Source organism: Callithrix jacchus, chromosome X (assembly GCF_049354715.1).
Source record: "Callithrix jacchus isolate 240 chromosome X, calJac240_pri, whole genome shotgun sequence".
Taxonomy (NCBI): domain Eukaryota; kingdom Metazoa; phylum Chordata; class Mammalia; order Primates; family Cebidae; genus Callithrix; species Callithrix jacchus.
Genome location: NC_133524.1, coordinates 52,067,918 through 52,199,486, shown reverse-complemented (window position 1 = coordinate 52,199,486; position 131,569 = coordinate 52,067,918). Strand labels below are relative to the sequence as shown.

At 39.8% G+C, this 131,569-nt stretch overlaps 1 protein-coding gene across 2 annotated transcripts; it reads right to left on the bottom strand.

The window, feature by feature from the left end:
- Positions 1-20,537: 20,537 nt before the first annotated feature.
- LOC118150654 (melanoma-associated antigen D1) lies at positions 20,538-118,988 on the bottom strand. 2 transcript variants are annotated; one of them, XM_078363257.1, is made up of 13 exons: positions 118,947-118,988; positions 28,096-28,176; positions 26,689-27,396; positions 25,373-26,041; positions 25,180-25,243; positions 24,875-24,954; positions 24,618-24,709; positions 24,314-24,393; positions 24,180-24,222; positions 23,864-23,926; positions 22,581-22,695; positions 20,954-21,339; positions 20,538-20,746 (listed from the first exon to the last, which is right to left on the bottom strand). In XM_078363257.1, exons 2-12 carry the CDS (start codon positions 28,138-28,140, stop codon positions 20,962-20,964), a joined length of 2,337 nt encoding a protein of 778 aa, XP_078219383.1. In that variant the 5' UTR covers positions 28,141-28,176; positions 118,947-118,988; the 3' UTR covers positions 20,538-20,746; positions 20,954-20,961. The 2 variants fall into 2 exon arrangements, with proteins under 2 accessions (XP_078219383.1, XP_078219382.1); XM_078363256.1 differs by lacking the exon at positions 118,947-118,988 and adding an exon at positions 28,690-28,820.
- Positions 118,989-131,569: the final 12,581 nt, after the last annotated feature.

Genomic DNA, 131,569 nt, shown 5'->3' with positions numbered 1-131,569 from the left:
CCAACACTATTTATTAAACAGGGAATCTTTTCCCCATTGCTTGTTTTTGTCAGGTTTATCAAAGATTTTATGGTTGTAGATACGTTGTGTTGCCTCCGATGCCTCTGTTCTGTTCCCTTGGTCTATATCTCTGTTTTGGTACCAGTACCATGCTGTTTTGATTACTGTAGCCTTGTAGTATAGTTTGAAATCCGGCAGTGTGATGCCCCCACCGTGTTCTTTTTGCTTAGAATGGACTTGGCTATGCGGGCTCTCTTTTGCTTCCTTATGAAGTTCATGGTGGTTTTTTCCAGTTCTGTGAAGAAAGTCAATGGTAGCTTGATGGGGATAGCGTTGATTCTGTAAATTACTTTGGGCAGTATAGCCATTTTCACAATATTGATTCTTCCTAACCATGAACATGGAATGTTTCTCCATCTGTTTGTGTCCTCTCTTATTTCGTTGAGCAGTGGTTTGTAGTTCTCCTTGAAGAGGTCCCTTACATTCCTTGTGAGTTGTGTTCCTAGGTATTTTATTTTTTTTGTAGCAATTGCGAATGGCAGTTCGTTCTTGATTTGGCTTTCCTTAAGTCTGTTATTGGTGTAGAGGAATGCTTGTAATTTTTGCACATTGATTTTATATTCTGAGACTTTGCTGAAGTTGCTTATCAGTTTCAGGAGTTTTTGGGCTGAGGCGATGGGGTCTTCTAGGTATACTATCATGTCGTCTGCAAATAGAGACAATTTGGCTTCCACCTTTCCTATTTGAATACCCTTTATTTCTTTTTCTTGCCTGATTGCTCTGGCTAGAACTTCCAGAACTATATTGAATAGGAGTGGTGTAAGAGGGCATCATTGTCTAGTGCCGGATTTCAAAGGGAATGCTTCCAGTTTTTGCCCATTCAGTATGATATTGGCAGTTGGTTTGTCATAAATAGCTTTTATTATTTTGATATACGTTCTATCAATACCGAGTTTATTGAGGGTTTTTAGCATAAAGGGCTGTTGAATTTTGTAAAATGCCTTCTCTGCGTCAATTGAGATAATCATGTGGTTTTTGTTTTTGGTTCTGTTTATGTGGTGAATTACGTTTATAGACTTGTGTATGTTGAACCAGCCCTGCATCCCCGGGATCAATCCTATTTGATCATGATGGATAAGTTTTTTGATTTGCTGTTGCAATCGGCTTGCCAATATTTTATTGAAGATGTTTGCATCTATGTTCATCATGGATATTGGCCTGAAGTTTTCTTTCTTGTTGGGTCTCTGCCGGGTTTTGGTATCAGGATGATGTTGGTCTCATAAAATGATTTGGGAAGGATTCCCTCTTTTTGGATTATTTGGAATAGTTTCAGAAGGAATTGTACCAGCTCCTCTTTGTGTTTCTGGTAAAATTCGGCTGTGAACTCATCTGGACCTGGGTTTTTTTTCTGTGGTAGGCTCTTAATTGCTGCCTCGACTTCTGACCTTGTTATTGGTCTATTCATAGTTTCAACTTCCTCCTGGTTAGGCTAGGGAGGACACAGGAGTCCAGGAATTTATCCATTTCTTCCATGTTTACAAGTTTATGTGCATAGAGTTGTTTGTAATATTCTCTGATGATGGTTTGAATTTCTGTGGAATCTGTGGTGATTTGCCCTTTATCATTTTTTATTGCATCTATTTGGTTGTTCTCTTTTTTCTTTTTAATCAATCTGGCTAGTGGTCTGTCTATTTTGTTGATCTTTTCCAAAAACCAGCTCTTGGATGTATTGATTTTTTGAAGGGTTTTTCATGTCTCTATCTCATTCAGTTCAGGTCTGATCTTAGTTATTTCTTGTCTTCTGCTGGGTTTTGAGTTTTTTTGATCTTGCTCCTCTAGCTCTTTCAATTTTGACGATAGGGTGTCAATTTTGGATCTCTCCATTCTCCTCTTATAGGCACTTATTGCTATATATTTTCCTCTAGAGACTGCTTTAAATGTGTCCCAGGGATTCTGGCATGTTGTGTCTTCGTTCTCATTGGTTTAGAAGAACTTCTCTATTTCTGCCTTCATTTCATTGTTTATCCAGTCAACATTCAAGAGCCAGTTCTTCAGTTTCCATGAAGCTGTGAGATTCTGGGTTGGTTTCTGAATTCTGAGTTCTAACTTGATTGCACTATGGTCTGAGAGACTGTTTGTTATGATTTCAGTTGTTTTGCATTTGCTGAGGAGTGCTTTACTTCCAATAGTGTGGTCAATTTTCGAGTAAGTGTGATGTGGTGCTGAGAAGAATGTCTATTCTGTGGATTTGGGGTGGAGAGTTCTGTAAATGTCTATCAGGTTTGCTTGCTCCAGGTCTGAGTTCAACCCCAGGATATTCTTGTTGATTTTCTGTCTGGTTGATCTGTCCAATACTGACAGTGGAGTGTTAAAGTCTCCCACTATTATTGTGTGGGAGTCTAAGTCTCTTTGTAAGTCATTAAGAACTTGCCTTATGTATCTGGGTGCTCCTGTATTGGGTCCATATATGTTTAGGATCGTTAGCTCTTCTTGTTGTATCGATCCTTTTACCATTATGTAATGGCCTCCTTTGTCGCTTTTGATCTTTGTTGCTTTAAAGTCTATTTTATCAGAGATGAGAATTGCAATTCCTGCTTTTTCTTGCTCTCGATTTGCTTGGTAAATCTTCCTCCATCCCTTTATTTTGAGCCTTTGTGTATCCTTGCATGTGAGATGGGTTTCCTGGATACAGCACACTGATGGGTTTTGGTTTTTTATCCAATTTGCCAGTCGGTGTCTTTTGATTGGTGCATTTAGTCCATTTACATTTAGGGTTAATATTGTTATGTGTGAATTTGATACTGCCCTTTTGATGCTAGCTGGCTGTTTTGCCCGTTAGTTGTAGATTCTTCATTATGTTGATGCTCTTTAGCATTTAGTGTGGTTTTGGAATGGCTGGTACTGGTTGTTCCTTTCTATGTGTAGTGCCTCTTTCAGGAGCTCTTGTAAAGCAGGCCTGGTGGTGACAAACTCTCTGAGTACTTGCTTGTTCACAAAGGATTTTATTTTTCCTTCACTTATGAAGCTCAGTTTGGCTGGATATGAAATTCTGGGTTGAAAGTTCTTTTCTTTCAGGATGTTGAATATTGGCACCCACTCTCTTTTGGCTTTTAGTTTTTCTGCCTTGAGATCTGCTGTGAGTCTGATGGGCTTCCCTTTGTGGGTGACCCGACCTTTCTCTCTGGCTGCCCTTGGTATTTTCTCCTTTATTTCAACCCTGGTGAATCTGACGATTATGTGCCTTGGGGTTGCTCTTCTTGCAGAATATCTTTGTGTGGTGTTCTCTGTATTTTCTGCATTTGAGTGTTTGCCTGTCTTGCTAGGTGGGGGAAATTTTCCTGGATAATGTCCTGAAGAGTATTTTCCAGCTTGGATTCATTCTCTTCATCACATTCTGGTACACCTATCAAACGTAGGTTAGGTCTCTTCACATAGTCCCACATTTCTTGGAGACTTTGTTCATTCCTTTTTGCGCTTTTTACTCTGATCTTGATTTCTCGTTTTATTTCATTGAGTTGATCTTCGACTTCTGATATCCTTTCTTCTGCTTAGTTAATTCGGCTTTTGAAACTTTTGTAAGCTTTGCGAAGTTCTCATATTGTGTTTTTTAGCTCCTTCAATTCATTCATATTCCTCTCTAAGTTATCCATTCTTGTTATCCTTTCCTCGAATCTTTTTTAAATCTTATTTCAAGGCTCTTAGTTTCTTTGCATTGATTTAAAACATATTCTTTTAGCTCACAAAAGTTTCTCATCATCCACCTTCTGAAGTCTAATTTTGTCATTTCATCACAGTCATTCTCCATCCAGCTTTGTTCCCTTGCTGGTGAGGAGTTTTGGTCCTTTCTAGAAGGCGAGGTGTTCTGGTTTCGGGTGTTTTCCTTTTTTTTGCGCTGGTTTCTTCCCATCTTTGTGGATTTATCCACCTGTCCTCTGAGTAGTTGCTGACTCTTCGATTGGGTCTCCTAGTGGACACCCACATTGTTGATGATGAAGTATTTCTGTTACTTGGTTTTTCTTTTACCAGTCTAGCCCCTCCACTGTATGACTGCTGAGTTCCACTCCAGGCCCTGCTTGTCTGGGGTGCACCTATAGCAGCTGCGGAACAGTGAGGGATGCTACCAGTTTTTCTTTCTGCTATCTTTGTCCCTGAATGATGCCCGCCAAATGTCAGTCTTTTGGATATAGAGGGGTCAGGGAGCTGCTTGAGGAGACGGTCTGTACTTTATAAGAGCTCAAGTGCCAAGCTGTGCGCTCTGTTGTTCATTCAGGGCTGTTAGGCTGCTACGTTTAATTGTGCTGCAGCAGAACTCATTTAAAAATACCCTTTTTTTTTCAGATGCTCTGTCTCAGGGGGTTGGGGCTTTCTTTGTGAGTGTCCATTGCGCTGTCCTGCCCAGCTAGGAGGCAGTCTAGTCACTATTTGCCTGCGGAAGCTCCGCCCTGCTAGTGTGAGGTTCGCCCTGTTGCTGCAGGCTCTGCCCTGCTGCTGCAGTCTCCGCCCTGATGCCACGGGCTACGCCCTGCGGCAGAGTCTCTCTGTTGTGGCGGGTTGCCTCGGCAATGGCAGGCTGTGTCAGCAATGGGCGTGTACCTCAGTAGGGGTGGGTTGCCTTGGTAATGGCGGATGCCCCTCCCCCATCGAGCTGCACCATCCTGGGTTCAGCTTTGCCCACAGTGAAACTCTCCACCCGGAGCATTTGGAATTGCCGTTTTGTTTGTCCCACTGCGCTACCCCAAACAGCGTTTCTCTGGAATCTCCTGGCCTGGCTCACTGTCCAAGTCCCATTCAGTCATATATATATGCCAATCTGCCCTCTCAAGTCTCAGATTGCCGGTTCAACAGGGCACATGGACCAGTGCACTTTTTATGGAGTGCTGTGGAGCACCGCTGCATTACAGCGCCGGCCGCCGGCTGCACTGGCTGCCAGCTGCACCAGCCAAAACCTCTGCCTGGCGTCCCGCGTCTCTCTTATACCTGGGAATTTCCCCATTCTGTGGGCAACAAAGATCCTTCTGGAAATGCGGCCCTGACTCACCCTCTGCACGTTCATCGAGAGCTTCAGTCCTGGGTTGTTCTCACCATGCCATCTTGAGTCCCTCCCCTGGTTTTCTATTTTAACACTGAAGGAGTGAAAGTATTTCCTATATTTATAAATTTACTACTAAAAACTTGGCAAAAAAAAAATGTCTAAAATGCGTGGGCAAAAACTGTTATTCAAGTCGTTTCTACCCCCACTCCCACCCCCTGAAATTTGGACACTAACTGTACATGCTAGGTTGCTTCAGGGGATTTAATTATTATATAATGTCAATAAAAATGAAGTAGTTGTATATATGCGACATTGTGTACAGAGGGGAGATAATGAATACTGTTAAAGAAACAGTCTCATCTTCCTTTACCTTTTGTTGCCAAATACCTAGTCAACTTTTTAAATTTTCAGACTTCACTGCTTTCTGAAATCATAATTCTAATTTTCACATTATTGTTAATGGAAAATCATATCTAACAAAGATTTTAGTTATTCCTATGCACAGTTTGAAAAAAAGAAAAGAACAGAGAGCTCTATCTTAATGAAGGTGTCAGTTAAGAGTGGGTGGTGACTCTGAGGAGAACAGGGAGAAAAATGGGCCTGCAAAGGAAGTTTGATCAAAACTTAGAAAATCTTAAAGGCACATGACACCAAGTTCTATGTTTATTCTATAGGTGATAGTTTAAAAAATATTAACAGGGATATGTTTTTAAAAGCTAATACTACCAGCACTTTAGGGAGTGAACTTCTTTCTCATAGTGAATTGCATAAACTATTGCATTTGTCACTGCTAAAAAGTTCTTTGGGGAATATTTTGAATATTTTTTGATGAAGTATCCATATCCTTTTCTGGGACACTAGGGTGTTATCTAATCTTCTCTCTTAGCAAAATACTCATGCCGGTATTTTAAATTCATTAGATAAAAATAAATCTACTAAATAGAAAACTTAAATTCAGGAGCCATGAAAATGTTATTCCCCTGGCACAAATAAATATTACTATGACTGTTAAAGAACAGTAATCTTGGTGCAAAGCTGCAAGATAGTGTTACAGGTTTCTCATGTAAATTTTTTTTTTTTTTTTGAGACAGAGTTTCACTCTTGTTGACCAAGCTGGAGTGCAATGGCTTCATTCTTTTTGCCCAGGCTGGAGTGCAACGGTGCAACCTTGGCTCACTGCGACCTGCGCCTCCCAGTTTAAAGCTATCCTCCTGCCTCAACTTCCCAAGTAGCTGGGATTACAGGAACTTGCCATCATGCTTGGCTAATTTTTTGTATTTTTAGTAGAGACTGAGTTTCACTATGTTGGCCAGGCTGGTCTCGAACGGCTGACCTCAGGTGATCCACCCCCCTTGGCCTCCCAAAGTCCCAAGACGTGAGCCACCGCACTGAGCCTCATGTTAAACTTTTTAATTCATCATGAGCTGGTATTGTTAATACGAACTGATAAAGTCTTTTAGTCAAGACTTACAGTATTCGGATAACCTGAAATGGAAAAGTTCCTCCCATCCTGAAACCACTTTACTGCATCAATCTTAGCTTTGTCATAAGGTTATTCCAGTCCTCTTTCATGAGCACATATTAAGAATACTTACCTTATTACCATTCCACTAGGGCTCAACGTGAGTGATGGCACCATGTGATATGTGTATGATCTCACAAGTGGATTTATTTTGAGATGGCAGAGGAATGTAACTCTTCTAGAGCCTATGGTAACAGATAATTGATTTCCCAATGGTGGAGATACTGTTGTGTAACAGACAGTTGAGGATTGATCACAGAGACTCTAAAGCAGGCTCTACCTGTCACGTGAAGGTGTAATTGGAAACTGATCACCAAAGAGAAATTTATTCATCCTATTTTGACTAATATAAATATTTGACATGAGCCTGTGTGAGGTTTGTATGCAAGAGAAAATGTATATTGAAAAGTGGTAGCAATGCTGCAGGAAAAAATTTCAAATACACAATTTTCTGAGAGCTGAACGTTATTTCATAAAAACACAAGAGCGTTATGTGTTGTCTCAAGGATTGAATAACGTGAGGTACATAGAATAACACTGTGTGCAAACAAAGCTAATAATTAGTTAAATATATGTGTGCAGTTACTAAAGATGAACTAAAGATGGACTTAGCCATCCAATTCTAACTGTAATTAAGACAACTGAGAAATGGCAAAAATTAGTAAGTTTGCCTGGGATGTGTTTGTCAGTTTGGACAACTTAATGTCAGGGTTAAATTGTTGAGAAGTAAAATGGTATCTAAATGAGGATAACCTGCTTACTGTGAGACTAGATTAAAAACCAGAAACTGGTACCTGAGGATGGTGCATGAAACACAAAAAGAACAGTAAACAGTAGGGAAATTAACAGAGTTCAAGAGGCCTCCCATCAGTCTTTTTATTCAAGTTTCCTGTTTTTGCATCACCATGAATTCTAAGAAGGCAGGGCACAGGTGACATTCTGATACGAATTCAGGAAATAATGCTAAGTAGCATAGAACACCCTAATGAATAAATGGAGAAGAAACAAAAAGGAGAACACGGAGGGAATAGTGACTCTGCAAATAATTGAAACTTACTAAGAACTATGGAAAGTTACTCGTCTTTTCATACATGAAGTCCACCAATCATGTCTGCAGATACCTAGTGCTGACATGTGGATGGAGGCATGGCAACACCTGAGAGTATGTCTATTTGAGTGGGTATGTGTGACATTTCAATGTAGATTATGACATTTAGGTCACCATCTGTACCATCTGCAGTAGAGTGAGAAACATTCAATTATGTGACATTACTGGTAAGAATCTGACACTGTGGGATTAGCATTTGTTCAGAGGATACAAGAATACCCTACTCCTATGTTACACTGTTTTATTGCCCCACTTAGGGCTTTCCCTGAAAGAGACATGCACATAAGGGCTTGAAATATCACTCACTGGGCCATTTCCCATGACCCCTCAATGCAGAGTCCTCAGGTCAAGTTAAATTAAAGCACAGGTTTAGGCACAAGAATGAAGCAGGATCTCTTTGCCTCTTTAATTCTACAGAAATCTTATCATCGGCTGACCCTAGTAGGCAGGAGTGACAGAGCCCAAAATTTCCAGTGAGAAGAAAAAGAGGCTAATGTGTCAATGCCCAGCTTTTACAGTACCAGCTTTTTCATTACTTCAGTATGATGAGAAAGAGAAGAGCTTAGATGTGTCTTACATGTATGGGTGTCACTTAGCAATGCACAGTGGTACTTCTCAGAGTGCTCCAGAATTTGACCTATCACATTGGTCTTCCTCTAAGGGAGCAATGAGGAAGAAGCTTAAGAGACGGAGGCTTTTCCTGAGCTGGAGAAGAGTTGTAAGAGAAACCTGCCCGCCCCCATCCGAGTGACCTAAATCACTAATGCTTGGGTACAGACTAATATGATCATAGAAAAAAAATAGGTCATGTGTAAAAAAGGATTTTGCCTATCAAATCTCAAGTGAATCAAGTCTAAAAACTAGTATATAAATACTGAATATTTTCAAGTTTTCATAACAGTGCAAATCAGCCACATTTTTTCATTGACAATATATAGCTACATTTACAAAATATAATAGGAGGAAGTACAATGACTTCACAAATTTATTATGCATTCATTGCTTTATAAAAATCAAGTACTATAGGAAAATATAAAGGCAAAAGCAATAAATTATACCAAATTGAAAAAGCAAGACTTAACCACTGTTAACATAAGAATAAATATACATCAAAAGTAGTGTTTCTACACTTCACTCTAAGTGGAATTCTAATGAATGTTCGTATGACCTACAGGAAGCAGAGAGAAGGAGACGAAGAGAGAAAGAGAAAGAGAGAGAAAAACAAAAAACAGGGGGATGCACAGAAAACAAAATAGGATATTTAAGCCTTAAAATAGCAATAATTATTGTAAATATAAATGGTGTAAATATAGCAATTAAAAAGAGATTGGACCACCAAGAAATGACAGATGCTTAAGGTGATGGATATGCAAATTACCCAAACATCTATACATGTATACCCAATGTATAAATGTTTCAAAATTATCATTATACAATGTATACATGTATTGAAACATCACAGTGTACCCCATAAACATACAAAATTATGTGCTAATTATAAATAAAAATTTTTAAATACTTGGTAAAAAAGAGATTGGTAGTATGAATTTTCAAAAAATCCAATGTATAAAATCTACAAGAAATTCACATCAGTATAGTACTTCCTGTACTATACTGAATAGAAGTGGAGAGAGTGGGAATCTTTACCTTGTACTGGATCTTAGAGGAAAAGCTTTTCATTTTTGCCCACTGATTAGGATATTAATTGTGGGTTTTCCATAAATTACCTTTATTTCGCTGAGAAACTTTCTTTTTATACCTAAACTGTTCAGCATTTTTATCAAGGAAGGATGTTGAACTTTGTCAAATGCTTTTTCTGTGTAAGTTGAGATGATTTTTGTGTGCTTTTTATCATTCATTCTGTTAATGTGTCACATTGACTGATTTGCATACTTTAAAACAGGCTTGCATGCAAAGGATAAACCCCATGTGGCCATTGTCTTAGTCTTTTTTCTGTTGCTTATAACAGAATGCCCAAAAATGGGTACCTTATTTAAACAGAATTTATTCTTACAGTTATGGATGCTGAGAAGTCCAATGTCAAGGGGCTATATATGGTAAGAACCTTCTTGCCGGTGGGTACTCTGTAGAGTCCTGAGGTGGCTCAGAGTCCTGAAGCTGTTCATCTGACAAGGGCATTACATGGCGAGGTGGGAGAGCATGCTAGGGTGCTAACTCAAGTCTCTCTCTTCTTGTAAAGCCACCAGTTCCATTCCCATGATAACCCATTAGTCCATTGACTCATTAATCCATTAATCTCTAAATCTATAAATTGATTAATCCATTCACAAAGGCAGAGATCTCATTATCCATTCACCTGTATTCAGGAAATATAGAGAACACCATAAAGATACTCCCTGAGAAGAGCAATCCAAGACATAATCGTCAGATTCACCAAGGTTGAAATGAAGGAAAAAATGCTAAGGGCAGCCAGAGAGAAAGGTCAGGTTACCCACAAAGGGAAGCCCATCAGACTCACAGTGGATCTCTCAGCAGAAACCCTACAAGCCAGAAGAGAGTGGGGGCCAATATTCAACTTTCTTAAAGAAAAAAATTTTTAGCCCAGAATTTCATATTCAGCCAAATTAAGTGAAGGAGAAATAAAATCCTTTACGGATGAGCAAATGCTGAGAGATTTTGTCACCACCAGACCTGCCTTACAAGATCTCCTGAAGGAGGAACTAGACATGGAAAAGAACAACTGGTTCTTTTCCACCGCAGCCACTGCAAAAACATACCACATTGTAAAGACCATTGACACTATGAAGAAACTGCATCAACTAACAAGCAAAATAACCAGCTAACATCATAATGGCAGGATCAAATTCACACATTACAATATTTACCTGAAATATGAATGGACTAAATGCCCCAAATAAAAGACACAGACTGACAAATTAGATAGAGTCCAGATTCATCGGTGTGCTGTATTCAGGAGACCCATCTCAAGTGCAAAGACACAGATAGGCTCAAAATAAAGGGATGATGGAATATTAACAAAGTAAATGGAAAGCAAAAAAAAAAGCAGGGGTTGCAATCCTAGTTTCTGATAAAACAGATTTTAAAACAACAAAGATCAAAAGAGATGAAGAAGGGCATTACATGAAGGTAAAGGGATCAATGCAACAAGAGGAGCTAACGATCCTAAATATATATGCACCCAATTAAAAAGCACCCAGATTCATAAAGCAAGTTCTTAGAGACCTACAAAGAGACTTAGACTTCCACACAATAATAGCAGGAGACTTTAACACCCCACTGTCAGTATTAGACAGATCAATGAGACAAAATTAACAAGGATATATAGGATTTGAACTCAGCTCTGGACCAAGCAGACCTAATAGACATCTACGGAACTCTCCACCCAAATCCACAGAATATACATTCTTCACAGCACCACATTGCACTTATTCCAAAATTGACAACATAATTGGAAGTAAAACACTCTTCAACAAATGCAAAAGAATGGAAATCATAATAACCCTTTGCTCAGACCACAGTGCCATCAAATTAGAATTCAGGATTAAGAAACTTACTCAAAACCACCCAGCTACATGGAAACTGAACAACCTGCTCCTGAATGACTGCTGGATAAATAACAAAATGGAAGCAGAAATAAAGATGTTCTTTGAAACCGGTGAGAGCAAAGACACAACGTATCAGAAGTTCTGACTCACATTTAAACGGTGTATAGAGGGAAATTTATAGCACTAAATGCCCACAATAGAAAGCAGGAAAGACCTAAAATTGACACCCTAATGTCACAATTAAAAGAACTAAAGCAGCAAGAGCAAACACAATCAAAAGCTAGCAGAAGACAACAAATAAGTAAGATCAAAGAAGAACTGAAGGACATAGAGACCAGAAAAACCCTTCAAAAAAATCAATGAATCTAGGAGGTGATTTTTCATAAAGATTAACAGAATAGACAGACCGCTAGCCAGACTAATAAAAAAGAAGAGAAGAATAAAATAGATGCAATAAAAAATGATAAAGGGGATATCACCACCCATCCCACAGAATACAAACTACAATCAGAGAAGATTATAAACACCTCTAAGCAAATAAAGCAGAAAATCTCTAAGAAATGATAAATTCCTGGACACAGACACCCTCCCACAACTAAACTAGGAAGAAGTCAAATTCCTGAATAGACCAATAACAAGTTCTGGAATTGAGGTAGCAATTGATAGCCTACCAACCAAAGAAGTCCAGGATCAGACAGTTTCACAGCCAAATTCTACCAGAGGTACAGAGAGGAGCTAGTACCATTTCTTCTGAAACTATTCCAAACGATAGAAAAAGAGGGAATCCTCCCTAATTCATTTTATGACGCCAACATCCTACTGATACCAAAACCTGACAGAGGCACAACTAAAAAGGAAAATGTCAGGCCAATATTCCTGATGAACATCAATGCAAAAACCCTCAATAAAATACTGGTAAACCAAATCCAACAGCACATCAAAAAGCTTACCCAGGCTGGGCGCAGTGGCTCATGCAGTTAATCCCAGCACTTTGGGAGGCTGAGACAGATGGATCACGAGGTCAGGAATTCAAGACCAGCCTGGCCAAGGTGGTGAAACCCCGTCTCTACTAAAAAACTACAAAAATTAGCTGGGTGCAGTGGCAGGCACCTGCAATTCCAGCTACTCAGGAGGCTGAGGCAGGAGAATCTCTTGAATCCAGGTGGCAGAAGTTGCAGTGAACCGAGATCGAACCACTGCACTCTGGCCTGGGCAACAGAGTGAGACTCCATAAAAAAAAAAAAAAAACTTATTCACCATGATCAGGTCGGCTTCATCCCTGGGGTGCAAGGCTGGTTCAACATACACAAATCGATAAACGTAATCCACCACATAAACAGAAGCAAAGACAAAAACCACTTGATTATCTCAATAGATGCAGAGAAGGCCTTTGATAAAATTCAACAGCCCTTTATGCTAAAAAGTCTCAATAAACTAGGTATTGATTGAACGAATCTCAAAATAATAAGAGCTATTTATGACAAACCTATAGCCAATATCATACTGAATGGGCAAAAACTGGAAGCATTCCCTTAGAAAACCAGCACAAGATAAGGATGCCCTCTCTCACCACTCCTATTCAACATAGTATTGGAAGTTCTGGTCAGGACAATCAGCAACAGAGAAAAATAAAGTGTATTCAATTAGGAAAAGAGGAAGTCAAATTGTCTCTATTTGCAGATGACATGATTGTATATTTAGACCAACCCATCATCTCAGCCCAAAATCTCCTTAAGCTGATAAGCAACTTCAGCAAAGTCTCAGGATACAAAATCAATGTGCAAAAATCACAAGCATTCCTATACACCAATAACAGACAAACAGAGGGCCAAATCATGAGTGAACTCCCATTCACAGCTGCTACAAAGTGAATAAAATACCTAGAAATGCAACTAACAAGGGATGTGAAGGACCTCTTCAAGGAGAACTACAAACCACTGCTCAAGGAAATAAGAGAGGACACAAACAAATGGAAAAACATTGCATGCTCATGGTTAGGAAGAATCAATATCATGAAAACGGCCATAATGCTCAAAGTAATTCAGACATTCAATACTATCCCCATGAAGCTACCATTGATTTTCTTCACAGAATTGCAAAAAACTACTTTAAATTTCATATGGAATCAAAAAAGAGCATGCATAGCCAAGAAAATTAAGAAAACAATTACATTTTCAAAACAATTAAAAAGAATAAAATAGGAATAAACCTAATCAAGGTAGCGAAAAGATTTATACACTGAAAACCATTATATATATACATATATATATATATGGTACTGGCATAAAGATAGACACATAGACCAATGAAATAGAATAGTGACAGGAATAAACCCTCATATATGTAGTTAAATGATCTTTGACAAGGGTGCCAAGATTACTCAGTGGGGAAAGGACAATCTTCCACACATAGTGCTGGGAAAACTGGACATCCACCTGTAAAAAAGGTAAAATGGACCTCCTTTTCACTAGAAAATTAATTAAAAATAGTTTAAAGATTTAAACATTAGACTTAAAATTTTTAAACTCCTAGAAATAAGGATAGGAGAAAATCTTCATAAAGCTGGATTTGGCAAAGAATTTCTGGTTATGACACCAAAAGCAAAAATAGGCAAATGGAACTACATCAAACTTAAATACTTTTGCGTATCAAATGACAAAGTCAACACAGTGAAAAGGCATCATACAGAATGGGAGAAGGTATTCATAAATTATATACCTAAGAAGGGACTAATAAACAGAATATATAAAAAATTATACTGCTCAACAATAAAAAAATAATAGTAATAACTGACTTGGCACAGCAGTTCATGCCTGTAATCCCAGCACTCTGGTAGGCAGAGGTGTGAGGATCACTTGAGGTGAGGAGTTCAAGACCAGCTTGGGCAAAATAGTGAGAACCTGTTTCTACAAAAAAAAAAAAAAATCGATTAGCCAAGCACAGTGGCATTCACCTGTAGTCCTCACTGTTCAGGAGGCTTAGGTGGAAGGATCACTGGAGCCCAGGAGGTCGAGGCTACAGTGAGCTATGATTGCACTACTGCACTCCAGCCTTGGTGACAGAATGAGACCCTGTCTCTTAAAAGGAAAATGCAAGTAATCCAATTGTAAAATGGGCGAAAGACAGACATTTCTCTGAAGATGGTATGCAAATGGTCAGCAAGCATATTGAAAGATGCTACACATTGCTGATCATCAGACAAATGCAAATCAAAACCACAACTAGATATCACCTCATACCAATTATGATGGCTGCTATCAAAAGAGAAAATAAGTGTCACTGGGGATGCAGAGAAATTGGAACACTTGTGCACTGCTGGTGGGAGTGTAAAATGGTGCAACTACTATGGAAAATGGTATGGTGGTTCCCCAAAAACTTAAAAACAGAACTACCATATGTTTCAGTGTTTCTGCTTCTGGGTATATACACAAAAGAATTGCAATCGGGATCTTAAAGACATATATGCACATCCATGTTCATAGCAACACTATTCACAATAGCTAACAGGTGGAAACATTCCAAATATCTATTGATATTGGATAAACAGAATGTGATTATTATTCAGATTTGAAAAACAATGGGCTTTTATTAGCCACATGCTACAACATGAATGAACCTTGAAGACATTATGCTAACTAAAATAAACCAGTTACAGAAAGACAAATACTATATAATTCTGTTTATGAGGTATAGCATGTAATTCTGTTTATATGAGGTATATCGCTTGAGCTTGGGAGGTTGAGGCTGCAGTAAGCTGTGATCGCGCCGCTGCATTCCAGCCTGGGTGACAAAGTGAGATACCATTTCAAAAACAAAACAAAACAACTTATTGTCCTCTGTATATATATACAATGTTTGTCAATTGTACCTCAATAAAGCTAGAAAATAAAGAATGATGGAAATAGAAAGTTATCTTTGCACAATAAACATGGTAGTAACTAAATGGGAAAAGAATAATCAATGGATACTAAAAGTAGTGAAGGAAAAAAATTGACATCATGTACATGGCTGACTAATGCCCCAAGACAAAGTGGAACCTGCCTAAGCTTGTTTTTGAGGCTTTTCTTCAATCTGGCCTCAGCCTACCCTTGTTCTTCTGGTCCTCTCTGGGCCCTCCAGTCCAGTCTGTCTGCATCTTTCACCTGCCCCTCTCCACACCAAATCAAACTTATTAAAATCAACTCCCACATGCGAGCCCTTTTGCAGCATAATGCTCTGTCAAAGACAGGGAAGATTGAGACCGGGCTCCAGATTCAGAGGCCATCCCAGTTCTTGCCTATCACCCTATTGCACCGGCCTCGCCTCCACAAGTCTCACCTCCACCATATCCAACCAACCATTCAGGGTACCTACCCCAGGACTCTGGGCACACATTATTTTGAAGATATTTGGGCTTTTAGGTATCTAGTTCTGGAAGTGTACATATCACTTCTATCACTTCTATACACTGGCCAGAAATAGTCATATGACCCCAACACATCAAGAAAGTTGGCTGGGAAATGTAGGGGAGTGCATGAAAATTTAGTTTTTGCCAAATAGTGTATTTCCTCACCTGCTTTCATAGATGAGTAAACTAAGACTCAGAGAGGCGAAGATACTTGCTCAAAGTCACACCACTGAAGAAATGTGGGATTCGAATCTAGGATTCTCTGATGGCGAAATACGAGTTCTTTCCACAATACCATGCTGCCTTTGCCCTCCTAGAGCTCACAGTGTCCAGCCCTCTTGTAATCATTTACGTATGCCATTACTTAAGATTTTGTTTGCAAGCAATGATGTGCTGGTAAATGGTTAATAACTGGTTCTCTAATTTAAAAAATTCCTGATTGGTAGTCTGCCATTTTTCACAGAGTTAATAATGCCCCCATGGCCAATTTCACTGAAGGCAAAGGTGGGATGAAGGGCATACAATACACTGTCTCAAGCTGGTGCAAACTGGCCTCACCACATGATTGGTCACAATCAATAAGAATTTTTTCTTACTAATGTAAATAAAATGGATTTTGTTAGACAAGATATCAGAGGCTCACAGAACTTGAGGGAGACTGGAGAAAGTAACTTGAGACCTGGATAGGAGCATGAAACACAGACAGTAATAGTCTGATAAGGATGCTGCTCTGGGGATAAAAATCACATAAGCCTTTTTTTCACTCTTGTGTTAATCACTTAAGTTTCAAAGTCCAAGGAGAGGGCATGTAATTGACTAAGAATAGGTTGCGTGCCTGTCCCTTGGCAATATTGGAACAAAGAGGAATAATCTGATTTACTTCTTGTCAATGGGGGGAGGAAAACAACTAGACATGTCATTCCACAAAGACTACATATCGGCTTTCTATTAATGCATAGCAAACAACCACAGACTGAGTGGCTAAAACAACATCCATTTATTATCTCCAAGTTATTATAGGTCGGAAGACATGGCATGGCTTGGCTAGGTTCTCTGTTCAGGCAAGATGGAAATCGAGGTGTCAGCAGGGCTGCATTTCTTTCTGGAGCCTTCCAGTCTCATTGAGATTATTGGCAGAATTCCTATACTTGCAGCTATAGGTCTGAGGTCCTCATTTCTTTGCTGGCTATCAGCTGCAGGCCTCATTAAATTCATAAAGGCCACTCATATTCTTTGCACTGTAGCATCTCCATCTTCAAATCCAGGAATGGAGAATTTCCATGCATAAATCCCTCTCAATCTTCAAATCTCTCTTGCCAAGATGAGTGCAGTACCCTCTAAAGTCTTACTTGAGTAGGTCAGGCCCACCTAATTTTAAGGTCAACTGATTTTGGATGTTAGTTACATGTGCAAAATCCTTTCATAACAGCATCTAGATTAGTGTTTTACTAAGGAACTGCCAAAAAGTCTATGTACACCATAGGGTGGGGATCTTGCGGGTCATCCTAAAATTCTATTTACTACAATTGAAAACTGTACTACCCTAAAAGGAAACTGGGCGCCACCGGGATGCCAACAAGACAAATATTCTCCACAGTTCATTTGGCTAGCATGTACACATATTTTTTTTTTGTCATTCCACACTGAAATTTCACAACAGTGAATGAGGCAGTCTATAGGATCACAGGTGGTGGGTGGTACGACAGAAATACTGTGTGTAGGGAAGGCAAATCCATACCTAGAATATTCACTTATTGCCAACAAATCATAAAACCAACATAACCCTCCATAGTGTAATGGGCCCAATGTAATTAATTTACTGCCAGGTACTGGGCTGGTCTTCTTTGGATTGGTAAATATCAGAAATTCAGGATATTGTTCGAAAGTTGGGCACTCATCAGTAGGGGCAGTTATATCAGCCTTTGTGAGTGTTTTGCTGAAGCCATACATAGGCTCTACTCATGCCACCATGATCACTTTGTACAAGTGCCCATCGAGCAAGTGCAGGGATGGCTGAGAAAAGAGTCTTTTTGACCTCCAATGAGTAGGTCATACTGCTCACCCGATTACTGAGAGTTTATTGGTGAGAATTCACATTTAACGCTAAGTTTTATGCTCTGAATCAATCCCAAGAAGTCCATATACCACTTCCCTAGACCTCTTTTTTTAGATATTTTCCCAAATGTCCTTATTGAAAATCCCTGCTAAATTAGGATGAACCATTACTTTTTGGATTTGGATCTGCATGCAACGACTTATGAGACTTTTGATTTTCTTGCTTTGGAAATGCACTTTTGTTTGGATTTAGAATAATGGCATCGTGTTACACAGTGACCTTTTCTTGAAGGGTGCAATGTCAAGAAGTGTGTGTAGTAGGTGCCAGCCAGTAGAACCTCAGTGAATATCTGTTAAAACAAGAATACTTTTACATTTAAATTTTTATTCTGATATAATTGAAGACTTACAGAAAATTTTGCAAAACTAATTTAAAAAGTTCCTGTGTACGCTTAACCTAGATTCTTCAGTGTTATCATTTTTCCATGTTACCCTCCCTGTCTTTTCTCTCTCCATCCTCTCTCACTCTCTCTATGCCTGTGCACATGCAGATGCACTTTTATAAATATTTGGAGACTAAATTACAAAGATACTCTCTTACCAAAAAAGTAACATAATCAAAATAAAGGCACTAACATTAATATAATATTGCTGTCTAATCTAAATCTAAAGATTTTGTCCTGATTTTGCCAATAGTGCAACTTACACAAGAATTTCAGGAGCAGGGAAGGAACACAATTAAACCTATTCTGAGGCATCAACAGGGCAGAATGGCCTACTGAAGCCTGGAGTAAGATGCAGTCCACAGAGATGAAGCTACAGGAGCTTCCACATTAGGCCTCCCCCGTCAGCCCCAAACCCCAAAGATGTACCCTCCTCCATCTTCAGGTTCCCTAAAACTCCCGCGTGATCTTCCACACCCCTGGTGTTGCCACAACCACATTGTCCTCCAGATAAACTTCGCCTGCCACTGATTGCCCAAGGCAGTGGCCCCAGGACTCTTCCACCTCCTCAGCACCTAACACAGCTTGGAGGATCTGCAGAGCTACATCAATATTACACAGATGAGATTGCTCTCATGTGGACCACAAGAGCTCTGGGCAGCCATAGACCTCATCTCTCATCTCCATCCCCATTTACATATGTGCAACTGAAGTGCAGAAAACTAAGACTGTTAGGGGCAGAGGTGACAGGATGCCCTGCTGGCTGCTTCCTAGGCCTGGTGTCTTCCCCACACATCACACAGCTGTCTGAATTTCCCTCCCTACAGGCGACTGACAATCTGTACACAGTATGAAGCTGGGGGTGTGGGTGGTGATGGGGAGAGGTGATACCTGAGGGGAGACCTGCGCCTACCTCAGGGGCTTATGGACAGATGGATTGTTCTTTTCCAAGGCTGCAAGGTGGAGTCCATCTACCTGAATGTGGGGGCCGTGAACACACACCGGGAGAAGCCTGAGGTAGGTGGAGGACTCCGCTGCCCAAGCTGGCTGTGGACACAGCACATGGTGAAAGCACCTTCTCCACAGAAAGCCTGTCCCAACCCCACCGAGCCTGGGTGTTTTGCACCAACAGGCAGAGCAACCAGCACCCAGAAATGCAGGAACCACAGCCCAGCCCTCAGGCACATGGAGATGGCGGGCTGGGCAATTCCTGCCAAAAAGGCCTCAGGCTGAGATATCCACAAGGCCTACCTGAGGGTCAGGATCCAGGCCTGGCTAAAAGAGGGGAGCCTGGCAGTGAGGACAAGAGGCAGGGGAGGGGCTGGGACCCTACCCTGCTGTCTCCTTCCTTTTAATCCTGTGCTCTCTCCTCAGAATGTGGACATCACCCGGGACCCTGAGGAAGCAGCGGACACCATCCCTACCCACTACCAAACCCTTCCCAAGTGCGCAGATTGCCTTTGCTCTTTTTTCTGCCCCAGGAGCTCCTGTCTCCACCCTTGTCCACATGTCCGGATACCACCAAGCGCCTAAGGAAGTTATGGCCTAGGCCTAATTTTGTGCTCAGTGAGAGAGCCTTGCTTCCAGCATAGACCTTGGCAGCTCAAGCCAAGTTCCTGCTCAGTCACAGTCAAAGGCTGCCTAGCTCTGCATGGAGCTTTGTCTTACTCTGTACTTCTTGTTCCTGAAGGAACAAAGGCTTCTCTTTCTCCCTGCAGGAGAGAAGAAGCCATTGTAAGGCCTCCTTCACTGTCCATAAGACTCTGTCTCTATGATGTGGCCCTGGTCCTCTGTGGGCGGGAGATTGTGAGGGCCTCCTAGAGGACAGGCTCCTGGGCAGCATTTCCAGAGATGGGGAGGAGTACCTGGGAGCCCATCCCTTTATGAGCAATGTGGCTAGGGGTATATCTTCCTTCTCACAGAGGAGACTCTGGCATCTAACTCACGGTGTTCTCTATTCCTACTCCTGCCACTCTCCTGCAGTTATTTCACTTTCCACGTGGGTTGTATAAACACCACCCTGGAATCACAGGCCAGGTACCCTTTATCTCCAGAACAGTCACCTTCTGACCCTTCAACTACCTACTCTCTGGACCTTATCATCCAGATAAGGCTCTGGACTCCAGGAGTTTTGTCTCCTCTGTGTTCTTAAATGCAACTGTCTGAGCACCTATGCCCTCTCTCACTATTACCCTTCTCACAGTGCACTCCGGGACACCTAGCAGCATATGTATCACATGAGAGTCACTGAAGTCATATTTATTGAATAAACTATACTAGTTCTTGGGTCTCGTTGTGTTCATTAATCCCGCCTTTGTATCCCAATCCATTAGCTGGATCTATCCTCATTTCCACCTGCTGAAAGCTGATCTACCCTTCAAACTAGAGCTAAGGTCCTGTCTCTCCTACATGTTGCCTGCTCCCCAAATGTAGGGAAAAAAAAGAAACAGGAGGCACATCTAATTCACTTTGCAATTTCAATGTTTATTTCTGATACCAAAACTTGACAGCACACAAGGGGAAAAAAAGCAATAGACAAGGAACAGCAAATAAATTTATCTTGCATGCCACTTTCAGTCAGTAGGATGTGGCTCTCTAGATAGCTGTGTTTAGAAGGAATCCGAGGATTCAGCCTCACTCAGGGGAAACGCTATTGCGATTGATAGCAATATCTGTGAACATAAGAAAGAAAAAGTAAAAAAATCAATGATATATATCAAATAATAAGAAGTATACATACCAAAGAGTGCTGCCCCATACTTTCCTCATCTCCCCACAATGAGTTTCCTAAGACTTCTAGCTCATACACATAAATACAATCCCATGGACCCCTTGTCCCCCAGAGACCCTAACTGCCCAATCCAAAGTGATATACATACCCAGCATCTCACTCAACCCAGAAGAAACCAATGGCACCAAAGTTGGCAGCAAAGTTGGCACTGGCTGTACCACCAGGACCAATAATGGGACCGGCAAAGGTCTGAGGAAATCTGGAGCGGGCATTCTGGTGGTATCTGGCCCAGAAGGTAAATGGAATTCTGGACCAGGGATCTCCAAAATCTCCTTCTTCATCCCAGGTCAGTAGCTCAAACTCAATGTCATCCCAGCTCCAGGGCCCAGACACAGCCTCATCTCCAATTCCCATGCGGGTTCTTGCTTCAGCCCGGGCTTCAGCCTCAGCTGCAGCAGCATCCAGAGCATCCAAGGCCTCATCTGCAGCCTCCATGAACTGTGCAGTCCAGTCACGAGGGTCTCTTTTCTGAACCTGAGATGAAGAATAGAAAATAAAACAAAATCTATTTACAACAGCCAAGATATAGAATCAACCTACATGTCCATCAATGGATAAAGGAAATGTGATACATACACACAATGGAATACTTATTCAGCCTTTAAAAAGAAGGAAATCCTGCCATTTGCAATAACATGAATGATACTGAATGACATTATGCTAAGTGAAATAAGCCAGTCACAGAAAGACAAATACTGGATGATCTCACTTATACATGGAATCCAGAAAGGTCTAACTCATAGAAGCAGAGAGTAGAATGGTAGTTTCCAGGGCCTTGGGTCAGGAAGGATGGGGAGATATTGGTTAAAAGGTACAAAGTTTCAGTTAGATAGGAAGAATATGTTCTGGAGATTTACTGTATAGCATGATGACTATAGTTAATAATAATGTGTTGTACATTTAAAATTGCTAAGAGAGTACATCTTACATGTTCTCATCACAAAAAAAGTCAAGTATATGAGGCAATGGAGAATTAACTAGCTTGATGTAATCATTCCACAATGTACATGTATTATGACAACATCATGTTGCACCCTATAAATATGCATACTTTTGATTAGTCAATTAAAAAATGAATGGGCTGGGTGCAGTGGCTCACGCCTGTAATCCCAACACTTCGGGAGGCTGAGGCAGGCAGATCACTTGAGGTCAGGAATTCGAGAGCAGCCTGGCCAACACGGCAAAACCCTGTCTCTACTAAAAAAAAATTTAAAATTAGCTGGGCATGGTGGTGACATGCACCTGTAATCCCAGATACTTGGGAGGCTGAGGCACAAGAATCACTCAAACCCGAGAGACAGAGGTTACAGTGAGCCAAGATCGCACCCTTGCACTCCAGGCTGGGCAACACAGCAAAACTCCATCTTGGGAAAAATAAAAATAAATGAATGAAAAAACAAAATACTTAAAAATCACATTGTACACCATAAATATATACAATTTTTGTCAATTGTACTTTAGTAAAGTTGAGGAAAAGTAGAAATACTTTAAAAACCTAGAAAAAAAAACCCAAATTCAAAACTGTATTAGCTAATATATTAACATATTTTAGCACCTAATACATGTTAAGTTTATGTAACAGCAACAACAAATACCACCAGTAATGTGGCACCTACCACGTGCCATACCTAGGATCTCATCCCTGCCCTGGGCCTTCCCTAGCCAGCGATACTTCATCCCTTGACCTATCAATGCGGGAACAGTTCCTCCATTACCTCTGCAATGAATCTCAGCACTTTCATCTTGCTAGTCTCATGGTAGGAACGGAGGCCCCAGAGGAACTCATACTCAGGAGGGTTGCTGTTGGGCACTCGTCTGTAGTCTAGGTATCTGAAAGAGCAAAACAGTCTTTGTGTCTACCTACACAGACAGAATGGTAGTCCGCTAATGAAAAATAATCCTACATTTTTTAACATCAGATTTCAGATAGCGACTGCCCCTCAGGCTCATTCCTGAACACCATCAGGATATTTGCCCCTTAATCATCAAGCCTTGAATTCCTGCACTAGTATACTAAGCACTCTCATAGAGCTGCAGGTGAGGCTTGTGTAGAGTCACAGAAAGGACATTTTATTTCACAACTTCTGCCTCAGCATTAGCTCCAGATTCTTGTAATCTTGTCAGTGATCCACAGAGGTCCAATGAAATGATTACAATGCAGTGCAAAGGATTCCCTGGCCCAGCTGTGGGAATGCCTACTTTGAGGATGGTGGATGGGCCAGGTGTGGTGGCTCATGCCTGTAATCCCAGCACTTTGGGAGGCCGAGGTGGGTAGATCACTTGAGGTCAGGAGTTTGAAACCAGCCTGGCCAACATGGTGAAACCCCATCTCTACCAAAAATATAAAAACAGCCGAGTATTGTGGCACAGGGCTGTGGTCCCAGCTACTTGGGGGCCTGAGGCACCAGAATCACTTGAACCTGGGAGGTGGAGGTTCAAGAGAGCTGAGATTGTGCCACTGCATTCCAGCCTGGGTGATAGAGCGAGACTCAGTCTCAAAAAAAAAAAAAAAGAATTCAACCATGAAGAGTATATGCAATAAATACTTCTGAGGACATATGTGTTTCTGTACACACAGAAACACATATGCATAGGTATAGTGTAAGAAATGAGCTTGAGAAGGGTTTTCTTTTTTTTGAGACAGGGTCTCACTCTGTTGCCCAGGTTGGAGTGCAGTGACACAATCATGGCTCAATGCAACCTCAGCTTCCTGGGTTCAGATGATTCTCCCCCACTTCAGCTTCCCAAGTATCTGGGACTACAGGTGCATGTCACCATGCCTGGCTAATTTTTGTATTTTTTGTAGAGATGGGGTTGCGTTATGTTGCCCAGGCTGGTCTTGAACTCCTGGGCTCAAACAATCTGCCCACCTAAGCCTCCCAAAGTGCTGGGATTACAGGCATGAGCCACTATATCCAGCCAGGAAGGGCTTTCTAAGGCTGACCAGAACAGAGGCAGAATCATAAGGAGCAGGAAAAGCCCCTTAGGCATCACTTACTTCTGCTTTACAAACTCGTAGGTGAGAAGTTTCCTTAGATCTCCAAGTAAGGGATGTCTCACCCTGAAAGTAAAAAAAGGAAACCTGTAATCAGAGGCTATGACCGTGCCCAAAGAGCTTTCCAGAACAGAGGTCAGAGATGAGAAAACAGGCAGAGAGTTCAGAACTGTTTCCCCATCCACCCAGGTCACATCCTTGGGCTCTGAATATCCCCAAACCAAACTCTCCAGATCCCCAGGTTAATGCAATCCTGGGACCATCCTCTGTTGCCAAAGGATGGTACAAACAGGCACGAGATGAGAGAGCCCAATCATACCCAGGACGCAGTCCCATCTTGCGTAGTGCCTCCCAGAGGACAGCTGCAATGGGAGGCAAGGGGAGACAAGGGACGGAAAATGAGCATGGAAATCAGGCTGTGGCCAACCCCCAGCTGCAGGTCCAGCCACTCACCCTCACTGGCACGGTTGCCATTCATGAAGATGACACCCAGAATCACCAAGAGGAGACCGAGCTTGGGTGTGTCTTTGGTCCTATAGGAATACAGAAATATGTTTTCCGCAGCCATTTGCATGAGAGACCCCAACCAGCTTGCCCATCTAGCCTCCCCAATAACCCTCAGGTAGGGGAGAATTATACCCCAGCTCTGCCCATGACCCGCTATGTGACCCTTAACCTTGGACCCTGACCTATGTGAAACTCCCGGAAAAAAAGCACCACTGAGAAAGGCCATGTTCCACCTCCTTTCCCATCTTACGTTCCCAGTATGCCAGCCAGGGACTCGGGGGTACTGATGAGAATATACAGGTGCTCTTCCTTGTCAATTTCTTTCAGCTGAATCCCAAATTTCTACGGGGCAAGAAAACAGATTATGAAATTACAACATCTAGCATGAGCTACCCACAGGCTGACACTCACCTCCCTGAGACTTGCCCTAAACTTCCAGTAGGAACCCCATGAATCTGAAATCAAGGCTTTCCCCATTATTCTTGTCCCCCAGGACTGCCTTCTCACCTTCTCTAGGACAAAGCATGCACGTTCAATGATTTCTGGATAAACATCAGTGTATTCACGGATGATATCTCTCAGCATTTCTGTAGGAGAGAAGAGGGAGCCATCTGAGCTGAGTGGCGGGCACAGAGCAGCAGTCCCTTTGCCAACCCTGCTGGGGGTAGCACAGCCAAGGTCCTCAAGGGTGGAAAGAACCAACCACGGAAAGGAGGGGATAGAAAGGGAACGGTCATACAAGCCTAAGAATGCCCGTAGAGCATGGGGTGAAAGGAAGGGCAGAGCTCAGGGAGGGGACACTGGATGCCTACCCGAGCGCTTGATGGGCACCTTTGTGTAGTCCTTAAGCATCAAGTACTTGACCAACTTATTTGCCTGGGAGGGAAAAAGGAAATCATTAAACTTATAAGGTCCTTACAAAAAAACTCGTTGAATTATAGATGAGAGGATGACAAAGAAAAGAGCAAGAGAGGGGAGAAGTGACTGGAGAGTTACAGCTCTTACTCTTTCTTGAAGAAGGGCCACATCTCGGGGTTGTGCAGCACCCAGGTTCTGTGAGGCACGCGAGTTGGGGGAAGGGCGCAGGTTAGGTGAGGGGCGCAGGTTCTGCCAGTCAGGTGGAATTGGCCAGTCAGCAGGGATCCAGTCAGGTGGTAGCGGCCAGTCAGTGGGAAGTGGCCAATCAGGTGGCAGTGGCCAGTCAGGTGGTAGCGGCCAGTCAGGAGGACCTTGCCAGTCTGGAGGGCCCTGCCAGCCCGGTGGGGTCTGCCAACCAGGTGGGGTCTGCCATCCAGGTGGATTCTGCCAGGCCAGTGGATTCGGCCAGACAACAGGGCCGGGCCAGACAATGGGGTTTGGCCAGATCACCGGGTTCTGCCAGATTACTGGGTTTGGCCAGATGACTGGGTTCTGCCAAGCAACTGGGTTCTGCCAGGCTGGTGGGGTCTGCCTAGCTGGGGGGCTCTGACGTGCTGGTGGGGTCTGTCTGGCTGTCTGGTTTTGCCAGCCTGAGGGGTTCTGCCAAGCCAATGGGGTCTGCCAGAGCACATTGGGGGGTGCGCCAGGTGGGTTCTGAGTAGTCACTGGAACTGGTGCAGACCTCCAGGTCCCTGCAGCCAGTGGAGCCCACCTCTGATCCCCACTGCCGTTCTCTTCAACATTCAAGTTATTAATCTGCACCATCAGAGAGAAGAAAAGTTCAGAATCACCAGTAGGTTCTCTGTCCTCACCTTATCTATTCCAGGAAAGCCCTCTAAACCCTCACCTGTAGTGACAGCCTGACCCACTAGCCATTGGTCACCCTGAGTCCTGGGCTTGTCTTTCACTGTCTTCCAGGCAGGAGTTTCATCTCTGAACCAGGCCAGGAGCAACCCAAAGATGGGGCCTGAGGCTTCTCCTCTTCCTATGTCCACCACTGGCTCTGCCTGTACCACCCTGAACAAATCACTCAAGTCACTTCACCTCTTGGCACTTAAGTTTCCTTCTCTGTAAAATTGGGACTATGATCCCGAGCTGGTAGGAGGTGCCTTTAAGATTTAATGAGACAACCTGTGGGAATGTGCTTAGCTCAAGGCTTAACACATGGTGGATACTAACAAAATGTAAACTGAATTACATACAAGTTGTATATATTATTTGTGTCCATATATTATCTCTGATCAGTTTGTGAACACCTGTAGGACAGGAATAAACATTCTCTTCAAATGCCCTACAGCCTAGCTGAATACAGTTACATACATTGTTTTGTTCAGGACAAATGAATACCCTCAGAGAAGAAAGGAGAGAACCCCAAAGCAAATTGAAGCTAGCAGGGATCTCACCTTGCGGGTCCTCTTGCCCCGAATTATTGTCCGGGATTCCAGATTCTGAGCCTGGGAACCATCTGCTGATGTCTGTGCAGTCGCACCGTCAGGTTCAGAGATAACTGGATCGGTCTCTATGTCAGCGTGGGAAGTGGCCATTTTGGCCTGATTTACATTCTGGGTCTGGGTATCAGCTGTTGGGGCCTTAGTGGTATCATTCCAAGCCTTGAAGGGGGTCTTAGGCCTGTTGTTGGCCATGTTATTGGCATTGAGAGACTGAGAGAAATTGTAGGTGGCAGTTGGGCCCACTTTAGTAGTGGCATTCTGGGCCTTAAAAGCCATCTCAGACTTGTTAGCAGCTAACTCACCAGTGGCTGCTGCCTGGGAAAAATCATAGGCAGCATTTGGGCCCTTTGGGGTGGCATTTTGGGACTTAAAGGCTGCCTTGGGCTGCGTGTTGGGCACCTCCTTAGCATTATGAGCCTGAGAGAAATCATAGACACCATTTGGGCCTTTTGTGGTGGCATTCTGGACGTTAAAGGCTGACTTAGGCCTAGCTGCGGCTGCTGAAACCTGAATGTCAGCCATCTCATTGGCAGTTGGGGGCTGTGAACTCTGGGGACTAGCAGCTGTGGTGGCCTGGTTAGTAGGTGGAGCCTCTGAGATCTGGATGGCCTCCATCAAGGTCTGCATAAGCAAGGCGCTGTCTTCTACGGAGGCCTCAGCCTGCAAACACAGGGGGGAAGAAATTAAACCTCTGGGCCTCTGATGCAGGAGGTGGGGTGGGAATAGGGAGGCCGGCTGGCAGCGCAGCAGGGGAGCTGCAGGCGGTCGGTGGGTACAAAAACAGGAGGGTTGAGGCAGAGATCTAGGGGGACCGCGAGGGGCTAAGGGGGGCGGGGCAGGTGCAAAACGTGTGGCAGGGGTGAAGTAGAGTAGGGGAAAAATGAGGGGTGGGGCTGTGTGCGGAGAGTGGGCACGAATGGGAGCAGGGGACGCTGTAAAGAGGCGTGCAGTAGCAGCTCAGGAGGGGAGGCGGATCGCGGGGTTGAGAATAAGGGGGGTCGCACAGAGTGGGGAATGCAGAGGGAGGGAGGGTGGAGGCAGGAGGCTAGGGGGAGGGGGTGACAGACTGCTCAACAAGCGTCAGGACTGTGGAAAAAAAATGGTTCCTTACCCACCCCGCATTCTCTGGGCAGACTGCCCTAACTACTAACAGGGTCTCCCCTCTCTCTGAGCAGGGACTGATGGCTGAAAAGAGACGCCCCTCCCCCCTTCGATAAACGATGGGAATTCGAAAAGACCACGGAGTCTAGTCACTAAAGAGGGCCAAACCAGATCCCGGCGTTTGCGAGACCAAAGAGGCCCGCGGGGAGGGGTGACTGTCGGCTGGGGAAATGGTGGGGTGGGGAGCGGAGATCTCACCTGGAAGCCGAGGAGGCCCGCACCACAGTCCATTTTCTGAGCCATGGCTCCTGTCCCTCTGGCAAGAGCGGAGCCTGGGGGCTGTGGGAGAGGGGCAGGGCGTTACACTACAGAGGGCAAATACGAAGGACCTAATTGGGAGGGGGGTGACTGTGGTCTGATTGTGCGGGCGGATAAGGTGAATGTGAGGAGGTATGGACCGGAGCGGGAAAAGTGAATGGGCGTCCAGATGGAGGTTTTAAACCCCGAGAAGCTAATGACAGGGCAAAGCTTCAAATCCGGGTTCGGGAAGCAGATGAGTTTTGAATTCGGGGGAGGGGGGCGGTTGGATTGGGATTCGCATATGGGAAGTTGCATGGAGGTTTTGAGTCCGGAGGAATGATCTAACAGTACAGATCGAGGTCAAGGAATCTGAGGGTTTCAAATCTGGGAGGGATCGGACAGGGGTTTTGAATCAGGAAGGATCGGGAGGGGCATGTGAATTGGGGTTCGGGGAATGGAAGGGGATTCAGAATCCAGGGTGAAGGAATCGGGATAAAAAAAATGGGGGCCCGCACCAGGGGGCAGATGCCCTGTCTGGGGGCTAATTCTCACCTTGCCTCAGGCCCCAGCCCCAACCCCCTCGCTGCCTCCCTTCTTCACGACTCAGAGGTTCGGAATGGCTGGGCTCGGCTCTCAGCAGCCGCACTCTCTCCTTGTCCAGGAGAAAATGCCAGCGCGGCAGCTTGGGCGACCCCGCCTCTTCGCCTAATATACCACCCACCGCCTCAGGACGTTAAGCGCATGCGCAAACATCGAACAGCCACAGTCAGTCCCGCCTGCTTTCGCAACAAAAGCTTCGTCCTGGAGACCATGACGCGCATGTGCTCTGGAAGGCTGCCCCGCCCCCTCTGCCAACACACCACCCCACCACCAACCAGGTTGACACTATACGACAGCACCTCCCCTTCCTCTACGCCCCCTCCCCGACAGATGCGCTGTGCCTCTTGGTCCCACCCCTTGCCCCACACTTGGGCCCCCTACCTTTTCCGCAATGCGTCTCTATTCAGTCCCTCCCCTGCTCAAGGCCCCTCCTGTCAGGTCGGCTTACATCTCCGCCCCCTTGCCCAGCACGCTTAGGTCTCGGTGTGGGGTCTCTAACTGCAACAAGTGTTAGACCTCTGCTGAGGAAATTGAATGGCCTGAGAGAATACCCTATTGGAGGTAACAGAGTAGTAGTAGTAAGTCTGTGGCTGCCATGTGAGTCCATGATTTCTCCCGCACCCCCTGCTCGCCCCCACAAGCTCCCAGATGCAGAAAGAACGTTAGTTTCTTCCCTGTTCTTTCTGCAGCTCCGGTGATGGGCTCATTTTGTGTGTGTTGGGGGAGGAAAGGAGGGAAGGGCACAGCTTGTACATCACAGCAGGATTTGTGCTCGGGCTTGTCTTCCTGTCACAGCAGCCCTGGGAGGTGGATGTCAGCACCCCTATTTTACGGATCAGGAGGCTGAGGCACAGATACATTGAATGAACTAGACAATGTCACAGAGCCAGGAAACAAAATGCAAAATTTGGGCCTGGGTCTTCCTGACTCCAAAGCCCACGTTCTGCTCGTGCTGGCCTGGGGACTGAGGGTAACCCTCCCTCCTCCATTTGAACAACAGACCACCGTACCCCATTTGTCCCAAACAAGCAAAGTTTGTGTTCTAGGAGGCCCGAGCTCATGCTCTGCATTCAGGACACAAGCAGAGGCTCCCACCCTCCCCCTGCCCTATGTGGGTCCATCCAGGTGTGGGAATTGCTCCTTGGGGTCCACTCTGTGCTCAGAACATCAGGCCTCTTTATCGGAGACACAATCATATTGTCCCTGAGGCCTTCCTGGTGCCCACTGGAGCAGCCAGGACAATCAGACCTGTGTTTTCTGATCCATGGCAAGCCCTGGTTCCTTTCAGGGCCAGCGCCTGGGGCAGCTGTGGTCTTATGGAGAGAAACTGGGCTGGGCTTCAGAATTCCGTGGATGGACTGCCCAGCCTGTCTGTCTCGAGCTGTGTGAGCTCGCTCAGGTCACTCAATTCTCTGAGCCTGGTTTCAAAATGTGCAAAGTGGAATGCAAAGCAAGTGGGTCCTACCCAAGACACACATGCTGCTATGCTTCCAGGATGACTGGAGAAATGTAAAAAGGCAGAAAATTAAATACAGATGTGAGATGACTCAAATTAAACTGGTATTTTTCCAAAATTCAAGACAGATCTTTGTACAGTTCACATTTGTTCTGGCATCAACTCATGCCAGAAGCCTGCACATGAAAGGAAGCTAAAGCTAGGAAGGACTGCAGCATTTGGTCCCCAAGGGCCAACATCAATTCTGCCCGGCTGGATGACTTTCCTCATCTGTTGCATAGCAACCTCCTCTGTCAGCTGCCTGTTTTTCCTCAGCACTTCCTCTGTAAAGTGTCTGCAGTGGGACGTGATCAGACTCAGGAAAGGAGGTCGGAAACACCATTTTCTATGCTATCTCTTTCCATATCTGTATCTTCCGTCATGACTTGGCCTATAAATTCTAGATCCATATTAACTACCTACCTCACTTCTCCAAATGCATATCTCTCAGTATTCTCTAAATTAACAGGTCCTAAACCCATTCCTTCATACACCTCCTCCTTCCCACCAACATATTGTTTCTTCTCTAGTTATGCCTTTCTCTCCCGTTTAGAATATAAGCCTCTTAGGGAGATGGATTTTTGTTTTATTCACTGTTTCCCCGGCACCTAGAACCATGCCTGGCACATTTTTATATCCTCAATAAATATTTATTAAATGAATGAATCACACTCTCCATCCCATTGCTAAAACAAGAAACCTGAGAGGCAATTTTTCCTGTGATCAATTCACTTATTTTTTCTCATTATGCAAATATTGCATATTCATCACTACACATTCAAACATTGCTTAAATATTTTAGAAATTAAATAAACACCATTCTAAATCTCACCACCTTGAACAATTGCTAAGATTTGGTGCTACCTTTTCATATTTTATGCACATACTGATTGTTACATAAATGATGTATTATATGCTGGACTTTAAATTGCACTTTTCTTTACTGCTTTCCACTTTCTTTCAATTCTACCTTCACCTGCCAAACACGTTTTTAACACCATTTGATATCCTTCATACTCAAAAAGTTTTTTACTTTTACAAATTTAGGATTACATGAGCTTTTATGGGTCTGATTCATCTTATTTGACAACAATCTACCTCTGATTCGTTCTTTTAAATGGCTGCATAATATTCCATGGTAAGAATGTACCACAATGTATTCAACCACTCCCCCATGGATGGACATCCATTTTAGTTTCAGGATTTTTCTGGGGAGCATGGCACATACAACAACATTGCAATTAAAATACTTGTACACTTATTTTTATATTTTAATAATTGATGTTTGTCTTTATTTCCATGACACCAGAAGCCTAGGAGTAAGACTGACATACTCGTTTTTCTTTCTTTTCTTCTTTTTTTTTTTTTTTTTTGCCAATCTTATGTGTATTTATTGGTGTCTCCTTATGGTTTTAATTTGTATTTCTGATAAACAATGTGGTAGAACACATTTTTATACACTGATGAACATATTAGATTTATTTTGTAATATACTTGTGTCTTTTACCTGCTTTTCATTTTTGTTGTCTGTCTTACTGACTTTTAGGAGTTCTTTATACAGCTCTACAGATCCTTACTGAAAACCCTTGGGGCCAGATGCATTTCAACGTTTAACATTTTAGTAAGGGCTTATATACTCTTACTAAACAGTTCCAACTGGAAAAGCCACAGAAGCCAGATATTCACTTCTTCACATCCCCTTGGCAGCTAAGAGAATGTAATCTAGGATTTACCAGTGTGGCAAGCTCCTGTGACCATCCTCAGATTCAGTGATTTTTCTAGGACTCAGAGAACTCAGAAAAAGTGTTGTGGCTATGGTTTATTACAGTGAAAGGATACAGATTAAAATCAGCAAAAATAAAAAAGTACACAGGGAAAAACTCAGGAGAGACCAGGTACGACTTTTCAGTTGTACTCTCCCAATGGAGTTGTACAGCCAGGGCTTAATTCCCCCAACAATGATGTGCAAAAATATGTATGAAATACTGTCAACCAGGGAAGTTCACCCAAGTCTTAGTGCCCAGAGTTGTTTTGGGGGTTCAGATAGGCATGGGGCACCTGTGTGGTTCACCTTATTCAGTCTCTAGCCCGGGCAGAAGTTAAACTAGTATCTCTCATCCCAGGCTCACACCACAAATCACACGGTTAGCATGTAACCATCCAGTGCGGGTCAAGGTCACAGTAAACAAAGACACTCTGATCAGGCAGGATACTCCAAGGGCTTACAGATTATCTCCCAAGAGCTGGTCAAGAGCCAGAGCATTCTTTGCAAAAGACCTTCTTTTGGAATGCACAGAGTTTGAACACTGCAGACCTACTGAATCAACCCTTTCACTGCGCAAACAGTTACAACTTAGACCTAACACTTTGTCTCAAAGGAGTGATTCAAATATGCAGAAATGGAATTCATCGCCATAGTTGTGGCGGTGGGAGCAGCAGCCACAAGAAAATCCAGTTTCTAGAGGCAGCATTGGCAGCAGGGCTAGCATCCAGTGTACACTGTTCAGTGGTGGCAGCAGTGGCATCCAACCAGCTAATAAATATGGCATGATTTTTTTTTTTTTTTTGAGGAGGCTCACTCTTTCACTCAGTCTGGAGTACAATGGCGCAATCCAGGCTCACTGCAACCTCCGTCTCCCAGGTTCAAGTGATCCTCCTGCCTCAGCCTCCTGAGTAGCTGGGATTACCGGTGCCCACCACCACGCCTGGATAACTTTCATTATTTTTAGTAATGACGGGGTTTCACCATGTTGGCCAGGCTGGTCTCAAACTCCTGACCATCTCCCAAAGTGTTAGGATCACAGGTGTGAGCCACCATGCCCAGACCTATGGCATGATTTTTGAAATACAACTGGTGCCCTACTGCTTTTAGTAATATTTTATTAATTCTGCTTAAAATTTTTTTTAACTTTTTATTTTGAAATAATTAGATACACAGGAAGTTGCAGGGATAGGACAGTGAGGTCTTATGTACTCTTTATCTGCTTCCCCAATGGTTACATCTATGTAACTGCAGTACAAAATCAAAACCAAGACACTGACATTGGTACAATATGTGTATATAGTTCTATATCACCTTACCACACATGGAAGTCTCTGCAAACACCACAGCAATCCAAGACACAGAACTATTTCATCACCACAAAGATTTCCCTTATGCTACCCCATTATAGTCATACCCAACCCCTTCCCCTACCCCCATCCCTAACCCCTGGCAGCCACTAATATGTTCTCCATCTCCATAATTTTATCATTTCAAGAGGTCATGAAAATGTAATCATACACTGTGTCACATTTTGAGATTGGCTTTTTTCATCTTCAGCATAATGCCTGTGAGATGCATCCCAGTTGTCTTGTATATCAGAGTTTCTTGTTTTATTATTGAGTACTATTACATGCTATAGAGGTGCTACAACAGTTGGTTTAACCACCCATTCAAAGACATCTGGATCATTTCCAATTTGGGGCTACTGTGAATGAAACTGCTATACACATTTGTGTACAAGTATCTGTGTGAACCTCAGTTCCCATTTCTCTGGGATAAGTACCCAAGAGTGCAATTGCTGGGTCAAGTGCATGTTAGTTTTACAAGAAATTACCAAACGTTCCTAGAGTAATCATACCATTTGACATTCCCACCAGCAATGTGTGAATATACAATATACAGTTTCTCCAAATCCTTGCCAGCATCTGCTAGTGTCAGTATATTTTGGCCATAGGTGTATAGTAATATCTTACTGTGGTTTTAATTTGCATTTCCCTAATGGCTAATGATGTTGAACATCTTTACATGTGCTTATTTGCCATCCATATATCCTCTTTGATTAAATGCCTCTTCGTGCCTTTTACGTATTTTTTAATTTAAAAAATGTTTGTGGGTACATAATAGGTGTACATATTTATAGGGTTCATGTGACATTTTGATACACAAATGCAATGTGCGATAAGCACATCATTGAGAATCCATCCCCTCAAGCATTTATCCTTTGAGTTACAAACAACCCAATTACACTCTAAGTTATTTTAAAATGTACAATTAACTATACTGTCCTATCAAATAGGAGGTCTTATTCATTCCTTCCTTCTTTCTGTTTTTTTGTTTTGTTTTGTTTTGTTTTGTTTTTGAGATGGAATTTTGCTCTTATTGTCCAAGCTGGAGTGCAATGGCGCGATCTTGGCTCACTGCAACCTCCGGCTCCCAGGTTCAAGCGATTCTCCTGTCTCAGCCTACCAAGTAGCTGGAATTATAGGCACCCACCACCACGTCCAGCTAATTTTTTTGTATTTTTAGTAGAGACGGGGTTTCACCATGTTGGCCAGGATGGTCTTGAACTCCAGACCTGGGGAGATCAACCCACCTCAGCCTCCCGAAGTGCTGGGATTTCAGGCTTGAGCCACTGTGCCCGACTTCTAAGTGTTTTTTGTACCCATTAACCATCCCCACCTCTTTCCCAGCCCCTCGTTACTCTTAACTGCATTGTTTTCTTTTTTATTTTGTTGTTGAATATTGAGTTTGTGTATTTTATGTACAAGTCTTTTGTCAGATATATGGTTTGCAAGTACTTTCTCCCAGTTTGCAGACTTTTTCAGAGGAAGTTTTGAATAATTCAATTTATTGGTTTTTTTTTTTTCCTTTTAAGGATTGTGGGTTTTATGTCATTTCTAAGAACTCTTCAACAAGCCTTAGTACCTAAGATTTTCTCCTACAATATCTTCTAAAGGTTTTATGGTTTTAATTTTTACAGTGATGTCAGTCATCCATTTAAGTTTTAATGAGGTGTGAGGTTTAGACTGAAGTTGATTTCAAAGCAGGACGCAGGCAGGGGGTCGGGTGTCAGAGCTATGGATATCCAGTCAGGCCTGTACAGAGTGATTAAAGGGTGATCCTTCTTCCTTTGAATTGTTTTTGCACCTTTGTTGAAAATCAGCTGGCATATTTGTAAGGCAATTTCTGAGTTCTCTATTCTATTCTATTGTTCTGTCTGTTCAGCTACCAAATACCAAGTACAGTGTTGATTACAATAGTCAGTAGTCTTAAAATTGGTTAGAATGATTCCTCCCACTTTATCTCTCTTTTTCAAAATTATTTTATCTATTATTCTGGTTCTTTTGTCTTTCCATATATTTTGGAATAATCTTGTTTATATCTACAAAACACCTTGCTGGGATTTTGACAGGAATTGCACTTAAACTGCGTATCAATTTAGGGAAAATTATTATGTTTTTTTACATTTATTCTTATAATCCATGAATGTGATATGTGTTTCTCCATTTATCTTGCTCTTCTTTAATTTCTTCACTAACGTTTTATGGTTTTTAATATAGAAATACTGTATATGTTTTGTTAATTTACACATATTTCACCTTCTTTTTGAGTCACTGTAAATGGTATTCTTTTTTGTTTGTTTGTTTTGAGACAGGGCCTTGCTCTGTCGCCCAGGTTGGAGTGCAATGGCGTGATCATGGCTCAATGCAGCCTTCACCTCTTGGGCTCAAGTGATCCTCCCACCTCAGCCTCCTATGTAGCTGGGACCACAGGCATGTGACATCATGCCCAATTAATCATTTGAATTTTTGTAGAGATGTGCCTCCCTATTTTGCCTGGGCTGGTTTCGAACTCCTGAGCTGAAGTGATGCTCCCACCTCAGCCTCCCAAAGTGCTGGGATTACAAAAGTGAATCACTGAGCCAAGCCCAGTATTTTTTTTTTTTTTTTTTGAGACGAAGTTTCCCTCTTGTTGCCCAGGCTGGAGTGCAATGGCACGATCTCTGCTCACTGCAACCTCCGCCTCCTGGGTTCAAGCAATTCTCCTGCTTCAGCCTCCTGAGTAGCTGGGATTACAGGAGCCCACCACCATGCCCAGATAAATTGTTTGTATTTTTTTAGTACAGATGGGGTTTCACCATGTTGGCCAGGCTGGTCTTGAACTTCTGACCTCAGGTGATTCACCTGCCTCGGCCTACCAAAGGGCTGGGATTATAGGCGTGAGCCACTGCACCCAGCCCCTATTTTTAATTTCCACATGCTCATTGCTAGTGTATAGAAATAAAATTGATATTGGTAAGTTGATCTTGTACCCTGTGACCTTGCTAAACTCACTTACTAGTTCTAGGAGATTTTATTTTTTGTGGATTCTTGGGAATTTCTACATACACCATCATGACATCTGGAAATAGTTTTATTTCTTCCTTTCTGATCTGTATGGCTTTTCTTTCTTTACTGGGCCAGCTAGAATTTCCATTACTATTTTGCTCTTTGTTGTATTTTGTTTTTTTTAAGAAGCATGCTTAAATTTACCTTTATTTTTAATTTTTATGGGTACATAATTGTTTTATATATTTATGATTTACATGCGATATTTTGATACATGTATATGATATATAATTATCTCATTAGGGTAACTAAGATATCCATCACCTAAAACGTTTATCATTTCTTTGTATTGGGAACAGTCCAAATCCACTCCTCTAGTTATTTTGAAATATACAATAAATTATTGTTAACTATAGTCACTCTATTGTGCTACTGACTACTAGGTCTTATTGCTACTAACTGTATTTTTGTACCCTTAAGCAACATCTCTTTAGCCTCCCACCCTCATCCTTCTCAGCCTCTGGTAATCATCACTCTACTCTCTATTTCCATGAGATCAAATTTTCTTTGGCTCCCACATATGAGTGAGAATATGTGGTATTTGTCTTTCTGTGTCCAGCTTATTTTACTTAGTATAATGTCCTCCAGTTCCATCCATGTTGCTGCAAATGACAGGATCTCCTTATTTTTATGGCTGAATAATATTTCATTGTGCATAGCTACCACATTTTCTTTATCCATTCATCCATTGATGGACACTTAGGTTGATTCCATATCTTGGCTATTGTGAATAGTGATGTAATAAACACGAGAATCCAGATATCTCTTTGATACACTGATTTTTCTTTCTTTTGGTCCTATCTCTCACCATATGCAAAAATCAAATCAGAATGGGTTAAAGACTTAAATATAAGACTTGTAACTATTAAAGTACTGGAATAAAACATTAAGGAAGTGCCCCAGGATTGGTTTAGCCAAAGATTTTTTTAGTAAGACCTTAAAAGCACCCCAACCAAGGAAAAAATGAACAAATGGGATGACATCAACCTAAAAAGCTTCTGCACAGCAAAGGAAACAATCAACAAAGTGAAGAGAAAACCTACAGGATGGGAGAAAATATGTGCAAAATATTCAAATGACAAGGGATTTAATAACCAGAATATATAAGCAACTCCAATAACTCAATAGAAAAACACAAACACAAATACACTCCCTCAGAAAAAATCCAATTTAAAAATGGGTGAATGATCGGAATAGATAAATATCAAAAGACATACAAATAACCAAGGGAATATATTTTTTAAATGCTCGCCATCACTAGTTATCAGAGAAATACAAATCAAAACCACAAAGAAATATAATCTCACTCCAGTTAATAATGGCTATTACCAAAAAAAAAAAACAAAAAAACAAAAAATAATGGTGTTGGCAAGGATGTGAAGAAAGAGAAACACTCATACATTTTTGACGGGAATGTAAATTAGTACAGCCACTTTAGAAACCGTATACAGGTTCCTCAAAAAACTAAAAACAGAACTGTCCTGTGGTCCAGCAACCCAATACTATTTTGACAGCAGTGGTGAGTGCAGATATACTTACCTTGTCCCTGATGGCAAGGGAAAATCATTCAGTCTGTCACCATTAAGTCTGATGTGAGGTGAAGGTTTAGTGCATATTTTAAAAAATCAAATTGAGAAAGTTACTCTCTATTACTGGGTTGCTGACAGTTTTTAGCAAAAATGAACTGTTGGCTTTTCTAAAATGCTTTTTCTTTGTCAATCAATATGATATGACATTTATTCTTTAGCCTATTGATATAGTGGGTTACACTGATGGATTTATGAATGCTCAACAGTGCATGGAATCAGTTCCACTTGGTCATGATGTATAATGTTTTCTACGACACTGGATTTGATTTGCTAATATTTTGTTGAAGACTTTTGTGTCTATGTTCATGAGACATATTGACATGTAAGTTTCTTTTATGTACTTTGGTTTCGGGATGAGGGTAAGATTGACTTAAAAGAATTAATAGAAGTTGTTTCCTCTTATTTTCTGGATGAGATGGTGTAGAAATGGTGTTCATCCTTCTTCGAACAATTGTTAGAATTCTCAATTTCTTTTATAAGAATTTCCTCTGGCCATTATTTTAGGATAGGTAAACCAGAAACAAGTTCCTAGTTTTCCTTCTTCTGGAAATATCTTTATTTCCTCTTTATTACTAAAGGATATCTTCATTGAGTATGCAATTCCAGGTTGATGGGTCTTTTCTTGCAGTATTTGAAAAATGTTGTGGCCTCAGTGGTATCTAATAAGAGCTGCTGTCTGTCATTGCTTTGGTATTCTCTATAGGTAAGGTGTCATTTTGCTCTGGTGGCTTTCAAGAATTTTTTGCTCTGTCTTTAGCTTTCAGAGGTTTGAAAATGGCTTCTTTGACTGTATCTTTTTGAGGGTTTTCTCAGCTTCTTGAATCATTGCGTCTGTGGAATTGTCTCCCCCACCCCCAAATATGCGAATTTTTAGCCATTGTATCTCTGAACACTTTTTCATCCCCTCTTTTTTCTCTCTTCTGTGACTACAATGACACATATTTAAATCTTTTGCAACAGTCCAACAAGTGCCTAAGGCTCTGTTTTTAGTTTTTCAGTATCTTTTTCTGTCATTAAGATTGAATAATTTTTATTGTTCTATCTTCAAGTTCCCTGATTCATTCTTCTGTTATCTTTATATGCTGTTAAGTTCATCTACTGAGGTTTGTCTTTTTTAAAGTCCGTGTATTAAAATTTTCAGTTTTAAAATTTCCTATTAATTTTTCTTTATATCTCTGATTTATTTTAGAAGTTTTCCATCTCTTTGCTAAGATGTCCTTTTTTCATTTGTTCTAAGCATGTTCACAATTGCTCACTGAAACATTTTTAGGATGATTGTTTAAAAATCTTTGTCAGACGATTCTAATAAATCATTGTTTTTTCATTTGTTCTTAGCATGTTCACAATTGCTCACTGAAACATTTTTTGGATGGTTGTTTAAAAATCTTTGTCAGATGATTCTGTGCCATCTTGATGTTGATGTGTGTTGATTTGTCACTCAAGTTGTCATTTTTACAGTTCTCACTATGACAAGTGATTTTCAATTGAATCCTGGACATTTTGCATATTATGTTATGAAGATCTGGGTCTTATTTAAATCTTCTGTTTTACCCATGTAGGTGGAAGTCCAGGTTCCACTGATACCTAGGGTTGAGGAGCTTCCTGTCACCATGGGCTAAGTGAGAGTTCTAGCTCCACATTAAGCTTTTACCAGTACCACTTCACTTTGGAGACATTTGGGTACCCAATTACTTCTCACCAAATGGCCTTCATTGAGACCACTGATAGACAAGTATCACTGTTACTGTCGGGTGGTGATAAAAACCTGACTCTTCATTAGGCTTCCTCTTGATACCACACCATTGGTTAGGGGAGGAGCACCTCATTATCACCCATTAGGGTTGGAAATCTAGGCTTCCCACATGCTCTCTACTGACTGAGGGGACTAGAATGTTCTCACTCTTGGTTCATCTTACCACTCTGTCAGGGAACTAGAGATCTCATCACAGGCTGGCAAGGTGGAAGTCTCTCTAGTTGGCCTTTGCTAGTAGGGGTGGGGCTTTAGTCTCCTCTGGCATTTAGCTACAGTAGAGTGGTTATTGTCTAAACATTTGGTCAGCCGGGCACAGTGGCTCACACTTGCAATCCCAGCACTTTGGGAGGCTGAGGCGGGCATATCACCTGAGGTCAGAAGTTCAAGACCAGCCTGGTCAACATGGTGAAACCCCATCTCTAATAAAAATACAAAAATTAGCCAGGCATGGTGGCATGCGCCTGTAATCCCAGCTACTCAGGAAGCTGAGGCAGGAGAATTGCTTGAACCTGGGAGGCGGAGGTTGCAGTGAGCTAAGATTGTGCCACTTGCACTCCAGCCTGGATGACAAGAATGAGATTCTATCTCAAAAAAAATTTTTTTGTCTTACTAGGCTGTCCTTTAGATAAAGACAGAGTGGATTTACATTCAGGCATTTTTTTTTGGTCTGTGCCCTTTGGTGTTTCCAGTTTGCCAGTTTCTCTAGCATCTGGTCTAGGATGTATGCAGCAAAAAGAAAACACAGGAAACTTACCGACATGTTGATCCCTTGGGTTCCCAGTTCCCTAGAGAATATATCATCTTCTTTTCAACTTTCTGGGTCTTCTTATGTTTTGTTTATTTATTTTCTCCAGAGATGAATTGGGAAAAATACATCTACACTGCTTACTCTTTCCTTCTGGAACTGGAGGTCCTCAATTCTAGTATTTTACCTTATTTTATTTTATTTATTTTTTAGACGGAGTCTCGCTCTGTCGCCAGGCTGGAGTACAGTGGCACGATCTCGGCTCACTGCAACCTCTGCCTCCCAGGTTCAAGCGATTCTCCTGCCTCAGTCGCCCAAGTTGCTGGGACTACAGGCACACAACACCACACCCAGCTAATTTTTCTGTATTTTTAGTAAAGATGGGATTTCACCATGTTGGCCAGAATGCTCTCTATCTCTTGACCTCGTGATCCGCCCACCCCTGCTTCCAAATGTGCTGGAATCTAGTATTTTAGTTTTTAAAAAATCTATCGTGATTTCTTAATGTACAATCACACTATAAGAAAAAGAAATAATTTGATCACTTCTTTTACAATATGAATAGCACTTACTTGGTGGTCTTGTCTTAAATGATTTGCTAAAACATCAAGAACAATATTGAGTAATAATCTAAATACGTAACATCCCTTTCTTTTTCCTGAAGTGACTACCATTTTGCCTATCAGAATGATTACTGCTTTTTGATAAGTAGTTTTTTAAAATCTTAAATATGATTTTTAAAATATAGTTGCTTTCTCTCCCTATTTTACTTTGGGTTATTCATAATGCCTCTCTCTGCATTATCCCCCAGTCAAACCCATCATCTATTCCTGTTGTTTCTACCATTTTAAGTACATTTTTATTCCATTCTATTATCTTTTTCTCTCTTTTCCACCATCTTGTTGTTAGATGGGAGCATGAAGAGTGGGAGAAATTAGAAAGAAAGTCAAGTGGGAAAAAAGGGACTGAAGAAGAAGAGAGGGAGGAAGAAAAAATAAAACAGGAATAAGGAAAGATGAATAAAAACAGCAGTTGGATGTAAATGGAATTAGGAAGATAAGGAAAAATAAGAGAATGGAGAAACAATGGATACTAAGTTGAAGTAGAAAAAGCAAGAGGAGGCCGGGTGCAGCGACTCACACCTGTAATCCCAGCACTTTCGGAGGCCAATGAGGGTGGATCGCCTGAGGTCAGGAGTTCAAGACCAGCCTGGCCAACATGGTGAAACCCAGTCTCTACTAAAAATGCAAAAAATTAGCTGGGCATGGTGGTGGGTGCCTGTAATTCCAGCTACTTGGTAGACTGAGGCAGGAGAATCGCTTGAACCCAGGAGGAGGAAGTTGCAGTGAGCTGAGATCATACCATTGCACTCCAGCCTGGGCAACAAGAGTGAAACTCCAAAGAAAAAGCAAGAAGAAAGAGAAGACAATGTAAGATAGAAGAGCATGAGAGGGAGGCAGGAGTAGATAAAGGGGTAGTATGAACAGAATGTTTGTGTCCCCACCAAATTCAGATGTTGAAACCTAAATCCTCAGTGTGACTATATTTAAAGATGGGGCCTTTGGAAAGTAATTAGGTAATGAGGGTAGAGCCCTCATAATGAAATTAATGACCTCATAAGAAGAGAAAGGAGAAAGCTTGCTTCCTGGCTCTGCTCTCCACCTTATGAGGACAAAACAAGAAGACAAGTATCTGCAAACCAGGAAAAAGAGGGCCCTCGACAGACACCAGATCTGCCAGTACCTTGGACTTCCCAGCCTCCAGAATGGTGAGAAGTACATTTCTATTGTTTAAGCCACCCAGTCTATGGTGTTCCATTATAGCAGCCTGAACTGCCTAAGACAAGAGGTTAAGGAGTAGACAAGGAGGGATGAAAAATAAACAAGGAGGGGGTAAAAAAAGAGGAAGGAGGGAGTAGAGGAAATAACCAGGAAGAAAAGAGAGGCCGGGTGCAGTGGTTCATGCCTGTAATCCCAGCACTTTGGGAGGCTGAGGCGGGCAGATCACCTGAGGTCGGGAGTTCGAGACCAGCCTGACCAACGTAGAGAAACCCCATCTCTAAATTAAAAAAAAAAGAAGAAAGAAAGAAAGAAAGAAAAGAGAAGTATTGGGACAGGGATAGGAAGAAGAAGAAATGAAGTAGAATCACACCTCACCAATGACAGTGATTTCATTCTGCAAAGAAGTTCTCCTTTCCTCTCTTGGGATTCCCAGTTCCCTTTATATTGGTACCCACCAAAATGCCAGAGGTCATTTCTCACATCTCACTGTGGCACTGAGGTAAGACCACTGTGGTTTTCTACTATAAGAGCCATATACCCCAGATTTTGAGTAGATACATTTGTTTGAGATACTCAGTGTTTATCATACCCTTTCTCTTGTCGATTGTTCAGCAGGTATGGGTATTATCTGACAAACTCTGGTATGCAGGAAATGTAAGTTATTTTCTCTGAAACTCCATATAAATTCTATGTCAAGTTCCCATTCCACCGAGTGGTTGAAACTTAATCTCCAGCAGTATGGAGTCCCCTTCTCACTTTTTGCTTTGGGTTTGTATTTAAGTTCTAGGGATGTTAAATAGTGTCAAAACATGAGGATGGGTAACATATGTTGGGTATCATATATCCCTGCTGGCATACATGTCATATTTGTTCACCAGTATCTGTCCAGGCAGGTATTTGTTGAGTGAGCTTCATTCTTTACTGTAAAGCCGCTTTGGGTCCAACTCTTTCTGTGGGTATCATATATAACTCATATATATGGAAAACAGTCTGCTGTTCCTATAATATGCTGAGGCCTGTTAACTTCTATGAGGCTGTGTTTTTCTCACATACACTCACATAATGCCCTGAGCTGAGGGAAACCATGTGAAGAGACTCCAAAAAGTTATAGATATCACATAGACAATTCTATTTTGTAATCTTGTCCCCTCTGGCCTTAGCCAGAAGGTGAGACACAAGACCACATTGCTTGAGGATCTTACAAACCTACATGGCATTTCTTCCTATCCCTAGAATATGGGGCTTATGGTTCCCCTTTTTAAGGAACCCACAATATCTAGTGAGTCTTTGCTTCCCTTATGCCTTTCTTCCACCATAGAATCAATGTGAGGCTGGAGGCACCAACAACCAGAAAAAAAAAACCTGGACAAACTAAAAATCAATGAGTTTTTTGTACCTGTCAGAGAAATGAAATTTCAGGGCAAATCACCACCCTAATATCTTGATGGATAGGCAAATCTGGAGTCACATATGCATAATTGGAACATCAGATGGAGAAGAGAGAGAGAACGGAGCAGAAGAAATTCAAGTAATAATGGCTAAGAATTTTCCAAAATTAATGACAGACACCAAATTACAGATCCAGGAAGCTCAGAGAACTTCCAAATATCCAAATATCTTACTTTTAATAAAACAAGAATAATAATTATAGCGGCTTTCATCAGAAACCATGCAAGCAAGAAAAGCAAAGTGAATTATTTAAAATATTAAAAGAAAAATGACGACTACCCTAGATTTCTACATATAGAAAAAAATCTTTCGAAAGTAAAGGAGAAGGGGAAAAAAAAGTAGTACGGGAGAAATAAAGACACTGTCAGATGAACAAAAATGTAACGAATTGATCACCAATAGATCTGCCCTGCAAGAAATATTAGAAGATTTTCTTCAGGAAGAAAGAAAATGATAGAGCATTGGAGAAGGAATGAATGAAGCTTTGCTTCAAAGAGGAAATCAAATCTTCAATTACAGAATATTTGGGGATGCTGTAATTAAAAGAAATTTATGTATCATTCCATTATAAAGACAGCTACATGCAATTCATAAAAGAAGTATCTTGCCGGGCACAGTGGCTCATGCCTGTAATCCCAGCACTTTGGGAGGCCAAAGTGGGCAGATCACCTGAGGTCAGGAGTTCGAGACCGGCTTGACCAACATGGAGAAACCCCATCTCTACTAAAAATGCAAAACTAGCCGGGCATGGTGGCACATGTCTGTAATCCCAGCTACTTGGGAGGCTGAGGCAGGAGAATTACTTGAACCCGGGAGGTGGAGGCTGCGGTGAGCCGAGATCATGCCATTGCACTCCAGCCTGGGTAACAAGAGGGAAACTCCATCTCAAAAAATTAAAATAAAATAAAATAAAAGATAAAAAGAAATATCTTAAACATAAAGATAGAGCAAAGAGGAAAATAAAATGATGGAGTAAGTTACAACACACAGATAATAAAAAGATGATGTATTAATATCAGATGTATTAATATCAGATGTATTAATAAAGCAAAGTATAATAAAAACAAAATCATAGCATGAGATTATATCACCCCTAAGTAAAGGATAGAATAACCATATGAAATAATGGGTCCTTCTTGAAGCCTCTATATTGATAATATAAGTTGAGGCCTAAACATAAAGCAGTATGTTGCCTCAGAATTAACACTTCGAAATGCTTAAACCCTGCAGGCCGGGCGCGGTGGCCCACACCTGTAATCCCAGCACTTTGGGAGGCCAAAGCAGGCAGATTACGAGGTCAGGAGTTCGAGACCAGCTTGGCCAACATGGTGAAACCCCGTCTCAACTAAAAATACAAACCTTAGCTGGGCATGGTGGCAGATGCCTGTAATCCCAACTACTAGGGAGGCTGAGACAGGAGAACTGTATTATGGAGATTAATAAAGAATCGTATTTAAAAAAAAAAATCGTATTAATCTCCTTATGGAGATTACACCACCATAAGGCAGAGGTTGCAGTGAACCGAGATCGCGCCGCTGCAATCCAGCCGGGGAAAAAGGGCAATATCATCTCAAAAAAAAAATTCTTAAATCCCTCATCCATGTTTTCTATACTTGAGTCAACTTGATTTTATCTTCTTTATTTACATGTGTATAAGAATTTTTAAATATTTTTAAAGTATACCTAGTAAAGTACTACACATTGTGGTAAGTGCTGGGGAAATAATGATGGCAAAAATAGATATATTACCTGCTTTCAAGATTAATGGGTCTGAGTCCAGTCAGATTTCCACAATTTTAAAAAAGTTGTCTGGATTTCTGGTGCTAACTTGCATCCTAAGAGCAGGCAAAGTGACATTTTAGGATTATATCAAATGCACTCCTATGGCTTCAGTATGTATTTAACAATAATGAATGACATCTGAACTCTGCTTGAATGACCATCCATGATCACTACATTCATCGAGCTTATCACTGCTAATGAGTTTTGATGTTGATAAGATCTGAAGCTTGGCTAAAGGCTCGTTGATGCCCTTCACATGTGTTTTCTCACCGCCGCAGGCTTCCTTGGTGATTTGTGATCTCCTATAGGCTTAAATAGATTACGCCTTCCTTTATACTGCACAATTCTCTTCCAGTAATTCCTCACCCCCATCACCACAGCAATTCACATTCCATTAATAAGCAGAAGATTATCAGAAGAAACAAGGGGAGGAAGCCTGTAAGTAGAACCTCAATGCACAGTTTGGGGATGTTTGATACTGCATCAGATGACCTTACCATGTAAGCTTTTGGTATCTTGTAACATAGAGTCCCTCTTTCATTTGTACTGGAAAATTTCAAGACATGTCTGAATGCTCTCAGTTACCTGGGATATGATTTAGTGCCATATGTGTCCTCAACGTATATAATGTTTTACCACAATTACCTTGGCATAACATTTTCTATGACATTAAAAAGTCTTTGCAAAATTCTTTAACATGTAATATCCTATCATATAAATTTACCTACTTGACCAAATAACAAAAATATGGTTTCCATTTATTTTTGTCCACTAGATTATTGTTGTGGTGATTTTCCCCCACAAACCTCTGTGCATATCTCCAATTATTTCCTTATGGTATATTATTAGAAATGGCATTACTAGTTCAAAGGAGTATGAACTATTTTAAGGCTGTTATTCAATAATCCCAAAATGCTTTTCAGAAAGGTTTTTGTCAACACTAGGAATGCAGAAGTGTTCTCACATACCCTTGATAGTGCTGAACATTTGCTTTCAAAATATCTTTGCCATTTTGATAGACAAAATGACATTTAATTAATTCAAATGGTATTTATTATTATTAATGATGGGAACATACTCTCAGTGTTCCCATCATTAATCATTTGCATTTTACTATAAGAGTTCTTTGTACATTAAGGATATTAACCTTATATCTGTCACACTTGTTACAAGTGCTTTTTTTCGTTGGTAGCTTGCCTTTTACTATCATTTATGAGTTCTTGATCTGGGAAAAAATACAATCTATGACTTTCTTTTCCACTATCATGTTCTCCATTAAAAAAAAAATGCTAGGGATGTCTTTTGCTATTGAAAAGCCAAATCAGTATTCCTTTTCCTGGAAAACAATTCAGAAGTGTATATGTAGAGCCTAAAAACATACCGGTACTTTCTTAGTAATTTACCTATGAAGACTATGCTTTAAACTGGGAGTGATTAAAAAAAAATCTGATTTAGATGTTTTTAATGACAGAACATGCTTCTATTGTAATATTAAATAAGAAAAGGTAAAACAAATTTAGGAGGTTATTGAATGGAACTTTCACACTTTCCTCAGAATTTTGGTTAAAGCCATATAGCCTTTTTTTAAAAAGGTACCTAGTATCTCCACATTCTAAAGAGAACATCCAAGGAGATCAGAAAACAATCCTACGGCCTTACATGGGGACAGCATACTAGTCATGCTACTGATATTGATTCCATTCCTTTTCAGCCCATATGTACTCAGAAAGCTAGAAAGAATTAGATAAGAATTTACAGTGTTGTAAGTCCTTGGCTTGGGGAAAAGTGTTTTCCTCTTTCCTGAGGAAGGAGAGGGGCATGCAACTCCCTCGCTAAAGCCATGTGAGGAGGAATCCAAAGGAATCACTTACACAGGCTGGGGGAGCTTTCATGGGATAAGAACAGAGTGGAGTATCACATTGTGTATATTCAATAGTTTCTCTCCAGGTTGAAATTTCTAATGATTACTACAGTTTGATTTGTTCCTAAAGGTTTTTTTCCACTGACTGCATATCTATGGCTTCATTATGTATTTAACAATAATGAACTTCCAATACTATATTGAATAGGAGTGGCAAGAGAGGGCCTCCTTGTCTAGTGCCAGATTTCAAAGGCAATGCTTCCAGTTTTTGCCCTTTCAGTATGATATTGGCTGTTGGTTTGTCGTAAATAGCTTTTATTATTTTGAGATACGTTCTGTCAATACCTAGTTTATTGATGGTTTTTAGCATAAAGGGCTTTGAATTTTGTCAAAGGCTTTCTCTGCATCAATTGAGATAATCATGTGGTTTTTGTCTTTAGTTCTGTTTATGTGGTGAATTACGTTTATAGACTTGCGTATGTTGAACCAGCCTTGCATCCCCAGGAAGCCTACTTGATCATGGTGAATAAGCTTTTTGATGTGCTGTTGCTATCGGTTTGCCAGTATTTTATTAATGATATTTTCATCTATGTGCATCATGGATATTGGCCTGAAGTTTTCTTTTCTTGCTGAGTCTCTGCCGGGCTCTGGAAGCAGGATGATGTTGGTCTCATAAAACGATTTGGGAAGGATTCCCTCTTTTTGAATTATGTGTAATAGTTTCAGAAGGAATGGTACCAGCTCTTCTTTGTATGGCTGGTAGAATTTGGCTGTGAACCCATGAGGACCTGGGCCTTTTTTGTGTGGTAAGCTCTTAATTGCTGCCTCAACTTCAGATCTTGTTATTGGTCTATTCAGGGTTCTTATTCAATATAGTATTGGAAGCTCTAGCCAGAGCAATCAAGCAAAAAAAAGAAATAAAGGGTATTCAAATAGGAAAGGAGGAAATCAAATTGTCTCTTTTTGCAGACAACATGATTGTATATCTAGAAGACCCCATTCTCTCAGCCCAAAATCTCCTGAAACTGATAAGCAACTTCAGCTAAGTCTCAGGATATAAAATCAATGTGCAAAAATCACAAGCATTCCTATACACCAATAACAGTCTTAAAGAGAGTCAAATCAAGAACAAACTGCCATTCACAATTGCTACAAAGAGAATAAAATACCTAGGAATACAACTAACAAGGAACATAAAGGACCTCTTCAAGGAGAACTACAAACCACTGCTCAGTAAAATAAGAGAGGACACAAACAGATGGAGAAACATTGCATGTTCACAGTTAGAAAGAATCAATATCGTGAAAATGGCCATACTGCCCAAAGTAATTTACAGATTCAACACTATCCCCATCAAGTTACAAATGACCTTCACAGAACTGGAAAAAAACACTGTAAACTTGATATAGAACGAAAGAGGACCCCTTCAAGGAGAACTACAAACCATGCTCAATGAAATAAGAGAGGACAAAAACAGATGGAGAAACATTCCATATTCCCAGTTAAGAAGAATGAATATCGTGAAAATGGCCATGCTGCCCAAAGTAATTTACAAATTCAATGCTATTCCCATCAAGCTACCAATGACCTTCTTCACAGAACTGGAAAAAACCACCTTAAACTTCATATGGAACCAAAAGAGAGCCCGCATAGCCAAGTCAATTCTAAGCAAAAAGAACAAAGCAGGAGGCATCACACTACCAGACTTCAACCTATACTATAAAGCTACAGTAATCAAAACAGCATGGTACTGTTACCAAAACAGAGATATAGACCAATAAAACAGAACAGAGGCCTCAGAGGCAACACAACACATCTACAACCATCTGATCTTTGACAAACCTGACAAAAACAAGCAATGGGGAAAGGATTCCCTGTTTAGTAAATGGTGTTGGGAAAACTGGCTAGCCATGTGCAGAAAGCAGAAACTAGACTCCTTTCTGACACCTTACACTAAAATTAATTCCAGATGGATTAAAGACTTAAACATAAGACCTAACACCATAAAAACCCTAGAAGAAAATCTAGGCAAAACCATTCAGGACATAGGCATAGGCAAGGACTTCACGACCAAAACACCAAAAACATTCACAACAAAAGCGAAAATAGACAAATGGGACCTAATCAAACTCCACAGCTTCTGCACTGAAAAAGAAACAGTCATTAGAGTGAATCAGCAACCAACAGAATGGGAAACATTTTTGCAGTCTACCCATCTGACAAAGGGCTGATATCCAGAATCTACAAAGAACTCAAACAGCTTTACAAGAAAAAAACAAACAAGCCCATTCAAAAATGGGCAAAGGATATGATCAGACACTTTACAAAAGAAGATATACATGAGGCCAACAAACATATGAAAAAATGCTCATCATCACTGGTCATTAGAGAAATGCAAATCAAAACTACATTGAGATACCATCTCACGCCAGTTAGAATGGCGATGATTAAAAAATCTGGAGACAGATGCTGGAGAGGATGTGAAGAAATAGGAACACTTTTACACTGTTGGTGGGAATGTAAATTAGTTCAACCACTGTGGAAGACAGTGTGGGGATTCCTCAAGGTCTTAGAAATAGAAATTCCGGAGGGGGGATTCAAGATGGTGTGGTAAGAACAACTCAGGATTGCAGCTCTCATTGAACACGCAGAGGGTTAGTCAAAGCTGCTTTCCAGACAGATCTTTATTGCCCACAGAATGGGGAAATTCACAGGTTTAGGAGAGACAGGACCCCAGCAAAGCTGTTTTGGCTGGAGCGGCTGCTTCGGCCAGCGCCACAGCGCAGCGGCACTCTGCAACACTCCGCACAAAACACACTGGTCTGGGTGCCCTGTTAAACTGGCAATCTGAGATTTGGGAGGGCAGATTAGCATATCCATCTGATTAAATGGGACTTGGACAGTGAACCAGACCAGGAGATTCCTGGGAAGCGGCATTTGAGCCAGCACAATGGGTTGCTGCATGGGAAATCACACAGATCCCGGTGCCCTAACAGCAGGTGACTGAAACACCTGGGAGAGAGCCAACCATTCAACATTAAAAAAAAAAAAAAGGCGCTCTGAGGCAGGGAGCCAGGTGAGCAGGCTCCGTGGTTTTCACCCCCACAGGGACAAACAAAACAGCGATTCAAAATGCTCTTGGTGGAGAGTTTCACTGCGGTCACAGCTGAACCCAGGACGGTGCAGCTCGGTGGGGGAGGGGCGTCCGCTATTACCGAGGCAATCCGCCCCTACTGAGGTACACTCTCTTTGCTGACGCAGCCTGCCGTTGCCGAGGCAACCCACCATAACAGAGAACCTCCGCCGCAGGAGGAGCCTGTGGCTGCAGGGCAGAGACCATGGCAGCAGGGCAGAGCCCGCAGCATCAGGGCGGACCCCACGCCAGCAGGGCGGAGCCTCGGCAGGCAAATAGTGACTAGACTGCCTCCTAGCTGGGCAGGATAGTGCAACGGACACTCATAAAGAAAGCCGCAACTCCCCAAAACAGAGCATGTGAGGAAAAAAAGGGGTTTTATGAGTTCTGCTGCAGCAGACTTAAACGCAGCAGCCTAAGAGCCCTGAATGAACAACGGAGCTCACAGCACAGCACTTGAGCTCCTATAAAGTACAGACCGTCTCCTCAAGCAGCTCCCTGACCCCTGTATATCCAAAGAGTCACCTCAAAAAGCACTGATCAGACTGACATTTGGCGGGCATCATTCTGGGACAAAGATAGCAGACGAAGAAAATTGTAGCATCCCTCACTGTTCCTCAGCTGCTACAGGTGTACCCCAGACAAGCAGGGCCTGGAGTGGACCTCAGCAGTCGTACAGTGGAGGGGCTAGACTGGTAGAAGGAAAACCAATTAACAGAAATACCTCATTATCAAAAATCTGGGCATCCACTCAGAGACCCAATCGAAAAGTCAGCAACTACTCAGATGACAGGTGGATAAATCCACAAAGATGGGAAGAAACCAGTGCAAAAAGTAGGAAAACACCCAAAACCAGAACACCTCGACTCCTACAAAGGACCAAAACTCCTCACCAGCAAGAGAACAAAGCAGGACGGAGAATGACTGTAACGAAATGACGGAATTAGACTTCAGAAGGTGGATAATGAGAAACTTTTGTGAGCTAAAAGAACATGTTTTAAATCAATGCAAAGAAACTAAGAACCTTGAAAAAAGATTCGAGGAAATGATAACAAGAATGGATAACTTAGAGAGGAATACGAATGAATTGAAGGAGCTGAAAAACACGAGAACTTCACGAAGCATGCACAAGTTTCAACAGCCGAATTGACCAAGCAGAAGAAACAATATCAGAAGTTGAATATCAACTAAATGAAATGAAACAAGAAACCAAGATTAGAGAAAAAAAACGCAAAAAGGAATAAGAAAGTCTCCAAGAAATGTGGGACTATATGAAGAGACCTAACCTACGTTTGATAGGTATACCAGAAGGAGACGAAGAGAACGAATTCAAGCTGGAAAATACTCTTCAGGATATTATCCAGGAAAATTTCCCCCACCTAGCAAGACAGGCCAACACTCAAATGCAGGAAATACAGAGAACACCACAAAGATATTCCGCAAGAAGAGCAACCACAAGGCACATAATCGTCAGATTCACCAGGGTTGAAATGAAGGAGAAAATACTAAGGGCAGCCAGAGAGAAAGGTCGGGTCACCCACAAAGGGAAGCCCATCAGATTCACAGCAGATGTCTCAGCAGAAACTCTACAGGCAGAAGAGAGCAGGGGCCAATATTCAACATCCTTAAAGAAAAGAACTTTCAACCCAGAATTACATATCCAGCCAAACTGAGAGTCATAAGTGAAGAAAAAATAAAATCCTTTGCGAACAAGTAAGTACTCAGAGAGTTTGTCACCACCAGGCCTGCATTACAAGAGCTCCTGAAAGAGGCACTACACATAGAAAGGAACAACCAGTACCAGCCATTCCAAAAACACACTAAATGCTAATGAGCATCAACAAAATGAAGAATCTACATCAAGTAATGGGCAAAACAGCCAGCTAGCATCAAAATGGCAGTATCAAATTCACACATAACAATATTAACCCTAAATCTAACTGGACTAAATGCACCAATCAAAAGACACAGACTGGCAAATTGGATAAAAAACCAAAACCCATCAGTGTGCTGTATCCAGAAAACCCATCTCATATGCAAGGATACACAAAGGCTCAAAATAAAGGGATGGAGGAAGATTTACCAAGCAAATGGACAGCAAAAAAAAGCAGGAGTTGCAATTCTCATCTCTGATAAAATAGACTTTAAAGCAACAAAGATCAAAAGAGACAAAGAAGGCCATTACATAATGGTAAAAGGATCGACACAACAAGAAGAGCTAACAATCCTAAATATATATGGACCCAATACAGGAGCACCCAGATATATAAGGCAAGTTCTTAATGACTTACAAAGAGACTTAGACTCCCACACAATAATAGTGGGAGACTTTAACACTCCACTGTCAATATTAGACAGATCAAACAGACAGAAAATTAACAAAAATATCCAGGGCTTGAACTCAGACCTGGAACAAGCAAACCTGATAGACATTTACAGAACTCTCCACCCCAAATCCACAGAATAGACATTCTTCTCAGCACCACATCACACCTACTCTAAAACTGACCACATAATTGGAAGTAAAGCACTCCTCAACAAATGCAAAACAAATGAAATCATAACAAACAGTCTCTCAGACCATAGTGCAATCAAGTTAGAACTCAGAACTCAGAAGGTGACCCAGAACCACACAGCTTCATGGAAACTGAACAACTGGCTCTTGAATGTTGACTGGATAAACAATGAAATGAAGGCAGAAATAAAGAAGTTCTTCGAAACCAACTAGAACGAAGTCACAACATACCAGAATCTCTGCGAGACATTTAAAGCAGTCTATAGAGGAAAATATATAGCAATAAGTTCCCACATGAGAAGGGTGGAGAGATCCAAAATTGACACCCTGTCATCAAAATTGAAAGAGCTGGAGGAGCAAGATCAAAAAAACTCAAAACCTAGCAGAAAACAAGAAATAACTACGATCAGAGAAGAACTGAAGGAGATAGAGACACGAAAAACCCTTCAAAAAATCAATAAATCCAAGAGCTGGTTTTTTGAAAAGATCAACAAACTAGACAGACCACTAGCCAGACTGAGAAAAAAGTAAAGAGAGAACAACCAAATAGATGCAATAAAAAATGATAAAGGGGAAATCACAGATTCCACAGAAATTCAAACCATCATCAGAGAATATTACAAACAACTCTATGCACATAAACTAGTAAACCTGGAAGAAATGGATAAATTCCTGGACACCTGTGTCCTCCCAAGCCTAAACCAGGAGGAAGCTGAAACTATGAGTAGACCAATAACAAGGTCAGAAGTCGAGGCAGCAATTAAGAGCCTACCACACAAAAAAAGCCCAGGTCCAGTTGGGTTCACAGCTGAATTCTACCAGACACACAAAGAGGAGCTGGTACCATTCCTTCTGAAACTATTCCAAATAATCCAAAAAGAGGGAATCCTTCCCAAATCATTTTATGAGACCAACATCATCCTGATACCAAAACCTGGCAGAGACTCAACAAGAAAAGAAAACTTCAGGCCAATATCCATGATGAACATAGATGCAAAAATCTTCAATAAAATATTGGCAAGCCAATTGCAAAAGCACATCAAAAAGCTTATCTATCATGATCAAGTAGGATTCATCCCGGGGATGCAAGGCTGGTTCAACATACGCAAGTCTATAAACGTAATTCACCACATAAACAGAACCAAAAACAAAAACCACATGATTATCTCAATTGACGCAGAGAAGGCATTTGACAAAATTCAACAGCCCTTTATCCTAAAAACCCTCAATAAACTCGGTATCGATGGAACGTATCTCAAAGTAATACAAGCTATTTACAACAATCCAACAGCCAATATCATACTGAATGAGCAAAAACTGGAAGCATTCCCTTTGAAATCCGGCACTAGACAAGGATGCCCTCTTTCACCACTCCTATTCAATATAGTACTGAAAGTTCTAGCCAGAGCAATCAGGCAAGAAAAAGAAATGAAGGGTGTTCAAATAGGAAAGGTGGAAGCCAAATTGTCTCTATTTGCAGACGACATGATAGTATACCTAGAAGACCCCATCACCTCAGCCCAAAAACTCCTGAAAGTGACAAGCAACTTCAGCAAAGTCTCAGGATATAAAATCAATGTGCAAAAATCACAAGCATTCCTATACACCAATAACAGACTTAAAGAGAGCCAAATCAAGAACGAACTGCCATTCACAATTGCTACAAAAAGAATAAAATACCTAGGAATACAACTCACAAGGAATGTAAGGGACCTCTTCATGGAAAACTACAAACCACTGCTCAACGAAATAAGAGAGGACACAAACAGATGGAGAAACAGTCCATGTTCATGGTTAGGAAGAATTAATATTGTGAAAATGGCTATACTGCCTAGAGTAATTTACAGAATCAATGCTATCGCCGTCAAGCTACAATTGACTTTCTTCACAGAACTGGAAAAAACCACCATGAACTTCATATGGAACCAAAAGAGAGCCTGCATAGCCAAGTCAATTCCAAGCAAAAAGAACACAGCGGGGGGCATCACACTACTGGATTTCAAACTATACTACAAGGCTAAAGTAATCAAAAGAGCATGGTACTGGTACCAAAACAGAGATATAGACCAATGGAACAGAACAGAGGCATCGGAGGCAACACAACATATCCATAACCATACAATCTTTGATAAACCTGACAAAAAGAAGCAATGGGGAAAGGATTCCCTGTTTAATAAACGGTGTTGGGAAAACTGGCTAGCCATGTGCAGAAAGCAGAAACTGGACCCCTTCCTGACACCTTACACTAAAATTAACTCCAGATGGATTAAAGACTTAAACATAAGACCTGGCACCATAAAAACCCTAGAAGAAATGTAGGCAAAACTATCCAGGACATAGGAGTAGGCAAGGACTTCATGAACAAAACACCAAAAGCATTGGCAACAAAGGCAAAAATAGACAAATGGGACCTAATCAAACTCCACAGCTTCTGCACGGCAAAAGAAACAGTCACTAGAGTGAATCGGCAACCAACAGAATGGGAAAACATTTTTGCAGTTTACCCATCAGACAAAGGGCTGATATCCAGAATTTACAAAGAACTCAAACAGATTTACAGGAAAAAAACAAACAAGCCCATTCAAAAATGGGCAAAGGATATCAACAGACACTTTACGAAAGAAGACATATATGAGGCCAACAAACATATGAAAAAATCCTCATCATCACTGGTCATTAGAGAGATGTAAATCAAAACTACATTGAGATACCATCTCACGCCAGTTAGAATGGCAATCATTAAAAGATCTGGAGACAACAGATGCTGGAGAGGATGTGGAGAAAAAGGAACACTTTTACACTGTTGGTCGGAGTGTAAATTAGTTCAACCATTGTGGAAGACAGTGTGGCGATTCCTCAAGGCCTTAGAAATAGAAATTCCATTTGACCCAGCAATCCCATTACTGGGTATATATCCAAAGGACTATAAATCGTTCTACTATAAAGACACATGCACACAAATGTTCATTGCAGCACTGTTTACAATAGCAAAGACCTGGAACCAACCCAAATGCCCATCAATGATAGACTGCATTGGGAAAATATGGCACATATTCGCCATGGAATATTATGCAGCAATCAAAAATGATGAGTTCGTGTCCTTTGTTGGGACATGGATGAATCTGGAGAACATCATTCTCAGCAAACTGACACAAGAACAGAAATGAAACACCGCATATTCTCACTCATAGGCGGGTGATGAAAAATGAGAACACATGGACACAGGGAAGGGAGTACTAAACACTGGGGTCTATTGGGGGGAATAGGGGAGGTACAGTGGGGGGGGAGCTGGGGAGGGATAGCCTGGGGAGAAATGCCAAATGTGGGTAAAGGGGAGGAAGGCAGCAAAACACACTGCCATGTGTGTACCTATGCAACTATCTTGCATGCTCTGCACATGTACCCCAAAACCTAAAATGCAATTAAAAAATAATAATAAAATAATAAAATAAAAAGAAATAGAAATTCCATTTGACCCAGCAATCCCATTACTGGGTATATATCCAAAGGATTATAAATCGTTCTACTATAAGGACACATGCACACGAATGTTCATTGCAGCACAGTTTACAATAGCAAAGACCTGGAACCAACCCAAATGCCCATCAATGATAGACTGGACAGGGAAAATGTGGCACATATACACCATGGAATATTATGCAGCCATCAAAAATGAGGCGTTAGTGTCCTTTGTGGGGCCATGGATGAACCTGGAAACCATCATTCTCAGCAAACTGACACAAGAGCAGAAAATGAAACACCGCATGTCCTCACTCATAGGCGGGTGTTGAACAATGAGAACACTTGGACACAGGGAGGGGAGCACTACACACTTGGGTCTGTCGAGGGGGAATAGGAGAGGGACAGTGGGGGCTGGGGAGTTGGGAGGAGATAGCATGGGGAGAAATGCCAGATATAGGTGATGGGGAGGAAGACAGCAAATCACACTGCCATGTGTGTACCTATGCAACAATCTTGCATTTTCTTCACATGTACCCCAAAACCTAAAATGCAATAAAAATAAATAATGAATGGCATTTGAACTCTGGTTGAAGGACCATCCACAAAATCAAGTGAATGTGAAAAAAAAAAAGAAAGACCATCTACGATCACTACATTCATAAAGCTTATCTTTGCTAACGAATTATTTGTTGTTAATAAGATCTGAAGCTTGGCCAAAGGCTCTTCAATGTTGTTCACACGTGTTTTCTCACCATCATAGCCTTTTCTTGCTGATTTATAGTCTCTGAAATGGGTCTGAAGATATGATCATGTGACCCACATTATGGGTGTGGGTTTGGGTCTGTCCTGTATATATATGGTTTCATCCTCCCATAGGATGTCTTAGACTACAGCACAATTACTCTAATACTTAACTATAGTCTTGGACGCCACCAGGCTAGGACCAATCCTGTGAATATCTACCCCAAGCCTTAAACATATGTCCTTTGAAAGAAAGTTAATCTCCTTTTCTAACTTGTCTTTATGCTCAGAAGTTTCTTATGGTTCAAGTCGTGAGGAGTTATCTTTGTGTATATGGCCACATTCCCTGTGACCCAAATTGTTCCTCAAATCCCTGATTTTGAATACATTTCTTATTCTCAGGCTCTTCTCATCTGATAAAAAAAAATTATAACTGTCACTCATTTGTGATACTTGGCAGTAGTGAGAAAGTCAAAGAACTTTAAAAGAAAAGAAAATAATTATTTAACAGGTCTCCACCATATAACTTCCTAAAAGGTAAACTGGGGACTAAATTTTGCTCTCCAACCTGACAAAAAACACTTAAAAATGGACAGAAAATATGAAATAATGGTTTTTCAAGACACACCTGAAAATTAGCCAATGAAGACAAGTAATCCCTGAGAGATGAGGAAAAAAGAAGTGAACGCTTACTGCTTGAGAGGTTCCAGTTGGTGGAGCAACAAGTGAGAATATAGTCAAAATCTAGGGGATTCCCTGAATTGGGGAGACAGAGATATGAGACCAGAAAGACCAAGGTCACTAGAGTTCACAGAGCAGAGTACCCAAAAAAAGAGAGCTACACAGGGAAAACCCTGGAGCTCTTTAAGGACTGCCATTAAGTATTCAGCAGAGTACTGATCTGTGAATTCATAAAAGGAAATTGCCCGAGATGGGGGAAAGATTCACCTGAAAGGATTAAAGGGAACAAGTGCCACAAGCTTGAACAGGTCTGGGGATCATGCTGTTCTCACCAACTAGAGTGGAAAACTTCATAATTCATATGGCATGACGTACTCATATGGGTCTTGCCTCAGCAGTCAGGGATAATTAACTTTATACAAAAAAAACTGCTGTGGTCCTGCCTAACGAATCATAAAAGCAAAACTCAAAAAGATCTTAATGGTTTCCAAAGAAGTGCATCTCAAAAAAACAAAACAAAACAAAAATATATCAGAGTCTACATGTAAGACTAAAAAAATTAAAAAAAAAAAAAAAGAAGAGGTACATCTACAAAGCTCAAGTCGATTTGTAGGAATATAAAAATATCCAGCACCAAAGGACAAAACTTCACCAAAATTTTACCAAAAGGTAAAATTCACATTGCCTGGCACTGAAATAAAAAAACCAGGTATACCAAGAAGCAGAAAAATAGGACCCATCTTGAGGAGAAAAATCAATCGATCCAAACTTACCCAGAACTTACATATTTAATAGATGTGATAATTAGCAGATAAGCACATTAAAAGCCATTATAACTATATTCCATGTGTCCAAAAAGCTAAAGGAAAGAATGGCCATGTTAAGTAAAGACATGAGATGTATTTAATAAGGTCCAAATCATACATCTAGATATAAAAACTGTAATATTTGAGAAGAAAAAATACTAGAAGATTTTAATTACTACAGATTAGTGAACTTGAAGACGTAACAACAGAACATATTCTAAATGAAATAAAACACATTTTAAAAGACAACAGAGGATGAATGCCTTTGTTCATCCTGTTTCCTCTTCTGGAAACACTTTTCCCCCATCCCATCCATAGACCCTTCAACCAATCAATTCCTTATTAAATACATCTATTTAACACATCTATTAAATATGTAAGTTCTGGGTAAGTTTGGATCGATTGATTTTTCTCCTCAATCAATCTGTCTTCTGGTTTCATCTCCATCGTTACTTCCTCCCTGCTTTTACTTCCCTGATTAGATAAAGCCCTCTTTTAACCTATTCACAGAACCATGTACTTCCCCTCCACAGCACTTACCAGAGTGACAGCTTCACAAATATTTGAGTCTGTGATTACTGTCTGTCTTCTTCACAAGACAGCAGTAGTTTCATAAGGGCAGAGACAACATGTCTATTTTTGCTTACCATGATATCTTCCAGCATCTCAAACTCTGCCAGTTATATCCCATTTGTATCTAGCACCTTTGTGATTTTCATCTATTAATTATACTCTCTCTCCCAAATCTTCAACCTCTCCTTACTTACTGGTTATATCCTACCAACATCCCCTTTTCCTTACTAAGAAACTTTTTTCTTAAAATGTTCTCTCAGCTACAGATAGTGGTGGCTATGTAGTCCTGTCCCATGGGGTGTATTTGGCAGTCACTGGATGTGATTTTTTGGAAAACTCTATATAAGGAGACTAATTCAATTGACAAGGTATTTTTGCCCTTTCCTCTTCCTCATTCTGGAACATAGAAATGATGGCCACAGTTGCAGCAGACATCCTTTAATCAGAAGTCACCTGGAATATGACAGTTATATACCAAGGACCATGGAACAAAAAAATATATAAGGGGACTGAGATATTGATAGGATTGTAGAGCTCCTGGGCTTGTTTCAAGTAAGGGAAAGATATCCCCTAATTATTTTAAGCAGTTCATTTTCAGGTCTTTATTACTCATATCCAAATGATATTCCAAATATCCATCCTAAAACATGAGATGTCCCTACACCAACTTGGGTGGGTGTGTGTGTGTGTGTGCATGCATGCGTGTGCACACGCACGCATGTCTGTCTCCCTCTCTCTCTCTCACACACACACACACATAGTCTAAACACACTATCTCATTCACATGACTCTCTCTGACTCATGATCATGACTATGACTTATGAAGTATGATCTCCACATATTGTCCCAATTCTCCAAACTATGATATTCACACTTTACCCTTCAATCTTACTGATATGGTTTGTTTCTGTGTCCCCACCCAAATCTCATCTCGAACTGTAATCCCCATAATCCCCACATGTCAAGGGAGGGACCAGGTGGGAGGTGATTGGACCACAGAGGCATTTTCCCTTATGCTGTTCTTGTGATAGTGAGTTCTCAGGAGATCTGATGGTTTTTAAAGGCAGTTTTCCCTACTCTTACTCACTTTCTCTCACCAGCTGCCATGTAAGATGTGCCTTTTCCCCTTCTGCCATGACTGTAAGTTTCCTGAGGCCTACCCAGCCATGCAGAACTTCATATATATATGAAGTTTAATTGACTCACAGTTCATATATACATATGAAGTTATATATAGATATATATGATCCAGTCTCAGGTATGTCTTTATAGCAGTGTGGAAATGGATTAATATACCCACTAACATGCATATTGTCACTATCACTCCCATTTCCACATATACTCTGTCCTATCCTGTCTAAAGACATAAATAAAATGTCTTTAGACTGAACAGATATGGTACCCATGACACCCAGTCAAATACAACTAGCATAAATCAACCCCCTATTATCATACACACCATCCCCATCATTCACATAGTCACACCCCAATTAATCCCTACAGTTCATAATCACACAGTGTCTAGCCACATCCACTATCATACACACAGCCCATGCCTCCATTATCAAACTTGTATAATCCTCCAAATCTCCTTCCACACATTCTCATACCATCTCCATTTCATGCATACTCACAACCAATATCCACATCAACACTGCTCTCACACACATATATTCCCCATTCCTCGCTGACACTCAGAAACTCTTTGCATTTTCCCATCATATACTTTATTCAGCAACGCTATTCAGACACTTTGGAGTGGATTTCCCCACTCCAAATTATCACATTTTCATTGACTGCCATAACCCATGCTCACTGTATCCATCTGTCCTCACAAAGAGACACATTTATCATTTCCCCCAGCACATATATACACACAGACACACACTAACCTTCTCACCTCCATCATGTACCTACCTTCCATAATCACATTATACTTGCCCCATTCCATCCTCCCTCTATATCAACATGCCCCATCCACATTTTCACACACAAAATGATCCCAGTGTCCCATCATCCTGTCCTCTCCCTCCTCACTCTCTCACACAACCATATGCACACACATGCACAATTCTTGTCTTTCACATACACTGTGACCATAACTACCACTGTCATATATTTTCTTATCTCTTCCTGTCACTGTGTCTCACATTGCCCCTGTCTTCATGATCAGTTATTTCATACCATTCTCACACTGGCCCCATTGCCACCATTATCACGCATACCTTGGCCACATACCTCCACTACCCTACTGTCACACAATAGTCTCCCTACCTCTCCATCAAATACATGACCCACATCACTTAGGATTTTACACTTGTGGTGCCCATTCCCTACAATCTCATTTTCCTTCTCTCTTGACTCTCCTCTCTTCTTTCTTCTCCCCTACTCCTATCTTACTCTCTCATAGACACACACTCACACGCACGTGCACACGCATGCACACACACACTTACTTTCATGATATGTGGCTCTTACATCAACCCAAATATAACAGAAATTTCTCACTTGAAGCTTCACTGCAGAGTTCTAGTAGATATTAAATGGAGAAACATATCATGCTCTAAAGGTACAATGTTTGGTGTTCTTATTAGTAGAGAGTGGTGAATGTATTCCTTTTGGTACATCTGCCTTTAAGAAGCATTTCTTCATGTTCTGTTATAGCATTTAGATGGGGTTTTTAACTATTCCATTGATATGTCATTAATATGATATTGTGTAGTTGAGCTATTTGTACTACAGTCTTCTTAAAATATCCTAATACCTTTTGTGTTACAGCAAAATTATGATCTTTTTGGTCCTGAAGAGATAGACAAGTTCAAGCACATGGCAATACTGAATATATCGCTGAGCTATGTTAGAGGGAACGCTTAATCTTTACTTCTCATGTTTCTAACTGGAGGAACTTCAAATAGACTAACACTCCTGTTTTTCTGCCCACAGAAGGAGGAATGACTTATATGACTAGGATGTTTGGAAGAAACATTTGAGTATGCTTTTGTGATGGTTAATACTGAGTATCAACTTGACTGGACTGAAGTAAACAAAGTATTGATCCTGGATGTGTCCATGAGGGTGTTGCCAAAAGAGATTAACATTTGAGTCAGTGGGCTGGGGAAGGCAGATCTACCCTTAATCTGGTGGGCACAATCTAATCAGCTGCCAGCAAATATAAAGCAGGCAGAAAAATGTGAAAAAGAGAGACTAACCTAGCCTCCCAGCCTATACCTTTCTCCAATGCTGGATGCTTCCTGCCCTTGAACATCAGACTCCAAGTTCTTCAGTTTTGGGACTCAGATTGGCTCTTCTTGCTCCTTAGTTTGCAGACAGCCTATTGTAAGACCTTGTGATCATGTAAGTTAATACTTAATAAGCTCCCCTTTATTTTTATGTGTGCATGTATATATATATAGTTATGTCTGTCTAGAGAACTCTGACTAATACAGCTTGGCTTAGGCTCTTGCTTTCTGCTTTTCTCTCAGGGGTCTAAATGCTTATAGAGAACATATCATGTATCAAGGGGTCACTTTTGGCCTAGAGTCTTGTGGTCTTTCAGCATTGCTTATGCTGGTCTAGGTAAATCTGCTTAATTCTGGGGTCCAATATTAGGAAGTCCACATTAAAGCCATATTCTCTGAAGTGTTATCAGTAATAAAGATGATGTTTTGAGTTCCATTTATCTGATTCCTACGTCTTTCAATTTCAATTGGTTCTGAACCTAGTCAGGGAAGATGAGTGTTATTTATTGATCCCTCGCAACTCCCACACAATGGATCACTGAAATCATATAAATTCTCTTTACTGGTCTTATCCATGTTTTACCACAAACAGGTTTCTAGGTGGAGTTTGTTTTCGATTAGCATGACCAACAAACACTGATAAAAATTAATATCAAGTCTAAACAAGGATATTGCATTGCCACTACCCCCAGACTCCTCATTTCCCTGAACTAGAAATTCAAATTCTGAATGGGTAGAGTTACCATAGTACAGTAAGTGAAAATTAATAAAGATAGTAGAAAAACACTTTGATTAAAAAATTTAGAATTTAGTCTTATAGAATGCTCTTATTGACAACAAGTTATACAGAATTACATCTAACAGTCATTTTAGCTCTTTCTTTTTTCTTTTTGCTAGCTAGCTTTGTGTTAGCTTTTGAGCCCTTGTGTACAAACTAAATACTGTGCTTGTCTGCTCTCGGTGAAAGAACAATATTTCAGAGTACAATTTGTGTCCAAAGTGACTAGACCTAAATGTTGGAATTTTCACACTTTTATCCCAGGACAATCAGTGTTGTAAGAAAATGGCAACTATTCACTGGAAAGAAAGCAGTGCAAAGATCAGAAATCGCATGTGACCTCTTTTGCATAGTGACACCTTTCATATCTACACATAGTCGGTATTCTTTTTTTTTTTTTTTTGAGACGGAGTTTCGCTCTTGTTACCCAGGCTGGACTGCAATGGTGCAATCTTGGCTCACTGCAACCTCCACCTCCTGGGTTCCGGCAATTCTCCTGCCTCAGCCTCCCGAGTGGCTGGGATTACAGGCACGCTCCAACATGCCCAGCTAATTTTTTGTATTGTTCGTAGAGACGGGGTTTCACTATGTTGACCAGGATGGTCTCAATCACTTGACCTTGTGATCCACCCGCCTTGGCCACCCAAAGTGCTGGGATTACAGGCTTAAGCCACCGCACCCGGCCCCATAGTCGGTATTCTAGCAGTACTGACCCAAATACACTCCAATCTACATCAAGGCCCGCAAAGTGATCATTAATAAAAACAAACATTGAAAAGTTTCAGCAGTCAGAGAAAAATAAAACAAAGCTATTAGACAAGATATGTAGAAACCGACTAAAAAGTAATAAGAACACCTGAGGAAAATGCAGCACATACACCCAAAAACTTTCTAGAGCTCAAAGCTTAAAAAAAAAAAAATCTGTATTAGTCCATTTTCAAACTGCTGTAAAAAAGTTACTAAGAGTGGGTAATTTATAAAGAACAGAGATTTAATTGGTTCATGGTTCCACAGGTTATACAGGAAGCATGGCTGGAGAGGCCTCAAGAAACTTGCAATCATGGCAGAAGGTGAAGGGGAAGAAGGCAACTCTTACATGGCCTGTAAAGGAAGAGGTGCAACACACTTTTAAACAGCTAGATCTCGTGACAGCTCACTCACTATCATGAGAACAGCAAGGGGGATATGTGCCGTCTTGATCCAATTACCTCCCACCAGGCCCCTCTTCCAACATTAGGGATCACAATTCAACATGAGATTTGGGTGGGGACACAAATGCAAAACTGTATCAAATTCCAATGAATTTAATAATGAAATAAAATTTAAACAATGAAATAAAAAATGATATCACTGATGAGCCCTGAATTACTTGACTAGAAAATCAAGTGCAAGATTTATATCAAGGCACTGAGCAAAAAATCCATAAAGCAAAAGATCCAAAAAGATACAAGACAAAATATTTAGAGGACAGTGTCAATGAACCTAAAATGTGAATATGAGAGATGGATGGAGACTTAAAGGAGAAAAGAAATAGAGGGAAGAGAGGCAATACTTAACCAAATGATAGAAGAAAATCTCCCTGAGCTAAAGAGAGGGCTACCTGAATTCTAGACAAGATTGAGTACCTGCTCATCCATCCATTCATTAGTTTATGCATCCATACATTAATTTAATCAATTCCTCTAATGAGGACTTATGTATCCAGTACTATTCTAGGCACTAGAGATGTATCAGTGAACAAAACAGACAAAAATCCCTGCCTTTGTGGAGCTTACATTCTAAGATATATTCAGCATACCCTGATTAAATTCTTGAATTCAAGAAAACAAGAAAAAAAATTACAGTCTTAAAGAGAAAAAGAAACAAAATTCAAAAATCTTCAATGATAAAAACTCTCAACAAATTAGGTATAACAGTAAAGGCCATATATCACAAGCCCATGGCTAACAACATATTCAACAATGAAAAATTGTAAGCTTTTTCTCTAAGATCATGAACAAGACAAGGATACCCACTCTCATCATTTCTATTCACCATAGTACTAGAAATCCTAACCAGAGTAATTAGGCAAGAAAGGGAAATAAAATGCATCCAAATTGGAAAGGAAGAAGTGAAATTATATCTGTTTGCAGATGACATGATCTTATGTACAGAAAAACCTAAGGATTCCATAAAACAAACTGTTAGAACTAAGTGAATTAAGTTTCATAATATACTATCAACATAAATGAAAAATCAATAGCATTTCTATGTACTAACAATAAACAATCCAAAAAGGAAATTAAGAAAATAACCCCATTTATAACAATATCAAAACCAATAAAATACTTAGGAATAAATGCAACCAAGGAAGTAAAAGATCTATACACTGAAAACTACAAAACAATAATAAAAGAAATTGAAAAAGACACAAATAAACTGAAAAGTATTCTGTGTTCATGGATTGGAAGAATCAATATTGTCAAAATGTCTGTCCATACTAAATAAAGCAATCTACAGATTCAATATAACTCCTATGAATAACTAAAAGCAATCTTGAGTAAGAAGGACAAAGTCAGAGGCATCACACTTCCTGATTCCAAATTATGTTACAAAGCTATAGTAATCAAAACAACATGGTACTGGCATAAAAACAGACACATAGAAAAATAAATAGAATAGAGAGCCCAGAAGCAAATCTATGCATATACAGTCAGCTAATCTTTGACAAAGGTATCAAGAATGCATAATGGGAAAAGGATGGTCTGTTCAACAAATGGTGTTGGAAAAACTGAATGTCCATATGCAAAAAAAATGAAATTGGATCTTTGTCTTACACACACACACACACACACACACACACCCCTCAACTTGAATTGGAAACTGGTTTAGAGATTTAAATTTAAGTCCTAAAACATACAACTTCTAGAAAAAAAACATGGGAAAAGGTCCTCCACATTGAACTTGACAATAATTTTTTTGTTATGACACCAAAAATGCAGGTAACAAAAGCAAACATAAACAAGTGGGACTACGTCAAACCACAAAGTTTCTGCACTGCAAGGGAAACAATCAACAAAATGAAAAGGTGACCCACAGATTCAGAGAAAATATACACAAACTACATATCTGATAAGAGGTTAATATACAAAATATATAAGGAACTCATATAGTTAACTCAGTAGTTAAAACACACACACACACACACACACACACACACACACAAAAACAATTTAAAAATGGGCAAAGGACCTGAATAGACATTTTTTCCAAAAAAGACATACAACAGGTATATGGAAAGTGTTAAACATTCCTAATCATCAAGGAAATGCAAATTAAAACCACAATGAGATATCATCTCATACTTGTTATGATAGTTATTATCAAAAAGTCAAATGATAAGTGTTGACAAAAAGTGAACCCTTAGACATTGTTGGTGAGAGTGTAAAGTGGTATGGTCACTAGCAGAAACAGTATGGAGGTTCCCCGCCAAAATTAAAAATTGAACTACCATAGGATCTAGCAATTCAACTTCTGGGTATATGTCCAAAGGAGATAAAAATCACTGTCTTGAAGAAACATCTGAACTGCCCTGTTCATTGCTGCATTTTTAACAATAGTTACAATATGAAAACAACCTAAGTGTCTGCAATAGATGAATGAAGAAATTGTGTGTATACACACACACACACACACACAATGGAATATTGTTCACCCTTGATAAAGGCCATTCGCAACAACACAGACGAACCTGGAGGACACTACACTAAGTGATATAAGCCAACCACAGAAAGACAAATACTGCGTGATCTCACTTATATGTTGGATCTTTAAAAAGTTGAACTCATAGAAACAGAGAGTAGATGGGTGGTTACCCAAGGTCAACCAGTGTGTTGGGGAAATGGAGAGATGGTCAAAGGATACAAACTGGTAGTTGTAAGATGAGTAAGTTTTGGAGATCTAATGTAGAGCATGGTGACTATAGTTAGTAATAATGTATTACATACTTGAAATTCATTAAGAGAGTAAGTATTCCTGCAACTGTGAGTTGATGGATTTGTTAATTAGCTTGACCGTAGAAATCATTTCCCAATGTATATCAAAACATCATGTTGTACACCTTGAATATGTATGATTTTTGTCAACTATAACTCTAACAGAGCTGAAAAAAGAGAGAAAATGTCAGCTGCAATAGAAAAATTAAACTAGACAGACAGGACTTTTATCAGTAACAATAAATTTCATTACCTCATTCACTAATTATCCCAGAAATGGCTTTACAATTCTCAGAGAAGCTAAACTCAGTTTTTTACTCAGAACCTCTGTTTTCCTGGGAGACTACCTAACAGGGGCAACAGTACCCTTTTCTCATACAACTAGGTTTGTGTTTGCTTTTCCATTTTTCCAAACTAAACAATATCTTGTTTAAAAATATATATACAGGTGATAACAATATCTGAAAATCAACGAAATTATTAATAAAAAATCAGAGTAGTATTACCTCTAGGTGGGGGCTGACGGGAAGGTGTGATTGGAAAGGGCACTAGATACTAATAATGTTCCATTTCTTGTCCTGGCTGGTGGGTCTGGAGACATTATTTCATTTTTATTATTTTGAATATAAATATTAATTCATTCAACAAACCAGTGTCTATCGTGTATCAGGCACTGAGAAAAAAGAAATAATAAAATAGATAAAAATGTGTCTTTATGGAGCTCACAAAGTATCCAAGAAATAATAAAACTTTCCAGAATCAAAGTACAAAAACATACAAACTGAGTCTACCTACCAAGTATCTAGGACAACAGATATACAAATATCCATACATCATGAAATTTTAGAAGATCAGTGTAAAGTGGAAATCCCAAAAGCTTTCAGGATTGGAAATAGCCCAGATTAGATCAAAAGAGAAGGCTCTTGAAAGGGGATTTCTAGAAAATAAATTTCCTGAATATTGTGACTTTTTTAGCAGTTACACAAAAGATACACATATGATAAATTCAACAGAAAAAAATAAGGATAGTTTGGGAGGCCAAGGCAAGTGGATCACTTCATGTCAGGAGTTCGAAACCAGCCTGGCCAACATGGTGAAACCCCATCTCTACTAAAAATACAAAAACATTATCCAGGCGTGGTGGCAGGCACCTGTAATCCCAGCTACCTGAGAGGCTGAGGCAGGAGTATTGTTTGAACCGGGAGGCAGAGGTTGCAGTGAGCTGAGATCATGCCACTGCACTCCAGCCTGGGCGACAGAGCAAGAGAGTCAGTCTCAAAAAAAAAAAAAAAAAAAAATAGAGAAAGAAAAAATAAGGATACAAATACGTAAAAATGCACAGATAACAGGGAATTATAACTCTAGAAATGATACAAATGTGTTCAAAAACAGAAATGTGGTCATAATGCACTACCCGTCTGTTTAATGAAAAATGTTTGCACAATCACAATAGTATAAACATCATTATTAACCAAAAAGTATGCTATAACTATACTAAAAGAATGGAGAAGGGAATTGAGGGAGAAAAAGTGAGAGTTAAATCTTCATCTACCGTAATGGGAAGCCAACAGCTAATATCTGAAATAAATAACTCACGCAATAATGGTATTAAGATAAAAACAAAAAGAAGCGGATTTCAAAGTTGGCTAATCTGTATTCTAGTTTTCAAGCATTCAAGTCTGGTGGTGAAAAAAACTGAAGCTAGTACTGCTACTTTTTGTTATTTTTTTTTTAAGCCATATATAGGTCTTACTATAATATGCAGAATATTCAATATACCATATTCCATATAGTATATTTACTATAATAAAAATGCAAAATAAAATGTATTTTAACTATAAAGGGAGCAAAGGGATATGATGAGAGCTGAGATGTACTTAAAATTAAAGAGGCCAATAGAATAGATCAAAAGACAGTGGAGCATATAAATGTGGAAACTGAAGCCCCACCCCCGCCATGTTTGCTTTTTATTATTTTGCAACATGGGGGTGGGGGTCCAAATTGCTCTTAAATTGTAGAAATAATTGAAGAGGAGCTTAACATTTGAGAAATGACCATCAGAGGACCTGGCAGCCCCATTCTTCCAGGTAGGGTGGGCGTGGAATTATGAGTCAGAGACCTGAAAGACTGAAGACGAGAGGGAATATTTATTCTGGAACACACACTCAGTCTGCCACAAGAGGGCAGAACAAGAATGCAATATCTCCTCTGGTCCCCCTCCTACCTCTCGCCTGCTGATTCTCAGCTTTGTCCTCCCTTATAATGCCTAGGTTTCTGAGGTTCTGCCTCTGGTCCTTTTTTTTTTTTTTTCTCATTCCACACCACCCTCTCCCAGGGCAATCTCATTGATACTTCAATTAAAACCACCACCTCTGTGCTTGATGACTGCCAAATTTCTATGTGATTTCTAGCTGTAACCCTACTTGCTTCATAGCAGCAGAATGAATTCCAGACTACCTACTGAATAATTCCTCTTGGACATTGCAAAGGTCATTCTTTCCTTGCAAACTTGCTCCTTATTCTGAGTTCTCCAGCTCACGGAATGGATTTTACATCTTGTCAACCATCCAAGGCCGAAAGAAAACTGAGCATCATCCTTGATTCCTTCTTCTCCATCAGTCCCCCTATATCTAGTCAATGACCAAGTTCCAAATTTCTTGCACACATGTATTCTCATTTCATTCCCACTGCCTCCCAGGTACAAGTGATTCTCCTGCCTCAGCCTCCCAAGTAGCTGGGACTACAGACAAGCACCACCATGCCAGGCTAATTTTTGCATTTGTAGTAGATATGGGGTTTCATAGTGTTGGCCAGGATGGTCTCAAACTCCTGACCACAAATGATCTACCCACCTCAGCCTCCCAAAGTGCTGGGATTACAGATGTGAGCCAATGCACTCACTATCCATCACACTCCTACTCACAGGATCTTTTCTTTTTTTTCTTTCTTTCCTTTTTTTTTTTTTTTAATATAATCTCGCTCTGTTGCCCAGGTTGGAGTACAGGGGCATGATCTCAGCTCACTGCACCCTCTGCCTCCCAGGCGGTTCTTTGTTCATAGCTCCTTTCTCCAAATTCAAAGCCAGCAGAATAGCATCTTCTTTCCTCTCTGACCTCTGCTTTAGTCCTCACATCCTCTCTCTATAAATCTGACCCTCTTGCCTCTCTCTTTAAGGATCCTTGTGATTACACTGGGCCACCCTAATAATCCAGTATTATCCCTGCATCTCAAAATCCTTAATTTGATCACATCTAAAGAAGTTCCTTTTACCATTTCAGGTAACGTATATTCAAAGGCTCTGGAGATTAAAACGCAGACCGTTTGGGGGGCCGTTATTCAGCCTACCAACTGCAGGTTGTGCAAATTGTGGACCCCGTGATTCTGCAGGATACCTTTCACATTATGGCCATCAAAGATATCTGTGTTTATTATGACAATTTTCTAGCAAGTGGTAAGAAAGTCTTTTGAGGGAGAGATATTTCTTTACAATTCACACAAAGGTACCATATGAGCCAGCAGAAGCCCCATAATCTAAAGTGATTAGATTATGTGTAACACATTCATTCCCCAAATGGGGTGGCAGAGGTCTGTTATGGTGTTAAGATCCTTGCAGAATCAACAATAATATAATAACATATTTATTAGGTATGTACTACATGCCAGGTGCTGTATTAGATACTTTATATCTTTGATCTAGAATCCTTACAACTTGGTACAGGTATTATATCCTGACCTAAAAAACAACAAAAAAAATGATCAAGGTAAAACTCAAAGAGATTTATTAGTATAACTAAAGTCACACAGCTAGAAGGTGGTTAAGCTGGGAAATAAACCCAGTTATACCTGGAGGTACATCCTGAATACTTTCTGCTGTAGCACACTGCCTCCTTGAAGTGAGAAGGTAAAAAATCAATTTATTAATACTTCTTATACCTTGAGTTTCTGAAAGTCACACTTATTTTTGACTCAGTGCTAGAGGACTGTATATTCCTGAAGCAATTTCTAATTCAAGTTCTTCTGAATACTAGGTGATACACAAGCAATCTACAGCTAAACCCATCCGGGGAGAAAATCATGCCACATACCCTAGCTTCTCCACTTCCTTATAGTCTGAATTCTACTTATTTTGGCTTGTCTGGTTATAATTCCTAGAACAACCCGGCTCTGTTCTTACCACATCTGTCCTCTCCATTCCTACTCAATCTTTTTAAACACTGGATAACTCTACCTTGTTCCTAATGGTGAAGCTATCCTGGCCAATCCCAGAACCTGTGCTTTTCATCCTACTCCATGTTGCCTACACCACAAAAAGTGGTTAGGGTGAATATATGAGAATAGAATTTTGTTATTAATGAAATCTTTCAAGATTGAAAGTAATCCCTATTCAAAGGATAATATAAGTATGATAAAGTCTTTATAGTCCTTACTGAATTTGATAGAACCCAATGTAGAGTCTCTAATTCCAAAACTGACTGAAGACTCCCAATACTCACTGAAGAGTGAATCCTGATTTCTGAATGAATTTCTACATGATGAATACAGACTAACATATCCTTGAAAATTTACATATGGCCACCATAAACCCAGAGCAATTAAACTCTAGAGGATTCAAATCCTGGCTCTTCCAGTGACAAGTATATCATCTCGGGAAAATTCTTCCATCTCATTTCTTTGGTTTCTTCATGTGTGTGTAAAATAAGGATGAAAGTCTCTACATTGTTTGATTATTCTAAGAAATAAATGATTAAACAAACTAAGTAAAGTTCTTGTAATGCTTGGCACATTGGTAGGCGTGTAATTACGTGGTAACTATTTTAACTAACTTTTACAAAAAATCTTTTTTCATTTTTACCAAGACCTTATTTTCTCATAAAATCTTTCTCACACACATTACATTGTTAAGATTCCTACCATTGCGTGTTTTCTGATGCTAAGATTAAACTTCAGATTGAAGGCCTTTCCACATTCACTGCATTTAAGTGAACTCACCATGGACTTGCTGATATCAAATAAGGCTGATATCCTGCTAAAAGCATACCCATAATTTTTTACATACATAGAAGGTCATGCTTTTATGAATCCTTTGATGATGAATAAGACTTAGCCTCTAATTGAAGGCTTATTCATTACAGGTACAAAGTGTCTCTCCACTATCAATTTGCAGATGATGAACAAGGACTGATTTCTGTTTGAAGGTTTTTGTATATTCATTGCAAAAGAGTCTCTTTGATGACAAATGAGATTTGAGCTCTAGATTAAAAACATTACCATGTTCATTACACTCAAAGATCTCTTTCCATCTCCACTATAAATTTTCTAATGTTTTTTAAGGTCTGATATCTCCAGATAGCTTTTCCCACATTCATCACTGCATAAGGTTACTTTCCACTGTGAATGATCTCATGTTTAGTAAAGTCTGAGCTGGATCTGAACCACATGCATTACAAGCATAGGGTTGTTCTCCACTATGAATTTTCCCATGTTAAAAAAAAAAAAAAGGTCTGAGTTTGTCCTGAAGCCTTTCGCACAGTCAGTACATTCATAGGGTTTCTGTCCACTATGAACTTCTGCATGATTCAAAAAGCTACATCACTCACTGCAATCTGTCCAGCATTGGGAAAGTTTTTCTACCCTATAAAATTTCTGGTGTTAAAAGAGAATCACGTTGTGCCTAAAGACCTTTCCACATTCTTATGGGCAAAACAAATCAATGAATTCTCAGGTGTGAGTCCTTAGATGGCAAGTAAGACTAGCATCATGATTAAAAATTTCTTTATATTCACTACTTTCATAGCATTCACAGGGTTTCTCTTTACTGTGAGTATGCTGAGGTACTTCCCTTGAACACCAACAAAGGGCTTTTTGACAATAATTACGTAAGAAAGGCTTTTCCCCATCAGACTTCCCCAGTGTCTCACAAATTCTAAAACCTTTGCAAGAGTTATGGTCATGTGAATCATATCTCTATGCTTTTTTTCCTAAAAGATTCCCATATATAATAAACATCTAGCTTGCCTTTCCTCAGTTAATTCACTCACAGCCTTTCTCTTCCGTAGGTTTATTCTTATAAGAGGCAGTACTGTGCCTATGACAAATTTCCCTGTGAAAGGAATATGTTCAACTCTTCCCTGCCAAGCTTTCCTGCAGCACATCCTTCTCCTCTATGTCATCACATGCCAAGTCTTCTCCATGGAAGAGACTCAGACCAATAGTCCTTGGATTCTGGATCCATAACATTCTTTGGAATCTGACTTCTTTTGAAATTTCCCTCTTTGGAGTAGAACTCACTCTAAATCATAATCTTGTCATCTAAAATGACAGACTCACATACATAAATGGGCAAAGAGCATGAGTAAACAGTTCACAAAAAAAGGAAATGCAAACAGATAGTAAATAAATGAAATATTCCATTTTGTTAGTCATCAATTAATGTAAATTGAAACAACCAGGAGCTTTCTCATTCCCACCAGCAGCTTATATGAATACCTGTCTATTCTCCTTCCTGGTATAAATGTAAATTAGTATAAATTTTCTGGAAAACAATTTTGCAGTATGTAATTAAGAGCCAGAGAACAGTCATACCTTTTGAACCAATAATCACTCTTTAAGCAATCTATCCCAAGAAAATAGTCATATATGCAAACATTTGTGTACAAAACTACTTACTGAAATATTTATATTAGTGAAGAAAATGAAAATACTCAAAATGTCCAAGAATATGAAATTGGCTAAGTAAATTGTGATACATTTTAATGATGGGATATTATGTAGTCATCAGAACTACTGTCAAAGAATTGTTATTGGCAAGTGATAATTCTTAAAAGATAAGTTTTAGAGAAGAAAGCAGGTGTTATGGGCTGAACTGTGTCCCCTCAAAATTCATATGGTGAAGTCCCAAACCCCAGTATCTCAGAACATGACTGTATTAGAGATGAGGTCTTTAAAAATGACATTAGGGTATAGCTACGTAGCTAAAATAAAATGACATCATTAGAGTTCTAATCCAACATGCCTGGTGTTCTTATAAGAAGAGGAGATAAGCTGGGTGTGATGGCTCACATCTAAACTCCGAGCACTTTGGGAGGACGAGGTGGGTGGATCATTTGAGGTCAGGAGTTCAAGACCAGGCTGGCCAAAATGGTGAAAACCCGTCTTTGCTAAAAATACAAAAATTAGGTGGGTGTGATGGTAGGTGCCCGTAATCCCAGCTACTCGAGAAACTAAGGCAGGATAATTCCAAAAATAAAATAAAAAGAAGAGGAGATAAAGACAGAGACATATAGAGAAGGAAAAGCACATGAGGACACAGGAAGGAGAAGATGGCCATCTACATGCCAAGAAGAGAGGCCTGAGAAGAAAGCAACCCTGCCAGCACCTTGATCTCAGACATGTAGCCTCTGAAATTGTGAAAAAATAAATATCTGTTGTTTATGCCACCCAGGTTGTGGTACTTAATTACCACAGTCCTAGCAAATGATACAAAATTGTATATACTGAAAAGAAATATATCAATTCCTGATCAGTATTTATCTCTACTTAGTAAAACTGTGGGTCACTTTTATTTCCTTCCTTGTAGTTCCCTAAAATCTTCAATATGAGCATGGCTCTACTTTTAAAATGTAAAATACGTAAAAAAGGAAGACACTCATGAGCAAACAGCTTAAAAAATAATACACAGAAAAGCTTAACTTTTACTTGATAAAAAGAAGCTGACAAAATAAGACAGAAAGAGAATCAGTTGGGAAATGAAGGCCTGCTGAGACCCAGTGATATGTCTCACTGTGGGGTGGCCTCACAAATCAGGGAGAAAAGAACATGAAGAAACAAACTGATGTGAGGATGACTGGTTTATTTCGAGGGCAATGTAGAGGCATGACAAGAGAGTAAACTGAGTAGGGAAATGGGAAGATTATCTGAACAAGGGAGGTGCTGTCTGTGTAGAACCAGTAGAGGATAGCAAGGATTGGGAAGAACGCAGAGGGTAAGAGATCTTCAGGAGACTAAAGAAGGTGATGCAATAGAGGAGAGAGGAGTAACTGGGCACACACACAAAGAAAAAAGAACTCTCTCCTGCCTGATCTTAGGGCACTCATCAAGTGAAAACATTGAGGGGACAACAATAACAACTACCACAACCATTGAGTAAGTATGTACCAAACACAAACACTTCACTGAAATACATTATTTGTATTTCACATGGAAACCTTGAAAGTTTGATGTTATTATTCCAAGCTTGTAGGTGAAGAAACTGATGGTCAGAGTGGGGAGCTCACTTGCCCAAGATTTTAGAGTTAATATGTAGGGGAAGTGATATTCAGCTGAAGTAGGTCTGACTCCAAAGCTCTTGTATTTGCCTCCATGACAAGGTGCCTTGTGGGCATTCACCAATCCAAAATCTTAAACTATCCTACCACTATACAATTAAACTGTAAGTTCTCTGACCCCTATTGTGACATTCTCCTTCCTTCTTTCACCTAAAAAGGATTGCTTCCTAGGTCTCTTTATCCTTAGCTCTTTCCAAATTCAGCAAGGAATTCAGCTGGGACTTTTAAGGAAAATACCGCAGTTGAAAGAAAATGAAACTTTATGGTTACAGTTGGATACTGGAATGTCCCTAAATTCAGTTCTGAAAGGTACAGGGTGGGTGGTAGAAAGGGATACTTATTTATCAGGATGTCTTGGAAACAGAACAAGGACCTTGTTAAAAAAAAAAAAAAAAAGCATAGAACTGTGTGTGCTTCCAAGAGTCCAAGAGACAGGGAGTTGGTCTTGACCTTGAGCGATAAAATTCAAGGAAGAAACTCATGAGTTATTTACTTGCTTTCTAAAAGAAAGCAGTCCCAGAACCCAGGAACAAAAACTGACACAGTGTATGTTTCAGAGTTGAAGAGAGCTGGGTTCAAAGCCAAATATTACCACTCACTTGCTATGTGACCTTCAGCAAGTATTTATACTTTTCTGAGGATCAGATGTGTACTCTATAAAACAGAAGAAACAAAACCCAAAAGTTAATGAAGTTCTAAGCCTAAACCTATCTTAAAGAAAATGTAGCAAGGAGTTACAAGAAATGTTCCTAGTTCTGATAACCGCCCACCAGATTATTTGAACCGATCCTCAGGTTGAAAACAAATTTTTTAAATCTTGATGAAAGAGAAGTAGTAACAACTACTTAAAAACAATAAAATGACAGTATGGAAACACCAGGGCAACATTTCTGAGAAATGGGGGACCTCTAGAGGTAAACAGAGCAGAGAAGCAATTTCTTCCCTAAGAGCATTTGTCTATTCCAAAAACTTCAACTTTCACTTTGGCTGCCTTGAAAGGCAAAATAGATAAGAGATTAAAGCCCAGAGCTACACTAAGTGGGAAAACCAACAGGAGACACTCCCAACAATAAGCTGGAACCTCAAAGGGCTAGCCCCTAAGGAGGAGGGTGAATGAGAAGCAGGTCAGTTTTGCAACTCAGATTCACATCGCAAGACTTGCCCTGGGAACCTCGAGCCCTGAGTTAGATAAAGAAGCAAATCAGCAGGATCAGCTGACAACAGAAAAGTTCACAAAAAGACATTAAACTCTAGGATTATCAAACACAAACTATAAGACAAATATGTTTACTATGCATAAAGAGATAAAATAATAAACTTGAAGATCTTACCAAGCAACAGGAAACTATAACAAATGGCAAACCATAATTGAACCTAATCAAACATTTGGGGAAAAAATACGGTACTCTGCAAATCAATAAACATAATCCATCACATAAACAGAACCAAAGACAAAAACCACATGATCATCTCAATAGATGCTTCGACAAAATTTAACAGCCTTTTGTGCTAAAAACTCTCAATAAACTAGGTATTGATGGAACGAATCTCAAAATAATAAGAGCTATTTATGACAAACCCACAGCCAATATCATACTGAACTGGCAAAATCTTGAAGCATTTCCTTTGAAAACTGGCACAAGACAAGGATGCCCTCTCTCACCACTACTATTCAACATAGTGTTGGAAGCTCTGGTCAGGGCAATCAGGCAAAAAAAAAGAAATAAAGGGTAATCAATTAGGAAAAGAGGAAGTCAAATTGTCTCTATTTGCAGATGACATGATTGTATATTTAGAAGACCCCATCGTCTCAGCCCCAAATCTCCTGAAGCTGATAAGCAACTTCAGCAAAGTCTCAGGATACAAAATCAATGTACAAAAATCACAAGCATTCCTATACACCAATAACAGAACAACAGAGACTGGAATCAAAAGTGAACTCCCATTCACAATTGCTACAAAGAGAATAAAATACCTAGGAATACAACCAACAAGGGATGTGAAGGACAACCACTGCTCAAGGAAATAAGAGAGGACACAAACAGATGGAGAAACATTCCATGTTCATAGTTGATAAGAATCAATATCATGAAAATGGTCATACTGCCCAAAGTAATTTATAGATTCAATGCTATCCCCATCAAGCTACCATTGACTTGCTTCACAGAACTGGAAAAAAAAACAGCTTAAATTTCATGTGGAACCAAAAAAGAGCCTGCATAGCCAAGACAATTCTAACCAAAAAACAAAGCTGGAGGCATCATGCTATCTGACTTCACACTATACTATAAGGCTGTAGTAATCAAAACAGCATGGTACTGGTACCAAAACAGAGACATAGACCAATGGAACAGAAAAGAGGCCTCAGAAAGAATGCCACACATCTACAACCATCTGATCTTTGACAAACCTAATAAAAACAAGTAATGGGGAAAGGATTTCCTATTTAATAAATGGTGTTGAGAAAACTGGCTAGCCATAAGCAGAAAGCTGAAACTGGATCCCTTCCCACACTTTATACAAAAATTAACTCTAGATGGATTGAAGATTTAAACATGAGGCCTAACACCATAAAATCTCTGGAAGAAAACCTAGGCAATACCATCCAAGACATAGGCATGGGCAAAGACTTCACGACTAAAACATCAAAAGCAATGGCAACAAAAGTGAAAATAGACAAACGGAATCTAAATAAACTAAGGAGCTTCTGCACAGCATGAACCAGCAACCAACTGAATGGGAAAAAAATTTTTGCAATCTATCCATCTGACAAAGGGCTAATATGCAGAATCTACAAAGAACTTAAACAAATTCACAAGAAAAAAACAACTCCATCAAAAAGTGGGTGAAGGATATGAACAGACACGTCTTAAAAGAAGACATTTATGCAACCAACAAACATGAAAAAAAGCTCATCATCACTGGTCATTAGAGAAATGCAAATTAAAACCACATTGAGATAGCATCTCACACTAGTTAGAATGGTGATCATTAAAAACCAGGAGACAATAGATGCTGGAGAGAATGTGGAGAAATAATGCTTTTATGCTGTTGGTGCGAGTGTAAATTAGATCAACCATTGTGGAAGACAGTGTGGCGATTCCTCAAGGATCTAGAACTAGAAATACCATTTGACCTAGCAATCCCATTACTGGGTATATACCCAAAGGAGTATAAATCATTCTATTATAAAGACACACAGACATGTATGTTATTGCAGCACTGTTCACAATAACAAAGACTTGGAACCAACCCAAATGCCCATCAATGTTAGACTAGACAAAGAAAATATGGCACATATACATCACGGAATACCATGCAGCCATAAAAAAAGATGAGTTCATGTCCTTTGCCAGGACATGGATCAAGCTGGAAACCATCATTCTCAGCAAATTGATGCAAGAACAGAAAACCAAACACCGCAAGTTCTCACTCATAAGTGGGTGTTGAACAATGAGAACACATGGACACAGGGAAGGGAACATCACACACTGGGGCCTGTCAGGGGGTGGGGGGGCTAGCGGAGGGATAGCATTAGGGGAAATACCTAATGTAGATGACGGGGTGATGGATGTAGCAAACGACCATGGCATGTGTATACCTATGTAACAAACCTGCACATTCTGCACATGTATCCCAGAACTTAAAGTATAATAAATAGATAGATAGATAGATAGATAAAAATACAGTACTCTTAATTAAAAACTCAAGGGATAGCTTTAATCAGCAGATTAAGTAGAGAATTTAAATTTAAAGACAGGTAAGAGGAAATTATCAGAGTTTAGCACGAAGATATGAAAGGGTGGAAAGCACAGAAAAGAAGGTAAGAGACTCAAACTGCTCTCATTCATCAAGCAGTGGTCAGGGTCTTGTAAGTGATCACACTGAATCTTCACAACTATTTTCTGAAGCACAAAATATAGAATTTCATTGGTAAAAAATAAAATCCTTTCAGCTTTTTATGTTTCTGCCAGCAAAACTAGGCCCCAGACCTGCTTTTTATTTAAAACTAGCTAAGAAATTACAGAGCCTAGCTTTACAAATGCAAATCTTCAGAAATAACAAAAGGAAACTCAGAAAGATATGAAGGCTGTGTGCCCACTCCCCTGCTACTGTGGAGGAGTGTAAACCTTTTGCTGCACAATTATTTCAAACAATCTGAATTCAAAAGGTGTTAAGGGCCAGGCGCGGTGGCTCAAGCCTGTAATCCCAGCACTTTGGGAGGCCGAGGCAGGTGGATCACGAGGTCAAGAGATCGAGACCATCCTGGTCAACATGGTGAAACCCCGTCTCTACTAAAAACATACAAAAAATTAGCTGGGCATGGTGGCGTGTGCCTGTAATCCCAGCTACTCAGGAGGCTGAGGCAGGAGAATTGCCTGAACCCAGGAGGCAGAGGTTGCGGTGAGCCGAGATCACGCCATTGCACTCCAGTCTGCGTAACAAGAGCAAAACTCCGTCTCAAAAAAAAAAAAGTAGACACTTTACTAATATGAATAACACTAATAAATAAAATGTAATAAAACATGTTTTCTCCCATATAGATTAAGAATCTTCAAACATAATTTAGTTACAGGTATTTAATTATTCAGATAAAAGTTATGAAATGGTTAGCATAAAAAGTAATGACAGATTAAACCCTGTAGTACTTAATGTAAAAAAATTGATTTAGCAACAGCACAGTTACTACGATTTTTTTAAAGAAATCAAAGGTACCTCACATCAAAGGAATATAGAAAAAAACTATATGTGTGTGGGGTGGGAGAGATTGGTTGATTGATTTATGGTATCAGAGAGCAATTCCACTATCTTCTTATTCCTTTAGGAAAAAAAAAAAAAAAAACACTAAATAAAGTAATTTCTACCACTTTGTATCTCCTGAAATCTAACCACAATATAAGGCTTTAGTTTACTAAACATTTCAAAGGATTCTCATATGGGATTTGGCAACTCAATCGTTTATATTCTCCTTCTACTTCCTTACTAACTTTCATAAATTAAATGTAGCCCCAAACTGGCCATTTATAAGAAAATTGCATTCCAAAACAGCTTTTCATTCAAAAAAAGAAAATGCCGTAAATGGTAGTTAGGTACTTACGTTAGACTACATAAGACTGTTTGACCTATGTTGGTGCTGAAATTTTCCAGTAGTCTTATAGATAAAGACCACTTATAAAATAATGTGCTTTTACGAGAAATTAATAAAAGAGGGCTAACACTGAGATGCCAAGAACCTATCTTCCAGTGCTACATCCCTGGTAGTACTGCTGATTCTCCTACCTTTCTACTTGATATGACTGCCAGTATGAGTACAACTTTCCTAGTAATTCCTGAAGAGGGAAGGTGAGGAGGCATGCAGAAGTAGGACTGCAGAGGTTTTGGCAGGTGAGGAAAATAAGAGGAAAGAAGACACATCAAGGCTCGTGAGTAGCAGGGTCAAGACAAAGTTTTTAATCTTTCTTGTCTACCCTTTCCCTTCTGTCTCCGCTCCACGGGGCCTGGATAGGAAAAAAAGAAGTGGAGTCAAAAAGACAAATATCACATGTTCTCACTCATATGTGGAAGCTAAAAGAAAAATTGAACTCTTGGAGAGAGTAGAATGATGGTTACCAGAGGCTGAGAGGAGTAGCAGAAAGGGAGAGATAAAATGGGGGTGGTTGATGGGTACAAAAATACAGTTAGATAGAAGGAATAAGATCTAGTATTCATTAGCACAATAAGGTGACTATAGTTAACAATAATTTATTGCATATTTTAAAATAACTAAAGTAGATCAAGCATGGTGGCTCATGCCTGTAATACCAGCACTTTAGGAGGCCAAGGTGGGCAGATCCCTTGAGCTCAGGAGTTCAAAACTACCCTGGGCAACATGGTGAAACCACATCCCTACTAAAAATACAACAAAAGTTAGCCAGGTGTGGTGGCACGCCCCTATAGTCCCAGCTACTCAGGAGGCTGAGGTGGGAGGATCACCTGAGCCTGGAAGGTGGAGCTGCAGTGAACCAAGGTCACACCACTGCACGCCAGCCTGGGTGACAGAGTCAGATCTTTTTTCAAAAAAATAATAATAATAGAATAACTGACAGAGTAGAATTGCAATGTTCCTAACATAAATGATAAACTATTAGGGTGACAGACACACCAATTACCCTGACTTGATCATTGCATACTATATGCTTGTATCAAAACATCCCATGTGCCCCAAAAATATACACAACTATTTTATATCTGTAATAATTAGAAATAAAAACATGTTTTAAAAAAGGAAAGAAGTGCAGAGTGCCTGTTTAGTTTGCAAAGTGTGAGATGAAAAGGAAGTTACCCATGAAGCTCAGTGAGGATGTCCATTATCTTTTAGAAACTCTTTATTTGGAAAATTTAAAGACTCTTAGTACATTGTTTCCAATGCCCAAACAACATTGGGAACTTACGAATTTCTGAAAATTTCTTAATCATTAAAATTATTGTATTTATTTTTAATTTAATTTAATTTTGGAGGTAGGACCTCACTCTGTCATCCAGGCTGGAGTGTAGTGGTGAAATCACAGGTCACTGCAGCCTTGACTTCCTGGGCTCAAGCAATCCTCCCACCTCAGTCTCCTGACTAGCTGGGACCACAGGTGCACACCACCATGCCTGGCTAATTCTTTTATTTTTTTCTAGAGATGGGGTCTCCCTCTCTTGCCCAAGCTGGTCTTGAACTCCTGGGCTCTGGTGATCCACCCGCCTTTGCCTCCCAAAGTGCTGGAATTATAGGCCTAAGCCACTGCCCCCAGCCTAAAATTATTTTTAAATATCTTTATTGCCAATATTTTTTTTCAAGAGCTATGTCAGATAACACTGTACTTGCATCTCAATGTAATTTTGTTAGGAATATTTTGTCACTTTTTCAAGTCAAGATTGGGAATAACAGTTGCTTGATATGTAGTTATCATATCTACAACACAAAGGAGACAGCATATGAAACATTATTACAAACAGCTGTATCAGTTAAGAAATACACTTTTGGAAACGGATCCAAGATGGCCGATCGCTAACATCCCGGGATTGCAGCTCGCCGGGAAGGCGCAGAGAACTAGAGGACGCCACACTTTCAGACAAATTCTGGTCGCTCACGGAGCAGAAGATCCCCCAGTGGAGGAAACACACAGGTGGCCAGCGAGCCTCTCGTGGCCGGCGCAGCGGTTCCGCCGGCACAGCGGTTCCGCCGGCACAGCGGTTCCGCCAGCACCTCGGCGCGCAGCTCTCGGAGCAGAGTAAACAGGTTCGGAGGACCCACAGGGGGCCCCAGCACAACACCAGAGCCCGGCGCAGCGGCTGTGATGGCACCTCGGCGTGGCAGCGCTCAGCGCAGAGTAAACGGTACCGGTTCCCCTTCTGACCGAGGTTTGGAGCCCCGGGAAGGCAGAGTCGCCTACTACGGACACAAGAAGGAAGCCAGACAGGAGAATCCTGGGCAGAAAAGCACCATCAGTTTTAACGCTGCTGCTCTGGCCCTGGGAACTAACAACCTGGATGCCCACTCAAGAGACCTAATCTGAAAGTTGGTAAATTCAAAGACGGCAGGAGGATAAATTTACAATGACGGGAAGAAACCAGCGTAAAGAAGCTGAGAAGCCTCAAAGTCCGAACGCCTCTCCCTCTAAAGGTGATCACAGTTCCTCATCAACAATGGAACAAGGCTTGATGAGCGCATCCTGATGACAGAATCACTCTTCAAGGAATGGATAATAACAAACTTCAGTGAGTTAAAAGAACACGTTGTAGCCCAATGTAAAGAAACTAGGAACTTTGAAAAAAGGTTTGATGAAATCCTATTGAGAATAGACAACTTAGAGAGGAGTATGAGTGAATTAATGGAACTGAAGAATACAATACAGGAACTCCGAGAAGTATGCACAGGTTTAAACACTCGAATTGTTCAAGCAGAAGAAAGGATATCAGAGGTCAAAGTCCAACTTAATGAAATAAAACGTGAAGAAAAGATTAGAGAAAAAAGGATAAAAAGGAATGAGCAAAGTCTCCAAGAAATGTGGGACTATGTGAAAAGACCAAATTTACGTTTGATAGGTGTACCTGAATGCGACGGAGAGAATGAATCCAAGCTGGAAAATACCCTTCAGGATATTATTCAGGAAAATTTTCCTAAACTAGCAAAGCAGGTCAACATTCAACCCCAGGTAATACAGAGAACACCACAAAGATATTCCTCAAGAAGAGCAACCCCAAGGCACATAATCGTTAGATTCACCAGGGTTGAAACGAAGGAGAAAATACTAAGGGCAGCCAGAGAGGAAGGTCATGTTACCCACAAAGGCAAGCTTATCAGACTTACAGCAGATCTCTCAGCAGAAACTCTACAAGCCAGAAGAGAATGGGGGCCAATATTCAACATCCTCAAAGAACAGAACCTTCAGCCCAGAATTTCATATCCAGCCAAACTAAGCTTCACAACTGAAGGAAAAATAAAATCTTTTATGAACAAGCAAGAACTCAGAGATTTTATTACCACCAGGCCTGCTTTACAAGAGCTTCTTTCTGAAAGAAGCATTACACACAGAAAGAAACAACCAGTATTAGCCTTTCTAAAAATACACCATAAAGTAAAGAGCACCAACATAAAGAAGAATTTATACCAACGAATGAATAAAACAGCCGGTCAACATCAAATGGCAGTAACCCTAAATTTAAATAGACTAAATCCCCCAATCAAAAGACACAGCCAAAACCCAATGGCAGGTTACATCCAGACCTGTTTCACATGCAAGGATACACAAAGACTCAAAACAAAGGGATGGAGAAAGATTTACCAACCAAATGGAGAGCAAAAATAAATAATAAATAAATAAAAAGCAGGAGTTGCAATTCTCGTATCGGATAAAATAGATTTTAAAGCAACAAAGATATAGTGGTAAAAGGATCAATGCAACAACAAGAGCTAACGATCCTAACACCCAGATACATAGAGACTTAGATTCAATGAGACAGAAAATTAATAAGGATATCAAGGACTCGAACTCAGATCCGGAACAAGTAAACTTAATAAATATTTATAGAGCTCTCCACTTCAAATACAAATAAATATTTATAGAGCTCTCCACTTCAAATACACAAAATATACATTCTTGTCAATACCACATGACACCTACCCATAGGTTTAAATGAAACATTGATTGGCCATTATTAATACCCAATTTTTTTCAGAATAAAGCAATATTTCCATTTACTCTCCCTCTTTCTCTTCCTCTTTCTTCCTCTCCTTTACTTATTTTTTTTTTCTTTCCTTCTCTCAAAAAAAAAAGAAATCAACGTGTAAACCTCTAGATCCAGGTCAGCAATGCCTCTCTCATTGCTTGATTTCCTTCCTTCCCTTTCCTCCCTCCCTCCCTCCCCCCTTCCTCCCTTCCTTCCTTCCTCCCTACCGTCCTCCTTCCCTCCCTTCCTGCCTTCCTCCCAAAAAAAAAAAAAGAAATACACTTTTTGCCTTAGGTAACAGATACATGATAGATCAGTTGGGGAAAATGGCTGTGCTTCACCCCTCACAAGCTGGGTCCTGGTGCTATAATCAGAGTGTAGTAGGTCAAGATGATGTCACCACTTTGGACCCTTACCCCTTTAACCATCTCTCCTCACACCTGTACTTTGAACCACTCCCTGTCTCTAGGCTCCTTCCCACCAGTATTTAAATCTATTTGAATTTCTACAATGTTGAAAATAATTTCTCCTCCAGATTTCTGCATCTTTCTCCAAGTACTACCTTTTTTTTTCTTTTTCTCTTTCTTCATCTCTTATAAACTTTAATTGGTATTGGTGTCATTTTGGAAATACCTTAAAAATATAGAATATCCACGCAGAATTAAGAATTGTTAACATTTTAAAAAATTTAGTCGCACTTGCTTCATCTATTTTATGAAATAAACTAATCATTCTAGATAAAGATCAAGTACTCCTTAACCCCACCCCTAGCCATTATCCCTTCCTCTCCCCAGAGGCAACTAAATTTGATATGGTCTGCATCAGTCCAATTCCTTCTTCATACATACATTTTCAAACATATCTGTATCTATGAGCAATGTATAGTATTTTTGTATGTTTTGAATTTATATAAATGGTATCATATTGTGTGATTGTTCTGTGACTCACTTTTCTCAATCAGCATTATGTTTTTAAGATCTATCACACTGATACATATTGATGTGATTTCTTCATTTTCACTGCCATATTAAATTGCACTGTACGAATAGATCATTAGTTATTGATTATTCCCCTATTAATTTGGAACAGTTGGGGAATTCAGTTTATTTCCAGTTTTTCACAGTATCACATAATACTTCAATGTTGTCTTACATGTCTCCTAGAAATGGAAATATTGTGACAGAGGGAAGTGCTCATCCGCAATTTTACTGGATCCTTCACAGTTAATTTCCTTGAAATGTGGATGCATTTCTTTCCACCCATATCAGCCATATTTGAAGACTACTGTTTCCCTACAACCATGCCAGTGCTAGGTATTGTCAAACATTAAAATTTTCACCTGATATGTTAAAAGTGACACTTCATTATTTTGATTTTCAGTCCCTTGATCGTTAGTGCAATTGGCCACATGTTAATGTATTCTATTGGACTTCTGTATTTCCTTTTTCATAAATTACCTATTCAAAACTTTGTCCATTTTTCGGATTGGATGGTTTATCATTTAATTGATTTATAGGCATTCTTTATACGTTCTGTTTCAACAACCCTTCCCTTCCCTGAGATAATAAAAATAGTCACCTAATTTTTTTTATTAAAAAATTTAAAGTTTTGCTTTTCACAATTGGGTCTATAATCTGTAGGAAATTAATGTTTTGTTTTTGGTATTGGTATTTTTTTCTAGATGGATAATGAACTGTCTCATCACCGTTTACTGAATGATATATTCTGTTCTATCAATTTATGGTGACACCTCTTTCATTTACTAATTTCATACACACACACACACACACAAACACCTGGTCTATTTCTGTATTCTCTATTCTTTTCCACTTGTCAATTCCCATATCTAGTCCATATCTACCCTGAGCTCTTTGCCATATTTGACACTATCTGAATACTTACTTTTGCTTGAAACATACTCTTCCCTTTATTATACATTTGCTTTCTTCAATTTTCCTCTGACTTTTCCTTCTCTGTCTTTAGGTCTCTCTTCCTCTGCTTAATACCTAACTGTTTGTATCCCCAGAAGTTCATCCTCAACTCTCTTCTTTTTCTACATATTCTCTTTGAAACTGTGCTGCCCAATGCAATAGCCACAAACCACATTAGGTTACTAAACATGTGAAATGCAATAGTTCAAAGTGAGATGTGATACAAGTAGAAAAATTGATATGATATTTAGAAGAGTATTTTTAAAAGAATGTAGAATAGCTCTTAAATATTTTTATACAGATTACATGATAAAATGTTATTTTTGATGTTTGGGTTAAATAAAATACTTTATTAAAATTTATTTCAACTGTTTCTTTTTACTGTTTTGGTAATGCACCCACCAGAAAATTTAAAAATACATATATAAGCACCTCTAATTGTAGCTCCAAATTGTAAAGAACTGGGAAGATGTCACTCCTGCTCTTACAAGACAGAAAAGCTAGACAATATGAAAATCAATAACTTTTAAAGAATCATCAGAGAACGGAGGTCACAGGGGAAATCACCACTTGAACATTTGGAGAGACAGGAAAATCTACCACTTATGATTTGTTTACATGGATACCATAAGCTGACATGTCCTGCAAGAAATGTCCAAAGAAGTTCTCTAGGCAGAAAAAAAAAACACATCTTAGAAACTTGAATCTTCGGCCAGGCCCGGTGGCTCACGCCTATAATCCTAGCACTTTGGGAGGCCGAGGCAGGTGGATCACAAGGTCAAGAGATTGAGACCATCCTGGTCAACATGGTGAAACCCCATCTCTACTAAAAATACAAAAAAATTAGCTAGGCATGGTGGCGCGCGCCTGTAATCCCAGCTACTCGGGAGGTTGAGGCTGGAGAATTGCTTGAACCCAGGAGGCAGAGGTTGCGGTGAGCCGAGATCACGCCATTGCACTCCAGCCTGGGTAACACGAGCGAAACTCCGTCTCAAAATATATATATATACATATATAAAACTTTTTTATTCTTCTTATTCTTCATCAATCTAGGAGGTAACTGTGTACAAAGTAGTAACACTACAATGTATGACATGACTATAGCATTTCATACATTGAAATGAAGTAAGTGAAAGGGATGACAGCAATGTCAAAAGGGAAGCAAGGGAGAAACGGGGGATAACTGTTATAAGGTGTTACAATGTACCTACACAGGAAGCAGTACAATAGTATTTGAAAGACTTAGATTAAAAATGTGTATTATAAACACTAGGGTAACTACTGAAAATTAAGAAAAAGAAGTATAAATGATACCTAAAGAGAGGAGATAAAATCCTCGATTAAAGCCATATAAACACAATTCCAATCAAAATTTTAGCAAGCATCTTGTAGACATAGCCAAACTGAATCTAAAATATACATGAAAAGGCAAATGACCTAGAATAGCTATCACAACTCTGAAAAAGAAAAACCAAGTTAGAGGGCTCATGTTATCTGATTTCAAGATGCAGCATAAGTCTACGGTAATCAAGGTGCCATAGTATTAGCAAAAGAAATGACACATAGATCAACAGAACAGAATATGGAGCCCATAAATAGATCAACACAAATATAATCACAGATATTTTTTAAATACTGCAAAACCATTTATTATTGCCAGAGGATTAAGGCAAGGTGTGGGAAAGAGAAGCATTATTTTTTTTTTTCAGTTGACTTTTTTGAAAAATTGACTTTATTTTTTAGATAAGCTTTAGGTTCACAGAAAAACTGAATCCAAGGTACAGATTCCTCACATACTCTCTGCTCCCATATATGCACAACCACCCCCACTACAAAAATCTCCCACTAGAAGGGTATGTATATTTCTTATAATTGATGAACCTATATTGACACATCATTCTCACCTAAAGTTCATAGTTTACACTGTGGTTTACTCTCAGTGTTGAACATTCTATTGGTTTTCACAAATGTGTAAACACATGTATCCACCATTATAGTACCATACAGAGTTGTTTCACTGCCCTAAAAATCCCATGTGTTCCATTTATTCATCCATTCCCAACCTCTAAACCCTGGAAACCACTAATTTTTTTACTGTCTCCATAGTTTTGCCTTTTCCAGAATGTCCAGTACTTGGAATCACACAGTATGTAGCCTTTCCTTTCTTTTCTTTACTTTTTTTTTTTTCTCTTTTTTTAAGACAGGGACTCGCTGGGTTTTCCAGGCTGGGGTGCTATACAATCTGAGCTTACTGCAACCTCCACCACCCCAGCTGAAACTATCCTCCCACCTCAGCCTCCGAGTAGCTGGGGTATGCAGCCTTTTCAGATTGGCTTATTTTAAAACTCAGTAATATGCACATATGATTCCTCCATATCTTTTCATTGCTTGAAAAAGCTTTTCATAGCCCTTTTGTAGCACTAAGCTCCATCATCTGGACATACTACAGTTTATCCATTCACCTACTAAAGGACATTTTGATTGTTTCCAAATTTTGGCAATTATGAATAAATCTACCATAAACATTCATGTGCAGGTTTTTGTGTAGACGTAAGTTTTCACCCCATTTAAGTAAATACCAAGGAGCACAATTGCTGGATCATATGGTAAGAGTATATTTAGTTTTGTAAGAAACTGTCAAAATATTTTCCAAATTGGCTATACCATTTTGTATTCCCACCAGCAATGAAGGAGAGCTCCTGTTGCTTCACCTTCCACAAGTATTTGATGTTGTTAGTGTTTTGGATTTGGAACATTCTAATAAATGTGTAGTGGTATCTTTTTTAACTTACAATTTCCTAATAACATGTGCTGTTGAGCATCTTTTCACATGCTTATCGGTTTTTCTTTGGTGAGGTGTCTTGATTGAGGTCTTTTGCCTATTTTTTAATCAAGTTATTTCATTTAGTCAACTGATTCTTTTTACATAGGAATAAAAATAATCCAATGGAGGACAATCTTTGCCAAAAAAAAAAAATGCTGCTGAAACAATTGGAATCCATGTGCAAAATAAATTAATTATGACACAAACCTCACCCTTCACATGAGAATTAATTCAAAATGGATCACAAACCTAAATATAAAACAGAAAATTATAAATCTTCTAGAAGAAAACAGAAAACTTGCATGACCTTAGGCTTAGCAATGAGGTTTTAGATCCAACACCAAAAGAAGTATGGGAATTCTGGGATGGCAATGTGAGGAGCTCAGTGAAATCTCCTCCCCAAAAGAGACATCTAATAAAACTGGTCAAAACCAGCAAAGTCAATCACCTAAAGTCTCTGGAGATTGATTAAAGGGCAACAAAATCCTCAGAACTAAGTAAGAGCAAGGAGAGTCTGTGGCATTTCAGCCAGGAGCTGCTCATTTCCCCCTACATTTCTGTGCTGTCAAAGAACTACCTTAGCTGGCTCCCAAAGCTTCAGTTCTAAAGAACTGTCATTATTTGTCCTGTCTGTAACTTCCCCAGAAGACACTACTTAAAAGGTTTATGTTTGATTCAGTGCAAAACCCATACTAAAAGCCCCTCCACAAATGATAACACTTGAAGAAAACAATAGACTAAATAAAAAGAATGAAAGGAAAAGCTGAGGAATTAAGCTATCAATAGGGGATTTGAAAAGTTACAACATCTTCTAGGGAATATAGAAGGCCACCTGTATGTATAGATAGGGCTGTGTGCAAACTCAGGAAAGACCTGAGAAGACCATAAACTCTCACTTCTTTTTTTTTTTTTTTTGAGACAGAGTCTCGCTCTGTAGCCCAGGCTGGAGTGTAGTGGCTTGATCTCGGCTCACTGCAGCCTCCACGTCCCGGGTCCAAGCCATTCTCCTGCCTCAGCCTCCCAGTAGCTGGGACTACAGGCACACAACACCATGCCCAGCATGAGAAATTTTTGTATTTTCAAGAGATGGTCTCCATCTCTTGACTCGCCATCCACCACCGAGGCCTCCCAAAGTGCTGGGATTATAGGCAAGTGCCACCTCACTGGCAACTCTCACTTCTAACTGACTTTTAGGCTTTTTGCAATCAGGAGGTGAAGGCTAAGGTTGTAAACTGCCTGGCTAAGTTTCCTCTGCTCCAAGATGTATACAGATTCTTTTGTTAAAGACTATGTCATTTATTGGGCCCAGGCATTTAAGGAAATCTTTATCCAATGATGGCTAAGCTACTGAGTAGATACTTTATTGGTTACACATACAATAGACTAATTAATATACTTTGTTCTTTGCTTCTTCAGCCCTTCTCCTCTAAGAACTCAGCCTCTTCTGCTCTCAGCTCATTTGAACACTGTATTCTATTTTGTGGAATACTGTTGCCTTATTCTAGAATCACAAATATGGCCAACTGAGATCTTTAAACTAAATTTGTTGTAATTTTGCCTTTTGACACATTGTTGCCCTTTAGAGTTCTCTGACCCAGAGACTTCCCAAGGTGCTGCTGAGTAGCCATCACCTAAACATGTAAGTCAAGTCCCCTGTACAGTCTCCCTTTCTGGAAATTCTATGGCCTCCTCCCCTTCAGAGTAGCAATTCCAAAGCCATAGTCTCTGAACAGGCTTCTACTGTGAGAGACTTCTCCAACATGCAAGTCTGTCAACGCATCTCCCAATAAAGCTTGTGTGTGATACTGCCACCTCACAGTCATATGTCTGTCTTTGATCAGCCCCTAAATCCCTCAAGCTCCCTACAAATATAAAGTAACTGATAGGAAAAATTCATTAGTGGGGCTCAAGAGCAGATTTATGCTGATTGAAAAAAAGAATCAGAAAGGTTGAAGATAGTCTAATTCAGATTATCCAGGCTGAGGAACAGAAATTTTACACACACACACACACACACCCCTACACACACACATGCACACACACACAGGTTTCAGAGACTGTATACACACATACACACATGCACACACACACACAGTTTCAGCAGTTTCAGAGACTATATATATATAGATACACACACACACACAGGTTTCAGAGACTGTACATACACACACACACACACACACACACACAGAATATAAACACAGCCTCAGAAACTAGTAAGAAATCATCTAGTAACCAAAATACATATAATGGGAACCAGAGAAGCAAAGAGAGAAAGAGGAAGATATTTGAACAAATTATAGCTGAAAGCATCACAAATTTGATGAAAAAATGTTTACATACACATTCAAAAAAGCAGACGAACACCAAGTAGGAAAAATGAGAAGCATATACACACAGGCACATCATGAGGAAAATACTGAAAGCCAAAAACAAGGAGAAAATCCCAAAGAGCAACAAGAGTAAAATAACTCTTCACAAACAAGAACACAAAACTGCAAGAGTTTTTGGCCATGGCCTCAGAAGTCATGGCCAAAAAGCAGTGGGAAGACATATTCAAGTTACAGAAAGAAAAAAACTGCAATCAAGAATTATATATCTAACAGAGGAAGTAAAACTATCCTTCAAAAGTGAAGAAGATGGGACATTATTAGATAAACAAAACTGAAAGAGATGCAGCTGCCCTATGAGCAATACTAAAGGAAGTCCTTAGGTCTGAAAGGAAAGGGCACTAGATAGTAACGTGAAATCCTAAGATGAAATAAAGTACACTGGTAAAGGTAACTACATAGGTAAATATTAAAAACAGTATAAATATCATTGTTGCTTTTTTTAAATTTGCAATTCCTGGCGGGGCACAGTGGCTCATGCCTATAATCCCAGCACTTTGGGAGGCCAAGGCGGGTGGATCACAAGGTCAAGAGATCATGACCATCCTGATCAACATGGTGAAACCCCATCTCTACTAAAAATACAAAAATTATCTGGGCATGGTGGCGCACGCCTGTAGTCCCAGCTACTCAGGAGGCTGGGGCAGGATAATTGCTTGAATCCAGGAGGCAGAGGTTGCAGTGAGCCAAGATCGCGCCATTGCACTCCAGCCTGGGTAACAAGAGCGAAACTCCGTCTCAAAACAAAAAAATTTGCAATTCCTGTGTTTTTCAATCTGACTTAAAACATGACAACCAAAATAATTATAAATCTTTGTTCATGGACACAGTGCAAAAAGATGTAATTTGCGACACTAACAACGTAAAGAAGGTTACAGTGCTATTAAAGAAGCAAAGCTTTTGAATTCTACTGACAGTAAGTTCATATAAATCTGAACTAGATTCTCATCAATTAAGATATTAATGGTAATTACCATAGAATGAACTTAAAAAATCAAAAATATATAGTAAAAGAAATAACAAGCAAATTGAAATGACATACTGGAAAATATTTCTTTAAGGCAAATAAAGGCAGTAATGTAAGAACGAAAAACAAAAATGACATAAGAAATAGGGAGGACAAATAACAAAACACACATGTAAATTCTACCTGAAGAGTAATGCACTAAATGTGAATGCATTGAACGCTACAATAAAGGCAGAGACTAATTAAATAAACAAAAAAAGGTATGGTCCAACTATACACTATCTTCAAGAGAATGATTTTAGATTCAAAGGCACAAATAAGTGTAAAGTCAAAAACTGGAAAAAGAGATAGCATATAAACAGTAACCAAAAAAGAGTAGGAGTGGCTATACTAATATCAGACAAAATAGACTTTAAAACAAACATTGGTACAACAGACAAAGAATAACGTTTTACACTCAAGCTGCCAGTCCATCAAAAAAATATAATTATGATAAACTTACATTCATCTACCAACAGATTCCAAAATACATGAAGCAAAAACTGACAAAACTGAAGAGAGAAATGAACAACTCAATAACATATTCTGGCTGCCTCAATATCCCACTTTCAATAATAGATAAAGCAATCAGACAGGAGATCAACAAAGAAAAAGAAGACTGGACCTAATGGACATTATAGAACACTTAACCCAACAACAGATGAATACACATTCTTCTAAAGTGCACATGAAATATTCTCATGAAAGATAGACCATATGTCAGATCAGAAAACAAGTCTCCATAAATAGGACTGAAAAAAAGTATCTTCACCAACCACAATAGAATTAAATTAGAAATCAGTAACAGAAGGATATTTTGTAAAGTAATTTAAAAGTAGAAGTTCAACAACACACCCCTAAATAAGCCAAAACACGAGATGCAGTGAAAGCAGTATTCTTTATTGATGAAAATTTATAGTAGTAATAACTACATTAAAATACAAGAAAGATCTAAAATAATAACCTAACTTTTCATCTTAATTAACTATAAAAAGAAAACTAAACCCAAAGCAAACATAAGGAAGGGAGGAAATAATACAAAGACTAAGAAGTAAATAAATGACATAGAAAATAGAAAAATAATAGAAAGCAATCAATGAAACCAAAAGATTCTACTTCCAAAAGATCAACAAAATTGACAAACCCTTAACCAGATTGACCAAAAAAAAGATAGAAGACTCAAATTACTAGAGTAAGAAATGAAAGAGGGAACATTACTTCCAACCTCATTTTTTAAATGCTGTAAATAAGTGTATGGCAAAAAATCAGATTAACTTAAAACAAACTCCTAGAAAAACAAAAACTGCTGAATCTGACTTAGTAAGAAATAGGTAAGATAAAGAGACCTATATAACAAGTGAAGAGATTGACTTAGTAATCAAAACACTATCCACAAATAAAAGCCAAGGCCCAGACAACTTCACTGCTAAACTCTACAGAAAGTCCTTGAAAAGAAGGAAGATAAGGAAATACTTCCTAACTTATTCCTTGAGGTCAGTAATATTCTGATGGCAAAACCAGACAATGGCATTACAAAAAAAGAAACCTACAGACCAATATCCCTTATGAATATAAACACAATAATCCTCAACAAAATAATAAACCAAATTCAGACACATATAAAAAGAACTCCACGCCATGACTGTGTCTATTCCAAAAATAAAAAGCTGGATAAATATATGAAAAGCAGTGTAATACACTGTATTAAGGGCACAAAAGACAAAAACCACATGACCATCTCAATGGATATAAAGAGGTTTTCATTAAACCCAACATCTTTTCATTAAAAACAAAAAAAAATACTTAAACTGGGAACAGAAGGAAATTTCTTCAACCTGATAACAACATCTATGAAAAATTTACAGAAACACCATACTTAATTATTAAAGATCAGGCCGGGCATAGTGGCTCATGCCTGTAATCCTAGCACTTTGGGAGGCCAAGGCGGGTGGATCTCTTGAGCCCAGGTATTTGAGACCAGCCTGGACAACATGGCAAAACCCAGTCTCTACAAAAAAATACAAAAACTAGCCAGCAAGGTGGCAGATCCCTGTAGTCCCAGCTACTTGGGGGGCTGAGGCAGGAGGATCACTTGAACCTGGGAGGCCGAGGCTGCAGTGAGCAGGGATTGCGCCACTGCACTCCAGCCTAGGTGACAGAGTGAGACCCTGTCACTAAGAATAATAATAATAATAATAATAATATCAATAAATAATTAAAGATCAAAAGCTTTTCCCCTAAAATCAGGCAAAAGACAAGGATGCCTACTCTCTCCACTTCAACAATGTACTAAAGATTCCAGCAAGGGCAATTTTAAAAGAAAACACAATGAAAGGCACTGAAGTTATAAAGGAAGAAGTACAAGTATCCCTATCTGTGGATGGCATGATCCTGAACGTAAAAATTCTAAGGAATCCACTAAAAACTACTAGAACTTAGAAATTAGTTCAGCGTTGCAGGTTACAAGATCATCAACAAAAATCAATTGTAGTTCTACCTTGCAATGAACAATCCAAAAATAAAATTAAGAAAACAAGTCTAAGTAAAATAAGCCAGGCACAAAAAGACAAATACCACATGATCTCACTCACCTGTGGAATCTAAAAAAGGCTGATCTCATAGAAGTACAGATTAGAATAGTGATTACCAGAGGCTGAGGAGGGTAGAGGGAAAAAGGAGAGCAGAAGAGAGGCAGAAAGGCTGGTTAAAGAGTACAAAATTACAGTCAAATAGGAGAAATAAATTGTGCCGTTCTATTGAACGGTAGAATGACTATAATTAACAATATTGTGTAATACATTTCTAAATAACTAGATGAAGGATTTTGAGTGTTCTTATCACAAGGAAATGATAAATATTTGAGGTGATGAATATGCTAAATATCCTGATTTGATCATTGCACATTGTATACAACTATTGAAACATCATACTTACCCACAGAAATAAATAGAATTATTGTGTGTTAATTAAAAATAAAATAAAACTTAGAAAACAGGTCTATTTGCAATAACATGAAAAAAGAATTGAACACTTAGGAATACATTTAGCCAAGGAGGTGAAAGATTTGTCAACAATATTGTGTATGGGGACCTTAATGTGTGGGACCACAATGTGTACACTAAAAACTACAAAACATTGCTGAAAGAAATTTAAGACCTTCAAAAATGGGAAAACACTTGGGTTCATGAATTATAAGATTTAATATTGTTAAGATGACAATACTGTCCAAACTGATCTATAAAGTTGTTGGGATTCACTCGGGATGGCTGGCAAAATATTAGGGAAATGTTAGGGAAAGTTATAAAATTATAGTCTCAAACCTTTTGGAAGGCCGAAAGGTTTTAATGGAACGGGCTCAAGGCAGCCAGTTCTTAGTTAGAACTTTAAGTCATAGGGTAAATATTAGAATAATAAAAGCTTCCCCAGTTAAGTCCTGTTTACCCCACATTCCTTTACTGTTTACTCATGTACACTTTGTGCTGGATGGCCCTCTCAGAGAGAGGTAGAAGGGAAATTACCCATTAATGGTGTTTATTCTAGACCCTGGAAACAAAACCTTTTGTCATTTATAAAACCACTCTTTTAACCATGTTAATTATCCACAAGCATGTTAACTTAAAACCTCTGTTATTAAATCTATACTGAATAAATGTGGAAAAAAACAGTGAGTCATGGTTGGTTAGCTGCAATTGCCCTCTGAAAGCAGTTGACAACCATCCCTAGCATACTCAAATCACTGTACTGGGTCTAAGGATATACTTCATCCATCGCTAAGTCGGGGTCTACAGACTAGACCTCCGCAGGTGGTGATCAATGCCTCAGGTGGTAACACCAACGTAATCAACATCTCAGGTGGTGACCCTGACATGACACTCATCACAGCTGGCACCCGAACAGAGACACCAACATAACCAATGTCTCATAGATTCAGTGAAATTCCTATTAAAATTCTAAATACCTACTGTGCAGAAACAGACAAACTAACCTTAAATTAATACTAAAATGGAAGTAACTGAAAATGGTCAAAACAATTTTGAAAACGTGAAACAAAGTTGGAGGAGTCATGCTTCCTAATATCAAAACTTACTACAAAGCTTCAGTTACTAAGATTCTACAGTACTAGAATAATTGTAGACATACAGACTGATGAACAGAATTGAAAGAGTAGAAATAAACCCTTATATTTATGGTAAATTGATTTTTGACAAGAGTGCCAATTATAGTCTCTTAAACAATGGTGCCAGGACAACTGGATATCCATATGTAAATGAAATTGGACCCCTATCTCACACCACATACAAAAATAAACTCAAAAAAGATCAAAGACTTACATGTAGAAGCTAAAATTATAAAACTCACAGAAGCATAGGTGTAAATCATTGTGAACTTGATTAAGAAACAACTTTTATATAAGACACAAAAGCACAAGCTATAAAAGAAAAACTAGATAGTTTGAACTTCATCAAAATGAAAAACTTTTGTCCTCAAAAGACACTATCAAGAAAGTAAAAAGACAACCCATAGAATGGAAGACAATTGAAAATCATATATCTGCTAGGGACTTAATACCCACAATACATAAAAAGTCATATAACTAAACAATTAAAAATATAAGCAATGTAATTCAAAAAGTAAAAGGGATTTGAATAGATATTTCTCTAAAGAAGATATACAAATGGTCAATAAGGACATGGAAATACATTCAATATCTTTAGTCATTAGGGAAATGCAAATAAGAACCTCAATTGGGTACTACTTGACACTGTGAAGAGGAAGAAGGGATCTCCATCCCAAACTTAGGTTAGACGTGGAGACTGGTTAAACACACCAAGAGGGTGCAAGAAGGTTTAATACTTACCTAAATGAATATTTTCTTGGTAGAGAAGGGCAGGCTTCCCAAGCAGGTAAGAAATGACTTGACAGAACAAGGAAAGGAGACAACCACAAAGGGTTTTCACTGTAGTTAGGGCCCAGGGTAAGGGTTCCTATGCACATGAAGTGGCTTCCATGGTTTGAATCTTTTCCTGACACCAATAAGGGAGCAACCAGAGCTTCTTATCAACCTGCCCAGATGTGGGGCAGAGGGGAAGAGGGTGAAGCTTAAAAATGTGAGCAAACTTCAAAAATTAGAGTCAGAATCTTACAATTCACCCCGATGTTTGTCTAATGACTGAAATGTGCCATGTTTCATTTACTTAAATATAAATTTGTTTAATGAAGCCAGTATGGTGCTCTGTAAGTCCTGCAGAATGAAGTCTGTAAGGAAAGTAAATGTTTTGTTGAATTCCTTCATTAAGCCCAAAATTGTATATTCTAAGAAATGAAATGCGTGCCTTGGTCACTATCAGTGATGCCTCAAATTCCAAAGGAAAACGAGGAGTCTCTTGGTGTGACCTTATGTTTGACCTTTACCATACAAAGATAAATGTGTTATTTTGATTTACATTTTGGGTTTCTGTGATGTTAGAGATTCTCAGAGTTCTTTCCCCAAATGGGGCAACTCGTAGGCAATGGCTCAAGAGTCTGTCAAAATGTGCGGAAGGGCCAATTGTTGGCTAGGGCATACAGTGCTAAGGTGAATGTCTGAAGTCTGGCCAACTGTACTGATCCCTGTGTCCTGTTCTTATCAGAAGCATCTTGGTTACAAGATGAAAAGCATAAGCTCTCCAGCAAACTCCGTTGCATACAATGCTTGTGATATCATCCATAAAGCGTACAAACCATTGTTTTTCACTCCATTGATCTCAAGGGGTTCTGCAGGTAGCCACAAGGTCTGGGAGAGGGGTGACATCCTCCAACACCATGGTATTTGGCAAGGAACTAAAGCCAGGGGAGGCCACCCCTTCCTCCAAGTGGTATATGACAGAAGACCCGGGTTTTTCTCCATCTTGTAGCAAGGAGGCCTCAGTAACCATGCCCAACTTGTAGTGCCATGGCTTCCATGACCCAAGGCACAATAGGCAGCTGGATATGGAGGGTCACAGGCTCAGGGATTGTGATAGCTTCTATTTCTAAGAGAGCCCACTATGCAGCTAGCAATTGTCACACTAATTGTGTATAGAACAGGTCCAAGGATGACAAGTTTCTTGCATCAGAAACCCTTGGCAATTCATGGCAATCATGGATGGTCCAGAGAATCTAGGAGAAACAGGAAGTTGCTAAAATCTCCATGGTGAAGCACATCTGGGGTCACTAACAATAATGTCTGTCATATTGCAATTTTGACAGATTCTAACGTCTTTTGTTGGAAGGAATCCCCATTCAAGATGAACTGATTTGTAAGAAATAGGATAAATGGGGCATCTACAAAATTTATAAAAGAGGAATATTTTGTCACCAGAACACAAATGAGCCTAAAAGAAGTTGTGGGTGCTGACAGGGTCAATAGCTGCTTTTCTGACAGTGTCAGAGACAGAATGGTCTTCAGTTTAGCAAATAATGTGTAGGTATTAAAACAAAGTGGTAGGCCCTTGCACTACATGTGGAACAATGGCCATCCCATTTTGTCAGCAATTTTGTGACTATGTGTATTTCCTGAATGAGTGTGTCAAATGAATCTCCTCGGGGAAGGGTGTCATCAATGTAATGTCATACCTCTACACCTAGAAAAAGCTCAGTACAGTTAAGATCTTGCCAGCAAAGATAGAGTACAATGGCAAAACTGTTCAGGTATCCCATAAGCAGCCAGGTAAATGTTTATTGTGTCCCTTCAGAGGTGAAGGCAAACTGAGGCTGAACGGCTGCTGAAATAGACAGTGAACAGAACAAATTAGCCAAATCTATAAAAGCGAAATATTTACCAGTCACAAACTGGATGAAGTCAGTAATGTCAACAATACTGGGTATGGGGACCTTAATGTGTGGGACCACAACATTAGCATTATGGTAATCCACCATTAGGTTCCATTCATTTGAAGTTTTAAGAACAGGCTAAGGCCAGCGCATTGGCTCCTGCCTATAATTCCAGCACTTTGGGAGGCCGAGGTGGGTGGATCACGAGGTCAGGAGATTGAGACCTTCCTGGCTGACACGGTGAAGCCCCGTCTCTACTAAAAATACAAAAAATTAGTCGGGCATGGTGGCGTGTGCCTGCAGTCCTAGCTACTCGGGAGGCTGAGGCAGGAGAATCGTTTGAACCCAGGAGGTGGAGGTTACAGTGAGCTGAGATTGCGCCACTGCACTCCAGCCTGCTCACAAAAAAAAAAAAAAACGGCCAAATTGGGTCGTTAAAGGAGAAGACATGGGGATAATCACCCTTTCACCAAATAGGCCTTGTATCAGGGGCTGCCATATTTGTAGACTATATTCTAATTTATAGTGGGCTGTATTAACCTATTTTTACTGGGGTATAGTCCTTGGGATCTCACATTGCCAAACTGATTCACATGTGCCAAATACTTAATTTTATCACTCATTACATCAGAGTACTCATACTACCCACTAGGGGATATTTTAAGGCAATGAATGGTACGAATGTGAGGAATTCAGGCAAGGCAATAATTCTGATAGTTAATGTGAGGCATATTTGTTTATCTCTTTCATGTTCAGGAACTCCCCTTAGATAATAGGAGGTACCTTGCTTAAATATAGTGGGATCCTGACATATAACCAATTTGAGCCCCAGTATTAATTAAGGTCATGAAGTTTTGCCACCCACTGCATTTCAACACCAATCAGCACCCTTTTGTTTTTTGCTCTTTTAGTAAAATCTTTCCATAAATTCTGGATTCTAATTGGGTCAAATCACAGATCTTCTTTCCTGTTTGTTTCCTTGTCCTCTCATATCTGCTGTTTTTCTTTCTTTTACAGTCATGGTGTCACTTAACAATGGAGATACATTCTGAGAAATGTAATGGGTCATTAGGTGGTTTCATCACCATCACCGCTGTGTGAATATCACAGAATGTACTTACACAAACCTAGATGATAAAGACTACTACACACCTGTGTTATACGGTATGGACTATTGCTCCTAGACTATAGTCCAGTACAGCACATTGCTATACTGAATACAATTTGTGTATCTTCGTATTTGTGTATCTGTATATCTAAACCTACCTAAACATAGAAAAGGTACAGTAAAAATATGGTATAAAAGACAAAAATATGGCCAGGCATGGTCTCTCACGCTTATAATCCCGGCACTTTGGAAGGCCAAGGCAGGTGAATCACTTGAGACCAGGAGTTCGAGACCAGCCAGGTCAACATGGCAAAACTCTGTCTCTACTAAAAACACAAAAGTTAGCCAGGCATGGTGGCGGGCACCTGTAATACTGGCTATTCAGGAGTCTGAGGCAGGAGAATTACTTGAATCTGGGAGGTAGAGGTTGCAGTAAGCGGAGATTGCACCATTGCATTCCAGCCTGGGTGACAAGTGAAACTCCGTCTCAAAAAAAAAAAGACAAAAATATGGTACACTTGTATTGTGCACTTACCATGAATGAAGCTTGTAGGACTGGAAGTTGTTCTGGGTGGGTCAGTGAATGAGTGGTGAGTGAATGTGAAGGCCTAGGACATTATTGTACACTAACGTACACTGAGGCTACATCAAAATCATGCTTTAAAAATTTCTTTCAGTGACAAATTAACCTTAGCTTACTATAACTTTTCACTTTATAAACTTTTTAAAATTTTTTTGACTCTTTTGTAATAATGCTTAGCTTTTGAAACACAAACACATTGTACAGCTATATAGAAATATTTTCTTTCTTTATATTCTTATTCTATGAGCTTATTTCTGTTTTAAAATTCATTTATTTATTTTTCTAAAAAACTAAGATACATGCAAATTAGGCTTGCCCTACACAGAGTCAGGATCACCAATATCACTGTCTTCCACCTCCACATCCTGTTCCACCGGAAGTTCTTCAGGAGCAATAATACACATGGAGCTGTCATCTCCTATAACAATGCCTTCTTCTGGAATACCTCCTGAAGGACCTGCCTGCCATTGATAGTTAACTTTTCTTTTAATAAGTAGAAAGATTACACTCTAAAATAATAATAAAAATTGTGATATAGTAAATGCATAAACATGGTTGTTTTTTCTCTTTTTTTTTTTTTTTGAGACAGGGTCTTGCTCTGTCACCCAGGCTGGAGTGCAGTGGCACAATCTTGGCTCACTACAAGCTCTGCCTCCCAGATTCAAGCGATTCTCATGCCTCAGCCTCCAGAGTACCTGAGACTACAGGCATGTGTCATCGCACCCAGCCCATTTTTTTTTTTTAAAGATAGATTTTCACCCTGTTGGCCAGACTGGTCTCAAACTCCTAGCGTCAAGTGATCTGTCCACCTTGGCCTCTCAAAGTGGTGGGATTACAGGCATAAGCCACCACACCTAGCTGTTTTTTATCATTATCAATTATTGTGTACCAATTATTATGTACGACTATGTAACAATTATTATGTACGACTGGTAGTGCAGGCTTCTTTACACCGACATCACCATCAATACGTGAGTAACACGTTGCACTACAATGTTACAACAGCTATGACATCACCAGGTGATAGAAATTTTTCAGCTCCATTACAGTCTTATGAGACCACCATCCTCATATGTGGTCTATCATTGACCAAAACATCATAATGCTGTACATGGCTGTACTTCTTTTTTGTTGTTGCTGTTGTTACTGGGTATATTTCTGGGGGTCCCTACCCTGCTCATATTTACAAATGTCTTCCTTCAGAAAGTCGCCCGTCAACATTGTCACTGTAAGGGGCCTCCCCAAAGCCAATGGTGGTCATATAAGATTAAAGGACTAGGGGCTTTAGTTGGACTTGAATTACCCCTTTCTCCAAGCAACAGGGGTGCCACTGATGTTTTTCCCTATACTCCTGAAGATCAGGATCTTTGTTGCAACAGAAGCACAGGCAGTGGTGGTGGCAGTGGCAGTGGCAGCAGAGGCAGCAGCACCAGCACCAGCACCAGCAACAGCAACGGAGGTATTTAAGGGTCCTAGTGAGTCATTTGTGCTTAGGAGTGCAGACCACAGCAAGCCACATAACAGCTGTTTCTTTTCTCTTCTCTTGCTCTTTTTTTCACGCCCTAATGACTGCTCTCAAGAGCCGCCACCCAATGGGCAGTCAGCTGTCAGGGTCAGAGCCTAATTGAGACACATAACCAACTAGTCATAGACACGGTTGTCCTCCTGAGCCTAGCATCAGTCACAGCTTTATGTTAAGATGCAAATAGGTCTGAGCTGAGACATATGATCCAGGGCTACTTTAAGGATCCCATACTACTGTTCCTAAATGTCAATTAAATTATCTAAACTTCCAAGTTAACTAAATCTATGAAAGGTTTCTATAGGAGTCAGCAATACAACACAGCATAGCACAACTAAAAAATAAGCTAGCCTTGCAGGTTCAGTGATTATGCTTGCCATGAGAACCAATTAGTGAGCCATAGCAATTATGGAAACATACTCCCTTCCCCGCATGATGGCTCTCTCCTTATCTGAGCACCAAGCTCACTGTGCCAATTGGTCTTGCCATCCTGCAGAAGAAGGAGGGACCCCACCCAAGCTTTGATTCCAATGTTCAGACTGATAACACCTCACACACAGAGGGTATGAAAATGTTTACTACTTACTTATATAAATGATGCATTTCTAGAGAGAGCAAGGCAAGTCTCCCGAGCAAGATAGAAAAAGGAAAGGAAATTAACTTTGAGTTTTTATTGTGGTTAAAGGATGAGGCAGGAGTGAGGGTTCTTTCTTTCAGGAAGACACTTGCATGATCTGAATCTCTTGCTAGCTCCAAAGGAGGAAGCACTAGGCTTTCTAATCACGTTACCCAGTTGTGGGGCAGAAAATGAAGATGGAGAGGTGAGGCTTAAAAGATGTCAGTAGTTAAATCTTATATTTTAAAAATTAAGTGAGATTCTTTATTATTTATACTCACTAAGAAGGTTGTAATTAAAAAAAAAAAGGGAAAACAACAAGTGTTAGTAAGGATGTGGAGAAATCAGAATGCTCATACATTCCTGATAGGAATGTAAGTGGTAGAGCCATTTTGGAAAAGTTTGACAGTTCTTCAAAGAGTTAAATATAGAGTTACTGTCAATTTCACTCCTAGGTGTATACACCAGAGAAACGAGAACATATGTTAGTGCAAAAATGTATACCAAATGTATAAAATAAAAGCTCATAGCAGCATTATTCATAATAGCCAAAAAGTACAAACAACTCATCTGTCCATCTACAATCTGATAACAAATACATAAAAGGTATTCATACAATGGAATATCTTTCAGCCATAAAAAGGGACAGAAATACTGAGAAATGCAACAGCATGGATAAACTTTGAAAACATTATGCTAAGTGGAAGAAGCGAGACACAAAAGGCCACATATTGCAAGATTCTATTTATATGAAAAGTCCAGAATAGGGAAATTCAGAGAGACAGAGTATATTAGTGGTTGCCACGGGCTGAGAGAATGGGGACTTGGGGGTGACTAATAATGTATACAGGATTTCTTTTGGGAGTGATGAAAATGTTCAGGAATGAAATAGTGTTGATGGTTGCACAACTTTGTAAATATGCTTTTAAAATCACTTAATTTTATACCTTAAAATGTTCATTTTTATTTTTTGTGCATTATATATTAATTTAAAAACAGAATTACTAACAAAAAAAAGGCCGGGCACAGTGGCTCATGCCTGTAATCCCAGCACTTTGGGAGGCCCAGGTGAGTGGATTACGAGGTCAAGAGATCCAGACTATCCTGGTCAACATGGTGAAACCCCATCTCTACTAAAAATACAAAAAATTAGCTGGGCATGGTGGCACGCGCCTGTAATCCCAGCTACTCAGGAGGCTGAGGCAGGAGAATTGCCTGAACCCAGGAGGCGGAGGTTGCGATGAGCCGAGATTGCGCCATTGCACTCCAGCCTGGGTAACAAGAGCAAAACTCTGTCTCAAAAAAAAAAAGCAAGGCAGAATTTAAAAAAATATATTACCAGATAGACTGGGTGCTATAGCTCAATCCTGTAATCCCAGCACTTTGTGAGGCTGAGGCGGGAGGATCATTTGAGGTCAGGAGTTCAAGACCAGCTTGGCCAACATGGTGAAACTCCATCTCTACTAAAAATGCAAAAAATTAGCTGGGTGTGGTGGCAGGTGTTGTAATCCCAGCTACTCAGGAGACTGAGGCATGAGAATTGCTTGAATCTGGGAGGCAGAAATTGCAGTAAGCCAAGACTGTACCACTGCACTCCAGCCTGGGCAATAGAGTGAGACTCAGTCTCAAAAAAAAACAAAAACAAAAAATATTACTAGATAAACAAAAACTGGGGGAATTTGTTGTTACCAGACCTGCCTTGCAAGAAATTCTAAAAGACAGCCAGGCATGGGGGCTCACACTTGTTATCCCAGCACTTTGGGAGACTGAGGAGGGCAGATCATGAGGTCAAGACATCAAGACCAACCTGGCCAACATGGTGAAACCCCGTCTCTACTAAAAATACAAAACTTATCTGGGCATGGTGGCACGTGCCTATACTTCCAGCTACTCAGGAGGCTGAGGCAGGAGAATTGCTTAAACCTGGGAGGCGGAGGTTGTAGTGAGCTGAGTTCACACCACTGCACTCCAGCCTGGCAACAGAGCAAGACTCCGACTCAAGAAAATAAAGTAAAAAAAGAAGGAAATACTAAAAGAAGTTATTCAGACTGAAAGATGACTCCAGAGTGTACTATGAATCCACACAAAAACAAATAGCAATGGTAAAGGCCATTATGAAGATAAATATAAAAACAGGGTAACTAATATTTCTTCTCTTAACATGTTTAAAAGTCAACAGCATAAAACAATATCTATAAAATTATTCATTAGGCATAAACATAAAAATGTAATGCAACAACAAAAGAGTGATAAAATTTAATGAGCTGTTAACCCATGTAACAACACGAGTGAATCTGAAATGCATATTTTAAGTGAAAAAGAGAGTCTGAAAAGAAGACATACTGCATGATTCTATTTATGTAACATTGTTCAAAAACAAAATCATAGAGGAAAAGAATTAGTAGTTGCCAAGAGTTTAGGGAGGGAAGTAGGGTTGACCAAATGAAGTGCAGAGTGTACTTTTTAGGTTGGTGAAATTATTCTGTATGACACTGCAGTGGTACACGATGTTATCCATTTGTCAAAACCCACAGAACCTTACAGCATAAGAGTGAACCTTAATTTATGTAAATGTTTTAAATGTCAACTAGGAGGGCAAGGGATAACAGGATGGAATGCATATGGTGACAAAAATTTTAACTGATTTACAGATGTATGCTAGAACCTTCCTAAAGAGGGTAGAAAGGAAAGGTGCCACCCTAGGTAACTTTGGAAATGAGTAGAGACTATAAGAGTAAAGACAAAATAAACTACACAAGTGCTGTACTATAGCTGGTGAAGTTGTTTCTTGTGGAGTATGAATTAGTAATTCTGAAACTGCCATACATGCATACTGGAATTGAACAAACAAGTGAATGGATGGAGGGTGGTGGGAACAAGGTTTGTCACTGGAATGAGAGGTTACAGATAAGCAAGTTGGGAAGGCTAGAATAAACCATGTTCATGGTACTGGATTAGAATCAGAGTCATCAGTATAAACTCATGTTTAGCTTAAGATAAAGATGGAATATACATAAATATTTATAAATACATGTGTATACGTGATTAGTATACATATTTCCTAACTCTGTCTGCTCAGAGGCCTAGAAGCATTGACACATTGATAGCAATGAGTACACACAACACCTGGACCTTGGTGTGTAATACCATACTCTAATAAAAGAAAGGGATCTCGGAGAAATGGCTAATTCTAGGGCTGGGGCATGGAATATACAATATGAGCCTGGTGTATCTTGTGTTCCAGAAAGTAAGGAAGTACTCAAAAAAACAAAACAATGGGGGCATTTCAAGAGACACAAGAGTGAATCTAAAATTGCCCCAATAACCAAAGCTGGAGCAATTTTTTTTTTTTTTGACAGAGTCTTGCTCTGTTGCCCAGGCTGGAGTACAGTGGTGTGATCTCGGCTCACTGAAGCCTTCACCTAAAGGGTTGAAGCAATCTCCTGTCTCAGCCACCTGAGTAGCTTGGATTACAGGTGTGCGCTACCACACCTGGCTACTTTTTCTATTTTTAGTAGAGACAGAGTTTCGCCATGTTGGCCAGGATGGTCTTGAACTCCTGACCTCAAGTGATTCACCTGCCTTGGCCTCCCAAAGTGCTGGGACTACAGGCATGAGCCACCATGCCTGGCCCAAAGCTGGAACAATTTGAGCAACAAAGTTAATAATGTAAATAATGTAGTACTGGACTAGAACCCAGAGTATAAAATAAATATTCATGGGTCAATATTGATACAGATAAATGACTAGATGTGTAAATGGAGGACAGAAGTCAAATCTCTTGTAGAGAAAAATTCCAAATTCCGCCAAAAGGAGATGCATAACACCCATCCCTTAAGTTTGGACTGTACATAGTGGCTTCCCTGAAAAGAATACAGAATGGGAAGGTGAAAAAAAGTGATTTTACAGTGGAGTCACCTGGCAAACACTACCCCAGACCAGTATTCAAGATTCCTCTCCTCGCAGATAAGTCATATTCGCAGGACGTCCTCATTGTGCAATGAGAATAGTACTTTATCTCTGTGCCCTCTAAGAAACAAAATCAAAACCCATACGCTAGTCTAACCAGGATAAAAATATCAGACAAACTCAAACTGAGGGACATTCTACAACCCTGATGAATACTCCTCAAAACTATGAAGGTCATCGAAAACAAGGAAAGCCTGAGAAATTGGCATAACAAAGGGTATCCTAGAGAAATATAATGACTAAATGTAATATAATATCCTGGAGGTACTTTTTAAATTTTCTCTTTTCCATGTTTTGTGTTTTATTTATATCTCTTTTGATTTATTTAATTTGAAATGATCTTTAAGCAACTTTTAAACTAGACAAATTCTTTAATAAACACACATTTTTGTGCCTTTCCTTGCCAAAAACATACCTTGCTTTTCTTTTTATTTCTCTCTCTCTTTTTTTTTTATTTTTATTTTTTTGATATACGGTCTTGCTCTGTCACCCAGGCTGGAGGGCAGTGTCGCAACCACGGCTCACTGCAACCTTGACCTCCCAAACTCAAGTGATTCTCACAACTCAGCCTTCTGAGGAGTAGCTGGGACCACAGGTGTGTGCCACCATGCCCAGCTATTTTTTTTTCTTTTTTGTAGAGACAGGGTCTCTCTATGTTGCACAAGCTGGTCTCAAACTCCTGGTTCAAGCGACCCTCCTGCCTTGGCCTCCCAAAGTGCTAGGATTACAGGCATGAGCCACTGCTCAAGACCTCAAATTTTTGTTCATTAACAAATCTAAATATATTTAGCTTTTCTATACCATTTAAAAATAAGATGCTAAAATATATCAACTTAAGCTTATGCTTAATAATTAATGTTTAATATTTTAACTTAAATGACTTAGGCATTTTATGATTATTAATTTAATATTAACATAACTTTAAGATTTTAAACTACTGAAAAGAAGTTTTAAACTGACATGGGTACCCTCCCTCATGTCTTCTCCAGTCATCCTTAGTCTTAAGCAGCCATGTGGCACCCAGGATGTCTAAGGGAGGACAGGGCCCTAAATTTTTTAAATAAGGAAATCTGAATAACGTATGGACTTTTGTTGATAACAATATATCAATATTGGTTCATTAGTTGTGACAAATGTACATTAATAATTTAATATGTCAACAATAGCAGAAACTGAATGTGGGGTATAGAGGAACTTTCCGGACTATGCTGGTAATATTATTGTAAATCCAAAATAAAGTTTATTTTTAAAATTATACATGTGGCTTACAATATATTTCTGTAGGACCATACTGGCCTAAGCAATCTCATTCACCTCCATAGTTTCAACTTTTTCTGTGTCAATAAACATCCAATGTTTATCTTCACCCCAGATCCCCCTCTTAAACTCCAAGCAATATATCTAACTGCCAACCAGACACATCTTTGTGGTTATCCCACAAAAACATGAAAGTGGGCATAACCTCCCTGCCCCTTCTTCAATGGCACCATATCCTCTGAGTCTCCCAAGCCAGAAACAAAAACAGCATCATCCTAAATTCCTCCTTTGCTTCTATATTTAGCCATCTACATCTTACTCATTCCGTCAAATTAATACTATTTTTGTCTGTCTTCGTTTCTTTGTCCCCAGTATCCTGAAGTATAGCATCTTTGCATTTGAATTAATTTTCAAAGATGCAGTTCCTGTTTTTCTAAACAAAACCTTATCCAAGGGCACAGTAAATAAGAAATAGAACAGAGTAATTCTTGTTGGGGCACAAGCAGAGAACCCAGAAACCTGACCCTTCCTTACCCAAGTTTCTGGAAAGGCTGGAGGAGCAAAATTTGGAAAATCACAGCTCTATACCTAACTCAAAATTATCTTTATTATGTCACCCTTGACTTCCCTGAAATACTATTTATATATGAAACAGAAATGATATTACGTAACTTATACGCTTGTGTTAGACCAGAGACAGTATTCTCAAAGTATGTAATATGCTGTTAAACACGGCATATAGTAAAAATAAAAATGGGGACAACTTGTAGTAACAGCGAACTAGAAACACTTTCAAACATACAGAATATGTTACCTTGCTCAATGGGAACTTTCAGTTCTAATTCAGTGACCTTTCAAGAGTGATAATCTGATCATGACATCCTCCCCCCCCCACTTTAAACCCCTCTCCACTGAGTTCCAGCCTATTAGCATAAAAAAGGCCATCCCGCCAGGCATGGAGGCTCACGCCTGTAATCCCAGCACTTTGGGAGGCCGAGGAGGGTGGATCACCTGAGGTCAGGAGTTCAAGACCAGCCTGACCAACATGGAGAAACTGTCTCTACTAAAAATACAAAATTAGCTGGGTGTGGTGGTGCATGCCTGTAATCCCAGCTACTCCTGAGGCAGGAGAATCATTTGAACCTGGGATGCGGTGGCTGCAGTGAGCTGAGATCGTGCCATTGCACTCCAGCCTGGGCAACAAAAGTGAAACTTCATCTCAAAGAAACAAAAAAAGCTGTCCATGACCTTACTGACTGCCTACCCCTCTTACCACTCTTTACCTTCTTCTATTATCTCATACCATCTTTCGATATCTAGCACAGATGTTATCTCCACCCAAAAGACTTCCTTGCTACCTGCCCCCTGCAATTAGATCACATTCCTTTGTGCTTCCACAATATCATGCTATTTATCTGTGTAATTGCTGTTTACATGTTCCTCCTTCACACAAAACTAAGAGGTCTTTGAGGGCAGGTCTTTGTCTGACTCATCTAAATATCCAGTATCTTGTTTGGGGCACAGCTGGTGTCAATCAAAAATAATCACTAGGGCAACTCCAGCACTAAATCTTCTCAGTTTCCTAAAGATCTCAGAGTCAGTCTATATATTCAGGCCTCAACTAGGAGATAACAGTCATCTGAAGCCTAGAAGTCCTAAATGGAAAGGAAGCAGGGATTTGTCCTGGGAACCCAAAACTCTCCAAGAGTTAAGTATGTTCTGTATTTTCCCCCTAGGAAGGTAGGCAAAAAGCAGGAAAGGGGCTGCTATTGTTTGGATACAGTTGTCTTCACCAAAACTCATGCTGAAACTTAATCCCCAGTGTGACAGTGTTAGAGGTGGGGCCTAGTTGGAGGTGTTTGGGTCATGGTGGCAAATCCCTCATGAATGGCTTGGTGTCGTTCCCACAAAAGTGAATGAGTTCTCATGCAATTAGTTTCTGTGAGAGTGGGTTGTTATAAGACCAGGGTGTCCCTCAAGTTTTGTCCCTTTGCACAAGGCCATGTCCCCCTGTAGCAGGAACAGCAGGGAACAAACCTCTCGAACACGGAACTGAGGAAGGAAGTGGCTTTTTTATTCAGCCAGGAGCTGCGGGGGGCTTCAGCCTCATTCACCAAGCTCCCTGAGCTGCAGCTTCTCTTCCCTTTTATAGGCTGACAATGCTAAAAGGGAAACTGAGGCAGAACTATGTCATTGTCCATTTGCTGGATGTCCAACCTTACAATCTTTTGGCTTCATTGATTTGCTAATTCATATGCAGCATGAGCAGGGACCAGCAAGGGAAGGGGGCTTACAGAGACAAGACAAAAGCAACAAGCTGTTTGTTGGCAGAGGTGTTTCCAAGAGGGAGTCTGGTCCATGGAGACATGGGGGAGTGAACCAGTGCCGGGCTCGAGCCCACAGAGATAGCATTCATTTGCAGCTCTTTCAAGGTAACAGATAGCAGAGACGCTGGGAACTAAAAAGGGAGTCATTTTCCCAGCTCTTTAGTATTTTATTTTATTTTTTTCCCTTCTTCACTCTCCTTCCCATCTGAAAGTGGGTGGAAGAGGTGAAGTTGAAGGAGGCAATGGGGTCTCCCCTCTCACCCTTTGGACCTTCCCCATGTTATGATACAGCACAAAAACCCTCACCAGAAGCTGGGCAGATGCCAACACCATGCCACTAGAACTGCCCAGCCTGCATAACCACGAGCTAAATAAACATATTTTTAAAAATAAATGTTATGATAACACTAAGCAGACTAAGGGACATTTCTTTGACAAGAAAGAGGGATTTGGCTAAGAAGGATGAGTTGTTTTTTTTTTTTTTTCTGGAAAGGTGGTACAAAGGATTATGATCTGAACATAATTTCACATGCCTGGCCCCATACTAGAAGAAAACAAATTTAAGGGATGGGGATTTGGAAAGAGGTCAAGCTTCAAAATGATGGTCAGGGCATTTTATATATGACAATGATGACCATAGTTGAGAAACAAAACTCAGGATACTGACTGCTGAAAGTCATTAACTGAACAGTCCTGCAAAGTGATAAGATGGAAGTCATTTTAAATTTCACTTTACTTAAAAGAATAGTTACCTGTGCAAGAGTAGGATTGGCATAGGTTATGAAGACACTGTAAACCTTGGACATCCAGCAAATGGACAATGACATAGTTTTAATCTCAGTTCAGTCTCTAACAGACAGTTATGTGTGTCACTTCATCTTGAAGTCAGTTTCCACCTCCATAGGGTTGTTGGCACGATTCAAGAGAATTTATGAAAACCCCTTGATACAGAGAACACAATGCATTTTCAATATCCAAATACATGCTTATATTTGTTCATGTCACAACATATACAGAAAATGATCATTTCATGGCATACTGGGTAAAATAGAAGAGGTTGCTCTTAACTAAAGTGATACATATTATAGCATAAATTTAACCATTTATAAAACGATTCCTTTCCACTTGTCCCTTTTCCTTAGCTCTACTAGACCACAGAGTAACCTCTAAATTGCCCATTACTTTAGGTTCAAGGCTAAATGGCATACCCATTCAGCTACTTTACATAGTCTAAATAACCACTTGCTCTCTGATCCCACTCAACACTTTTTTTGTCAAAATTCAGTTCTTAACATGGTCTCTTCTAGGAAGCCTTCTCTGAGCCCTTAAGATAGGTTAGAGGACCTTCCTCTATGTCTCTACTGCTACCACCAGACATTCGTCTCTCCTCCAGCAAGCACTGGCTGTTGCAATGTCTATGTCTATCTCACTCAGTTGAAAATACATTTAAGTCAATTACGTGTTCTCATTATCCAGCTAGTCATCACTATGTTTTTACTTAATTGATTAATTAATTAATGATCTGTCTTTCCTAAGACTTATCAATCCATGCTGAGGGTTGCAATCTATCTTCCCCACTATTCTCCCATCACGTCTGACATTCTCAGACTGTGTATGTTTTCCTTTCTCACCTTCTCTGACTCTCCCTTTGTTCTCTTACACTTCTTGCCTTTCAGAACTCTAGAAACATATTCTTATAATCAAGAAGACAAATAGAGGGAATGAAAAGTAGTAACCTACTCCCACTTCTCCTTGAATCTGCTGTTTCACTGCTCTCCTTCCCACCTGAAATCTTTTCTTTATGACCTCTAGAATGCCCCTTCCTAAAAAATAAGCTTGCCCACATCCTTCAGTGATTTATAGAACACCCCTTCACCTCCTGGCCACAAATGAGATGTGGTTCCCTCCTAAGCCTAGTGATTCTCTTACACTCACAGTCCCAAAATTTCCAACTGGGAAACCACAAATCTGTGTGTAACACACTATTCATGCAATATCTGTCAGATAGATAGCCTCAGGTGCAACATGCTGTAAAAGGCAACAGGAATAGTATAATGTGCAATTGGTAATAAAGAGAGATGACATGTTTTCTGGAACACCTTGGCCTTGTGTAAGAGACTGCAGTTATGGTATTAAACAGGTTGACACAAATAGCAGCCAAAGGATGAAGGGACATGAAGAACCACAATAAATATGCCACTATTTTTAATGACATATCTTGAAAATTCAGATTCTTAACACATATAGAAAAAGCAAAATAAGGCCGGGCGCGGTGGCTCAAGCCTGTAATCTCAGCACTTTGGGAGGCCGAGGCAGGTGGATCACGAGGTCAAGAGATTGAGACCATCCTGGTCAACATGGTGAAACCCCGTCTCTACTAAAAATACAAAAATTAGCTGGGCATGGTGGTGCGCACCTGTAGTCCCGGCTACTGGGAGGCTGAGGCAGGAGAATTGCTTGAACCCAGGAGGCAGAGGTTGCGGTGAGCCGAGATCGTGCCATTGCACTCCAGTCTGGGTAACAAGAGCGAAACTCCATCTCAAAAAAAAAAAAAAAGAAAGAAAAAGAAAAAGAAAAATAACAGTAAAAATAAGCAGTGAAATAAACCATGAAATAAGCATCCCCTAACTATAACTATGCTTTAATATTAATGAAATAACTAAAATATAGTGAGGTCCAAGAAGTACATTAAATACTAATTTTAATTAGAATTTGTATTATTTCATTATTAGTTTTAATATAAAAGTCAATAACATATACATACAACATTTTACATCTTCATGTCTGTGGTAATAGACTATTTTGTCAATCTTCTGAAAATTGAAAAACTTACACAATTATGTTCCCATCATAACCAACTACATACAGGCCTTTCCTTGACTTTATCAAGATCCCCCCTACTTCTTCCAGTTTCCTGACTGGAACACTCTTCATCACTCTTCTACCTTCATACCTCTTCTACTCATCCAGTATCAAGCATTACCTTCCCTTTCCAAAGCATTTTGGGATGTTCTCTCTGTGCTCCTACAGCCTGTCACCCCATTTGCCTATGCCCAGAGTATGCTCAATGCCAAAAGAGTATGAACACAGTAATCTTCACTGCTCTTCAGACACTGCCTATTTGCTCATATCCACACTAGAATGAGTCTTCTTTAAGGACAGGAGACCAGTGAGGTTTACCCTCGTATCTCCTGTGCCCAGCATAAGACCAGATACATGATAGTAAGCATTCTATAATTTTTTGCTAGATGAATGACTACATAAACAGATGAAAGCCATGTTTAGCCAATTTTCAATAAAATGCTGCAAGAGTCATTTAAATGTATTCAAAATAGCAAGAAAAAGAGCATAACAAAAGATCAGATAGCACGACTTTTAAAATTATAATCCCCTAAGTATTCCCATCTTAGTTTCTAAATACCAAAGTTCACTGAAAAATTACGTTTCCTTGTAAAATGGCTAATTTCAAAGGTGGGGCAGGGAGTGTACATGATGAGCCTAAAATATCTTATGCCAAAAAGCAAGGAAGCCAACAAGGACTAATGAGATAATGTGAAAACAAACAGAAGTTAAACAGAAGGGGCTCCTAATTTATAAAATGACATTGTTTAAGCATTTAAAAAAATGCCCAGGATAGATTGATACACTCAAAATACATAAAAATCTATGAATTCCTTATGATATTAAAGAAAACAGTGGCGGTTGCTAAGAAACCAACTCATCACTGTGAACACTGATAAATAACAAAAAGCAGCAGCAGCATTTATCTTATTATGAAATATACTTTACGAAAAAAATTGCTGATACGGAAAAAGTCTTCTTTATAAAGTAATTCCAGTTAATAATGTGGAAAGATTGAAATAATTAAATATCACTATTTTTCAACCTCTACTGAAATAATGAATTTAGGCAATTATCATCAATGGCTGCTAAAACCAATAGAAGAAAGGTTAGTAGGAAAGGCTACAATGGAGAGATCAGCCTGACAACACCTGAAATGACAAATCAATCCCAACATCGACAAAAAAAGCTAAAATTAGACATGATAAAATACAATAGAAAATAAACAGTACTGCCTAAAATGAGACTTTCTCTCAAACAATAATCAAAATTGAATCTAATCAAGCCTCTGGCTCTAAATGTCAGTAAATAGGAAACATGGGGAAGGAAAAACAAAATAAATGCCACCTCAAGGAAGCAATCATCTAAATCCAGACAATGAAACAGTCTATAGAACTAATGACGTAGTTTCTTGAATTAACCAATGATCTTTTAAAAAGGGGGACTATGCAATGGCTTTATAAGACTTAAGAGAAAAACACCCATTGGCAATAAATGGCCCTTGTTTGGATACTGACTTAACAAATCTACTGTATAACTATAACTCTAAGACAATTCACCAGGCACAGTAGCTCATGCCTGTAATCTCAGCACTCTGCAAGTCTGAGGTGGGAGGACTGCTTGAGGCTGAGAGTTTGGGACCAGCCTGGGCAACATATTCAAGAGCCCATCTCTATATAAAAAAATTTAGGCTGGCCGGGCGCAGTGGCTCACGCCTATAATCCCAGCACTTTGGGAGGCCGAGGCGGGTGGATCACGAGGTCAAGAGATCGAGACCATCCTGATCAACAAGGTGAAACCCCGTCTCTACTAAAAATACAAAAATTAGCTGGGCACGGTGGTGCACGCCTGTAGTCCCAGCTACTTGGGAGGCTGAGGCAGAATTGCTTGAACCCAGGAGGCAGAGGTTGCGGTGAGCCAAGATCGTGCCATTGCATTCCAGTCCGGGTAACAACCGGGAAACTCCGTCTCAAAAAAAAAAAAAAAATTTAGGCTGGGCATGGTGGTTCACCCGTGTAATCCCAGCATTTTGGGAGGCCAAGGTGGGCAGATCACCAGAGGTCATGAGTTAGAGACCAGCCTGACCAACATGGTGAAACCCTGTCTCTACCAAAAATACAAAATTAGCCAGGCGTGGTGGTGCATGCCTGTAACCCCAGCTACTCAGGAGGCTGAGGCAAGAGAATCGCTTGAACCCAGGAGTTGGAGGTTGCAGTGAGCTGAGATGGCACCATTGCACTCCAGTCTGGGTAACAAGAGCAAAACTCTGTCTCAAAAAAGAAAATTTTAGCTGGGTGTGGTGGGTGTGGTGGCATGTACCTGTAGTCCCAGCTACTCAGGAGGCTGAGGCACAAGGATCACTTGAGCCCAGGAGATCGAGGCTGCAGTGAGCTTTGATCATATGTCTGTACTCCAACCTAGGCAACAGAGCTAAACCCGGTCTCAATTAAAAAAAAAAAAAAAAAAAAAAAGAAAAGACAATCATGGAAATTTGAATATAGACTGAGTATTAGATGATATAAAAAATTATTATTGACTAGGTGCAGTGGCTCACACCAGTAAATCCCAGCACTTTGGGAGGCCAAGGTGGGTGGATCACCTGTGGTCCAGAGTTCGAGACCAACCTGACCAACATGGTGAATGAAACCCCATCTTTACTAAAACTACAAAAATTAGCCAAGCATGATGGCAGGCTCCTGTAATCCCAGATACTTGGGAGGTTGAGGCAGGAGAATCACTTGCCAGGAGGCAGAGGTTGCAGGGAGCCAAGATCACACCATTGCACTCCAGCCTGTGTAACAGAGCAAGACTCATCACAAAACAACAGAAAAAAAAAAAAGAAGAAATTATTTATCTTACTAAGTAAAATAATGATGTGGTGGTTACTTAATGCACCTATAAATTAGAGATACATAGTGAGTTATTTACCTGTGTGATGACATATCTGGGATGTGGGGAAAAAAACAGGTGAGGAGATGCACAGTGGGCTGAAACGAATGTGATAATATTTAAATGATACGTAATAATGATTTGAATAAACAGACATCAGCAATACTCTTTGGAAATGTTCCTAAGGGTTTTGGTGTCACAAAAGCTCTGCCTCATTGTGTATTCTTTTTTTTTTTTTTTTTTCTGAGATGGAGTTTCGCTCTTGTTGCCCAGGCTGGAGTGCAATGGCGCAATCTCGGTTCACTGCAACCTCCGCCCCTGGGTTCAAGCGATTCTCTTGCTTCAGCCTCCCGAGTAGCTGGGACTACAGGCATGCTAATTTTGTATTTTTAGTAGAGACAGGTTTCTCCATGTTGGTCAGACTGGTCTGGAACTCCCGACCTCAGGTGATCTGCCCGCCTTGGCCTCCCAAAGTGCTGAGATTACACACGTGAGCCACCGCGCCCAGCCTGTTTATTCTTTTTTTTTTTTTTTTTTTTTTTGAGACGAAGTTTCGCTCTTTTTACCCAGGCTGGAGTGCAATGGCGCGATCTCGGCTCACCGCAATCTCCGCCTCCTGGGTTCAGGCAATTCTCCTGCCTCAGCCTCCCGAGCAGCTGGGATTACAGGCATGCACCACCGTGCCCAGCTAATTTTTTGTAATTTTAGTAGAGACGGGGTTTCACCATGTTGACCAAGATGGTCTCGATCTCTTGACCTCGTGATCCACCCGCCTCGGCCTCCCAAAGTGCTGGGATTACAGGCTTGAGCCACCGCGCCTGGCCTGTTTATTCTTAAATAAAAACTATCCATGGCCTAGAAAAGAGGATCACCCCTTATTTTGGCAAGCATAACACACAGGAGGGAGTAAACTGCTTGTTCAAAGAAAACTTTGGTTAAATTCCTCTTTAGATTCTGATAGAGCCTGAAAAACTCTGATTCTCACCATAAATTTAATGATCATTTGAGTAAAGGCAATAATAAACTGTGATTATTATTTAATAACTGATGTTCTCACAAGATAAATTTGACATGGTAACAAATGTAACAGAAAAGTAATTTCATATTGCAACAAATAGATTATGTAATACTTGCAAAGCTCTGAGAAAAAGTCTTTGTCTCAAAAAATGTCAGCTTGGTGCTTAATGCTGCTATCAGAGACCAGAAAATAATTTGCATAATAAACTCAACTCATATAAAGTAATAAATTTGTGGCTGGATACCACGCCTGTCAACCATTTCTCCACTAACTTTTACAGGGGATGGGAAAGTTTACGCTCTCTGAAGCTCTGACACCTGGTTATAGGTATAATCCACTACGTTTGCCGCCCCCCCCAAAAAAATTTGGGGATTCAATCCTATGGCAACATAAAAAACAGATGCAACGAGAAGACAGAAATCTGTGCAATAGTATCTAAATGATGTGTAATTTTGTTTAGAGTTAAAAAAATAAAAGAACATAATTCGAACAAGTGCCTATGTCTCTTAGGGCTCTAAGGTTTCTGCTTCTTTCCTTCTACTTTAAAAGAACCAAAAAAGAAAAAAAAAAAAAAAAAAAAAGCCTTGACCTTGAAGTCACACCTACTTTTGCAAAGTACGTAATTCACTGGTCTCTGGAGGAGGGGAACGGGAAAGACCAAAGGCCAGCAGCGGGAGTAAAACAGGGTTTAGGAAGGGGCTTGCAAAGAGTCGCAGGCTAAAAGGATGCGGGGCAGAAGGCGGAGGTAAGAGGTAGGAGATAGGAGTGACCTGTGGTAGAGGGAATGTGATTGAGGGAATGACCCTGCCTCCAGACCGGAGAAGAGGATCTGGGATAAAGAAGAGAGGTGAAGCATGACCGAGAGTCAGGTAGATAAAAAGGACCACAAGAATCGGGAAGGGGAGTCGGATGGGACCTCCCATCTCCGGAGGAGAAGGGAGGAGACAGTGAAGCTATCAGAATCACATGCGTCAGAAGCATCCTTCCTACAACGTACGCGGGGATGAATTCTCCTTTCCACCCCATGTTGAGGCACAAAAGGAGGTCTCCCTGGAGTGTATCGGTATTTATATGTGAGAATTACCAAGACCCCTTCTTTACACTCACCTTGACGGAGAAGGCAGCGACGATGGCGTGACCGGAAGTGCTGTCCTCTTTTGTTTGGCGGAAGCTTTAGCTTCTGCAGCAGCCACCCCCTCCTTCACTTCAGGCGACTTCCTGTGCCTCTCTAGCAAGCTCTGCAATGCTCTATCTCATTGACTCCCTCACTAGATCAACACCTACATTGTGCTGTAAACGGGCTGAGAGAATCACGAACTTTTTACAAATCCTAGTTCTAGTCACGCCAGGAGCTGCAGTATCTCTGCCAAATCCATCAGGTGCAATTTGCCACCTCTCATTGATTCGCCTTAGAAATATCTCCCTTCATCTTAGTCCCTTAACTTAGGCCTCATTTTTCTCTGTCTTGGATGTCTACAGTGACATATTTACCAAACTGATTTACTGTTTCTGGCACACCACTTTGAAAAAATTCCATTTGTATTAGCGGTATGTGTCAACCTTTTCAAAACATCTTAAGTCTAAACAACTTTTGCTTTGAAATCGTATCCAGAGTTACATACCATACTCAAATGTCCAAAGAATAAAGCTGGACTCCTGTAGAAAGCATTCTTGCATTATTTTACATACTCCCCAAGAAAAGGAAGAAAATGAAAACTGAAAAAAATGTTTCAATAATTTTTTAAAAACTCTACTCTGGTTAAATACCTTCAGAACAAGTTTAACATTGAATTATTTATTGACACTACCTCCAGAAAGTTCTCCTGGCCCCCAAATCTAGACCACAGTTCTCACCAAAGGGGAGGATCTCTTTTTGTGGTTATTTTTAGTCAATCCACAAGTATATACTGAGCACCTACTATGTCCCAAATACTATGCTACACCCAGAGACACTACACTAGAAGCCCACAGCCTAGAGCTAAAATGACATTTAAACACTTAAGAGCCTAGCATAAAATATGTGTTTATCAATATTTGTTAAATTAATAAATGACCAAAATGTGGTCAGAGCAAAGAAGGAAACTAGCAATAAGGTCCTTAGTTTTGTTGGCATTTTTACAATTTATTTCAACAATTTGAATCACATTTCCCACTAAACAGTGCTTTAGCTGAATCCCATCAATCTTCATATTTTGTATTTTGATATTTTTATATATTGATTTTATCTTTGTAGTTCCTTTTTTTTTTTCTTTAGTAAGACAGGGTTTCACTCTGTTGTCCAGGCTGGAGTGCATTGGCATGATAATAATTCACTGTAACCTCAAATTCCTAAGCTCAAGTGCTCCTCCTGCCTCAGCCTTCTGAGTAGCTAGACTACAGAAGCATACCACTATGCCTAGCTAATCCTTTTTATTTTTTGTAGAGATGGGGTCTTGCTTCCTTACCTAGGCTGCTCTTGAACTCCTGGGATTACAGACATGAGCCATTGTGTCCAGCCTGTACTTCCTCTTTGACCCATGGGTTCTTTAGAAATGCATGTTTAATTTCCTGTTATTTTTCCACTGTTGGATTTTTATGATCAGCAAACTTACAGTATATTATTTCAGTTCTTACATTTGTTAAATTTTGTCTTATGACTTAAGATTTGGTCAATTTGGTGAATGTTCCATGTACACTTGAAAAGAATGTGTATATACATTCCACTGTTGTTGAGTGAAATGCACTAGCACTATAAATATCAACTAGAGATAACTGATAGTGTTCTTCAGTTATTCTGTATTCTTATTTGCTGTGTAAAATATTATATTAATTACTGAGAGGAGTGTTGATGTACCTAATTATATTTGTGAATTTGTCTATTTCTTCTTTCAGTCTCTGAATTTTTGCTTTATATATGAGGAGTCTTCAAAATGTTCATGGAAATACATATTATAAAAAAAACTATGCTTGGATTTCAAAAATTTTTTGCACCAAAATAAATGCTCACTAATTTGTTATAACATGTCCAAACAAGATCTAGCTTGAAGCACTAAGAAGGATAGGACATCAGTTTGAACAGAGCCCCTGTGAGAGCAGCATGAATTCTGCTAAAATTGAAACAAGAAAAACACCAAATTTATGGTGAAGCTTGGGTGGAAGCATGGCGAAATCATTGATGCTTTATGAAAAGCTTACAGAGACAATGCCTCAAAGAAATCACTGGTATATATATATATAGTGTAGTTTTAGTAGAGATGGGGTTTCACCATATTGGCCAAACTGGTCTCAAAGTCCAGTAATCCCAGCAACGTGGGAGGCTGAGGCACAAGAATCACTTGAAACTGGGAGGCAGCAGGTGCAATGAGCCAAGACTGTGCCACTGCACTCCAGCCTGAGCAACAGAGAAAGAAAGAAGAAAGAAAGAGAAAAGAAAGAAAGAAAGAAGAAAGAAAGAAAGAAAGAAAGAAAGAAAGAAAGAAAGAAAGAAAGAGAGGGAAGAAGAGAGAAGGAAGGAAGGAGGGAGGGAGGGAAGGAAGGAAGGAAGGAAGGAAGGAAGGAAGGAAGGAAGGAAGGAAGGAAGGAAAAGAAAGAGAAATAAATAAATCAGCAGTTTACAAATGGATAACCTGTTTTAAGAAGGATGAAGGCCGGGTGTGGTGGCTCACATCTATAATCCCAGCACTTTGATGGCCAAGGAGGGAAGATGGCTTGAGCCCAGAAGTTTGAGACTAGCCTAGGCAACATAGCAAGACTCCATCTCTACAAAAAATTTTAAAACTAGCCAGGTGTGGTGGAGTGCACCTCTAATCCCAGCTACACAGGAGACTGAATTGGGAGGATCACGCGAGCCTGGGAGGGCGAGGCTGCAGTGAGTTGTGATTACAAAAACTGCACTCCACCCTGTGCAGTGCCAGGGGGTCAAGTGACAGAGTGAAACCCTGTCTCAAAAAAAAAAAAAAATGGATGAGACAGTGTTGGAGATGAATCTCACAGCAGCAGACCATCCACATCAATTTGTGAGGAAAAGATTCAACTTGTTTGTGCCTTACTTGAAGAGGACTGATGATTAACAGCAGAAACAATAGCCAACACCATACACATCTCAACTAGTTCAGTTTACACAATTCTGACTGAAAAATTAAAGTTGAGCCAACTATCCACTCGATGGATACTAAAACTGTTGTGCCCAGATCGGCAGCAGATAAAGAGCAGAACTTTCAATGGAAATTTTAAACAAGTGAGATGAAGATCCTGAAGCCTTTCTTTGAAGAATTATAAAATGAAACATGGCTTTACCAGTACGATCCTGAAGACAAAGTACGGTCACAGCAATGACCACCAAGAGGTGGCAGTGGTCCAGTCAAAGGAAAAGTAGACAGGTCAAGAGCAAAGGTCATGGAAACAGTTTTTTGGTCTGCTAAGGCATTTTGCTTGTTTGACTTTCTGGAGAGCTAAAGAAAAATAACATCTGTTTATTATGAGAGTGTTTTGAGGAAGTTAGCCAAAGCTTAAGCAGAAAAACACCCAGGAAAGCTTCATCTAAACAGTGCCCCTGTTCAGTCCTCTCATCAAACAAAGGCGATTTTGAGAGAGTTTTGATGGGAAATCATTAGGCATCCACCATGCAGTCCCGATTTGGCTCTTTCAGACTTCTTTTTGTTTCCTAATCTTAAAAAAAAAACCTTGGTGAAGGGGAGGAAGGCAGCAACTCACACTGCCACGTGTGTACCTATGCAACTATTTTGCATGTTCTTCACATGTACCCCAAAACCTAAAATGCAATAAAAAATAAAAAATAAATAAAATAAATAAAAAAATCTTTAAAAGATGCTCTTTTTGGCTCTGCAAAGTGGCTCACACCTGTAATCCCAGCACTTTGGGAGGTTGAGGTGGGCGGATCACGAGGTCAGGAGTTGGAGACCAGCCTGGCCAACATGGTGAAACCCTGTCTTTACTAAAAATACAAAAATTAGCCAGGTGGGGTGGCAGGTGCCTGAAATCCCAGCTACTTGGGAGGCTGAGGCAGGAGAATAACTTGAATCCAGGAGGCAAAGGTTGCAGTGAGCTGAGACTGGGCCATTGCACTCCAGCCTGGATGACAGAGAGACTCTGTCTCAAAAAAAAAAAAGAAAGAAAACGTGCTCGGTTTAGACATGTACTAAATGACTGGTATCATTGCTTACAGAAGCGTATTGAACTTGATGGAGCTTATGTTGAGAAATAAAGTTTATCGTTTTTATTTTTATCTTTTAATTATATTTTCGCACAAACTTTTTGAAGTCCCTTAGTATTTTGAAACTCTTTTGCTAGGTGTATACATATGTAGGAATATTATATCTTCTTGGTGATTTGAACCTTTTTATTATTATATAATGCCCTTCTTTATTCCTGGGAATTACCTTTGCTCTGGAGTATAATTGGTCTGACATTAATATAACCACTCCAGCTATTTTTTCCTTTTTTTTTTTTTTTTTCTGAAGACAGGGTCTCACTTTGTTGCCCAGACTGGAGTGCAGTGGTGCAATCACAGCTCACTACAGCCTCAAACTCCCATGCTCAAGTGGTCCTCTGGCCTCAGTTTCCTGAGTAGCTGAGACCACAGTGTGCTCCACAATGCCCAGATAATTTGTGTATTTTTTGTAGAGATAGGGTTTTGTCATTTTGCCCAGGCTGGTCTCAAACTCCTGGGCTCAAGCCATGGGCCCTTTTCAGCCTTCTAAAGTGCTGGGATTGCAGGCATGAGCACCTGGCCCTCTATCTTTTGATTAGTGCTTTCATGATATACCTTTCCATCTTTTTACTTGTAGGCTACTGATATGAATTTCTTGTAAGCATACTTAGAAAACCCTTTTCTACTTCAAGATTATGAACAGCTCTCCCATTACTTCCAATGTATCAATGTTTGAATTTAAATATTTGATCCATTAGGAATTTATTCTAGATAAGGTATGAGGAAAAATCCCATTTTATATTTTTTCTTCCAGGTGGTTTGCTTTCTTTTTCCAAAAATATATTTTGACTGAATCTATCTTTTCCCTACTGATATGAGCAGCTAATGAAAATAACCTAAATTTATTTGTTCTGCAGCTTTTTGTTTTGTCTTCCCTTTTAGTGATTTCTTACTGAGTTTCACTCTACTTAATTTGAAGATATCCATTAATCTCAGCTTTGTATATATAAAAACACAGACTGGCCGGGCGCAGTGGCTCAAGCCTGTAATCCCAGCACTTTGGGAGGCCGAGGCGGGCGGATCACGAGGTCAAGACATCGAGACCATCCTGGTCAACTTGGTGAAACCCCGTCTCTACTAAAAATACAAAAAATTAGCTGGGCATGGTGGCGCACGCCTGTAGTCCCAGCTGCTCGGGAGGCTGAGGCAGGAGAATTGCCTGAACCCAGGAGGTGGAGGTTGCGGTGAGCAGAGATCGCGCCATTGCACTCCAGCCTGGGTAACAAGAGCGAAAATTCCGTCTTCAAAAAAAAAACAGACTTCCAGAAAGGAAGTCTTAGGTGTTCTACAGACCATCTGTGCAGGGAAACAACCGTAACTGCTAAAAATTACTTTTAAAACAACCATATAAACTCTCAGAAAGTTTCTCTAAGGGCAGAGAACAAAGGAAGAAACATTTATTCAAAAAAATATAAATGCCAGTAAGAACAGTGGAAGTCTGTGGCACTTGAGCCACAACCTATTCAATCCCTCCCTCATTAAAATCACCAGGATTAAAGCTATAATTTGGGTAGGTGTGGTTAAGAAAATATAGCTTCCTATTCTCCAATCTCCTCGCTAAGGGCTATTATTTCTCCCTGGGGTGAGCAGTATTAGTATTTTTCATCCCCTCCAGCTTTATGTTGCAGAGCCTAAATTCAAAGAGAGTGTAGCTGAGAGGCCCAGGGTGCCCTTCCTCTACCCAGTTATTATTTATAGGTTGGACACTCTATGTCAGGCACGGCCGGCCAAAAACACTAGGGTTTTAATATCCCTTGTTCAACTTTGCTCATAGAGTGCAGATTCCATAATGGCAGAGACAAGCCAAGAAGACCAAAGTGTACTGCCTCTACCCAGTGCTCAACTCATAAAGTAAGGATTTCACTCTGAGAGAAGCAGTGCACTTTTTCCACTCCAAGCCCAGAGCAGTGGTGCGGTGATTTTGCCCGGGAGGGAGACTGGCCATAAGAATAGAGCTTCAAAGTTCTCTGCAATAAAACTAAATTTATTTGGAACAGAGTGTGGAAAGTTCAAGCCCAAGATCTAAAAACAATAAAGTTTTTGGTGGTAAGCATTGAGAACCATCTGGTAGATCCATGAGCGAAGCAAAATAAACCACAAGCCAGCTAGTTTTCCAGGGACAATCAGAGAAAGAGACAGCTAACCAGAGTCCTCCTAGAGTCAGAAGGAACTTCACAGTTCTTAGCTTCTTTACAAGGCCCAAGAGTATGTACAGTAATAATTATAATAAAATATTATTGGGTTTGTAATATATATGGATATGATATGTATAAAAATAATTGCACGAAAAACAGGAAGGGGGAACAGAGAAATACAGGAGTAACATTTCTAACAGGAATCCAGGTAGAAATGGTACTGATTTTAAAATAAAGTTTTTGATTTCTTGTCTAGGTAGGAAAGAGGGAAAAGAAGAAGTAAGCCATTACTTTTTCCACAGCACCATGCTGCTTTTCATGATCTGAGTCATAATCATACTTCCCTTAGCATCTATTGGTATTCTATGTGAATAATAAATAACTGGTAACAGTGAGATCAGGGTGGGTTTCAATGCTAAACTGGGAAAATCTAAATACTTAGGCCCAATATTCTTGAACAAAAATACTCACTCTGTAACGAACATCTGTTGGGAAAAAAATGAATCCCTGAAATGGGACTACTTCTGGAAGATGGAGATTGATACTTGGGGTGGCAGCAGTAAAATTACTCAGATTTGGCCAGGCAAAGTGACTTATGCCTGTAATCCCAGCAGTTTGGGAGGCCAAGTCGGGTGGATCACAAGGTCAGGAGTTCGAGATCAACCTGGCCAACATAGTGAAACCCTGTCTCTACCAAAAATAGAAAAATTAGCCAGGCATGGTGGAGCATGCCTGTAGTCCCAGACACTCGGGAGGCTGAGGCAAGAGAATCACTTGAACCCAGGAGGTGGAGGTTGTGGTGAACAGAGATCACACCACTGTACTGCAGCCTGAGCAACAGAGCAAGACTCCATCTCAACAAAAAAAAATTACTCAGATTTATCATGACTCGAGCATGTTTCCTCAAGGTCAAAACAAAAGAATAAGATAGCTTTCAATAAAATAGAGTAGTGAGCTAGCCTTCTAGGGGTGCTTGAAAATATTAATATCATGATCCAGAGGGTGATTGCACAGATACAGAAATAATTGAGCTGTACACACATGAGTAGTACATATTATTGAATATAAAATATCTAAATTTTAAAAATTATGTATTGTTCTGTTATGGACAACATTGAATAAAAAGTATCAGATCTGCTTTTATAGCTGAAATAACCAAAATACGTTGCAGTTATATAAAACAGTTTCTAAGACACTGGAGATGCAGAGTTCCAGAAATGAAAGATAGTGAGCCCTGAAAGATGGAGGTGGGGGAGATGAGGTGAGCCCAAAGACTGTCCCAGTTTACTGCCTTGAAATATTTTCTGGGGTATGGTGCATAAAGAAGATGGAGCCGAGCACCCAGGGAGACTGAGGTGAACAGACTTTGCAGAAGAAAGTATCAGAGAGGAGAGAGCTGTAGATATCTAGATATCTACAGAGATTTTCTTCCAACATTCAACTGAGGACAGATCAGAGGATGCATGTGAGAAAAGTACTCAAGACCAGATAGAGAATCACCCAAAAAGAGTAGAGCTAACAGTGTCTGCAGTGAATGAAGGGACAAAAATAATGGTGTTCTCACCAGCCACACTAGATAACCTCAAAATTCCTGGAGCATGGGGTAGAATATAAAGAAGAGTAGCTTCAGTAGTGAAGAATAATTAGGCTTAAATGAACACTATTTCAATCCTGTAACAAAACTTAAAAGTATGAACCAAAAGGGCCAAACTAAGTACCTTAACTATGTTAAGAATATTTATATAATAGGCTAAATGCGGTGGCTAAGAACTATGTTAAGAATATTTATATAACAGGCTGGATGTGGTGGCTCACACCTGTAATCCCAGCACTTGGGAAGTCAAGGTAGGCAGATCACCTCAGGTCGGGAGTTCCAGACAAGCCTGACCAACATAGAGAAACTATCTCTAGTAAAAATACAAAATTAGCAGGGCATGGTAGGGCATGGTAATCCCAGATACTCAGGAGGCTGAGGCAGAAGAGTCACTTGAACTTGGGAGGCAGAAGTTGCAGTAAGCCGAGATCGCACCACTGCACTCCAGCCTGGGCAACAAGAGCAAAACTCCATTTCAAAAAAAAAAAAAAATTCGGACCTAATAGATATCGACAGAATCCTCCACCCCAAATCCACAGAATATACATTCTTCTCAACACCACATAGCACTTATTCTAAAATTGACCACAAAATTGAAAGTAAAACACTCCTCAGCAAATGCAAAAGAACAGAAATCATAACAACCAGTCTCTAGGACCACAGTGCAATCAAATTAGAACTCAGGACTAAGAAGCTCACTCAAAACCACACAACTGCATAGAAACTGAACAACCTGCTCCTGAATGACTACTGAATAAATAACAAAATGAAGGCAGAAATAAAGATGTTCTTTGAAACCAGTGAGAAGAAAGACACTACGTACCAGAATCTCTGGGACACGTTTAAATCAGTGTGTGGAGGGAAATTTATAGCACTAAATGCCCACAAGAGAAAGCAGGAAAGATTCAAAATCGACACCCTAATGTCATAATTAAAAGAACTAGAGGAACAAGAACAAACAAATTCAAAAGCTAGCAGAAGACAAGAAATAACTAAGATCAGAGCAGAACTGAAGGAAATAGAGACACGGAAAACCCTTGAAAACATCAATGAATCCAGGAGCTGGTTTTTTGAAAAGATCAACAAAATAGACCACTAGCCAGACTAATGAAGAAAAGAGAGAAGAATCAAGTAGATGTAATAAAAAATAATAAAGGTGATGTCACCACCAATCCCACAGAAATAAAAACTACCATCAGAGAATACTATAAACACTTCTATGCAAATAAACCAGAAAATCTAGAAGAAATGGATAAATTCCTGGACACTTACACCTTCCCAAGACTAAACCAGGGAGAAGTTGAATCCCTGAATAGACTAATAACAAATTCTGAAATTGAGGCAGCAATCAACACCTTACCAACCAAAAAAAGTCCAAGACCAGACAGTTTCACAGCCGAATTCTACCAGAGGTAAAAAGACCTGGTACCATTCCTTCTGAAACCATTCCAAACAATAGAAATAGAAGGAATCTTCCCTAACTCATTTTATGAGGCCAATATCATCCTGATACCAAAACCTGGCAGTGACACAACTAAAAGCAAAATTTTAGACCAATACCTCTGATGAACATCAATGTGAAAATCCTCAATAAAATACTGGCAAACCTAATCCAACAGCACATCAAAAAGCTTATCCATCACAATCAAGTCGGCTTCATTCCTGGGATGCAAGGCTGGTTCAACATATGCAAATCAATAAACATAATCAATCACATAAACAGAACCAAAGACAAAAACCACATGATTATCTCACGTGGCAATAGGCCTTCAACATAATTCAACAGCCCTTTATGCTAACAACTCTCAATAAACTAGGTATCGATGGAAAGTATCTCAAAGTAATAAGAGTAATTTGTGACAAACCCACAGCCAATATCTTACTGAACAGGCAAAAACTGGAAGCATTCCCTTTGAAAACGCAATAGACAAGGATGCCCTCTCTCACCATTCCTATTCAACATAGTATTAGAAGTTCTGGCCAGGGCAATCAGGCAAGAAAAATAAATGAAGGTGATGGCTCAAGCCTATAATCCCAGCACTTTGGGAGGCCGAGGTGGGTGGATCACGAGGTCAAGAGATCGAGACCATCCTGGTCAACAAGGTGAAACCCCATCTCTACTAAAAATACAAAAATTAGCTGGACATGGTGGTGCACGCCTGTAGTCCCAGCTACTTGGGAGGCTGAGGCAGGAGAATTGCTTGAACCCAGGAGGTGGAGGTTGCGGTGAGCCAAGATCATGCCATTGCACTCCAGTCTGGGTAACAACAGCAAAACTCCATCTCCAAAAAAAAAGAAAGAAAAGAAAAATAAATGAAGGGTATTCAATCAGGGAAAGAGGAAGTCAAATTGTCTCTATTTGCAGGCAACATGATTGTGTATTTAGACGACTCCATCGTCTCAGCCCGAAATCTCCTGAAGCTGATAAGCAACTTCAGCAAAGTCTCAGGATACAAATCCATGTGCAAAAATCACAAGCATTTCTATACACTAATAACAGAGAGCCAAATCATGAGTGAACTCCCATTCATAATTGCTACAAAGAGAATAAAATACCTAGGAATACAACTAACAAGGGATGTGAAGGACCTCTTCAAGGAGAACTACAAACCACTGCTCAAGGAAATAAGAGAGGACACAAACAAATGGAAAAACATTCCACGGTCATGGTTAGAAAGAATCAATATCATGAAAATGGCCATACTGCCCAAAGTAATTTATAGATTCAATGCTATCTCCATCAAGCTACCATTGACTTTCTTCACAGAATTGGAAAAAAATACCTTAAATTTCATATAGAACCAAAAAAAAAGCCTGCATAGCCAAGACAAACCTAAGTCAAAAAAAAAAAAAAAATCAAAGCTGGAGGCATCACACTACCTAACTTCAAACTATACTATAAGGCTACAGTAATCAAAACAGCACAGTTCTGGTACCAAAACAGAGATATAGACCAATGGAACAGAACAGAGGCCTCAGAAGTAACATCACACATCTACAACATCTGATCTTTAACAAAGTAAACAAAAACAAGCAATGGGGAAAGGATTCCTTATTTAATAAATGGTGTTGGGAAAACTGGCTAGCCACATGCAGAAAGCTGAAACTGGATCCCTTCCTTACAGCTTGTACAAAAATTAACTCAAGACAGGTTGAAGATTTAAATGTAAGATGTAAGATCATAAAAACCTTAGAAGAAAACCTAGGCAATACCATTGAGGACACAGTCATGGGCAAGGACTTCATGACTGAAACACCAACAGCAATGACAATAAAAACCAAAATAGACAAATGGGATATAATTTAACTAAAGAGCTTCTGCACAGCAAAAGAAACTATCATCAGAGTGAACAGGGAACCTACAGAGAAAATATTTGCAATTTACCCATCTGACAAAGGGCTAATATCCAGAATCTATAAAGAACTTATACAAATTTACCAAAAAATAAAATCATCAAAAAGCGGGCCAAGGATACGAACAGACACTTTTCAAAAGGAGATATTTATGCAGCCAATAAACATATGAAAAATAGCTTATTATTACTGGTTATTAGAAAAATGCAAATCAAAAACACAACGAGATACCATCTCATACCAGTTAGAATGGTGATCATCAAAAAGTAAGGAGACAACAGATGCTGGAGAGGATGTGGAGAAATAGGAATGCTTTTACACTGTCTGTGGGAGTGTAAATTAGTTCAGCCATTGTGGAAGACAGTGTGGCCATTCCTCAAAGATCTAGAACTAGAAATATAATTTGACCCAGCAATCCCATTACTGGGTATATACCCAAAGGAGTATAAATAATTCCATTATAAAGACACATGCACATGTATGTTTATTGTGGCATTGTTCACAATAGCAAAGACTTGGAACCAATCCAAATGCCCATCAATGATAAACTGGATAAAGAAAATGTGGCACATAAACACCACAGAATACTATGCAGCCATAAAAAAGGATGAGTTCCTGTCCTTTGCAGAGACATGGATGAAGGTGGAAACCATCATTCTCAGCAAACTAACACAAGTACAGAAAACCAAACACTGCATGTTCTCACTCATAGGTGGGAGTTGAACAATGAGAACTCATGGACACAGGAAGGGGGACATCATACACCTGGGCCTGTTGAGGGGTGGAGGATGGGGGGAGGGACTGCATTAAGAGAAATACCTAATGTAGAGGAGGGGTTAATGGGTGCAGCAAACCACCATAGCACATGTATACCTGTGTAACAAACCTGCGTGTTCTGCACATGTACCCCAGAACTTAAAGTGTAATAATTTAAAAAATAAAAAGCACACTCTTACCCTCACCATGTTAAACCCTTTCCAAAGTTATGATGCAGCCAGAAGTCTCTCATCAGATGCCAGCTTCATGCTCATTGACCTAACAGTCCCTAGAACTGTAAGCTAACTAAAACTCAAGTATTTATAAATTACCCAGTCTGTGGTATTCTAGTATAGCAACACAAATGGACTATGACAGTTGTACTACCTAATGTAGACATTTTTGCTTTTTTTTTTTTTTTTTTTGCTACCTAACATGTTGGAATCTTATGAGTGAGATCAGATAGTTATAGAAAATATAAACATACGGTATTAGTCCATTTTTACACTGCTATAAAGAAATACCTGAGACTGGGTGATTTATAAAGGAAAGAGATTAAATTGACTCACAGTGCAGCATGGCTGGAGAGGCCTCAGCAAACTTACAATTATGGCAGAAGGCAAAGGAGAAAAAGAGAGGAAACGTCGGAAAAAAGAGAGAGTGAAGAGGGAAGAGTCCCATA

Bases quoted from the DNA above. Each gene is read 5' to 3' on its own strand.
- LOC118150654 (XM_078363257.1), bottom strand. From the start codon at position 28,140: ATGGCTCAGAAAATGGACTGTGGTGCGGGCCTCCTCGGCTTCCAG. The intron at 24,394-24,617 runs GTAAGATGGGAA...GTATTCCTATAG, and splicing joins CTGGCTGGCATACTGGGAAC to GACCAAAGACACACCCAAGC. The intron at 21,340-22,580 runs GTAATGGAGGAA...TCTTCATCTCAG, and splicing joins TGCTGAGATTCATTGCAGAG to GTTCAGAAAAGAGACCCTCG.